The 116,057-nt window shown below is 39.6% G+C and overlaps 4 protein-coding genes across 5 annotated transcripts; 2 read left to right on the top strand and 2 right to left on the bottom strand.

The window, feature by feature from the left end:
* Positions 1-27,845: 27,845 nt before the first annotated feature.
* On the bottom strand, positions 27,846-29,353 carry RBMXL2 (RBMX like 2). Its single transcript, XM_025894416.2, has one exon. The coding sequence runs from the start codon at positions 29,272-29,274 to the stop codon at positions 28,093-28,095; it is 1,182 nt and encodes a 393-aa protein (XP_025750201.1). The 5' UTR covers positions 29,275-29,353; the 3' UTR covers positions 27,846-28,092.
* On the top strand, positions 28,413-61,082 carry LOC112840853 (large ribosomal subunit protein eL39-like). 2 transcript variants are annotated; one of them, XM_073882985.1, is made up of 2 exons: positions 28,413-28,545; positions 60,664-61,082. In XM_073882985.1, exon 2 carries the CDS (start codon positions 60,716-60,718, stop codon positions 60,869-60,871), a length of 156 nt encoding a protein of 51 aa, XP_073739086.1. In that variant the 5' UTR covers positions 28,413-28,545; positions 60,664-60,715; the 3' UTR covers positions 60,872-61,082. The 2 variants fall into 2 exon arrangements, with proteins under 2 accessions (XP_073739086.1, XP_073739085.1); XM_073882984.1 differs by lacking the exon at positions 28,413-28,545 and adding an exon at positions 56,510-56,620.
* On the bottom strand, positions 46,298-78,661 carry NLRP14 (NLR family pyrin domain containing 14). Its single transcript, XM_025848562.2, is given in 15 exon segments — positions 46,298-46,427; positions 47,594-47,761; positions 56,438-56,587; positions 56,589-56,600; positions 59,092-59,262; positions 61,438-61,546; positions 61,549-61,617; positions 62,018-62,184; positions 66,828-66,995; positions 69,169-69,333; positions 72,589-73,468; positions 73,471-73,706; positions 73,708-74,176; positions 77,528-77,599; positions 78,370-78,661. Coding segments are annotated over 15 exon segments (3,258 nt in total).
* A 14,464-nt stretch (positions 78,662-93,125) lies between these two features.
* ZNF214 (zinc finger protein 214) lies at positions 93,126-108,474 on the top strand. The gene is made up of 5 exons (XM_073882986.1): positions 93,126-93,365; positions 93,729-93,787; positions 94,387-94,475; positions 105,502-105,663; positions 106,793-108,474. Exons 2-5 carry the CDS (start codon positions 93,771-93,773, stop codon positions 108,472-108,474), a joined length of 1,950 nt encoding a protein of 649 aa, XP_073739087.1. The 5' UTR covers positions 93,126-93,365; positions 93,729-93,770.
* Positions 108,475-116,057: the final 7,583 nt, after the last annotated feature.

A 116,057-nucleotide genomic window follows, 5' to 3' on the forward strand; every position in this document is an offset into this window, starting at 1 on the left:
GAAGCAAGCGTTAGTATCATTCTCATTCTACAGATGAGAAAAGAGACATGGAGGGGTTAAATGACTTGTCTCAAAATCATATGGGGATGGGATTTGAACTCAGGCCATCTGATGAAGAGTCCAGAAACTTAACCATCATGTTCTACTACTCCTTTATCTAATGAATTTACTTCTATAGTTTACTAATTTGTTTCCTTGTGCTCTGGGGAATCATTAGAAGGAACCTGTGGTCAGGAAATAAAATGAAGTAAGGAAAGTGTCAGAGAAATAGCGATTTTTTTTCAAAACTTTGTTACTTTTCAGTAATTACCAAAGCTACAGAAAGGCTAGAATAGCAAAAAGAACTCCTGTATGCCTTTAGCTAGGTTTCCCAACTGTTAACATTTGACACATTTTCTGCATCATTCCTTCCCTCTCTCTCCCTCACTCCCCACCCCGGCCACCACACATTCTTTTCCAAATTAGTGGAGAACAGGTTGCAGGCATGATGACACTACTGCTATTTCCTAGAGAAAAGAACACTTTCCTATACAACCACAAAATTGAGAAAATACTGAGACCATGTAATCCAGAAATCCCATTCAAATATCACAAGTTGCCCCAATAATGTATTTCAGAGCAAAGGAAAGTACAAGGATCTTCTTCTGGTTCAAGATCTATCTGGGGATCAAATGTTACATTTCACTGTCATGTCTTTTTTTTTTTTTTTTCTTTTTCAGTCTGGAACAGTTCCTCAGTCTTTCTTGGTTCCCGATCTTGACATTTTTGGAAAGTATAAGGTAGCTATTTTGTAGAGTTCCCCTCAATTTGATTTTACTCATGTCTCCCCAGTATTAGATTCAGGTTTTGTATTTTTGGCAGGGATGTCACAGAAGTGATGCTGTGTTCTTCTCAGGGCATCTTATCAAGAACACAATGTTGATTTGTACCATTCCTAGTGAGGCTAATTTTCATCACTGGCTTAAGGTGAAGCCTATCAAAATTCTTCTTGATAATGTTACAGTTTTCCCTTTGTAATTAAGAAGTACTTTGTAGGGAGAGACTTTGAAATTACATTGTTATCCTATTCATCATCAAACTTTTACCCAACAGTTTTTTTATACTCTATTGATGATTCTTGACTAAATAATTACTGTGATATTTGCTAATAATGACTTTGTAACTCTATCATTTCTTCTATGTTTATTTGTTGATGCTGTACTATAAGAAAGAGCTTTTCCTTTTCCTATATTCATTTCTTCATTCATTCATTTACAGGCTCATTAATCCTTATGTTAGTCCATAGGTTATAATCTGTTATTGTCATTATTTATTTTGATGTTCACATTGTTCCAGCTGTTCTTCATGCTGGCTACTGAGTCTTTTTGACAAGTCCTCATAAATTTTTATCAAATTCTTGCTTCAAATCAAGATATTTTGGGCTCATCTTGTACTTTCCCTGCCCCAACCTCAGGCACACAGGAATGAGTTCCTGTTGGTGACATTCACCGAGAATCAAGAAAGTATTTTAAGAAAAGATGAATTCAGTTTGTAATCTGTTGAGTCTGAATTGCCTACTGAATATTCAGCAAGATACTGAGCCGCAGTTCCAGGGCTCTGAAAACTGAACAAGACTGAAGATAAATCTCAGGTGGCAATTTGTTGGTGGGAGTGGAATTCACAGTAATAAATGATACAACCTATAGACGTGTGTTCCGTGAAGGAAGAGAAGAGATGGCCAATGACACAGCCTAGAAATAAAAACATCCAAGAGATGCTCATTTGCAAAAGGCGCTTGAAGGAATGGTTTGAGAATGAGGCTGTGTTTGGAAATACGAATGTTTGGAAGCCAAGTGATGAGAATGACTGCCTGCCTAAAATTACCTCTGCATAACTTCCCATAATACAGTCTCCCCAACTAAATAACAAAAAGAGAACAAAAATGTACGTTTAGGACCAAATGCTGAAAATTAAAACCAATACCCAATAATATCAGAATATTTTAGGAATCTCCAGTAACTTTAATCCTTAAAAACTTCCAGGCTTTGTCTCATACCACAGAGGCTCTGAAAGCCAGAGTGGAGACGAAAATATAATTCACAGTCAATTTGTGACACAGTAGTCACAAACTACTCTATAACCACTTTTCTCCTGGAAAATTTTTGGATCCATATATGCATCTTTATCTCTTCCATTAGGCTGCTCCCTTCCACTATACACCTGCATGTTTCTCTCATCACATCAGACAGTGGGGACTTGTGTCTTTTATGCTCCCTTCTCAAAGTCTAATGTGCATTCAGGTCACTTAGGGATCTTGCTAAGGTGCAGATTCTATTTGTGGGTGGAGTCTGAGATGCTGCATTTCTAACAAGCTCCCAGGTGACATGCTGCAACTTATAGACTGATCAGAGGATCACACTGTGAGCAGCAAGGCTTTAGAGTACTGTTTGCCTCCTCTCCTATCTCCATCTGTATATAAAACACCTCCCTATATACCCTTCCTCAGTCTCTATCCCTTTTACTTCCCTATTGCTGCCTCTTCCAATCTCACTATTTTCTCTCCTCCTTTCCTCTGCCTCACCATGCATCATTACTTTTATGTGGCTATTTTATAGACAATAATGCTATTGTCTTCCTCACTTTATTCTTATCCCAACAAAATTTCTATTTATTCCTTCAGCTGGGCTCGACTTTGCATCAGGAAAACAAGCTGATTAAATCAAACCATACAAGGGTGTTAGTTTCTGAGAGTCAATATATGTCTCTCTGGGATATCTGTTCATCCAATCTCTTAAAGAAGTTTAGTGCAGGGAGATTTTCCTTAAATCACTCGAACCGACATCGCTGTGCAAGACCAGGCCTGTGGGCTGAAAGAAAGATATAAACAGGATGTGGTCTTCCAAAACCCCAGAACTTTCTCTGAAATAGGAAGTTATTGGGGCACCTGGGTGGCTCAGTTGATTAATTGTCTGACTCTTGATCTCAGCTCAGGTCTTGATCTCAGGGTCATGAGTTCAAGCCCCACATTGGGCTCCAGGCTGGGCATAGCATCTATTAAAAACAAAAAAAATAGGAAGGTGTTGCCCCCCCCTTTTTTTTTTCAAATTTCTCCTTCTCTAAACACTTTCTGGGGCTTGAGACTTAAAAACCCCAGTCATGCATAAAGAGACAGTGAGGATTATGGAAATTACAGTTCACAGACTATATTCTGGGACAGAGACCCCCAAGCCTTTACAACTAGTATTGCATTAAATCTTCACACAGTCTCTGTGGTACTGTTTCTTACTACAACTTTACAGTTGAGAAAACAGAGATAAAGAAAGGTTTAGAAATTTATCCAAGGTCAAGCTATATTACAGAGCTGTGATCACCAAGACAGCATGGTACTGGCACAAAAACAGACATATAGACCAATGGAACAGAATAGAGAACCCAGATATGAACCCTCAACTCTATGGTCAAATAATCTTTGACAAAGCAGGAAAAAAACATGCAATGGAAAAAAGACAGTCTCTTCAATAAATGGTGCTGGGAAAATTGGACAGCTACATGCAGAAGAATGAAACTCAACCATTCTGTAACACCATACACAAAGATAAACTCAAAATGGATGAAAGACCTCAATGTGAGACAGGAATCCATCAAAATCCTAGAGGACAACATAGGCAGTAACCTCTTTGACATCGGCCACAGCAACTTCTTTCAAGATACATCTCCAAAAGCTAGTGAAACAAAAGCGAAAATGAACTTTTGGGACTTCATCAAGATAAAAAGCTTCTGCACAGCAAAGGAAACAGTCAACAAAACAAAGAGGCAACCCACAGAATGGGAGACGATATTTGCAAATGACACTACAGATAAAGGGCTGATATCCAAGACCTATAAAGAACTTCTCAAACTCAACACCCAAAAAACAAATAATCAAGTCAAAAAATGGGCAGAAGATATGAAGACACTTCTCTGAAGAAGACACACAAATGGCTAACAGACACATGAAAAAATGTTCATCATCATTAGCCGTCAGGGAAATTCAAATCAAACCCACATTGAGATACCACCTTACACCAGTTAGAACGGCAAAAATGGACAGCGAAAGAAACAACAAATGTTGGAGAGGTTGTGGAGAAAGGGGAGCCCTCTTCCACTGTTGGTGGGAATGCAAGTTGGTACAGCCACTTTGGAAAACAGTGTGGAGGTTCCTCAAAAATTTAGAAATAGAGCTACCCTATGACCCAGGAATTGCACTCCTGGGTATTTACCCCAAAGACACAGATGTAGTGAAAAGAAGGGCCATATGCACCCCAATGTTCATAGCAGCAATGTCCGCAATAGCCAGACTGTGGAAAGAGCCGAGATGCCCTTCAACAGATGAATGGATAAAGAAGATGTGGTCCATATATACGGTGGAATATGACTCAGCCATCAGAAAGGATGAATACCCAACTTTTACATCAACATGGATGGGACTGGAGGGTATTATGCTAAGTGAAATAAGTCAAGCAGAGAAAGTCAATTATCATACGGTTTCACTTATTTGTGGAACATAAGGAATAGTAGGGAGGACATTAGGAGAAGGAAGGGAAAAATGAAGGGGGGGAATCGGAGGGAGAGATGAACCATGAGAGACTACGGACTCTGAGAAACAAACAGGGTTTTAGAAGAGGGGGGAGGAGGGATTGGTTAGCCCGGTGATGGGTATTAGGAAGGGCATGTACTGCATGGAGCACTGGGTGTTATACAAAAACAATGGATCGTGGATCACCACATCAAAAACTAATGATGCATTGTATGGTGACTAACATAACACAATAAAATTTAAAAGAGTTCAGAAAAAAAAAAGAAAGAAAAAAAGAAAAGAAATTTATCCAAGGTCACATAGCTATCAAATTGTGGAGCTGATTTGAATTCAGGCAGTCTGACTCCAGAGCCTGCAGTTTTAAACCACTATATTATTCTATTTCTGACAAAGTATAATATGGCATTCTTTTTGGACCTAATGCAAATGACCAATGATTTTCAGCATGGTGAACAAGACTATCTTGAGGACAGAGCTTACATCTGATTTATCTTTTGATCCCTTCCCCACCACACCCCAGCCTTATGCGTTGGTAGTTGCTCAGTATAAGAAAAAGATAACAAGAAGTCTATAGTCAGTAAGTGGCAAGTACCTTTGAATGGAGAAATGTAGATAGACTTCAGTCACTAATAGAATCATTAAAAGACACAGAATTTTATTTAAGGGATAAATGGTAAAGACATTCAAATAAATTCTTCTGTTCAACTCTTCCATTAATAGCTCAGAATTCACCAACCTTAAAGCAAAATCCATGGTAAGACTGGAATTCAAACTAAGAAAGTCTGTGATTTGCTCTAACTATTCCTTAAGAGCATATAGCCTATTATACTAAAATATTTGCTCTTGGCCTTATTCTGTCTTATTACTCTAGAAAAAAAATGGAAGAAGATATGAAGGAATTGACACTTTCTTTTTACATAATTCTAAAAATATCCTAGGATAACATAATGCAAAAGCCACAAAGAAAGTCCTGTCATCAAATCCTGTCCTAGGGCTGTGGAGCCTGATGCATCTCAAGAACGATGATGCATGGCACTGACATGGCAGTGTTTCTCACACGAATTAAATTTGTCATCATTCTGTCAGCAACCTGAGCACTCTGTGGTAGTGTGATGATGTTTCTCTTATGCAGCAAATAGTGTGGAGAAAGAGCCAGGGGTGACCAATATAACAACACAGTAGGATTTAGCAATGTGGATTACATTCTAGAATAGGTATTGAATTCCCCAATAAGCACAAGCCAACAAGGACACTAATTTCTGACCCTTTAGAACTTACAGTTTAAAAATAGTTATTGGACTCATGAAGGAGATTACTATGTGTGATGCAGTTAAACTTGTCTTCTGTTTCCAAAATTATCTCTGTTTCCCAAGGTATCAGTTTTCAATATGTCTCCCTTGGTTATGCTGCAGGCATTCCTTAAATATCTAGTGATTCATAGTTGTCCATTCATATTTAATAATAAGGGAATAAGACTGACTGGGACCTCTGTACATTGGGTGGAAATTAGCAACTGGTAGGCTTCACATCTGTTCAGATGAATTAACTCATTGGTCTGTGAGCCAAGTAAGGACTTACAAAATAATTTTAACTTTACAAATTAAATTGTAAATAATTGAAATTGGGAGATTTCACATAAAAGTTGTGTTTCTGCCTTCTTTTGAAAAATAGAGACTCTCTAGCAACCCTAGGCTCACGTTCACAAATGCCAGTTGGCCAAGAGTCAGTGGCTATTCTTTCAGAGATATTGATCCCTTGCCCATTAGGTCTACAATGTTATTATTTACATGTTAGCCTTAATTTACCTGGTCTTAAATCTATCCATGTCTATGATGTAAGGCAGTGATCTCATTCCATTTTCCTCAATATAATGCATCCATTTCCAGCTAATATCTGCTGAACAGTCCTTCATTTGCTCACTGCTACATCTACTATACAGGGAGTCATACATACACAAACCTATAACTAGTTCTGGCCTTCCTATTCTGTTCCATTGTTCTTTTGCCATTCCCACCTTACCTGACTACATAATGTCTTAAATTCTGGCAAGGCGAGTCTCCTCTTTCGTTCTCTTTCAAGAATTTCTTAGCTAGTTGCAAATCTTTATCTCATTTATTTTATTATATATTTTATATACATTCTATTTTCTAATAGGAAAAGATGTAGGAGAGGTGTGCTTACAGGACAGAACAAATGCCTAGTTCTCTAGGAAAAAAGAAAAAAAGAAAAAGATGTAGGAGAATATCATATAACTTGGAACTGGAAAAATGCTTTTTTAGACAAAAAGGCATCTGATGGCTTTTTCTACATCAAAAATAAGGAATCTTTTTTGGCGAAGATTGCCACAAGCAAAGATAACAGATGAATTATCATCTGGAAGAAGATATTTACATCTAAAATTGAAAAGATTAAAAAATATTATATTTGCATACTATATGTGTTGAGTTCCTCAAAAAAATCTATTAGAATATTTGTTCAAATCTTATTTTATTTATATGTTAACATGTAAAGAATTTTAACCTCCACAATGTTGAGTCAATGTGCCTTAAAACATGGCACATCAAGTTTTCTTTAGGTTCTCATACAGCTTTTAATATTTTTCTACTTAAAGGGCTTGTGAAGACTTTGTTAGGTTAGTTTCCAGATAATTTATATTTTTTGCCATTGCTGTAATATTACCTCATTTTCTGTTTTCTAGAAATAATAACTGTCTACATAGAGGAATGGTACCTATTTTGTAAGTTGACACCCAGGATTCTTGTTTACTTGCTTAATTGTTCTATCATTTTTCTATTGATTTATTCCATTCTCTGTATGGAAATCATATTATCCGCAAGTAATACACAGACTTACAATAGAACAGCAGAATTCCATCAGGCCAACCTAACCCTAATACCTAAACTTTAAGAAAAGAACAACAAACATAAACACAAACTATAGATATTAGAAAATTGAATAAAAATTCAATTTATTTATTTATTTTATTTTATTTTATTTTATTCAATAAAAATTGAATAAAAATTCAATGTTAGAAAATTGAATCCATCAGTGCATTAAAAAATGAGACATCATGCTATGTAGGGTTTATCTGAAGATATTTCTACACTATCAGTTTAAAGGAAAACATATGACCTGATTGACAGATATCCCATAAGCAGTTGTTAATGTTAAACAACTATTCTTTTTTTTTTGTTGTTAAACAACTATTCTTAGTTTAAAACAAACAAACCAAAACCTTACCACTTGTAGCAAACTAGGAAAAAGTAAAAGTCCTTTAACAAACCCCACAGCAAATACCATGCCTCATGTTAAATACTAGAAGGAATCCCACAAAACAGTTAATTAGGATTCCCATTATCACTACTACTAATAAAAAGTTTATTGAGAGTTGTACCCATATCAGTAAGACAAGCACAACATAGAAATGTGAATATAAGAAAAAAGAGACAAAAAGTGCTATTTTGCAAATTGCCTCCTTAGAATATACAATAAAATCAACTATATAACTATCCAAAGTAATGAGTATTGAGTAAGTTGGCCCTATATGAGAGAAGTCTACAAAGATCAATAGCCTCCTATAGCAACCAGCAGTAATAATTAGAACAGACTGAGAAGGAAAAGCATTCATTGTATGAAGAAAAGTTGTTAAATACATTGCAATAAACCTAACGAAATCTATACAAAAAAGATGACTCTACTTTATCCAAGGGTATGAAAGAAATTTTATTAAATAGAAAAGCAAACTGTATTCTTGAATGGGAAAACTCAGTATTTTAAAAATACTAATTCACACAAAATTTATCTATAATTTTGATGTATTCCCAATTAAAATATAAAATACAATTTTAAGGAACTTAACAGGTTGATCTCCAATTTTCTCATTCAGGAAAGAAGCCCAAAAGTCTGAGGATAAGGAGACAGACAGACATGGCTGTGAAGGGAAGGACAGTCATAGGCTAACAGCTAGAGAGCGTTCAGTGATCAAGAGAGTTTTTTCAGAGGCTTGAGCACATTTAAATGCTGATGGAGAAAAGCCAGTAGAGGGGAAGAAGCTGAAACTGAAAAAAAAAAAAAATGTTAGCATAAGTTTCCTAAATAGCTGGAGTACGGTACATTCCCAAAAGTCATAACAAAGTGAACATTTACACACTGAGTAACACTGCTTCAGAATACACAAAACGGAATTCTTGCTCAGGGTGGCATCATGAACATATTAGCTAAAATCCTTCCTCCAATCCCTTCCAAATTCTCATCAAAAGGACTAAAAGGATATAATGAAGGGGGGAAAAATCAATCAGTGAGGGGGGTATGGAAGGCTGTATTTTACCTGTCAGTTACATTGAAAATATATTTGAAGATATAATGGATGTAAGATAGGAAAAAGGAATACCAAACTATAATTTCCTGCAAGAGGCTGAAAAGCCTGTCTGGGAATAAGTAGAAAGTAATGCCAAGTCAACTCATAATTAATCAGAGCTAGTCCCCTGTCACCTTCCCTGCACCTTCATTTGGTGCTGAAAGGAGGCCACACTTGAGCTCTTACAGGAAAGGAGGGCTACTTAATTCTTACTGGCATTTAAGGGAAAATGACATTGTCCAAAGAAAGAATCTAGCCCCACAGCACAGATTACCAGCTAATGAAGGTGAGGGCCCTGCTGTGGTGATCTCTAAAACAGGCAATCATGCTTATTATAAAAGATAAAGTGTATAGACTTAAGGCTATTTGAACCAATCTGATCTGCTCTGGAGAGATTAAAAAAAAAAAATTAAACCTGTGGACAAAGAATATAGAACAAAATAAATCCTGAATGCATCAAAGATCTGCCCAAATAGTAAAATATTATCAGCCCCAAATGTAAGTGAAGAAACTCTTGCTAGGAGGACATTTGCCAAATCCTTGGAACTTTAACAGTAGTTTCCAAGGCTTGCTTTGGCTTGGGAACAGAAGGCCAAATCCAGGGTACATTGAGGTGAGGATACTGGAAGGAGAACCTCCCTGCCAAGAGCTGTACCCTCAGGGGGCGCCTGGGTGGCTCAGTCGTTGGGTGTCTGCCTTCGGCTCGGGTCATGGTCCCAGGGTCCTGGGATCGAGCCCCGCATCGGGCTCCCTGCTCGGCGGGAAGCCTGCTTCTCCCTCTCCCACTCCCCCCGCTGTGTTCCCTCGCTCTCTCTCTGTCAAATAAATGAATAAAATCTTTAAAAAAAAGAAAAAAAAAGAGCTGTACCCTCAGGGTAAGGGCAAGACAGACATCAAGCTGCTTCCCCTACCCAACATACCCTGGGGATTGCTTTGGTACTGAGCTAAGCATCCATCACACTGACTGGTACATGACTAGATGAACTATATGTTCACACAGAGGCCATGACACTTGAAAAGCAGTTTAGCACTGTTTAGTACATATCTAGGCCCAGAGATACAGGGATGTTGAGAGAGGCATTGTTCAAAATGGTCCCAAACTGGAAAAGATGCTGATATTTACAACCACAAAATGGGCAAGTAAATTATGGTATACTCATATAATGTAATGAAAATTAACAAACTACTACTTCATTCAAGAACATGGATAAATCTCACAAATAAAGTATCGAGTGAAAGAGAAAAGTCACAAAGGGAAAAAAATACAGTATAATTCACTTTACATTTTTTTCTCTAAACTATGTGTGGAAATTTCCATTCTCTTCTGCACATATGATATATTTTGCAATTAACATTAAAAAGGAAACTGGGACAAAAACAAACAAAACTAAGAGGAGGATGAGAACAGAGGAGCAGGAAGGAAAGGAGGAAAACCAAAGGCACAGAGCTCTCGAACTTGGATTGTCACAACAAACACGGAAACCTATCTTTTGAGCACCAAGACAATGCCTCTGGCTTTGGCCCCTCCTAGCTCTCAGTTTTAATTCTCCTTACCGGTGTTTGCATCTTTACAATGGCAAAGTAAAACTTGAGAAAATCTAGAATGTCTCCTTGGACGTGCTGGTGCTTCAAGTACCTGAAAGGGACCAACAGGGTCTCTAAGACCACCTTGCTTCCCCTCCGCTAAAAGAGACACTCCTCAGTAGATAAAATGAAAAAGAACAAAGATAATTCAACAATGGAAATAGTCAGCGGTGAAAAAGACGGACCCAAGCTGACAAATCTGATCATGTCCCACCCCCTGGCTGCCCCAAGTAAACTGACTTCTTGCCCTAAAAAGAAAAATCATTAGAAAATCTACAATTCACCCACTTAACAAGATTTGGGAGTACATTACGATTTATGAAAATAGAATACAAAATTACAAGAAAAGCACAATATGAGACTAAGAGATATTTTTCAGGGTTTGAAAAAGCATGATGGCTAAATTTTTTAAATGGACATTTGCCATGAGAAAAAACTGAGGTAACAAAGTAAATACCTGCTCAACAAAAACTCTTAAACCTCAAAACAAATGACCTTGTATGGACAGAACTGACAGGAGAAAATACTAGGGACACGGAAGACAAATCAAGCGCATGAAATACGCATACAAGAAGCGTTCTTAAAAGAGAAATAGAAACACGTACTATTTCTGGTTTACTAGGAGCTTGTATCAAAATTGATATTGAATTTTCATGAGTGCTTCACTGGGATCTATGGGTATGATCGTGTGATCTTTTTTCTTCTGGGCTACTGATATAAAAGACTATATTAATAGATTTTGAAAACCACATTCCTATTTGCTCATGGTGTATTATTCTTTAAGTATGTTGTGTCGTTCAAAATCAATTAAGTAAAAGAAAAACATGCCTGAACTAAAGAACTGGCTGAATTTTTAGATTGAAATGTTTCACTTCACTCACAGCAAATGTAATGGGGGAAGGGAAAATACAACCTCACAAAACCTGTAATTCTAAGGATGAAAAAACAAATTCAACCCAGCATTCAAGTAAAAAGAAAAGATGAACCACAAAGAAAAAATAGAGTCCTGTTGGCCTTAGATGTCTGCTCTATAATAATAAATGCCAGAAAACAGTTTAGCATTAACTACAAGTGATAGACACACCAACATTTTCTATCTGATCTTGCAAGCATCCATTTGAGAATCCACTGAAACACATTCCCAACCATAGAAGAACTTAAAATCTAACAACCACATTTCTGTCCTTAAAAGCTATTCCTGACTCTGCTTTTGCTGACTATAACTTTAAAATTTTTTAAACTTAATAAAGGGGAAGATGGTATAAAAAATTGGCAGTAAGTATTAAAAACAAACAAAACTTATACTACATAATTTAAAAAATATCCTAATGGAATTAAATACTTGGCACTAATTTTTTTTCTTTTTTTTTTTGAAGTATAATTAACATATTATGTTTTAGTTTCAGGTCACTAGTTATTTTTGCCAGAGAAGCTACATGCAACAATAAATATCTAAAATCCCAATGATTCTAAACTGTGAAGGGCAAGGGGAGGAAATTAGGGTGTAGAAACATTCTAATCTCTTTTTGAAAAATGGGAGGGGTGAAAAATATGGTTTCATTCTTGACATTGAAAGCATAGCTCCTTCCTCATTTAAGCAGTTAAAAGGAAATAATCATGTTATCAGCACATCATTATATTTCGTCTCCTTATTTAATTCCTTTTGCCTTTTTTCTTATGCTGACACCAAAACAATACTGAATAATTATGATGGCAATGTCTCTGTCTTAATTCTTACTTCAATCAGATTCCTTCTGCTTTAGTATTAAGAAAGCTGTCAGTTGAGGGGCGCCTGGGTGGCTCAGTTGGTTAAGTCTCTGACTCTTGGTTTTGGCTCAGGTCATGATCTCAGGGTCTTGGGATGGAGCCCCGAGGTGGGCTCCCTGCTCAGCAGGGAGTCTGTTTCTCCCTCTCCCTCGGCCCCTCCCTGTATGCTTTCTCTCTAAAATGGATAAATCTTTAAATAAAAAAAGAATGCTTAAAATAGATACATTTTTATCATGTTACATTTTTGGTCTCCTGAGAGTCTGTATCAAAAATGGATATTGAATTTTTATTAATGCTTCATTGGAAACTATGGAGACAGTTGTGACTTTTTTTTTCTTTTGATCTACTGTATAAACTACTATATCAGATTTTATAAAACTACATTCCTATTTAGTCATGGTATATTTTTCTTTCAGTGTTACGTGACTCATTACTATTATATTATTGAGAATATATTCTTATCTATACTTATAGGTGAAAGGTGCCTATAATTTTCATATTTTTCTTTCAGTGTTATGTGACTCATTACTATTATATTATTGAGAATATATTTTTATCTATACTTTATAGGTGAAAGGTGCCTATAATTTTCATATTTTTATATTTTTTTCAGGTTTTGGTGGCAAGTTTATATACTGGCTTGTAAAATGAATTTAGAAATAATTAGAATTGCTTCTTTCTTTAAAATCTGAACACGTGTGGTTTTAGAGAGTTCTTTCACATTTCAGATTACTTCCATGAACATTACTCTATTTATATATTCTATGTTTTCTTGGGTCTATTTCTACAATTCATATTTTCCTACGAAAGGCCCATTTTTACTGAGAGCAGGGAAGGAACCCAGGCTGAGCTTGGCCTAAGTAAGAAGCCCTTAGTGAGGATCCAGAGACAGGAGTCCAGAGGGGAACAAGGCCTCCACCACACACAGACCAAGGACCAGGGAGCCATGCAGCACAAAGACAGAACTCTGGACATCTGCTGAGGATCCACTTGGGGCTTCAGCCAAGTGCTGACCAGTGCAGGTATCTGAGGAAAGAGTCAGAGGCTGAGAAAACACCACCCAAAAGGGTTAGGAAGGAACAGTGCCCCGCCCACGCACCAGGCTGGGAATCGCGTTTTTTTGCCACAGGAGTGGACTAGCCCCAGCCCGAGCACTACTCCACAGCTACCCTTAATTATGTAGTTGTCCAGGTCAGCCAGCAGTTACACCCTTAAGACGCTGAGGCCTGGGTCATTTCATCTCTCCTGAGCCTTTTGAGGCCTACGAACATGTTCAGAAACATGTATAAAATCAGATGAGGGGTTCAACAAAGTACATCCCTCCCCCAAGGTTCATAAAGCTAGCTTTGTTGTTAATCCTTCCCAGAAAAAATGAAGCACAGAGGAGTTAATCCAAATATATTAGTTACATGTGGAGTCTTTACTCCACTGGAAATAATGAAAATAAATGAAGCAGTGTTATTACTGAGGCCATAAAATCCATTTGGCAAAAGCTAATCTTCTTAGTTTGCTATTTTAGTATATCAAAATGTTCATAGTATTTACGACTCCCTTATATCAGAGTAATGATGCATCCTCAAAGCTTCTAGAAAGTAATTTTTCAATTCACTTAGTTATGTAGTATTTTAGGAGTTCTAGTGTCAAAAATATTTCACTGGACATAAAAGAGGAAACACACAACAGCTTTATCCAGACCCTGCTTGACTTCGGCCTTTTATTTAGCTTCATTTCTGGTCTTCAATTTTCCTTCTGTTCTAAAGCAAAAGTCTGTTTTCTGCTCCTGAGGTGAAATGTTTTCATTTGTACTCTTACTACAGGAGTTGGATTACAAGTGCTAGTTTGTCTTTTTCTTCCCCCCAGACCGAGAGAGAAATATTCAAAGGAAGAGACTGTCACTGTTGTCACTATCTGCACGTCTACCTGTCAGAATCATGCTTGGCCAGTCTTAAGCGTTGACTTAATCTCTACTAAATGAATGAATAGAAGGCTGAGGACAACCACAAGCATGAAGAGGCTCCTTTTCACATGCTCCATGCCCCTTCATTCCTCACCTGCGGGCTGGACATTTTCTTGGAAACCGGAGAGCATCTGAAAAGTGGAACTACATGTCCAGCCTGTCTAAATGCCCAGACTGATTATGACCCCAGGAACATTTCCCCCATAATTAAATATACAAGCGGTTCACTTTTCCAGGTCTCTAATTTTGGTAGAAACACCCATCTTAATATCAACTTTAGAAGGTTTAGAATCTCACCCAAAACTAGAATGAGGTCTGCAGGAAAAAGCTTGTAACAAATTTCCAGACTGAAAGGAAGGCTAAACCCATACTCTGCTATATGTGGCCTCAATAATGAAATAAAACACAGATAAAAATAAGAATGTTGTAGTGATTGAGTTCTCTGGCACAAATTCAAGTCTGGAGACAGAATCTTATTACGTATCTTGATGTTATTGGAAAAATAAAAGCAAATGGTACCATAATTTAATGGGGGAAGTAGGACATCTATGTGTTTACAGTCTCAAACCGGACAAGAGTCAATGCTGCCTGTGAAGTAACTGGAAGATTCAGGTAAGGACACGATTGAACTTAGACATGATAGGGAACCGAATACTGACAAGGAGTGGTTTCAACTTACATCCAGACAACTGCCACCAAAAAGTGGTCAATTTGAAGGCAGTGCGTGCCCCAAGACTGTGACAAAGCTGAGCTTCTCCGGATGGGATACCAAAAATCACTGTAGGATCTTTGAAAACATACATTATCAATTATGATTCAAGATTCATTGTGAGATTTCTTAGTTCAAAACGGCTGTCGCAATAGGGGGATAAGATGCTAATTGTAAAGAAATTAATGATCATAGTAACGAAGAACAGGCAGTAGCCAGTAGAATGCCACTGCGACCAGCCAAGGTGTCCTCCTGCTCTATCCTGCTCATCCCGTCCTGGGAGGAAGTGTGAAGTGTGAGCTACAGAAAGATACTAACACATTGGGTGAAACTAGGGATCAGTGGAGCTTTATCTCTGTTAAGCAATCTGCATGCTAATTTTTAATGTATTTCTTCTTATTAAATATTTTCTATAATTTTGATATATGAATGCTTATTAAGTAGGAAAAGAACATTCCCCATTTAGTAAATTTTCCTAGAACTTCAAGCTGAGAAACGAGTCACTTGGATTGATATCATAGAAACCTACCACCTTCTCTAGGCCTTGCTTTCTTCATCTGTAAAATGGGTATAAAAAAGGTATCTACTGGGATGCCTGGGTGGCTCAGTCACTTAAGTGTCTGACTTTGGCTCAGGTCATGATCCCAGGGTCCTGGGATCAAGTCCCGCATCGGGCTCCCTGCTCAGTGGGGAGTCTGCTTCTCCCTCTCCCTTTGCCCCTCCTCCTGCTTGTGCTCTCTCTCTCTTTCTGACAAATAAATAAATAAAATTAAAAAAAGAAAGCTATCTACTTCCTAGGACCACTGTGAAGAGTAAATGAGGTGAATTATCTCAGTGCCTGTTCAGAGGAATCACCGAAAAATATTAGTTGTTTCTGATATTATCATTAGAGCCAGCAAGAAAACTTAGAGAACATATAGGTCAAAATTATTTTAACTCTCTCCATTTCTTATTTTTGAATTTGAAGAGTATGAGGCTAAATGGACTAAATGACTGCATAATTTCCATTAGTACTCTGATATTTATCCTAAGTATATAAACCTCTTTTCTTTCATTGTGTAGTTTCTTTACAGCATTAAGTTCCAATATGAATTTATACTTTAAATTTATTAAAAGTGAAATAGAATTATAATCTATCCATTACTTAAAGCCCCACAAAACCCCTATTCTTATTCAATTTTTTAGAACTTCTTAAAACTCGTATTTCAGGTTTCCTCCATGTGATAAGCATACATGGGGGAGCTACTTCCTTGATGAGGTTACATTATATGGCACAGGTGATGGGACATCACCACTGTGATTATGCAGATGCTATACAGATGCTATGTAAAACTAATGTTCTGTTCTGTTGTTATATACAAGAGTCTACACTAGTGGACTGGAGAGACTCTCTCTTGCAGGCTTTGAAGAAATAAGCTGCCATGTTCTGAAAGGGCCTGCGAGAGGGTCACATGGCAAGGAATTGGGGGATAGCCTCTAGGAACTGAGAGCAGCACCTGGCTGACAGCCAGTAAGAAACAGGGGCCTCCGTCTTACAGTCATCTAACCACATGAAGATGAGTTCTGCAAACAGAATAAATATATATGATTAATTCATAAATTCTGAGGCTTATCTATATGGAAACTGAATTTTAATTTTTGTGCAATCAAATGTATCAATATGTAACTTTTGATACTTCTGCTGTTTGGGCTTTGAAAAATCTTCCCAAACTCAAGATTATATAAAACACACCTCTATCTTCTAAGCTTTTTGTAGCCTCTGGCTTTTATACTTGAAAAGTTAATTTACTATTTTACAAGATGAAAAGAGTTCTGTGTCTGGGCATTGGTGATGTTAGCACAAGAATGTGAATGGACTTCATGCCACTGATCTATACACTTAAAAATGGTTAAGATGGTAACTTGTATGTGTATTTAACCACAATTAAAATGATTTTAAACCCCTAGAAAAAGATACAGGATTTGCGGTTACCAGAAGAGGGGCAAGAGAGGAGGGAATATGGAAGGAAAGTGGTCAAAAGGTATAAATTTCCAGCTATAAGTAAGCACTAGAGACGTGAAGTACCTCACGGGCACAGCTAATGCCGTTGTATGACATGCAGGAAAGTTGCTATGAGAGGACTTCCTGAGAGCTCTCATCACAAGGAAAAAAATATTTCTTTCTTTTTTTTTTATCATATCTATAGGAGATGACGGATGCTAACTAAACACATTTTGGTGAACGTTCCACAACATGTAAGTCAAACCATTATGCTGTACACCTTAAACTTATACAGGGATATATATTAATTATATCTCAAGAAAACTGGAAATAATTTTTTTTAGAAAAAAACCTTACCTAAAATACAAGTTAATCCACCTGGACTTTATTTTGGAGTATAAAAGTGTATGTTTTTTTTTCCCCCAAAGTACTTAGCCAATTAAATCAGCATGACTTACTGCACTATTTGTCTTTCCCTACCAGTTTGAATACTTGGATACACTTGGATATATTTCTGGTCTTTCCATCTGTGCCCAATGCTCAGTATCTGAGTCAGTGAAGATTTCCAGTTGTCCCTATTTCATTTGCATTATACCCAGAAGTAAGGTACAAGCACCACTCAGCCACACAGCTGCGGGCCTCGGAGCTCAAGTTCGAGGGGGCAAGTACAGGGATGGAGCCGTGAAGCCACAATCCTTAAGCTTTTGGTGCCACCTAGTGTTCAGAGTCTAGAAACACTTTCCACCACCCAGTTTCTTAATCCACTAGGGCAATTTTAATATAAAAAATGTAAGCCTTATCACGTACAGGATGGCCCCCTGCCTCCAACCTCTCTCTGCGGTCCATCTTCCAGATGTTAGGGATATAACAGTCAAGTGCAGCTCAGATCACTATTCCTGTCTTCAGAAGTTTCAATGGCTTCCAATTGGCAATGGAATAAAGTAGATGTAAATCAGCAGAGAGGGAAATAAAATCAACAAAGATGAGAACAATCCTAAGATTAAGTGAAAATAGGAAAAAAAAAATGGACCCAGCTGTCTCTAAAATGTATAATATGTACACACTGAGGAGGAGCTTCCCTGTTTCAGGGAAAACCTTGAAATTCACATCCTCTGGAAAGCCTTCCTCTACTCAGAATTCCTTTCCTCCCTTAGCACATTGCCTACACCTATCTCATAGCTCTTAATCTCTCTCTACTTTGCATTGAAGGTAATTTGAGGCAGAACAATCTGCCAACCACACCAGACTGTGAGTGCCTTAAGGGATAAAGACAGGATCTGGTTCATCCCGGATTCAAACAGCACTGACACCTTTAAGAAGAGTGACTTTCTGGGGCGCCTGGGTGGCTCAGTTGGTTAAGCGTCTGCCTTAGGCTCAGGTCATGATCCCTGTGTCCTGGAATCAAGACCCAGGTCTGGCTCCCCGCTCAGTGGAGAGTCTGCTTCTCCCTCTCCCTCTGACCCTCCCCCCTGCTCCTGCTCTGGCTTTCTTGTGCTCTCTCTCTCAAATGAATAAATAAAAAATCTTAATAAAAAAAATTTAGGGGCAGTTGGATGGGTGTCTGCCTTCTGCTCAGGTAGGCTCAGGTCATGATCCCAGGGTCCTGGGACTGAGCCCTGTGTTGGGCTCCATGCTCAGTGGGGAGTCTGCTTCTCCCTCTCCCTCTGCCCCCACTTCCCTGCCCCAGTCCCACTCAGTCTCTCTTATAAATAAATAATAAATTAAAAAAAGAAGAGTGACTTTCTCAAGGAAGGTGATTCAGACTTTAAAGGGTAATCACTACAAATGCAGTTCACCAGGGCATTAATCCCAATAGTCCATGCCTGTATCCCAGTTTCTACATTTTCCCTGTTAATTTTTTCATATTAGTTTGACCTCAGACCGATCTCACACTTTCTGCCTCTGTTGATTCACATTTTGGCATTCTTCTTTTGTATTCTCCTGGTAATCAACCTCAAGGTATGCCTTCTTAAATTAAAATGTTAGCAATTTATCTGGGTTCCTTCACCCTTATCCATATAGCTTAAACTTCCAGCAAAAACTGTCTCGATGTCAAAAAAGAATAGCAATAAGAACACCATAGTCCCTATTTAAGGAGAGCTTCCTATGACTACATGCTTTAATATATTGTCTCATTTAATTTTCCCAGCAATGTAGCTCTTATTCATCCTTCACATCTGAATTCAATCATCACTTCCTTAAGGATGCATTCTCCAACATCCTGTACTACACTAAACCTTTATTACTATAGTATCTCATGCACTAGGCAGCTCTCTCATAATGCTTATCACAGTCGAAAGTTTGCATTTTTTTAACTGAAGTCTATCTCTTTTGAACATTAATCCCTTTGAGGATTAATGATGTCTACTTTTGTTCACACAGTGTCTCCATTGCTTAGCTAAGAGATAAGGATTAACTTGTCCAAAACTAATCCACAGCAGATTGGCCTCCCAGAAAGAGAATGGCCTTATGCAGAGAATCAGTGGAAACTGGGAAGACCTAGTTTTCAAGGCAATCAATCATGGTCAGCTGTACAGCTTGGACCACAGTTGTCCCTACAGTTATAATGTTAGGAAAGGGCTAATCCTTTCACAATCATGAATGTTGATGTAGCAAACCCTACTGCTAGTTGGCTATATCATATGGTTTCAATTGCAAGACTTTGGTGCCATCCCCCCAACATCTCAGAAGAGGTGTTATGCAGAGTAATGCCTTCACAGCCATTATATTACAGCACCATTTATATTTCACCGTCCCTGCCTTCTCCAGTTCTTGACATCTGGGCTAGTAAAAAACCCTCATCAGGAGTCTCAGTGTCCCATTTTTTAATCAGTCTGAAGTAGGCAGAGAGGTTTTATTATTGAGACCTTGACTCCTTCAAATCCCATCCATGAGCAGTGAGTGAGGGCAGGGTTAGAGCTAAAGATCTGTCATGACATACTGCTACTGTACCTTAATCCTGGATTATTCTAGCTAGCACTTTGTCTATTATGCAACTCAAAAACCCCAGAGCCCAAACATAGAAGTTCTTCTCCCAAAGTTGATGTCTAAATTGGAGGAACTGATATTGTTAAAATGTCCATACTACCCAAAGCAATCTACAGATCCAATGCAGTCCCTATCAAAATATCAACTGCATTTTTCGCAAAACTAGAACAAATAATACTAAAATTTGTATGGAACCAGAGAAGACCCTGAATAACCAAAGCGATCCGAAGAAAGAAGAAAAAATGGTAGGTACCACAATCCCAGATTTCTAGATATACTGTAAAGCTGTAGAAATCTAAACAGTATGGTACTGGCACAAGAACAGACATATAGATCCAATGGAACAGAACAGAGACCTCAAAAATAAACCCACAATTTATGGCCAATTAATTTCTGTACAATGGGGAAAAGACAGTCTCTTAATAAATGGTGCTGGGAAAACTGGACAGCTACATGTCAAAGAATGAAACTGGACCATTTTCTAACACCAAATACAAAAATAAACTCAAAACAATTAAAGACCTAAATGTGAGACCTGAAACCATAAAAATCCTAGAAGAGAGCACAGGTGGTAATTTCTCTATCAGCCATAGCCACATTTTTCTAGATATGTCTCCTAAGGCAAAGGAAACAAAAAGATAAACTATGAGAACTACATTAAAATAAGAAACTTTTGTGCAGCAAAGGAAACCATTAACAAAACTAAAAGACAACGTGCTGATGGAAGAAGATATTTGCAAATGATATATCCAATAAGGGCTTAATATCCAAAGTACATAAAGAACTTCTATGACTTGACACCAAAAATACAATTTGATTAAAGTATAGGCAAAGGACTTGAATAGACATTTTTCCAAAGAAGACATCCAGATGGAAAACAGACACATGGAAAGATGCTCAATATCACTCATCATCAGGGAAATGCAAATCAAAAGCACAATGAGATATCACCTTATACCAGTTAGAATGGCTAAAACAAAATGACAAGAAACAACAAGTGTTGGCGAGGATGTGAAGAAAAAGGAATCCTTATGCACTGTTGGTGGGAATGTTAATTAGTATAACCACTGTGGAAAGCAGTATTAAGATTTCCGAAAATAGGGCGCCTGGGTGGCTCAGTCAGTTAAGCATCTGCCTTTGGCTCAGGTCATGTTCCCAGGGTCCTGGGATGGAGTCCTGCATCAGGCTCCCTGCTCAGTGGGGAGTCTGCTTCTCCCTCACCCTTTCCCTCTGACCCTCCCCCTGCTTGTGTACTCTCTCTCAAATAAATAAATAAAATCTTAAAAAAAGATTTCTGAAAATATTAAGAAATACCATACGATCCAAAAATTTCACTATTGGGTATTTACCCAAAGAAAATGAAAACAATAATTTGAAAAGCTATACACATCCCTATGCTTATAGCCAAGATATGGAAACAATCTAAGTGTTCATCACCAGACAAATGGATGAGGAATACACACACATACACACACATGAGCACACAGGAACACTATACAGCCATAAAAAAAGATAAGACTGTGCCATTTGAAACAACATGGATGGATACAGAAGATATTACATAAACTGAAACAACTCAGACTGAGAAAGACAAATACCATATGATCCCACTCATTAAGTGGAATCTTAAAAAACCAAAAACAAACAAAAAAACCAAATGAATAAACAAACAAAAAGCAGAATCAGACCTATAAATACAGAGAACAGATGGTTTCTAGAGGGGAGGGGTTGCTAGGCAAAATAGGTGAAGGGGTGGGGGAAATACAGGCTTCCAGTTATGGAATGAGTTAAGTCGCAGGAATAAAAGTCACAGCGTAAGGACTATAGTCCATGATATTGTAATAACACCGTATGGCAACAGACGGTGGCTCCACTTATGGCGAACACAGCATAATGCATAAACTTGCCAAATCATTAGGTTGTACACCTAAAACTAATGTAACATTGTGTGTCAACTATACTCAAAAAAAAAAAAAAGAAAAAAAAGAAAAAAAGTAAAGAAAACTAGAGTCCCAGGTGGAGGGGCAAGGGATAGGAGGGACCTGATGTCTAATCCTGTTAGATCCCTGTGCATTCCCGCAGTATGCATCTGGGCAACCACCAAATGCTAATGCTCTATGATTCTTCCTTAATGAACATGAATTCGGCAGCCAAGTATATGTGCCCTGGTGTTGTCTGCCTTGTTCCAATATTAACATGGTGCTTGACATACAGTGGGTACTACATAAGTATCTGCTCATCACTGTATTTAATGAGTAAACAGACAGATGGACAACAACCTCATGAGGTGAGCACTCTTGTCTCTGTTTCATAGGTAAGGGAAGCAAAGCAGAGAGTTAGAAAGTAGCCCGACCAAGATCACACAGTTAGTAAGTGGTGGATGTAGGATTTGAATTCAGGTCTACCAGATTCTGTGCTACTTATTTGAGATCACTACACTTTACTGCAACTCAGGGACTTCCTGGGGTGCACTGGGTCCTGCGTCAATTGTAAGTAACAATAGCTATGCTCTTTAAAACCCAGGCACTGTATTAGCTGTTTTATTTATGAGGTAAAGTGAAGTCTAAGCCAGTTATACCAGAGAGTAAGCATTCTAAACCCTACTAGATTTGAAGGAAAAAAAAGATCTTGATAACATCTATCCCTTCAGACTAGTTAGGAATGGGACACTGAGCCTGCCAGTAGAAGTTTTTGGTCACCCTAGCCGTCAAGAAGTACAGAAGGTAGAGGCAGAGTGGGGACTACAAAGAGTCAAAGATGTTTCCAAGATTTCAAGCTGGGTGAGTACATCGGGAATATAAATACAATAAAACTCTCAAGTTGAACTTTCTGAAGACTTCTAGTACATAAGCAGTTTTACTGGTCAACAGAATGATAAATTGCAAGGGAGAGTCTGTGCTACAGCTCTGTGCAGAGCACTGTGGCACTACTGTGTAATGAGCCCCCCTGCAAGTCCATTCACTGTGCTGCTTGCTTGACATGCATTCTCGTATTTCCGACTTTCAAAATAGTTCCATCATTGCCATTTGCAAATGAAAAAAACTGAAGGTCAAAATTTTTAAGAAAATTACCCAGGGGATGCCCGGGTGGCTCAGTCGGTTAAGCGTCTGACTTTGGCTCAGGTCATGATCTCGGGTCCTGGGATCGAGTCCCATGTGGGGCTCCCAGCTCAGCAGGGAATCTGCTTGTTCCTTCCCCTCTTTGGCTGCCCCTCCCCCCACTTGTGCTCTCTGTCTCTTTCTCAAATAAATAAAATCTTTAAAAAAAAATGTCCAAGTCACCTAAATAACAGAATGAAGACTCATACATATGACCAAGACTAGCTTTTACTATAATAAGCAGCCTCTAAACAACAAAGAAGCTTCACTATTTTTTCCTAATGCTATCCCTAAGAATTTCATAATACATCCTCAGATTTTTTTCATTCTCCTTGAGCATTTTAGTAAATATGATAGTGGAATGCATTCCACAGAGTCATTGCTGCTTTGTAGTTGCTATAGTTTTTTTTTTGCACTTGATACCCACATTAAATGTCACTCTCAAAGTATTTATACTGAGAATAATTTTTAAAGAGTTTTTAGATATGCCATACTGTAAGGGAAATTAGCTTCAGAAACAATGTCACCACAAACAGAATATTTGAATTCTGAAAAGAATTCCCACTACCACTGGATTCTATATGTGCAACAGCAAAAGCAACACAACCTGATTCTGCCTGGTGAGTTCTTAAATATGTTCAAGAGTCAAGAACAGAGTAACTGTCCCCAAAACGGAAATTTCTGTGCAAGAAGAGAAGGGAAATCACATCACCTTTCTTAAGGTAAAGGCTAAAAGGGTGGCAGCACAAACCCCAATAATCTAAAGGCTGAGAAGTATTAGAGGTCCCAGGTAGAAGGAATATAAGCAGAAAATTTTCCCCATCTTATGGGGCCTGAGGCAAGGGAGAAAGGGCAGCTACTGCCCTCTAGGAAAGAGGTCTACCTCCAGCACTCTAGGAGAGCCCCAGGACCCACAACAGGATTCGGGTTGCAATCAAAGATGGAAGATGTTCAGGCCTCATCTGGTGGGGGAACACTCAGTAATGCTGTCAGGGACCACATGGATACTTTCGATGCTCCTGGAACCCTGTTTTGGACAGAAGGAATGTGGAAATAGGGTCTCAGGAGTAGACTGAGCCAAGCTCAAGACAGAGAACACAAAGGTTTTGGTTATTGAGATGCACAGTCTTTAAATTATACCCAGTGGGTATGTCCTGCGAAATACCTGGTATGCTTTTTCTCTCATCATTAGGAAAGCAATTATAAACAAGAGTTCTCAATTGCTCTATCTCTTACATATTTTCCTACAAAAATAGCTTTATACATTAATTTCCAGTAAAGAAGCATTGAGGCTGCTTTACTGTATATGTACGAGAAATCCACAGCCTTTGTACGCTATGACCTCTTGAACTCATCTACGCTCTGCAGGAGACTTTATTTCCAAATGTTTATACCTCACTTTTTTTTAACAGTTTAATATTCAGGAGACTACTCTTCAGAAATTGGCATTTTGTTAATCGGAAAAAGGTTTTCATCGCTGTTATACTTCAGAAAGGATGTCAAAGGGAGGGGCGCCTGGGTGGCTCAGTCGTTGAGCGTCTGCCTTCGGCTCAGGGCGAGCCCCGCATCGGGCTCCCTTTTCCGCGGGAAGCCTGCTTCTCCCTCTCCCACTCCCTCTGCTTGTGTTCCCTCTCACTGTCTCTCTCTGTCAAATAAATAAATAAAATCTTTTAAAAAAAAAAAAAAAGAATGTCAAAGGGAAAAACTACACTTTCCTCTAAGATTTGGTTCTCAGATATGCAAGTGCCACCCTTGAGGTTATGGTGAGCCAGCTCTGAGCACAGTCTAGGAGAGCAAGCTCTATAAACTGAGTCAAATAGAATAAGGCATCACCCATAAACAAAGCCAAGAGGCACAGTCATTGTCAAGAGTGTTACATCTGAAAGACAGTTTCAGTATAATAGTTAACATTTTTGAGTAGCCATTATATGCTGGTGCTCTGCTAAGCTCTATTTTTCATGTTAAAGTTTATGGTATGAAAGGTATCAAAATTATAGAATACCAAAGAGCTGCTAATGTACATAGAAATTTAAGATGTTGACACTGTCATTTTTGCTTAAAACCGATCTGTTAAACAAAACACTGCAGGTTCAGCTAAAGCCCATTCCTCATCCCACCTTCCTTTCCTCACACTAAACTTCCCGATTTTTTGTGTATCACTCCAATCACGTATTTTTTTAATACACCTGTATTTATGCAATTTGCCCTTTTCACCCAACAAATATTGTGATATTTACCTATGTTGTTACACGTGGATCTGGTTGATTCACATTGGCTTCTACATTGAACTTCATTGTAAGAATAAACCTCACGTTGATCCACTCCAGGCAGACTGGTTCTATTCTTTTTAACATTCAAGGAGTGCAGTAAGGCCCAATCTCGAGCAAATCTCCTGTGTACATGTGCAAGTTTCTCTAGGTCCTCTCCTTGAAGTGGAATTTCTGGGTCATAAGGTATGCACCCACCAACTTTACTAGGTATTGCCAAAATTATTTCCAGTGATTATGTCAATTTATACCTCTATCAGAAAGGTATCAGTCCTTTTGCCCCCCTGTTTTTTTCCTTGGTGTTTTTCTTACTGGTTCCTAAGCATTCTTTTGGAAGTTATTTCAATGCAAATAAACTCTTCCAATCTATGGTTTGATATTTCACGGTTAAGTATTCTATCATAAAAAAATATCTTAATAACGTGGAAAATTCTATCAACATTTTCCTTCTAGGATTGTGTTTTATGTCTTAAAAAGTTCTCTACCCCAGTGTGATACATTTCTTCATTTTCTTCTAAGTATTTAAAAAATTTCCTCTTCAGATTTTTATCTTCAAACCATCTAGAATGTATTTTTGTGTATGCTGGGTTAGTGAATTTCATTTTATCTTTTTGCAAAGAGATAGCCAACAAAAACAAAAAAAGTCCATCCTTTCATCAGTGACTTTCAAAGCTACATCTGTCATATATCATGTTTTCATATGCAAGTGGGCCTGTTTCTAGGCTCACTATTTTGGTTCTGTTGGTCTGTCTATCCTTGTCTGTTCATATCACACAGCTTAAATTACTCTAACTTTGTAACAAGTTTTGATATCTGGTAGGGTGAGTCTTTTCTAATTATTTTTTCAGAATTTCTTTGGCTCTTCTTGCTCTTTATTCCACCATATAAGCTTTAGGATTATTAGCTAAATCCCCCATCAGTGTCTTTTTCTTACCTGTTTCTTAATCATTTGCTTGTAGTGAATTGAAGCTACTTTTTTTTTCGTTTTGTGGCCAGTTGGCCAAATCTTTTACCCAGTATTCCATCGTTGATCACACATATAAATGGGTATTACTGAGAAAGAGAAGAGAGCTGTGTGGAAAAGTCATGTTGTAACTTCATTTGAAGTTGTATTGATTTTCCAAATTAATTTGGTGAGATTGAGAATAGTTAGAATAAAAAGTGTTCCCAACCATGACATGATACACACCTCCAATTTTAGTCTTCTTTTAGGTCCTTTAATAAATATTAACAATTTTTCCATAAAGCTATTACACATTTTTGCCAGATTGATTCCTGGACCTTTTTTCTTTCTTTTTTTTTAAGCTATTTCCTGCATTTGATCTTCTGGGCCACTAATGCAGCCTCTCCTGTAATTCACCTACTTTATTATTTTATCAAAAAACCATATTTTTAGAGTTGTGTATGTGAGTGTGGTACATTCAGATCTCTTTAAGTACTTTGCTGTTGTTGTTCAGGTGCTTGTCTGTTTCCTCCAGCAATTATTACGCAGAATAGGAATCCTATTTTAACCTGATCCTTTTTCTCTGGTGGCTACTAGAGCTCCTGAACTGTACAATTACCTTCCTCTCAAATAAACCGGGAAATTCCACAGGCGCTGACTGGAAAACGTGCTTCTTGCCCTGAGCTTGGGGTGGAAAGAGGAGACTGTTACATCCCTCCTGAGGCACTCTGGAAGAAGCCTCTCTGATCTTTGTCTGCTCAAGCCTTTCTCCCCCACATTAACAGTACAGAACACTCAACCCATCCCCTTGCCTTTTGTGAACAGGTAGACCCAGGTCCCTCATACCAGGATGAAAATCCTCAGATGTTGAAATGCCAAGCTCTCCCAGGAATTCTCTGAGCTTCTGAGCTCTGATGCTGCTCACTTTTTTGATTCCTCCACCCCTGGGGGCAGAAGCCTAATTCTCTCCACCAGAGCCAGGGGCTGGCTCTAGAACCAAGGGCAAGCAGTTCGGAGTTGGAAATGGAAGCCGTATGATCCCCAAATCCACTATTGGTGTATTTTCTACTTATTTCTTAGTAATTTGTTGGTAGTGAAAATAAATGCTATTAATTGATGTTTGTCTGGAATTTTTGCAGCTGTGTGGTTGGTTGGTCAAATCTTTAATTTAGTATTCCGTTCTTGTTCAACACACATGAACAGTATTTTTGAGAGAAAGGGGACAGGAGGTCCTGCAGATTCCCAAAGAAAAGGCAAAAAAACAAAATATGGCCAGCACTGTCCACTGGTTTTTTTTTTTTTTTTTTTACTTACAAAGTGAAAAGAACTTCCTTTAAATAAGCATCTAAGTGATTTTTGTTGTTGCTGCTGGTCATTTTTTAAAAAATATTGGGAACATTGAGCCTGGGTTTGAAAGATACCCTGAAATCTTAAGAGTAGTATACACCAATTCCCTCCCACTCCTCCCCCAAAAATCTAGTTGGTTTGAATTAACAGAATGATCCGTTTTTCCATTTTTGGTGGGCAGATGTTTGTAAAAGATCTTAGAACTGTTTGTCTCATTTATCACGAAAATTTAGAAGCGAGGAAGCCTTTAGAAGAATTTTTACTTGAAAATATAAGAAGACTAGTACGCAGGTTCAAGTCTTATACTTTTAACATGAGCTTGTTGAAAGAAACGTTAACAATTCCAAAACGCAATTAAACGAGTTCTAACTTTTTCCTCCCCAAAGCACAAAAATTATGGAGAAGAAGTTAACAGATAATTCTTAAAAGGTGAAAACAACGCTTCCTTGTACTAGTCCTTGGGTAGTTTGCCAGAACACAGACTCTTCTTTTCGTTAGTTTCTTTGCAAACGGAATTTTGGTCCCAAGTCTGTCGGTACTTAGTATCTGCTGCGGCCTCCCCCTCTCTCGGAACGGCTTCCCAGGCGGCCTCCGCCCCTGGGGACCCTGCGGCCAGAGCGGCTGTAAGAATCGCGCGGGGGAGGGCATCCCCTCTCTAAGGACGGGGAGAGCCCGCGGTCGGCTCTGCCAACCCGGTCGCGGCCCCTCGAGTAGCGGTCGCTCCGGCCGCCGCCGTAACTGTCGCGGCCGCCGCCGTAGACGTCAGGCGAGCAGCCGCGGTAGTAGTCGTAGCGGCCTCCTCCGCCGTAAGAAGGCGGGGGCCCCCGCGCTGCGGCGGCGCTGCGCAGGTCCCCGTAGCTCTCGAAGGGATCTCGGTAGGAGCCTCCACTCGGATGGTCCGCGTAGTCGCGGTCGCGCCCGCCGTAGCCGTCTCGGTCGCCGTAGCCTCTCGACGGGCAGTCGTCGCGGGCACTGGAGTGGCCGTAATCGCGGTAGGTGTACTCTCGGGGCGACGGAGCAAACTCGCGGGGGTCGCGGGCGCTCGGGTAGTCTCGGCTCGAGTAGCCGTCTCTGGGCAAGTAGCCCTCCTCCCGGGGGCCCAGGTAGGGGTCGCGGCGCGGGGGTGGCGGTTCCCGGCGCGGCAGGCCAGCATAGCCATCTCTCCCGCGCGCGGCCGGACCCCGCCCGCTCATTCCTCCGCCGCTGCGAGCCGGGCCCGACGGCGCGGCCCTCTTGGGGGGCGGCCCGGCCCTGCGCGGCGGCGGCCCGCGCTTCATGGGCATAGGGGCCCTGGAGGGCCGCGGGTCGAAATCCCCCGCGTAGCTGCAGTCGTCCGCCGGCCCGCCCCGGGACGGGGGTCGCCGCGGGCCGCCGCCGCCCCCGCGGGTGCCGCGCAGGCCCCTCGGGCGACCGCGGCTGCGGGACGGCGGCGGCGCGCCCCGCCGCCCGCTCTCAAACGTCGGCTTGGTGGCCTGGGCCACCTTGATGGCCTTACCATCCAGGGACTTGCCGTTCATGTCTCTGGCGGCGGCCTTGGCGTCTGCGGGGCTTTCGAAGGTGACGAACGCAAAGCCCCTGGACTTGTTGGTTTCTCGATCTTTCATCAAGAGAACCTCGCTGATGCGGCCATATTTGCCAAACGCGGCCTCTAGGCCTTTCTCATCGGTTTCGGGGTTGAGCCCGCCAATGAAAAGCTTCCCGGGGCGATCCGCCTCAACCATGTCGGCCGGTCGAGGGATCGGTGGCGGGGTAGGGGGGGGCGGGGTGCGGCGAGAGGACGGCACCCGTCGTGGCCTGGGAGCCCGCTCGCCGACGGCGGCTCCTACGGGTCAGGCAGCGCGTCGTCGCGGAGCCCTGGAACCGCTGTCCGCGCCCCCGCTGCGCAGGCGGAACGCTGGGGTGTGTGCCTTTGGGTCTGGGGGCGCAGCCTGGCCGGGCTCTTTCTAGTCGTGATTGGCTGGTGGTCCCGTGGCGGCTTCGGGGAAAGTCTTTCAACTTTGGCTTCTTTGGCTTCATAAACTGTCCCTGGCTTACGCTTACTGTCTTCAGTTCACTTTTTTTTTTTAAAGATTTATTTATTATTTAAGAGTGAGAATGAGAAAGAGAGAGAGGGAAGAGGGTCAGAGGGAGAAGCGGACTCCCTGCCGAGCAGGGAGCCCGATGCGGGACTCGATGCAGGGACTCGATGCAGGGACTCCAGGATCATGACCTGAGCCGAAGGCAGTCGCTTAACCAACTGAGCCACCCAGGCGCCCCTTCAGTTCACTCTTGAAAGCTCAGTTACGAAATGAAAAGCCGTTAGGTTAAAAAAAAATTTTCCCCCACGAGTCTTAATGAGAAAAATTATAATGCATTTTAATCCAAGTTACCCAGACCATTTTCAAACAGGAAAAAAAAATCCACTGAAAAATGAAATAGCAACTTTAAAAGTTTAAAAATGCAGTTTGTGCGTAAAATGTGTTAAGAATTTTTGCACTTGTCAATGGGGAAGAGAAGACCTGATAGTCGGGTGTTGGTTTCTGGAATAGGAAAAAGAGGGAGTCATTCTTTGGATGCACCATGTTCCTGTTCGCCATCTTCTACAGTTTGCCAACCTTCAAAGGGCTCATAGTTTTATGTAATATTGCCCTTTAATATAAAGGTATTGCACAGAAAGTCACCTTTAGGGGAAATAAAGGGAGAGAGCTCTTGGACATTCCTCACAGTAGCACCTGAGCAAGCAAACAGGCTAAAGCCTTTGCCTCTTCCTCTCCGAAGAGGTACATCTCAGGGAAACAAAACATTTTAGGTTCAAACAAATGACACTATTCAGATGTGCTCCTTACAATATTCTCTGAATGGAACTAAGTGTGAAGAGTAATTTGGTGAACATAGCTTTGCTTGAGATTCTGACATCTAAAACTACTTTCTAAAAAAAAACTAAAAAACTATAGTGTGTTTGGGGGCTTTTTAAAATAATAGTTTAGATTTTTCAAAGGCTGCTATGTGAAAAGTTAACCGAATAGTCATGAGAAGTCAGTATCTGTGCATGTAATATGTGTACATGTGTTACATTGGTTTACTGCAATAGCTACATAATGTTGAAAGAGGTGGTGAAAGCAGGCATTTTTATGATGTTTCTGACTTTAATGCATACATTTTTAAGGTTTTAAGATTTTTTTAATGTGCATGAATGGCAGTTAAATGCATCACATCAGTTCATGGGATAAGTTGCAGTAACAGATTTTATTATTAAATCATTATTATATTTCTAAGGTAAGCCTACCTGGTCAGGATGTATTTATTTATTATTTATTTTTATTTTTTAAAGATTTTATTTATTTATTTGAGAGAGAGAGAGAGAATGAGAGATAGAGAGCACGAGAGGGAAGAGGGTCAGAGGGAGAAGCAGACTCCCTGCTGAGCAGGGAGCCGGATGTGGGACTCGATCCCGGGACTCCAGTATCATGACCTGAGCCGAAGGCAGTCACTTAACCAACTGAGCCACCCAGGCACCCAGGATGTATTTATTTTTAAATAAATTTATTTTTGTTTGCTCACACTTAGAAATTTTACATTTCTGAGCATAAAGGGCATTGGCCTATAATTTTCATTCCCTTACTGAGCTGGGAAGATTTTTGCCTAAATTTCTTCTAATTTTGAGTTCAGATTTTTTAAAATTTCTTCTTGGTTTTTGTAGGATACACCTTTCCAAGTTATTCATTTTTCTTTAATTTGAAATTGTATTTTATGGATAGCTGTGTTCTGTTTTGCTTTGTTTTGTAACCAGTCTCACCAGAAATTTTCTCTTCAAAGCACCCTTTTTCTTCGTTAATACTCTTTTGATTTTATTTGCTACTATTGTCCGTCTTTTCTTCTTTCCACATTCTTTGGATATACAGTTTGTATTACTGTTGTTCTAAATTTTTAGGTAAGACAGTGCATTAAGAGTTTTAAAAAATGTTTCTTCTAATTGCTGTATCTAAGTTTAAAACTTATTCTCTGTGTACTAGTTATCACCATGTCCTGAGCTGTGATACATGGTGTTTCCCTGTTGTTCAGTTCCTAACATTTTCTCATTTTCATGATTTCTTTCTTGACTCATGAATTATAAAGAAGTATGTTTTCAAATTTTCAAACATACAGATTTGGGAGGTTATTTCTTAAAATGCTTTGTATTATCTCCATTCTTTGTTTTTTACTGAGACTTACTTTGTGACCGGCTGTGCATCTGTGTGCGTGGGTGTGTGTGTGTGTGTGTGTGTGTATGTGTATCTGTCTGTCCGTCTGTGTAATGTTCCATATATGCTTGAGTGGAAAGTGTATTCTCTAAATACTGGGGTAGAATTCTTTCCTTAGATGTTTAAATCTAGCTTATCCTATTTTTATATTTTTATCTGATAGAATTACCAATCACTGAAAATGGTTTTTAAATTTCCCATAATTGTGGATCTGGCAATTTCTCTTTTTTATTTTGTCAATAACTTTTTTTAAGATTTTTTAATTTATTTGACAGAGAGATAGAGAGTACAAGTAGGCAGAGCGGCAGGCAGAGGGAGAGAGAGAGAAGCAGGCTTCCCACTGAGCAGGGAAACCCGCTGTGGGGCTCCATCCCAGGATCCTGAGATCATGACCTGAGCCGAAGGCAGATGCTTAACGACGGAGCCACCCAGGCGCCCCAATTTCTCTTTATTTTTATGCACATTTTTGCTTCATGTAATTTAAGATTGTATTGTTGTATATATAAGTTGAAAACTGCTCTGTATTTCTGGTAAATGTCTTTATTATGTAATGATTCTCATTATCCATATATCCATAACATTTTTATCTTAATCTGTTTTGTCTAATATTTATATAGCTCAATATTTTTCAGATTTCCTTCTGTCAGCTTATTGTGTGCTGTTAACCACACCTTCCTTGCCTCTTTTTTTTCAACTTTCTTGCATTCTCTTGTATCAAATGGTTTGTCTTTATTCCTTTCTTTTTCCTCTACTAACATGGAAGTTTTGCCTTCAACTTCTATTCTTTGAATGTTTACCTTGAATGTTTTTATTCAGGGCTAACTTATAAACACTAAGTTTATAAGTTTATTTATAGAATCTTATATTTTATGCCTGATTAATTTTTACATATGGTGCAGGAGTGGAGAAGAGTAGTTTTTGGGGCTCCTAGACAAGGGAACCTTGTGCACTGCGGTATCAAAACCCATTGGTGCATCCCTAACAGGAGCTGTAATCAGATCAAGAGAATATAAACATGTTAAGTGTTGATAGGATTAAAGTAGAGATTTGGGTGAAAACTAGAATGTTTACATGAAGTGATTGGATCTCTATTCCTCTGAGTGTATTACATGGATGGATATTGTGTCTGGTAATGTTTCCCTGCCCCAGTATTGTAAAACTCCAGGCATGTAAATCCACCCTTCATGCAGTATTAGTTAGACATTGCTAAATGGGAACAAATAAGATTGCCCAAGCCCACACAGTATAAAATAAAAACTGGAGTGCTGTTATGGGCAAATTCTGTGTACCAGAGACCCATGTGGAATATAAACTGGAGCTTATGGCAAAGCCTGTGAATGCCCCACAGTAATGACTACTGGGACTTTGGACTAGAGGGTTTCCATTTGAGGGGCAGTTACTAGCTTGCTATTAGACATTAGTTGGCACTGCCCCTATGACTGAAGGATATAAATATTGTATAACCTCACACCCATTAGGATGGTTACTATCAAAGAACCAAAACAAACAAAACCCCAGAAAATAATAAAGGACATGGGGAAATGTTGGCAAGGACAGGGGGAAATTGGAACACTTGTACACTGCTGGTAGGAATGTAAAATGGTGCAGCCACTGTGGGAAACAGTATGGTGGTTTTTCAGAAAAAATAAAAGTAGGATTACCTATATGATGCAAATGTTCAGAATACTATAAAAGAACCATGAGAAGAGGAGACTGCACCAATTTGGATCAGCAAGTCCTATTTCTTCAGACCAAGGAACATGCTTTACAGCCCCTAATGTCCAACAATGAGTAGGGAGGTATCTTCCTCATAGTAATAGTTTGACAGAGAATTGGAATGGGCAATTAAACATTGTTCATCTGTAACAGGGAGATCCATACATGAAGGCTGGCTTACATGCCTTCACGAGTATTTGCTCACACTCAACGTAAGGAGGGCTAAGGGAAGATAACTAACGACTGTAATTTTTCTTTATTATGTTAGTCACCATACAGTACTTCATTAGTTTTTGTTGTAGTGTTCCATGATTCATTGTTTGCCTATAACACCCAGTGCTCATTGCAGTATGTGCCCTCCTTAATACCCATCACTGGGCCAAACTGTAATTTTTCTTTCTTCCCCTTATCACATCAACTTTCTTTTTCTTACCTAATGGTTGCAGGACCAAGGCTACAGCTATAAGTTCCAGAAGCAGGGATGATTCCTAAGTAAGAAACTATATTTTAAATCCTTATGTCAGAATTCCTAAGGACCTGATGGAGTGTACCTTTACCCTATTTGGGAAAACCATGATTAACAGTGAATGCAGCTATGTCTAATAGTAAAAATAGCCCACTAATTCTGTATCTGTGTAACCCTACTCTAAATGAATGGTAGTGGGCTGAGGGGGAGGTACCTCCTAGGCTAATATTGCTGTCTGCAATCTAGAGCTGCACAATGAGTGAACTTCATGTCCCTTCGAAAGGTGGAAGAGTGTGGGTATAAATGGAGAGAAAAATAACTTTTATATAATGAAGGAAACTCAAATTAACACTTAGAAAGAGGCTCAAAGCAGGAGATGATACTATGTCTTAGCTCAATTATATCAGATGCCTGAAAGAGTGAAGCTATGTAGTACTGAGGCCACTCCTGCTTTTGGAACCTGCCAAGATCAAATGAAAGCCTGTAAACATGAGTGGCCTTATCCTGGGAGATATTTTCATACAGTATGATGATGGCCTGGACTGAATGGGACTCTAATAATAGGCCAGTATCTTTTTTTTTTCTTTTAAAGATTTTATTTATTTGTCAGAGAGAGAGAGAGAGAGAGCACACAAGCAGGGAGAGCAGCAGGCAGAGGGAGGAACAGGCTCCCCACTGAGCAAGGAGCCCGATGTGGGGCTTGATCCCAGGACCCTGGGATCATGACCTGAGCTGAAGGCAGACGCTTAATGACTGAGCCACCCAGGCGTCCCATGGCCCAGTATCTTTTGACTTTTATTTTTCAGATTATGTTTACCATAATGAAATATGGTCTTATACCTACATTGTTGGTAAAATTATAATACTGATATTGATGGCCAGATGTATTGGGAAATTGAGTTAAAAGCCTCCTATTCCTACCCCACATTGACTCTTCCAAATGTTGCTGTTATCTGTTATGTTCAGACAGATATGATCTTTTTTGCTTATATATAAGGATCCATGGTTAAAGACTAGGGGGTGGCCTGGAGCACAATAAAAAAACACACTTAATCTTTGTCTAAAACCCTTGGAATTTCCTAAGCAATAGAAGTGTCTTTTGTTACCCATAAACTCTTTCCACCATACCTGAGTTTATGCTAATGGAGTAACTCCTAGAGGGGCCCCTAACTAGCTTCATTCAGGATGGTAGCTGGTCACTAGAGGAACCATACATGTGATTAGAGGGTTAAAACCTGACTCTGGAAAGGGGAAAGGGCCTGAAAATTGGGTTCAATCACCATGGCCAATGATTTAATTAATCATGCCTCTGCAGTGAAAGCCCATATGAAAACCCTAAACAGCAGAGCTTAGGGAACTTCCTGTTTGGTGAACACTTGGATGGGCAGAAGGGTCACTTGCCGCAATGGAGGAAGCTGCAGACCCACTCCCTGAACTTGCCTTATGTACCTCTTCATTTGGTTATTTGCATCCTTTATAATAAACTGTAATCATAACTACAGTACTTTACTGAGTTCTATGGGTCTTTCTAGTGAATTATGGAAACTGAGGGGGTTGTGGGAATTCCTAAATTTGTAGTTGGCCAGGAGGCTATTGCAGTAATCAAGGAGAGATGGTGTATCATTTTCTAACAACAGTTCTCAATTCTTTGACAACAGTGGGGTGTCCTACAACTCAACTCACTTCTGACAGTAATTCCCCGGAGTTAACACAGACCCCACAGCTTAAGGGCTCAGGTCCCAACAAAACTGCCAGTTGCACATGGGATCCCCGGGCCACCTGAATTTCTGCCCTGCTAAATTACAGTGAAGAGGTTCTAACATAATGGTTGTTTCAAGTTCCAACACTCGGGTCTGGGCCAGCCACTTACTTTGACTTTTTTTTTTAAGTAGGTTCCACGCCCAGTGTGGAGCCCAACCACAGGGTTTGAACTCACGACCCTGAGATCAAGACCTAAGCTGAGATCAAGAGTCGGGTACTTAATCGACTGAGCTACCCAGGTACCTCTCATTTTGAAATATTTTTAAGTAATAATTACAATTTTTGAAACTGCAAAATGATAATGGGTGAGTATTTTATGTTTACAGCTGTCCACCAGGTATCCATGAAAAAGAACGCTAATACTATTTTTCACTCCTTTTACAACTACTGGCAGCAAACTATAGTAGATCTTAATAATGAAGATGTGAATACGGGTGGACAGGGAAGGGTACATCAAAGAAAGGAGAGCCAGGCAAGGGGTTGCAGAGGCATTCCCTATGGAGTATCACACTAGCTACAGAACGGGGACTTAGCGGGTAGAAAAGCTCCAAGATGAAAAAAAGAAATCTATATCCACTATCAGAGAATAAAGATGACATTTCAAGAAAAAGAAGAATCACCCTTCTCTAGTAACGATAATAATCTCTACAAAGGGCTGTGCCCTGACAAGGAAGAGTTGGAGAGTACAGAGTAACTGCCATGAGGGCCCCATTTCCTCAGGGTAGAAAGGAGAGTCAACTGAGTGAGATCCCCATCCTTCCTAATAGGAAGGTCAGGGGAATATCTCTGGAAGCAGCACCAATGCTAGTGGACTGGGACCCTGATTCTAGTTCCAGTGTCTTCACAGGGACTGAGTTCTGGTCCAGCCATCCAGACCCATGGAGCGATCCCGTAGCGCTATACTATGCCAGGAGCTCCTTCACAGAGAGGAGGGAGCTTCCCAGTCACTCTGCAGGTTGGGCACTGCCTTTTTTTAATTTTTAAAATTGTGGTAAAATACACCTAACATAAAATTTGCCACCTTAACCATTTTTTAGGTATATAGTTGAGTAGTTGTGATGTTGTGGTTTATTCTATATTTTGGTGTTGGTCCATGATTTCTCTTTCATAGCTCTTAAAATCCTTGGCATTTCCTGAGGAATAAGAACAATGGGAGCATCTTTTTGCGTATTTAGTCTTTTGTCATAGATTCCTGAAATAGCTCCAGGACCATAAAGGTGAAAGGAGTGTCTTGTTATTCATAACAAGCCCCTTACAACCACACCTAAATTTATGTTAATGTGGCAACTTTTGGAAAGCGCCTGAGGATGGTGACTGGTTGCCAAGGAAGCCAACCTCATGATTAGAGGGTTGGAACTTCCAGCCGCACCCCCCCCACCTCTCTGGGGAGGAGAGGTTATGGAGATTGAGTTCAATCACCATGGCCAGTGATTTAATCAATCACATGTATGTAATGAAGCTTCCATAAAAATCCAAAAGCACTGGGTTTGGAGAACTTCCAGGCTGGTGAATGAGGGAGGAGGTGTTGGGAGAGTGGGAGTCTTGCTCAGGAAGAGCATGGAAGCTCTGCTCCCTTTCCCCATACCTTGCCCTAAGCATGTCTTCCATCTGGTTGTTTCTGAGTTATACCTTTTTGTAACAAACTGGTACTCTAATATGTAAAATGTTTTCCTCAGTTTTGTGAGGCACTCTAACAATCAGGAAGATGGGGTCTGGGAACCTCTGCTTCACTGCTGGTGGGTCAGAAGCACAGGTACAGTCTGGACTTGTGATTGGCATCTAAAGAGCGGGGAGGAGAGGCAGTGTTGTAGGACTGAGCTTTCAACTGGTGGGATCTGAGGCTCCCTCCAGGTGGGTAGTGTCAGAACTGAGCTGAATTGCAGGACACCCAGCTGGTGCTGGAGAATTGCTGGATGTGTACACATGTGGTGACCAGAAGGGTCAGAAGTAGTGTAGCATTCAGAGTATTGTGTTTAATGTAAATGAAAGTAAGAGTTTTTCTTTACAGTAGCGTTAAGTACATTCACTTTGTGAAACAAATCTCAGAATTCTTTTCATCTAGCAAAACTGAGACTGTACCCATTAAACAACTCCACATTCCTCCAGCCCCTGGCTACCACCTTTGTACTTCGGGTATGAATCTATTAGTACCCCCCATTTATTCAAATAATATGAGCCAAAAGACTATTCTTTTTTATGTTCCTCTTGATTCAAAGATAGTTATATTATTTTGGTGAATGATAACAGGTGTCCATTTCTGGGAAATCCGTTTCTGCCCAACTTTACGAAAGTGGCCCCACAGATTGGGATCTCAGCTTCATTACAAGTGGCGATTTGCCCCAGCGGCCTCTAAGCGCTATCCAGGGTCCTGCTTTCTCTGCCTTTGAAGACCAGGGTTGGGGTTGCTTCCTTTTCAAGCACTTCCATGCCGCCAGTGGAGCCCCAAGCCAAGTTCTGAGGGTGCCTGCCTCAGGGACACAAGCTCCAGGAGCGGACTACACGACCTGCAACTTCTGCTCCCCACAAGCCTGGTCAGGGCAGCCTGCACCCCCCCCCACCTGCCAAAAGCTAGGCCTGCTGGCAGCACTGTGCCCCTGACGCCATCTGTGCACCCTGCTCTGCCCTTCCCATTCTGCTGAGCTGGCCTTCTCCCCTCTCCACCACAAGGGTGGACATTCCACACACTCCACACAAATCTCCTGGCCCGTCTCACTTCCAGGCTTCGTTCCCAGGACCCGAGGGCAAATTCACCGGTCTTAATAATTCACAAAAGCCAACTGGAAATAAGCGCCCTCCTCCCCACCTTGAGTTGGAATCCAGGGACTACAGTGGGATGCAAGAGGATGCAAATCCAGGAGTTTCCTAAAAGCTGGGCATTCCCAAGCTGTGGGAGTCACAACTTCACTGAGTTGCTAGTAAGTTGGAAAGTAATACAGATGCCTTCAGGAGGAGTGGGATATTTTTGCTTTCATTCATTCATTCATTCATTCATTCATTGAGAGACCACATTGCGCAAGACACTGCACTGTGGGCTGGAAATAGAACAGTAAGGAAAAAGCCATGATTCCTGCACTCACTGAATTTACACTGTGTTGATGAAAACAGATAATAAGGAAATCTTTGAGAAATCATAGGAAAGAAACACGTATGCTCTGTTAGGAAAGGGGGGCAGGCAATGGTATTTCAGATAACAGTGCTCAACCAAATTTTTGACAAGGGATATTCAAACTGCAGTGCAAAGGATGGTCAAGAGTCAGCTCTGTGGAAGAGCAGAGTGGACAGAGAGGATCACCAGTGCAAAGGACCGGTGGTGAAAAACTTTTAACATTCAAGGAATTGAGAAGAAATCACTATGTTGCTTGGTGAGAGGGGAGAGTGGGGGACATATTGGAAAGTGGAACCAAATTAGGCTGCTTTTTGTTTTTGTTAAAAATTTATTTTAGAGAGCTCATGCGAGCATACGAATGGGGAGAGGGGCAGAGAGAAAGAATCTTCAAGCAGAGAACCCTATGTGGAGCACAGTCCCAGGACCCCTGAAATCATGACCTTAGCCAAAACCAAGAATTGGACATTTAACTGACTGAGCCACCTAGGTGCCCAAATTATGCTGCCTTTTAAAGAAGGAGAGTGATCCAGTTCTCTCATATCATTCATGTACTCTTTCATTCATTCAATAAATATTTTTTAGGTACCTATGATAGGGCAGGCACTGTACTAGGTATTGGAGATTCTGAGGTGAAGACAAATAGGAAAGGGGCTATTTAAACAATTACATCTGAAAGACAAAAATATTAACAATATGTGAGTTCATAGTCTTTCTTCCTCTTATTGCTATAAAGGAACCTGCTAGTTTCCACCCTTTAAACTGCTCTTAGATCTAACTTATCTTCTGGTAAGGGACCTAGGATTAAAAAAAAAATGACAAAAATATTAGAGGGAACCATATGTGCAAAAGGAAGTGGGGACAAAATGATAAGCTGAACACAGTATTCTGTTTGAAATAACACTGTCAATGGTTTACACTGTTTAGGGGTCAAGAGATGAAGCTGAATGTAAAGCATTAGAGGAGGAAGGAGAGGGAAAAGAGACTTGAATATAGTTTTCTGTTTTGTTTTTAAAGAAAACTACTCTGAATGGTGTGGAGGACAGAGTAGAATGCAATAAGGGAGAAGCCGGGAGACCAGACAGGAAATGATGACTTAAAATAAACTGTACTAATTAGACTGGAAAGAACATATCTTTTCAATCTAGTTTTCCCTTCTCTCTCTCACTCTTAAAGAAGTATATATTTTTTTAATTTTTTAAAAGATTTTATTTATTTACTTGACAGAGAGAGACACAGCGAGAGAGGGAACACAAGCAGGGGGAGTGGGAGAGGGAGAAGCAGACTCCCCGTGGAGCAGGGAGCCCGATGGAGGGCTCGATCCCAGGACCCCGGGATCATGACCTGAGCTGAAGGCAGATGCTTAACGACTGAGCCACCCACGTGCCCCTTAAAGAAGTATATTGACCATGTTAAGGTACCATGTGTTTTTCCCACACCACCAATTAATTCACCTGAGACACTGACTGAATATCCTCCAAATTTACTCACCTACCTAGAAATAGCATCACATTCCACACATTAATAAGAACTGAGTCCCACAAGACTGTCCCCACATCAGATGCCAATTGGAAGTCCAGGTTATTAATCTGTGCTTCGAACTGGCTATACATAAATCAGAGTTCAGCGACCCCTCTTCCTCAACTACAGACCCCCAACAGTTATTTCTTACTGCACTTTCCAGAGGCATTGACGATAACTGGAGCATTCCAATGGCCAGACCAGAAAAGCCCTGACAGTAACGGAATGCCGAGAAGACCACACCCCACAAGTCCACTTTCCTGCCCAAGATCATGGGCTGAACACATACAGACCCCCACCCCTGATCACGTGCTCTCTGCCTGCTCTCTTGCAAGTACCACCCCCCTCCACTTTTAAACCTGTCTGCAAAACTGTAGGTGTCCATCTTGCTGTTGGAGAGGTTGGTTGTTAAGGCTTGAGCCTGTCACCTCCCTCAGCTGCTGGCACCCAAAATAAATTTCTCCCTTTTTCTTCCTAACCCTTGTTTCTTGAGTTACTGACTTCTCTTATCACAAGTTTATCAGAGTTTGTTTGGCAACAGTGTTGGCAAACCCAGCCAGGAGCTATGCTTTTGATGTGTGCAGCCCCCTTGAGATTCCCTGGAAGGGAGCAATTGGCCGTGGCAGTGGGCCGAGGTCACCTGTTCTTTTTCTTAGTGCCTGTAATAGTTTGGTAACACCATGGCCCCCTCCTTGGGTTCCATTAACTTGCTAGAGTGGCTCACAGACTCAGGAAACCAGTATACTTACTGATATGAAATGCTGGGGCTTGGGATTGAAGAGTCAAAAAAGAACTGAGACATCTTTGATGCAAAAAGGGTGTTTTTATTAAAGCACGAAGATAGGACCCGTGGGCAGAAAAAGCTGCATTGGGGTCGTGAAGAATGGCCGATTATATACTTTCAAGTTGGGAGGGGTTTGGGGATAGCATAAGTCTCTAAGGAATTTGGAAGCAAGGTTTCCAGGACCTTGAAGCGCTATTGTTAGGAAAAGCTCATTTATTACTGTCTAGTAAAACTTATCAGGAGACCCCTCAGAAGATTATCAGTGGGCCATTATGCTTGGAGGATGACTGCTAACATATATCTTGGAGGTGGGGGTGGGGGCAGGGTAGAGATAAGGAAGTTCCCAAAGAGATTTTTACGGGAACCTGGAGGTCGGGCTAACATCGAGCTATGGTTGCCTCTTGCCTCTAACAAAGTATTGACATTGAGGCAGCTAAGCAATGAGGAAGGTCACTGTCTCAAGTACTTGTCAATGGGCTATAAGTTGTAAGGAAGTTTAATTTCTTTTACCTTTGTTCTCCACAGCACTTACTATTACTGGATTATTACAATACTACAGAAGTAGTATACGAACAGCCAGATGAAGAGATATGTAGGGCGGGGTCCCTAAGAGCAGGAGCCTCTGTTCCCATGGAGTTTGGGGACTAGCAGGTTTATCATTCAGGTTCACCATCCCGGAAGTTCTCCAAACACTCTTGGGTTTTTATGGAGGCTCCGTTATATAGGCATGATTGATTAAATCACTGGCTATTGGGGATTCAACCTCCAACACTTTCCCCCCCCAGCCCCGCCCTCATCAGGGGCTGTGACTGAAAATTCTAACCTTCCAGTCAGGGCTGGTTCCCCCAGCAGGCAGCCAGCCTGTCATCCTCAGGGGATTTCCAAAGGTCACGTCATTAACATTAACTTGTCATTGGAAAGGGCTTCTTATGAATAACAAGACACCTATTTCACCTTTATGGCTCTGAGGCAATTTCAGGAATTGAGGAAGAAAGACCAAATATTATAACAAAAGATGCGCCCATTGCTCTTATTACAAGGGTTTTCTTAGGAAATTTCTAGAGCTGTGAGCCAGGAAGCTTGAAGACTGAAATATATTTATCATAAATCACAGCAGGACAGTTGGGTGAAGACGGGTGTCCTGCCTTCTTCTACACCTCCTTCACCCTAAAGTTTGTTTGCTCCTTGATATTCAGAGACGTTAGTAAGACATAAATATCTTTTAGCCTCCGTTTTAAAGATAACTCAGTTGAGGTATGAAAATCATAATGCTTCTAATATCGTAGCGGCCTGTTGTAGAGAGCAAGCAAGATGGCATCACTCATATCGAGCAGGGGCCTGTGTCAAGCAGTGACACAAGCACCTGGGGCATTTCAGCTGAGACCAGATATTGCCAAATTAGCACCGGCTGATGACACTGAGAACTCATAACCCGCAGAAACAGGAGGTCTGCGGGGACCCAAGATTGACTAAATACCTTTAACGAAGTAGGATTTTTGCAGCAAACTGTTAGACTCTCCAAGCACTGACCCCTTTATGTTTGACCACTTCAAAAAGGTAGCTGCTGCAGAAGGTTCTGCCTGATTGATCTCTGCAAAGAACAGCGATCCCTCACCACTTGAATATAATAAGCAGTAAGTGCTAAGAGCCAACTTACGTGTGGCCAAGGACTAAATGCGCTGACTTCACATTTGGTTTGTTAACCTCCTGCCCCCTGTTCTATTTTGTTTGTTGTAGGACTTGTCCTGTACATTGCTTTGTGTGTCTTATAAGAAGCCCCGTTCACATGGTGAAATGTCATTGGGTTTGGAATCCTGAACCTCCTTTATAATTATGTTAACTTTGCTTTATGATTGAATAGAGCGTACTCGTGTGTGCGCCTTCATAGCGTGCTAATGACACTAAGCAGATCAAAACATTAACCTGTAAATGCCTCAAAGTTAAATAGAAACCTAAGGACAACCAATCACAAATAGCCAACTAGCCTTTTCCAAAGAAAGCTTATAATGTTTAAGCTATCGCCATTCAAATAATTTGTTTTGCTTTCACATCTCTATTAAGAGACTTTCTCCTCGCTGTTTTTAGGTGGAGCCCTTCTTGCCACTTCGTTCGATGCTGCATAGTTCAAATTGATTTTCTCTCAAATAAGCCTTAAAGAGATAAACTGAGGCATATTAAAAAATGTAACAGTTGACTCTCAATTTGCTATTTGATCAGGAGATTCACAACTAAAGGTGTAGAGATTATTTTGTAGAAACCTGATAGCAATGTAAATAATTTTTGTGAGCTAGCAGTGCAAATGATTTCTGTAGGATTGAAAGATAATCCCAAAGGTTACTTATTACCTTGTAGGACATTTAAAGAAAAAAAAAGTGGTTAAAGATTTTGAAAGAGAATACGATTTGGGGGAGGGACAGAGGGTCAAGCCCACTCCCCCCCTGAGCTCTACTCGGGTACCTGGGGATATGACGGAGTCTAGAGTCAAAGTCAGAGGCCCAACCAACTAAGCCACCCAGGCACCCTGGACATTAACCAGTTTTATACTTACCTTGAAATGTTATTCTGACTATTTTAAAAAATGCCATTTCTGATGGATATATAAACCTTTCTTCCTTAAAATGCTTTTTAGAGCAACACCTCACTGGTTCCTTTACTAACGTGTTGATAAGTCTTTGACAAGTGCTCATGGTGCATTTATATTAAGAGCCATGATTTTAAATCCCTGAAAAGTATATTTTACTCCACCACTGGATCCATAGTGGACCAATTGGAGTCTTTGAAAGACATTTTAAACCAAAGCAGTATAATAAAAGATATCTTTTCTCCTTGGTTGCTAAGCTGACAAAAGGCAAGTTCAAATATGCCTGTGACATAATTCTGTCACATTTACTGGATACCATGGCCTCAAAATATCTAAAGCAAAACTTTACAGGAAAAAAATAGAAAATTCTATCATGTTAGAAGATTTAAAGCAAATATTCTCAATAATTGATAAATAGCAAAAATTAGTACAGGAAGATTTGAACTGCATAATTAAAAAGCTTGATTTAAGGGGTGTGCATGTATATATATGTGCAGGCACTCAGTTATGGGAAAGTATACATGCTTTTCAAGCACACATAGAAAACTGATCAGACAGTAGGCCATAAAGTCTGTTTTAACTAATTTCAAAAAAATATTTTCCAACAGAACATGTTATAACTCAGTTAGGTTAAAAATAACAAAGATAACTTTAAAAGCCCTTAAGTCTGGAAATTACAAATACTTCTATTTGACACATGGGTCACAGAAAAAAAAAAAATCCCAGTGTAAGAAAACATTTGGACACGAATGCTACTGAAAATACTCCATATTCAAGCACGGGAAATCAGCTAAAATGTAAATTAAGGGAAATTTATACCTTAATGCGTGTAATAAAAAGGCTAGAAATCAGTAAGAATCTAACTTAAGAAGTTAGCATACTGACAGAACAAATTCAGATGTAACAGAAGTAAGAATTTACAAAATAAATTTATTTAAAAGAAAATGTCAAAAATCAAAAGAAAAAAAAGATCCAACAAAGCTAAGGTTTATTTTGATCACCCTATTTGGTTCTTTGACTGTCCTTTGTGACTCCTTAACTACACTACTTGAAATTGCAAACCCTTCCTTCTCCAGGGCCGGATTTAGGATGAGGGGAGTAACTTGAGTCATGCACAACTTTAAGGACATATGGAAAGACTCTAATCAAGATAAACATTTTAGTGGAATATTTTGTAAGTCAAAATTAATGCAAAATATCCATGATAACCGAATACAAAAAATTTAAAGACAATGCCTGACCCTGCACTTGCACAAGGTTGGCCCCAGCCCCCACCGGCCTCCTGTAAGTACTTCACTCCCCTCACCCTAATCCTGGCCCATGGATTATAGGATAGCAGTGACACCAGGTGTATTTCCAAAGTTTCAATGACTGTGCTTCTAGTATCCTTTTATAGTGCAAGGTAAAAATTCCTTATCATGTTTTGAAATAAGTACCTGACCAAAAAACAAGACTGAATTTTATTTAATGCCTCATCAACATATCCTGAAGTGATTATTTAGTCTTTCTCCATCAGTTGATTGATATCATAAATTATAACATTCCTAATATTTGTCTTCTCATCCTTCTGTTCTAAGTTATAATATATTCACAGTATATATTTTTTAAGATTTTATATTTATCTCTACACCTAATGTGGGACTCAAACTCACCACCGTGAGATCAAGAGTCACATGCTCTTATCAACTGAGCCAGCCAGACACCCCTAATTCACGGTATATTTAAATTGAATTTTGGAATTTTCAAATATTTATATTTAGTCTTTGCATATATATTCATAAGTAACATATGACTAAATTTCCTTATAGTGCTATCTTTTTGAGGTTCTACTGTCAAAGTTTTAAAGCTTTATAAAAGAAAATGGTAAAGTTACCTTCCTCAATGATGCTCTGAAATGATTTAATAGTCTTTCACAGAAAATGTTACTGTGTCAGCTTTCTGTCAAATGGAGGAACATGTCTTTAGCTCTAATCCCAATAATCCTATATCTACTTATATCTTCACAACAGGCTACAGAATATGTTCACTGAGGAAGTGGACTCCCATTTCAATTGAGACCAGCAATTCTCAAATAGTAACGTATCTAAAAGTTGCCTGGGAAATAATTTAAAATACCAGTTCCTAGAACCTTCATCCAGATATTCTGATTAAGAATCTGCATTCTAAGAAAACACAAGTGATTTAGACCCACTGGTCCCAGGAACACAAACAGAAGTATTCAGTCAAACATGCCAGAACTGGTGAGGCTGTGAAGTTAGCCATCCGTGTGAGGGAAAGAAAGGAAACCAGATGCTCTAACATAATCTACCCTGGTCTGGTCCTCCAGTCTCATTTCCAGGCTTCTCAAATCTGAATTCTTAAGCTCTGCATCCAGTTAAACACGTTACACCTTTCACAGAGCTTTATGTTTTTCATTTTATTTTAGTCTCTCAACCACCATGTGAAGTAGAACAGACATTTTACAGAGAAGTGACTCCCCTACATCTAACAGACATCAAACACTGGGCACAAAGCATCTAAAGCTAAGACCCCCAAGCCTTGTCACTCTGAGGCCTTTACTTCACTTACTAAAAGAACACCAGGTTCTTCAAATCAGGGACACCGCCACCAGGAACCATCTTCATCTTTGTGATTATAATCATGCTTAATGATAAGGTGTGGATTGCTAACTCACACAGCTTCCAGCAGCTTCTGGACTTACTCAAATACCTCTTTGCACACCCTGAGAAAACAAGGGAACACCTCTTCTTGTACTCAGCTTTCCCACAGTCCTGTAATTTCTCTGAAGAATTTGTTTCTCAGAGAAAGACTGTTGAAGTAGAGACAAATGAACACAGGAAATGGAGCAAGGAAAGTGTGAGGGATACACTAGGGAATGCAGCAGGTGAAGAAGGAAAATGGACTATAGAGTAGAAATAGAAATAGATTAAAATTTAAGAGGATCCTCCAAGAGCCTTTTTCTACTCAAGTGCAATAGTACTACTCATGATGACAGCAGTTAACACTAACACTGTTAGGTGTTACATGCACGGTTCTAAATACAGGTATCATACCTCTGCTTTTCCAAAGGTCGTGGCTGCACCACTTCACCTTTATGAGAGAACTGCATCAGCACCTGTTTTTGATAACTGAAGCAAGTCCAAAGATTTTTGTGTTTTAACACATACACAGGTAAAAAGCAAAAATAGCATTTGGCATTTGGGTTGCAGCAAGCCATTACAGAGGCAGCAGGAACCCAAGCAGCAAGAGCGGCCCAAGCTCCTTCCCCAGGACCTACAGGGCACCTCAGCACCAGGCCACCACAGCTTGGAACTGTGTCTGTGGCTATCTGTGCTTTCTATCAACTTATTTTTTGCATAGGTCCTAAGGTATCAGAAAAGCCTAAAAGAGGTTATTTTTGGGGTCCAGGAGTGCTCAAAAAAATTTCCATTTAAATTAATGGTAATTGCTTCTCTGATTTACACCATTTTGTCTTATGAAAGGTTTCATAGGAACACTCTACCTTCACATAGTAGGAGGACACCTGTACTGCCTTACTGATCAGCTGATCAATCCTCATAATAAACCATTGTAGATATTATCATTTCACCCATTTATAGATAAGGAAACCAAAACACAGAGATTGGAGATTAGTGTAAGTTCAAATATCTAGTAAGTTCCAGCTAGATTTCAAACTCAGGTAGTCTGGCTTTAGAGTTCTCAGCTGTTACCACTTTGCTACAGTAGGTCTGTCAAAATTCAGTGTCCTATGGGAGAAAAACAAATAAGGGCCTCAAAAACATGCAGGGATCCACAATCAGGTTGATCCTTAGGCCTGCAGTAAACAAGCGGCTTCCCAAACCCCTTGTTACAAGAAACTTTGGCCTTGAGAAGCCAATGAAGACTTACCCTAGAACTTTCAGTTTACATTCAGGAGACCTCAGGCTTTCACATAACTTCATCATTCCTTCATGCCCTAAATTCTGTCTCAGGTTTATTTTTATCAGGTTTTGGTTGTTTCTAAGAGTAGAGGAGAGATCCTGACAACACAGGGAGGTCAAACCACAGTATTCCAACCTGAAGGGAAGAGAGACTAAAGATAAAATTAATTTTACCCCAGAGAGCAAGCACGTAAGAGATCTGTGAGCTGGGAGTGTAGGATGAGTCCAGAACCTTAAAAAAAAAAAAAAAATGGGGGGAGCACAATTAGGGTAAATTCAAAGAATGTAAGTACTTATAATATTCATTATTACTAGATATTTATAGACTGAATATATTCCTTCCTAAATCATGAATTGCAAGTTCATAATTATAGTTCAAGAAATAAATAGGAAAGCACACTTAGAAAAGCTGAGGCAGTTGAATCTTTGATCATTAAAAATATAGATACGTAAGTAGACTTTTGAAATATGATACTGAGTATTTCAAAAGCAAAGTATATAGTGAGGTCTCTTAGCACCACGCCATTTATGCAAATAAAAATGCATACACCAAAAAACATTATATCTTTTACAAGGATACAATATTTCAAACACACTAGGCCAGATGCCTATACAAGGGAAGGAGAACAGTTAAAAGGAGATAAATTAACTAATTAACCAACCAATAATCATTAGAGGACCCTGCATAAACCAATGATAATATAATAATACCATGAACTGAGGAATTATGTTAAACTCAACCTTATACGCCTGATGATGTCCCCAACCAACTAATTTTAATTTAATTTGCACCTATGTTTACCAAGCCATTCAACAACTGAGTGCCTATAGAGGTGCTGAGTATAAAAAAAAAACTAAGTTATTGCCTACATGGAACTGGCATTAATGTGGTAGAGCAACTCCCACTATTTATGACACAAGATAAATATCACACAAAATAAACCATAGGGTAAAAAGCACTATGAGACATAAAAGGTTTCAAGGATTCATCAGGAAACAATCATTCTAAGTTTGTAGTCACTAAAACTGGTCTCAAAATAAGAAAACTAAAACTAACAGAACTACAAAGTGAAGGACACAACTCTACAATTATAATGGAGATTTTAACATACTTTTCACAGCAATTGATTGAATTATCTGGAAAAAAAATCACTAAAAATATATGATTTGAATAACAGAATTAATCTTAATTAACTCATATAAAATATGGCAACCAACAACTCTTCATTTTAAGTGCATTATGGTACATGTATAAAAACAGATTACATACTGGGTCATGAAGCAAATAACAGATTTCAAAGAACTGTAATCATGTACAGTATGTTCTCAGACCACAGTGCTAGAGATTAAATATAAAAAGATGACAAGAAACCCCTCTTATGTCTACAAATTAAGGAATACACTTTAAAATAACCAATGGGTTGAAGAAAAAAATCATAAGGGAAGTTAAATATTTTAGCCTCAAAAATAAATGCTACATACAGTATCAATTATAGCATGGAGTTAATGCAATAATTTGAAGGAAAAGTCACACCCTTAAGTGTTGGAAAAGGAGGAAATATTTATGAGCCAAGCATCCAGCTCAAGAATTTAAGAACAGTAAAATAAGGATGCCTGGGTGGCTCAGTCAGTTAATCCTCTGCCTTTGGCTTGGGTCATGATCCCGGGGTCCTGGGATCAAGTCCTGCATCAGGCTCCTTGCTCAGTGGGGAGTCTGGTTCTCCCTCTGCCTGCCACTTCCCCCGCTTGTGCTCTCGAGCACGCGTGCGCATGCACGCTCTCTGATAAATAAGCAAAAAATCTTAAAAAAAAAGAATAAGATAAACTCAAAAGGAGAAATAAGATAAAATAATAATTAAGGAAATAAAAAGTATACATAGAGAAGATCAATGTTGTGTTCTTTGAAAAGTAAAATGAGAAAAAGCTCAAACTGCCAATATCGGGAAAAGAGACATCACCAGATGCCTAAATCACTGGAGATGATCAGAAGCTGAGCAAACAATAAAATATCAGACACCTCTTTCGGCCGGAACCGCCATCTTCCAGTAATTCGCCAAAATGACCAACACAAAGGGAAAGAGGAGGGGTACCTGCTATATGTTCTCTAGACCTTTTAGAAAACATGGGAGTTGTTCCTTTGGCCACATACATGTGAATCTATGAGAAAGGTGATATTGTAGACATCAAGGGAATGGGCACTGTTCAAAAAGGAATGCCCCACAAATGTTACCATGGCAAAACTGGAAGAGTCTACAGTTTTATTCAGCATGCTGTTGGCATTGTTGTAAACAAACAGGTTAAGGGCAAGATTCTTGCCAAGAGAATTAATGTACGCATTGAGCATATTAAACACTCAAAAAGCGGAGACAGCTTCCTGAAGCGTGTGAAGGAAAATGATCAGAAAAAGGAGGAAGCCAAAGAGAAAGGTACTTGGGTTCAACTGAAGCGCCAGCCTGCCCCACCCAGAGAAGCACATTTTGTGAGAACTAATGGAAAGGAGCCCAAACTGCTGGAACCCATTCCCTATGAATTCATGGCATGATAAATGTAAAGAAAATAAAAGACCTCAAGACTGTAAAAATGTTAAAAAAAATATATTGGACACCTGCCAATAGATTTTAAAATTTAGATGAAATGGATAAAATCATAGGGAATAATCTTACCAAAAATTACTCAGTAAGAGAATACTTACATAAATGTATGATTATTTTAAAAATTGAATCAGAAGTCAAATCTCCACATAAAGGAAATTCCGGATCATATAGCTTCACCAGAAATTTCTACAAAGTTCAAGGAAGAAATAATTCTAATCTTACACAGACCCTCTCAGGAAAAAGAAAGAAGGATCACTCCCGAACTCATTTTTTGAAAATACGGTAATCTGGATACCAAAACTTGATGGAGGCTGCACAAGAAAATTATAACCTAATCTCCATTATAAACAAAGATGTTAAAATAGTCATATCAACAAATAAAGTGCACAATATATATAAGAAATATCATGACCAAGTTGGTTTTGAGCCCCCAAAAAGATCTAATATATATAATAAAAATCAATGTGATTGACCACATTTGGCACATTTCATAAAGCTCAACATGTATTCATAATTTAGAAAGAAAATAACAAATTCTTAGCAAACTAAAGATAGGAACCTTTTTAAATTAATAAATAAGAGAAACACTGAAATTTTGCTTTTGACAAATTTTGCTTTTGACGTTGAAAATAACACAGGAAAGCCCACTATCTCCAGATGTATTAACGTTCTGTCATGTCTTACAAGATACTAAGGCAATAAAAATAGAAAAGAAAAAAAAAACTCATTCCCAAAAGAGAGGACTCTGTACCTAGAAAATCCAAACAAATATGAATAAGCAATTATAATGAACTAGAGGATGTGATAGGCTACTGGATGTTAAATTAATATACAAAACCCAACTGTGTTTCTATGTATAAGGAATAAATAAAACGAAAAAATAACAAAAATACCCATTTCCGGGGCACCTGGGTGGCTCAGTGGTTTAAGTGTCTGCCTTCATCTCAGGTCATGGGTCGTAGGGTCCTGGGATAGAGCCCCACATAGGGCTTCTTGCTCAGTGGGGAGCCTGCTTCTCCCTCTCCCTCTGCTTGCCACTCCCCCTGCTTGTGCTCTCTTTTGTCAAATAAATTAAATCTTAAAAAAAAATACCCATTTCCAAATAGTATTGCAATATAGCAAGTACTTAGAAATAAAGTTAAACAGCAAAATAGAGGGCCACTACAGGAAAAATTACTAAGCTTTATTGATAGAGCTAAGTAAACAAGGATCTATCATAATTGATAGATTCAATGCAATTCCAATCAGAGTGCCAGCATATGGGTAGGTATGGGTACATGGGGAGGTTCATGTGCAGTCTGTGTAACTTGGTAAGCCGATATTTAAAATTTTGTTTGGAAATGCAAAGGGAGAACCCAGCAAAAGACCCATGCACCAGTGAAGACTTGATTTATAACAAAGGTGGCCCTGCCAAACAGTGAGGAAAGAAAGAGAGTCAATAAATTTTGCCAGAAGAGTATGCGCATAGGAAAAATATTAAATTGGACTGACCTCCAACCATATTTTAAAGTCTCAAATGCTTCATAAGTTGCCTTTTACATTTAGAAAATAGTAGAATGTCTTTGTAATCCCAGTGTCAGGAAGAATGTCCTGAACAATTACAAAAAGCACTAACAATCAAAGAATAATCTGATGTTACAATTAAGTTCTTCAGTTCCATAAAAGGCACCATAAAGAGTGGAAAGAAAAGCCCAAGTTATTGTCACATATATAAGTGACAAGGGCTTATAACCAGAATATATATTTTTAAAGATTTTATTTATTTATTTGAGAGAGAGAGAGAATGAGAGAGAGCACAAGAGGGAAGACGGTCAGAGGGAGAAGCAGACTCCCCACTGAGTGGGGAGCCCGACGCAGGACTCGATCCCAGGACTCCAGAATCATGACCCAAGCCAAAGGCAGTTGCCTAACCAACTGAGCCACCCAGGCGCCCTAACCAGAATATATTGAAGGAAAAAAAAAACCCTACAAATCAGTAAGGGCAAAAATGGCTCACTGAATGGAAAAATGAACAAAATAAGTGAAAGAGGAATTTGACAAAAGAGGAAATCCAAATGGCTATTAAGCACCTGAAAAGGTGTTGAACCTCTTTAACAAAACACATATAAATCAAAACCACAATGAGATGCCAAAACACACCTGATTCACTAAAACTTTAAAAATAAAGTCAGACAAAACGGCAAGAATAGAGAACAGGAACTATCATATGTTACCAGGGGCAGAATAAATTAGTACCATCTTTTTGACAATATCTGATCAATTTAAAGACCTTTTCCCCATGATGTAACAAATCCACCCCTATTTACCCTAGACAAATATATACGTATGTGCCTCAGAATTCATTACTGAAATATTCATCAGCAGCACTGGTCATAAAATAAAGGAAAACAACACAAAAGTCCACCTCTAATAGAATTGGTTACATAGTTTATGGTATGGTCATTCACTGGAATATTTAACTGCTATAAAAATGAACTAACTACAACTACATGAAACAACTGGATGACAACGAGCAAAAAAAAAAAATCATAACAAAAGAATATAGAGTACGATTCCCTGTATATAAAATGCAAAACCTGGCAAAATTCAACAATATACTGCTTAGGACTATATACACTCACAGGCACTGTACAGATAAATAAATAATGGCCACAAAACTCAGGATAATGGTTACTTCTTAGGGAGGAGGGAAGATGCAATTTATAAGGGAGGAGTAAGGGAATTTAGTTTCCTGGGCAAATTCAATTTACTGACCTGGATGAGGTTATGCACATTTTTTTAAAACAGTTTTATTTGCTTGTTTGTATGCATTTTATATTTCATAGTGAAAATGTTTAAAATATGAACTTGGCAGATATTTTTTTTCTGTGTATAAACATTCTTTTTTCTTTTTTATTTAAATTTCAGTTAACATACAGCATAATACTTGTTTCAGGTGTAGAATTTAGTGATTCATCACCTACATACAACACCTAGTGCTCATCACAAGTGCCCTCCTAATATCCATCACCCATCTAGCCCATCCCCCACCCACTTCCCTCCATCAACCCTGGGTTTATTCTCTGTCATTAAGAGTTGTTTTACGTTTGCCCTTCTCTCTTTTTTTTTAATCTCACAATCCAGCAATTGCACTACTAGGTATTTACTCAAAGGACACCAAAATACTGATTCAAAGGGATACATGCACCCCGGTGTTTATGGCAGCATTATCAACAATAGTGAAATTATGGAAAGAGCCCAAATGTCCATCAACTGATGAATGGATAATGAAGATGTGGTGTGGTGTGTGTGTGTGTGTGTGTGTGTGTGTGTGTAACACACACACTAGAATATTATTTAGCCATCAAAATGAAATCTTGCCATTTGCAACAATGAATGGAGCTAGAGAGTATTATGTATGCTAAGGGAAATAAATCAGTCAAAGACAGATGAATACTGTAGGATTTCACTCATATGTGGAATTTAAGAAACAAAACAGATGAACATAGGCAGATCTTTAGAGGTGATTGGAGAAAAAGCCAAGTTAAAGGCAATGGGAATGGGACACACTGATTTCACGACTGTGGGGAAGAGCAGTGACACCAGCACCTGGGGAAGGAACATCTCAGAACCCGGAAGGTGCAGGGATTAGGAAGAACAATTAATGACTTCTTTTCCTTCCCTAGACCCAACACTGCTGCCTGGCAAAATCAGGTGGTCTGCTTCAGTAGAGCTGCAGCTGGCAACCTGATCCACTGCCAAGTTTGTCCACATGCCTTTTGAAAATGCAAAATCTCAAGTGGACATGGCAGGTCCTAACTATTCTGCTGTGCCTGATGTCATCATTGGCAGCCCCCAAACCTGGACCCCTGTCACATGTGTACAAACACAACCAGTACAACCTTGTTTCAGTCTGACTGATACAAACTCATAAGCTTCTCCTGATGCCAGTACAGCTCTGAGTTATGCCATGTATGGCTAACAAGTCATCTGTAACTAACTAGTGACACTGCCCACCTACCTGACATGACCAAACCACTGTAATGGTGACCCAAATCAGTAGAACAACACATCCCACACTGGAGTGAGCTGTTTGTTATATGTGGAGGTATGGACCCCTGAATTCTCTTTATTGAGGATGGGACTGGTTTGGTCCAGTTTTTTGCTCCCTTTATTTTTTTTAAGATTTTATTTATTTGACAGACAGCGAGAGCAGGAACACAAGCAGGGGGAGTGGGAGAGGGAGAAGCAGGCTTCTCGCTGAGCAGGGAGCCCAATGAGGGGCTCAATCCCAGGACACTGGGATCATGACCTGAGCCGAAGGCAGACGTTTAACGACTGAGCCACCCAGGTGCCCCTTTTGCTACCTTTATTACCAACGATACCAAGATCAGCAGGTCAATCTAAACCCCCTTTCATGAGTTGTAATCGATAACAAAATCTGTTCGTCCTCACTGGGTCTCATTCAGTTGGCTGAATCCAGGATGCTGAGGGCATAGCTGAAATCAACACTGCAATTTGACCTCATCCTGCACTTGGAGTCCTAATGATGGTGGCCCTAATTAAACTGTGTAGGAGACAAATTGAACAGATTTGGCCCCAGCTTCTGTTGGTCAGATTAATGAGAGTGGCCAGTGGAAGGGCATATCCATGTGAAAATTAACCAAGACTGTACTGTGCAGAGAAAAGGGATGAATATTACAGAGAGTATTTTGCTCTCTTACATATTTCATTGACAAAAATGCAAGGCCCTGACAACTCTTCACCTGGGCCATTTCCTAGGGTGTGTGTGCAGTAAGCAGCCTTGAGGGATGAGGTAATGTCTCCCTCCAGGACAAAGAGCAGGCTTGCTTAGTGCCTGCTATAAAATGGTGGGTCTCCCAAGCTCCATGTTTCTCTCCTAGGATGCAACCCACTACCATGTGCGGGTGTCCATCCGAGCTGTCCACATCCATCCTGTGGGACTTGGGGGACAAAGGAAATGGGCACAGAAACAGTAGTGCTTATGCTGTGATGCTAGGAGTAATAAAGTCCTCGGTCTCTGATGGGATTCTCTGTTTCCTGCCAGTATCCAGGAAATACTGATAGGCTAACTTACTAGGTTATAATGCAGGATAAAATTAAATTCCAGACCCAATAGTTATAGTATCATTATTGTGATAAAAATATATAAACAGTCAATGGATACATAGGTAAAGCAGCACTTTCTTATAAGAGTCAGGGAGACATCTAATATTTGGGTTTCCCACATATGGAGCAAAAATCTTGACCCAGATGTCAGTAATTCATGCTATATAAGTAAAAATGTACTAGCCAATATCCGTTCAAGATTAAAAAAAAAAAAAAAACCTAAACAATCTATGATTGAACATAAAAAGTACTCAAAACATAGGATAAGGTTTTATTAGACCACAGGCTCCTTAAGAGCATAAATAGCAGGGTGCCTATGTGACTCAGTGGGTTAAGTATCCAACTCTTGGTTTCAGCTCAGGTCATGATCTCAGGGTTGTGAGCTCAAGCCCTGCATCAGGCTCAATGCATGGAGTCGGCTTGGGATTCTCTCCCTCTTCTCTCTCTCTCTTTCTCTCTCTCGCTCTCAGTCTGCCTCTGCCCCACCCCCTGCTCATTCTCTCCAAGATAAATAAAATCTTAAAAAAAAAAAAGGATAGCATTTTTCCAGATAAGATTTTGCCAATTATTTTGTTTTGTTTTTGTGAAAAAGCGCATGTGTGAGAGATCTAGCACAAGCTGGGGTGGGGGAGGCGGGGCAGAGGGAGAGATTGAGAGAGAGAATCTGAAGCAGGCTCCACACCCGGTGTGGAGCCTTACTTGGAGCTCAGTCTCACGACCCTGAGATCCTGACCTGAGCTGAAATCAAGAGTCTGGCACTTAACCAACTGAGCCACCTAGGTGTGCCCCAAGATCTTCACTTTAATTAGAAAAATTCAAAGACAGAATAGCTGAAGAATGATAGAACATGGAATACCTTAAAGCAAGTACCATTTACTTAATACCTACTCTGTCCAAGGCACTAAGGAGGACACAAAGAAATGTGAAATATGGCTTCAATACTAACAGCACATAATACACATTGATCCATATATTTGAAATTCAGATTCTCATTTCTGAGAGTAACTTACTTTCTCTCCCATTTATCATCCTCTGTCATGTACTAAATTTCTTCTAGCCACACGAGCCACCAAATAGGTATCATTTTCCTGATGGAAAACTGAACTCACCCAGGCCTCTGAATATTGCAGTTTGGATGTCTCAAAGCCTCATACAGAATTTTTACTCCATCATCCTGTAGGTATCCAAGGTCTAGGCTCTGCAGGTGTGAGTTGTTCAGAATAGCAGAAGCCAGATCCAGACAACACGTACTAGTAAGAACAGCCCATCAGTCTGCAAGAAGTACAAAAGAGGTGAGACCTTCAGTTGTGAAGCTTCATTAATTTATTCCTAGGAGAAAAGCCGAGGTATTTGAGCCTTTTTCCTGACCCTTTTCTCTCCACAGTCCAGGACGCACAGAGGAATGTCTAATAACCAGCAGAAACAAATGGGATTTCTTAATGAGCAGGAAAAAAAACCAAAAACAGTGGGTAAAGCTGCTTTCTCCCACAAATTCGTTATTATCCACCAAGCTTCCCAAATCAAGGGTATAAACACTTTTTTCTGTCAAAACTAAAAAGAAAAAAAAAATGGATAGAAGTTTACCCAAGGAACCCACAGATCTCTGTGCTTTCAGTTTCTAATATATTTTTGAAATAAAAAAAATTTCCAGGAATCTATGCTAAAGTGCTGTTTTCCAAGAAGCAGCAGACTACATATATGAAGATATTTTCTTCAGTCCTCTGTAGGGCATTCAAGAGCATTCACAATCTGCCCTCCAGTGTTCACTTTCCATATTTCATCCCCATCCTATTCATCAAGCATACCCATCTTTTTTTTTCCAAATCTGCCACATCTATCTTCATGTCCCTTCTCTCTTCCTACCTTCTGCCAACGATCTCTGCACCCAACAAAATCCTCTTCATCTTTCAAGGCTAAGGTAACTCAGTCCCCTCTGTCCCACTCCTTGCTCCTTGGGGCTTTTATCTTATAATAATACGTGGACTATGTTATAATTGGCTTTGCATTTATTTCCCTGCCATCAGCATTTGATGAGTTACCGAAGGGTAAGTGCAGCACCTTAGAATAATCTTTAATGCCCTCAGAATGTAGCTTATATTTGTTGTAAATTTTAGTTGGGAGAATTGGCATGGCCTGCATGGAGGAGGCTATGAAGGTAGCTGAGAGCACAGATTTGTCTATGTGTTTACAGGATTGGTAAGGAGAGAAAGTGAACTAAGCAAACATCTTGTGTGTATAGGTCACTTAGAAATTGTGGTTAAAATAAAGGTATTGGATTTAACGATAATTTCCATAAAGTAAAGTTTTGTCTTCCAGTTGAATAATAAATCAAGGAAACTTCAGAGAATCACATTGTATATGTTTTCCTAAAGAAAGTACAGGTACTTATTGGACCCAAGGGTTCAATCACCTTGGTGTTTGCCAATGTAACAATCAACTATTAGGGGCACCTGTGTGGCTCAGTTGTTGAACGACTGCCTTTGGCTCAGGTCATGTTCCCGGGGTCCTGGGATCGAGCCCTGCATTGGGCTCCCTGCTCTGCGGGAGGCCTGCTTCTCCCTCACCCCTGCTTGTGTTCCCTCTCTCACTGTGTCCATCTCTGTGAAATAAATAAGAAAACTTGGAAAAAAAACCAACTATTAAACTCTTGTGGAAATTTGGTTATCCTGAGTCAGTCCAGTCAAGGCAAACACCTCTGGATATACTAACCATCTAGAGTTTATTGTTCTAAAAAAAAAAAAAACAGTGCTGGAGGTTAGACCCTTAGTGACTCACCTAGGTGACTAGTCCCATGGGAGGCCCTGGTGGGAAAGTGAGTTGAGATCACTAAGTGACACCTCTATGTTGCTTCACTCTAGCCACAGTATTCACATAATGAAATATTAAATACTAAATATAGTGCATCCATTTTTCAATAGGATACTGAATATATATTCAGTAGGATACTGATATATATTGAATATATTCAATATCCAATAAGAGAACTGTAAGTATTTCAATGATTCTGAAATACTGTCTTATGTAAAGGAAACCCCAAAGTCCTATCTATACAGTAATCATAATTACATATACACATACCACCTATGTGTGTATACCCACCCACAGAATAAGAGAGAACATAATAAGAATAAAAGCAGTTGTTTAATGATGACTGACTTGTTGGTATTTTTAAAAAATTCTCCTCCTAGTGGGTGCCTGGGTGGCTTAGTCTATTAAACATTCAACTCTTGATTTCTGCTCAGGTCACAATCTCAGGGTCATGAGATGGAGCCCCACATATGGCTTCTTGCAGGGCATGCAGTCTGCTTGAGATTCTCAGCCTCTGCCCCGGCCATGCCACTCGTGCCTGCATACTCTCTCCAGAAGAAAAAAAAAATTCCCTTCCTAGTTTCTTTAGAAGCTGACCTAGTTATACACCTGAACCGAAGAAAGAACAACTAATAGAGCACAATTTCTGCCTCATGGATGTAAGGCAGAAGACACACAGTAGACTCATTGGGGGTACAACCAAAAAAATACATAAAATGGCTGCTGTTCAGTCTGTTGTCTCTGGTCCTCCTTCCCTGAGGGAGGTTGAATTACTGTAGTAGCTGTTTAAGAAAAATCTGATGAACATACTTCCCCAGCTTGTCTCAGGCAAGGGGAGAGAGAGGGAATCAGCTGTTTATTCTTTTTTTCTGACACTCAGCTCATCCCTTCTTTGCTCATCTCCCCTGCCCTCACAGTAGTGAAAGTACCCAAAGGAAGGTCACAGAAAACCTACTCCAGGTCCTGAAAGTGACAGCTTGGATGCTGAAAGGCATCGCACAGAAGCTTTACTCCATCATCTTGCAGCCAGTTTGACCCCAGATCCAGATGTGTCAGGCTCCTGTTGCGCAGGAGAGCAGATGAGAGATGTTCACCGCTAAGGGAAGTGAAGTGGCAATTCCTCAGCCTATAGGAAGGACAGTGTGAGCAAAGATGGAATCACTGCTTTACTGCCCAGAGGTTTTTATCTTTGAGAAGATTTCATGCTCTGGTCCCTTATATCTATTTGCCAAGACTTATCAAATACCCACTTCCCTTATTACCTCTTTGCCGGTCTCACTTGGGATACTTAGGTTTGCACCAAATTGCACAAACTGGACCCCTGTTCTTCAGAATGTTTCTTACTATAAATGAAATGTTTACCTCTTTAAACTGTGCATAAATACAGTGCCCTATTGCAGAAGTAGCTACATAGAGCAGAAGAGCAGGCATATGGAACAGAATGAGAGTAATCACAATAAAGTACTTTTTGTACATACAGTCAGTAGGGAAAAGATCTGTTATACCATAAATAAATTGGGAAGGCAGACCTGACATATGGGGGAAGTTAAACCTTATAACAAATTAGGAATAATTTAATATTTCAAAAATTAAACCATAAAGTGTATGACAGTGTTTTTTTAAAGAAAGATATTTTCAATTACGACAAAACTTTGAGAAGTCATGAGGAGGAAGATAATTTGACTTCACAAAAATTTTAAACTTCTGTACTCTAAAAATGATAAGCTAGGAATACAGCAACATGCTAGGTAAATTATTTACAATATATAAAAAATAATGGTTATAATGTATATTTACTATTAATAACCATAGTATATAACATACATAACAGAAAACATCCAGAGGAAAATTGAGCCTATGAAGAGGCAATTCCTAGAATACTAAAGGCCAAAAACATTTGAAAAGATGCTCAAAATCAAATTATTTTTAGTTATTTTCAATTATCTAAATAACACTGATAAAAAAAAATAGTAGATACCCAGTGAAGATGTTAAAATACAGGCCTCTAGACTGCCGAGGAAATATGAACAATCTGGAGAAAATTTAACCACATCTGATAAGATAAAAATTTTGGCTTATCAATTCCATGTCTAAAATTCTCTAAGAGCAATGAAGAAAATAATCACTGATCCAGCCATACCATGGGACGCTACAGTTCTGTTTAATGGTGTTCATATGTATTTACCTGTTCTAAGCCCAGAATATGGAGCTGGACAGGCAGACTTTAGTCCTGAATCCATGATCTTCTTATGAGCATTAGGCAAGCTACATAATCTTTCTAAGCCTCACATTTCCTACCTGTCCAATAAGGCACTTAGAACTCAGGTGGCCAATTTGACACCAACAGGTACTTTTGTACAGATTAAACCAATTTAGCATAGGGCCCAGCACAGAGTAAGGACAGAATAAATGGCAGTTATTAATACCATCATCCTTGTCATCTTCATTACCATTAGTGGATAACAGAAGGGAAAAAGCAAGGGACAGAATATGTTCATAACATTCTCCCTTTTAAAATATATTTCAGCTTTTTTCTCCTTTTCGCTGTCATCCTGGTGTGTGGTTGACCGTTCCTCGCCATGTCTTCTCACAAGACTTTCAGAATCAAGAGATTCCTGGCCAAGAAACAAAAGCAGAATCGTCCCATTCCCCAGTGGATTCAGATGAAAACCGGTAATAAAATTAGGTACAACTCCAAGAGGCGTCACTGGAGAAGAACCAAGCTGGGTCTGTAAGGCATCACACTTCATGAGATGGCACACGTGTTTAAGCTGCATGAAGATCACATGTCCCTTTTTCTCCCCCACGTGTTCCTATTCTATCACTCTGTAAACATCCCTCCTACCTGGCCAATACACGTTTTATCAGGGAAATGATTTTTCTCTGTTACTATGCCTCTATCCCAGTAAGTTGGTTCAGTAATAAATGTGAGACCTTTCAGTTGAACTGCTGTTGTGTTCTGATTTGTAAAGTACTGAATTCCCCCTCCTGTCAGATCTCACATAGCACTGTCCCAAAGAACTTTCTGCAGTGATAGAAATGTCCCTCCACAAATACTTAAAGTGTGGCTAGGGGGTGCCTGGGTGGCTCAGTGAGTTAAGTGCCTGTCTTTCACTCAGGTCATGATCTCCGGGTCCTGATGGAGCCCTGAATCAGGCTCCCCCGCTCAGTGGGGAGTCTGCCTCCCTCTCCTTCTGCCCGTCCCCCTGCTCGTGCTGTCTCTCAAATAAATAAAATCTTAAAAAAAAATAAGATATATTTAAAAATGTAATATACATCGGAAGGGTGAAAACTAGTAGACTCTTCCACGAGGCTCTGGAGATTGCACTGTGGATTTTTCAAAGCATCACTCACAAGCTTTACTCTATCATCTCCCAGGATGTTGTCCACCAAGCACAAGTGTGTCAGATTTTGTTGCTGATGAGAGCCAAAGAAAGAGCCTCACAACCAGCTACTGTGAAGCCACAGCTTTCTAGGCTGAAGGAGAAACAGACAAGAAGGGATCAGTCAAATCCCAAAGTTCCTGTTTCTCTTCCCCTTTGCAGGGACACTAGCTGGTACTTACAGCCCCTACACCTCTCCCATACAATCAAACTTTTCCAACCTACTGAAATTACAGATGCCACTGCAACTATGTACAGGGGAGGGGAGAAGAAGGAAAATAGTAAAAATAAGCAGTCATGAAGAAAAGCAGCATTTAAAAGTCAAATAAAAGAGGAAGCAAAGGCGGCCTTCATGTAGAGTTCATCCAGGCTTAACAAATGAGCCAAGTGGTGTCAAGGCCCAAGCTGTTTGCCCTTTCAGCTCTTCACTAAGCCACACAAGACTGCACAAAAGGACCCCAGGGAAAATAGAGACAGGCTTCCTACCCCTCACCTAGAGACTATCTAGGTGACACTTGGGATGTCCTAAGGCCTCACACAACAGCTTGATCCCATAATCCAATAGGTGATTGGTCGACGAATTCAGAAATCTCAGGCTCTGGCTTCTGACGAGAGCCTTAGAGATATTTAGATAGCAAACTGTAGTTAGGTCGCAGGATTCCAAGCTGGAAAACAGCACAGAAGAAGAGATGACCCTCCTCAGAGAAGAGCGATGAGCACCATTCACCCAGCCAAAGGGTGTTGTCTCCCAGGCATTGTGACCCATTCTGAAGCCCAACTTCCCTACATGGAGTGAGCTCTTTAACTAGCACAAGGCTCTGATAGAACATCAAGAAGGGAGGGCTAGGAGGCCTGCCTCTTTCATCCCCACCTCCCCAGTTCCCTATGAAAATACATATGAACACACCAAAAGTATTTTTTAAAGATTATTTGAGAGAGAGCAAGAGTGTGCACATGGGACAGGGGGAGAGAGAAAATCCTTAAGCAGACTCCCCACTGAGGGGCTTGATCCCATGAGCCTGATATCATGACCTGAGCTGAAATCAAGAGTCAGACGCTTAACTGACGGAGCCACCCAGGGGCCCCCTAAAAAATTTTTTTTTAATGATACTCTTATTTTAAGCTAGGAGGACTTTCCTCCAACTACAACATGGAAGGTGCACTGAAGGATGCTGTGTCCTTGCACTCTGACTTCTGAAACAAATGGGCAGGAGCAAAAGCTGTGATTCCTACAGTAAGAGCTCACCTATTCATGGGAGTCAGGAGTCAATTCATGTTTAAGTTCATGTTTTACTCTTAAGGAACCCAGTCCTTAAGAGTAAAAACAAGAAGAGAATCAGAAATAATATAGTTTCTAAAAATAAAGAAGGGAAGCAGAAGAAGAAAGGAAGAAGTGCATGTAGAGCCCACATTCTTAGAGACTCCTATTTAGAGACAGCTTGGGCTGGGAGAAGGCTGGGCCTGATACCAGCTCTCAAAAAGAGGAGTTCCAGGAACTTGGAGTTGCTCTAGTTACTTCTTTGAATCAAGCACTTATCAACTCAGTCCCTCCGGAATTGGTTCTCTTCATCAAAATAAGGGTGTACATAGGAAAGAGAAGCTCCTTCCTTAGTCCAGAATTAGACCTCAGTGGATGACTTAGGACACAGCCTAAGGCTGAAAACCTCAACTTGCCCTGAAAAGGTGTTACGGACTGAACTGTGTTCCCCAAAATTCATATGTTGAAGCCTAAACTCCCAATATGACTGTATTTGGAGACAAGGCCTTTAAGGAGACAGTTAAGGTTAAATGAGGTCATAAGAGGGGCCTCCTGATCCAACAGGACCGGTGTCCATGTAAGGAGAGAGGCACCAGGAATGCGCACACACAAAAAAGGCACGTGAAGACACCGTGAGAAGGGGCTTACCCACAAGCTTGAGAGAGAAGCCTCACCAGAAATGCACCCCACTGGCACCCTGATCTTGAACTTCCAGGCTCCAGAACTATGAGAAATAGATTTCTGTTTAAGCCACCCAGTCAGTGGCATTTGGTTATAGCAGCCAGAATAGAGTGATACAAAGGGAGATTATACCAGCAGCCAAGAAGGCAGAGAAACAAGGGAAACATTGGGTTTGGACAGAGCTCTTCTAGAAGGAAAAAGAGTCCAATATTATGGGGGCCTGTGGATAAAATATTAAAGCTTAACTAAGGGACAGAAAATACATTTATGAAAAAGAGAAAATGGGGAAACAGAGGAAAATGTTTAGAATGGCTTGCTTTACATTTTAAACATACATAAAAAGATGCAAATTCTGTGAAAGAAGAGCACATCCTAAGTGGAGATCAGACTGAGAAAGGGAGCAGGTTTAAGATAAAGAAGAGTGCAACAGATTTAAAAAAAAAAAAAAAACAAGAGAAAACTGAAATCCATATTTCAAGCAATAAAGAAAATCAATGACAATTTGAGAAACACCCCAAAAAGGAAGGGGAAAAAAGATTAAAATGACAAAGTAGGGTGCCTGAGTGGCTCAGTTGATTAAGCATCTGCCTTTGGCTCAGATCATGATCCTGGGATCCTGGGACTGAGCCCCTAGTCCCTCCTCAGTGGGGAGCCTGCTTCTCCCGATCCTGCCCCTGCCCCCTTCCGTGCTCTCTAATGAATAAATAAAGAATCTTAAAAAAAAAAATTCTTCTGGGCACGAGGTGTTACTCGTATGCCCAAGATTATTGTTTTTTTCCCTTATTTGCTCAACATACTTTTTTTTAAAGATTTTTTTAAAATTTATTTATTTGACAGAGAGAGACACAGTGAGAGAGGGAACACAAGCAGGCAGAGTGGGAGAGGGAGAAGCAGGCTCCCCGCTGAGCAGGGAGCCCAATGCGGGGCTCGATCCCAGGACCCTGGGACCACGACCCGAGCCGAAGGCAGACACTCAATGACTGAGCCACCCAGGCGCCCCTGCTCAACATATTTTAAAAGCTACCCTAGGGGTGCTTGGGTGGCTCAGTCGTTAAGCATCTGCCTTTGGCTCAGGACATGATCCCAGGGTCCTGGGATCGAGCCCCACGTCGGGCTCCTTGCTCAGCGGGAAGCCTCCTTCTCCCTCTGCCTCTGCTCCTGCTTGTGTTCCCTCTCTCACTCTCTGTCAAATAAATAAATAAAATCTTTAAAAAAAAATGAAATAAAAGCTACCCTATTATCAGGCCCACATGTGGAAAAGTTATCAGGACAAGAATAGATCTTTCTCCCCTACCAGAGGGGAACATTTAGTAAATATTTCAGTGAAATAGTCACATGAAAATTAGTGATTATATGTACTTTTCCAGTATGCTCATGTACAAGGGATAATAGGAGTCTCTCAGCAATTTAAAGTTTTCTTAAATGCTTTAAATTTGCAAAGTTCCTATGGTAATTGGGGATATTTTGTGAGGCAGCCTGGCAAAGACCTACTAATTTGTCAGTACTCTCGCTCACATCATCTAGAATCAGTGGGAAACTAAAATATCAATATGCAATTCTGCAGTGTTGAGTTCAGCATGATCTATGCACAAACCAGACTACTGTGGTCAGTCAACTGTCCATAGCCGTTATGCAGTCTAAAGCAAGCATAAAACTGAAACTTTTCCCAGAGTGTTAATAGGAGGTCTATAAGACTATCAATTACTTCCAGTGGTCAGCCGCAATGGGAGAACACCCAATCCTACATAATACCACGTGCAAGGATTACAAAGCTCTGATGACTTCTGCTGCCAAAACATTTTGTTTACTGGTACAAGGAGCCCTAACTAATTGACCCAGATGGATGGCTTCCTATTTGAAAGCCTGCTAACTGGGTCTCATCAAGGCTCATCAGTGGAAAACATTGTTCAAATGTCAACTGATGAAAAAGATCTTACCAAGTCCTGCTGCTCTGTCAAGTGCCAAGGCATTTTGTCTTGGACCCACAACTCCCACTGGGAGAAAACATCTTCCCCTCCATCTAACAGCTTTTTGCTACTAACATGTTAGTAGCAAGAACCAATGACCTACTTCTCACCTGGGCTCCAGACTAGAGGTGGCAGGTTACTGAAAATTCCTCACAAAGTCCTAAAACTACTTCACAGACAGTAAAACCAATACCCCAACCTGGTCTGCTGACAATTGAACTCAAGCAATGTTCAAGAAGCATCCAGCAACTTTCCAGACATGCTCTAAAGTGAATTTCATCCTACAAAACCCGGTGAGATTTAAAGAATCTCCAGAGGTAATATAGTTCACCCACCTATTGTCAAAAAGGTCTTGTTCCTTGTGCCTCCTACGTATAGTTTATAATTTGCTTCTGACAAATACAGACCTATCTTGGCCTTTCATTCATCAAGGTTCTGTCTTGCCCCACCCTACACCCTCCCCCACCCCCAAGTGAATCCAGGGATTATAAAAACTTCTAAGGTAAAATTTACTGCAAGGATTTGTTTTGTTTTGCTTTTGGTTTTATTTTGTAAGAAACTGAATTAAAAACCTTTCATTGGAAAATAAGATCCCCCTTGAATTCGGTCACACAGTGTGGGGACCAAGTAGGCTTGCCAACCCTCTCACTTTCAGAAAAAAAGCAGACCCACCACTAGGCTCCACAGTGTGTGAGGGCACTGGAGTACTGTGCCGGCTGCCAGGTGCCGTGCTCTTCCTCCTCAGCCCTCTGTATGGGTTACCGAGTTGCAATTATATGGTGATGGTGATTCACTATCAAATAAAGCTCATCTTCATTAAAAAAAAAAAAAAAAAAAAGGCGGGGGTGGCGCCTGGATGGCTTAGTTGGTTAATGTCTGCCTTTGGCTTGGGTCATGATTCCAGGGTCCCTGGGATCGAGTCCCTCATGGGGTTCCCTGTTCCACGGGGAGCCTGCTTCTCCCTCTGCCTCCCTGTCCGTCTCTCATGAATAAAAATAAAAAATCTAAAAAAAAAAAAAAAAAAAAAGGTAAAACTGAGCCTGCTTAGCATTGCCCCCAGTTACCATTAGTGCATTCTTTCCTGTAAGCATTCAAAGATACAATGAATACACATACGGCCGCACTGAAATATGAAAATTTTTAAATCTTTATAAATTCTGGGTCTTTTTGTTAAACTTAGGAAATGGAGAGATGGAACTGTACAATGAGGGGCGTCCTCAGTGAAGGGATGGGAGCAGTTAAAAGTCCTATCAGGAGGAAATCACCCTGAATCTACTGATTCCTGCTATTCCATATCGTGAAAATAGATTGACGCTGGCCCAATGAACAGCAAATCAAGGCTGTAAGATTCTATTTGGACAGACAAAAGTCTCAGTTATAACAAAAATAACTCACGACTTACCTCAGATTCTGTAGTTTACAGTCTGGGTGTTTCAAGGCTTCGCATAATGACTTTACTCCATTGTCCCCTATATCACTCCCTTTCAGATCAAGATGCATCAGATTCTGGTTGTGAGTCAAAGAACTGGCGATATCCTGACAACCGCCAGGGAAAGAAAGAAATCTCATCCTTCAGAGGAAAAACATGCAGGAGGATTATCTCTGTCCTGGTTACAGCATTCCCTTGCCTTTCAAATCCAACTCTTTGATATCTAAATATTCCTCTCATTTCTTATCTTACTTTGAGTTTCTCCTATTTCACGGGTGGTTATAAATCAGTTTCAGGACGTTGCTTAGTAAAACAGTTGGGTTACAACTTAGATGTCCATTACATCCTGACAACTGATACTCTCAACTTCTTTTGACCTTGAAGGAAAAGAAGGTAATAACATCAGGAAAAGCAGAAGGGGAGTTTTTGAACTCAATTCCAGTAAGAACTACCTCAAATAATGGGGAATATTCCAAATATTTCAATTACAGCATTAATTCACAATATTTAATCCTTAAAATAACCCAAGGTGAGTTCGTAGTTAATATCAACTGTTTGAGATGCATCATTAGCAAAACATATTACTGCAAAATACGCTGTCATCTCATGGACTTTGTTAGATGTACGATGATAGCCCAAAGCTAAATATGGGAGGAAATCCAATATGCCCATCTTTCTTCCCAGTTGTCGTCTGCTACTCAGGCACTGTTAGCCATATCTGATTCTTCCCTAAGTGCCTCTGCTAGCCCCCAATGCCCAGCATGTTCACAGTGCTAACTATTCAAAACATCCCTTTGTAATATCACCTCTTCTCCGTTCTGCCCACCACCTACCCTTTACCCTCACCCTCCTTCTGGCTAGGCACAAAGAAACAAAGCTTTTACCTGTTAAGAGCACTAGCCATCATCATCTGGTAAAAGTGCCTGAAGCACTCACTAAATACAAATTGAAAGTCCAATTTCAATTTCATGTGTTAAGGAAAAGGGACTTGAGAAAGGAAGGCCACTCTATGGTGGGAAAGACTAAGTGCCGCCTTCATGGTGTCCTCCCCCAAGGAGCCCTCGCATTCTAGAAGAGGAAGCCATTTAGCCCAAAAGAAGGCAGTAGCTCTTGTTAGGGCTTCAGACTGGTGACATTCAGTGAAAGGGAAATGTAGGGGAGAGGTCTGGGGGCGAAGGAAGAGGATTTCCAGGAACCCCCCCTTAATCAAGACTAAATAGGATCAGTTCCAGCTCCTAGTACACCCAGTAGACAAGGAGAAAGATGTGTAAACCAGCCAATGTAAATCAGTGATAGGGTCTGTAGAATCAAATTAAGATGTAATAAAGACTGAAATACCAAACGTTGGCAAGGGCGAGGAGCAGCGGGGACTTCCACATATTGCCGGTAAGCCTGAAAAATGGTACAACCACTCTAGAGAGCTAGTTGGCAACTTCCTATAACAAGTTAACATCCATCTGTGAACTAGTAATTCCATTCTGAAATATTAGCCCAAGAGATGAAAACCTGTATCACACACAAAAAATGCATCCAAGAATAGTCCTAGCAGCCTTATTCATACTGGCCAAAACCTGGAAACAGCCCAGGGGTCTATTCAAAAGAGAATGAAGGAGTTGCAATCTATCATACAATGGCAGGCTCATTAGCAATATACTATCGAAACATGCAACTACCTACGTGGGTAAGTTTTTAAAAATATTTTGTGGAGCAAAAGAATATTGACACAGCAAGTACATACTGACCATATGAAACAATCTCAATCATTTACAGGAACAGCACAAGCTAACCTATAGTGATAAAAGGTTAGAAAGTGGTTGCTACGGAGACTGCATAGGATAAGAAAAGTGAATAGAAGAGGGTAGAAGGAAACTTCCAGAGGTGATGTGTTTTCTATCTTATTTTGAGTATTGGTTACATAGGTATATGTAATCATCAAAACTTAACTAGACATAACTGTGCATTTTATTAAATGTAAATTACTCAATAGAAAAATTAAATAGTATGCTCCAGAACTTAGCTTTGCAAGTGCTCTGTTGAGTTGCCTAGAATGCCTTAGCTCTGTGTTGTTCATCTAGAAAATTCCTTAGCAAGCCTCAAAAACCATGTCAACAGCTTCTACACTCCAAGCAATCTTTCCCAGAACAAGCTAGTTATGCCCCCACATCCCCTGAGGTTTCTACTGTGGGTGTTCTTAGAATATTTTACACAGTGGATTTTAAGTGTTTATCCTTGGATTTGCCTAATAAGTGTAGTGGGAGGTGGGACAAAGAAAGAAGTTGAAATACTCCATGAAATTTTCTCATGCCAAACTTACAAGAGTTTTTGTAGTTTACAGTTTGGGTGCCTCAGTTCTTGATAAAAAGTCTTCATGGCTAATTCATCGGGGTTGCTATGACACAGGTCCAGTTCTCTCAAGTGCTCATTTGTATAAAGCACAGAACAGAGATCTTGCCAGTAATGAGTAATGTGACCACCATCCCTTCGCCTAAATAATCAAGAAAAACACAAGATCTATGTATCTATTTCAGCCCGGGCAAGTCTCAGAAGATGGTATTGGGTAGAAGTTGTTTTGTTTTTTGTTTTTAAGATTTTATTTAGTTGACATAGAGAGCACAAGCAGGGGAAGCGGCAAGCAGAGGGAGAAGCAGGCTCCTCGCTGAGCAAGGAACCCAACACGGGACTCTATCCCAGGGCCCTGGGATTATGACCTGAGCCGAAGGCAGCCGCTTAACTGACTGAGCCACCCAGGTGCCCCTGGGTGGAAGTAAGTTATTCTAGAAATGGCGAGTGCATCAGTGCAGGTCTTGTGTGGGCACAGTCCACCCAACAGTCTTCCTCTTGGCACTCCAGGAGGCTTTGTTTGCCCAATAACTCCCTCACCCCTTCAACACAACACACAAAGTTAGCCTAGAGAGACTTCATTTTGGAGGACGAGACTTAGGAAGGACGACAGAGGTCTTCAAATAGCCAAAGAGCGTGTATCAAGAAGAAAAATAATCTAAGACCACAAATTGTAAGCATAGGCATAGTGGGCAGAGATCCAGGCACCGGGGTGGAGATTAAGAACCATGGGTACGAGCTGCAGTTCTCCAGTTTACTAGCTACCTGACTTTAGGTAAGTCACATCAGTTCTATGAACTCTGAGCTTTCTTCATCTATGAAATGGGAATTCCATCTCCCTTCACAGGATTGTGAGGATCTAATAGTCAAGTGTAGTGCATACACAAAAGCACTCTGTAAATCTGTAAATGTTGTATAATTTAACTATTAGGCATATTTTCAATAAGCTCATTATAAACAAAGGTTAATAAGGAATAAAACAGATGATTTATGATTATAAGCATAAGCTCTTATAACAAAAGAGTCTTGAGTCCCAACTCTGCCATTCACTAACACGGGTGATTCTAGCAGTGCTAGTATGTGAGCCTCCGCTGCTTCTTAAACAATGAAGACAATAGTATCTATTTCTTAGGATTACTGTGAAGATTAGGACAATCCACAGAAAATGGTTGGCAAATGTTTTCCATTATAAGTGCTTACAATTGGTAGCTGCCCTTATTCATATTAAAATATATAAAAGTCTAGCATGTTGCCTTATACAAACAGCTGCTGTAGGAGAGGGAAAAAGTATCTTTTTCCTTGTGCCCTCCTAGCTTCTAGGGGGGCCCTGTAAATTGGACTGACAAAAGACAGATTAACAAGAGAAAAGCATACAAATTGTATTAGCATGTGCATTGTGGGTGAAATTAGTGAGGAGTAATTTAAAGGGATAGACAGACTTTGGGGTTTATATAACTAATTCAGCAGGAAAAAGGCAGGGGGATAAAAGGCACTTGTGGAAAAAGTGTTTGTGACAGTGTCTGCCTGGGTATGGGGCCAACTTCTGTCTCCAAGAAGAAGGTAGAGAAATTGCTTCCAGGGAGGGGATTGAAGATAGTTCTTTTTGGAGGTTCTGCTTCTAGGCAGGTAAGGGGTTTCAGGAACTCCTATGCCTTCAGCTCAAAATACTTATGGAAAAGTGACATATTTTGGGGTAGCATATCCTGATCTCAGTCACTACTCAATAAATATTGATTCCCCCATACCTTATCTTGGATTGAATAACATTGCAGAGTGCTGGTCTCTACATCAACTGAGGTCTTAAATTTGACAAAACTAGGCAATAAATCAAACATTTAAGTGCTTACTATGTAGAAATGCCATAGGTTTTAATGGTGAATAAGACAGACATACTGTTAAATTTACAATGTTGTTATGTTATAGAAGACACTGACCGACCTATAATGTGCCTCTTAAAGCACTGGGTTCTCAGACTTACTTTAGCAACAATGCCAACTCTTAATATTAGGTAACACTAGAACACAGGTGAGGGGAAGGTAGCATGAGGACTAGCTGTATAATGGCCAGAATGCCTTCCTAATATTATTAGGCATAAAATACATTCTAATGCCCTGGGTTCAATCACAGGTCTTAACAGAACCACTAAGTCAGAATTGAGAAAACAGACTAAAGGAGATTTACAACACCCCAAGGACAGTAAAGGTCACAGCATCCCAGCCTACAGTTCTACTCCCACAGCAGAAGAGAAATAAAAATGTAGGTCCTTATAAGAGACGTGGTTCTGCAACTGTACGTAATGGCAAGGAGGCAGCGTGGGTCAAGCTGGAAAACCAAGGACTTGACAATCAGATGTGTGACCTCAGTCAAGTTGATGTCTTCTTGGTACCTCAGGGTTTTTACTAGTAAAATGGAAATAACAGCATCTTCCTGGGATTGTTGAGATGACTTGAGGTGGGCCTCAGAAGACTGCTGGGCATGTGTCAAACAGATGCTAGCTATTATCTGATGTGTGCTTGAATCAATAATGGTACACTTACTTTCTAGGTGAACTTCTCTGAATCGCAGTTTGGTATTCTCAAAAATAAATTGAGATATGCTTTTGACCAGCTTCAAATTGGATAACTGGTTAAATATCCCATATACTATATAACTATATACCGCATAGTAAGCCCTCAATTTCAGTTAAATCCAGAGGTAATCCCATAGTTCAATTCTTCCCTTAGACGTAGATGGATAGAGTCAGAAAAGGCAACTCATGGGAGAGGGTAAAATAGGCATCAAACACTTCACTTATTTTAGATTATTTAGATTCATTTATTCTTTCAAAATATTCATTCAGCTCCTACTATTTCTTACCCAAATCAGACTCTCCTGTTAGGTGTTAAAGGGCTGAGACCTTTCATGAAGTACGAAGCAAAGGCTGACCTATGTCTAGGCAATGGGGAAGGTGAGGGACGTAGCCCAGACAGATGCCCTGTGTCAAATAGCTTCAGCAAGAAATTCCTGGTCCCTAGTCCTTCCAGAATGCATTCTTTTTAAAAGTTAAATATACGTACCATAGTGGATCCAACTTTGTGCTAGGTCACATCCCTCCCTGAGGACTAAAGGTTATTTCTAGCTGTTAAGAGTGTTGCCAGGTGATTGCTCTCAGCCATGCCCCTTTCTTGGGATTGCCCTCAGGCCAAGACAGTCACTTCAGGCAAGTTTCTGTCCTTTCCTCACCAGTAGCCATGACTGGTCAATGAGGGATTTTAGTGTTTGGCTTCCTTGCCTCAAGGTGGGACAACTCTGAAGGGTAATCCTAGCTCTGGGACCTCTGCTAAACAATTCCCCTCCCCTCCCACTGATAAAACTTCCTTTCCTCACTCCCCTGACAGGGCACTTCCCCACTTACCAAAGTTCAGCTGGGGGACTTGAGTTTAACATCTTCTCAAATAACACAGTTACAGACAGTTTAATGGTCCATAAACATTGGCAGGGCTTAAGGCAGATTGAAGACACAAGTAAATGGACTTTTCCACAAACATCAATGACAATCTTTTGGAAAGATCTCATTGCCTGGCTTATAAAGGCTTCATCTTGAGTCTCATACAGATAGAGGAACAACTCCAGAAATTCTAGCGGTGCTGGAAAATGTTTGCTGTTCCCCAGTATCTCGAGCCACTGAAGGATCTTCCTTTTTATCTCCAGTGACATTTTACAGTTCAAAGTTGTTTCCAGTTGTTTTACTAGATCGTCATTCAAAAGGCCAAACAAAAAGCATTTCATCTGCATCAAATGGGGATCTTGATCACTGTTGCTTTCAAGCAATAGCTTCAAATCTTCAAAAGACTGAAGGGAATTGTCCCTGGTCCCCCAATTGTCTTTCAACATACAGAACATAGCTGCAAGAAACTCCTGAACATGCAGGTGGGTGAACACATAGCAATTTTCATACTCTGTGTCCTTTTGAAGAATATTCATGTCCAGGAAAATCGACACATCCGATTTAGTTAACTCATGCTCTCTGAAATCTTCCCCGTAGAACACAGATATCACAGTCCACACTCCTTTGGCAGCCAAGTGGCACAGGCTCCTCAGTTGGGTTTGCTTGGATGGACTAGCACAGTTTCCATCTACTGGTGGGAAGAGGCTAGAGATATAGCAGGTGAACAGAGCTGTGGCTGTTTTGCAGGTTAATGAGACATCACTACCCATCTCCATCTGCTACTCCAGACAGGTGCAGATGGCCCAGCACACCTGGGGGACTTTGCATATGCTGAAAAGCATCTCATGCTTCTTAGTGAATTGAATACCTGCAAGGCCCTCTTCTTGTCTTCAAAAAACTGGTAAATATACTCCTTTCTTGCAACCTTGGACATACCCAGCAGCTCTACAGAACGCTGGTTCTTCAACAAAGGCTTTAGTTTCTTACAAGCTGTAGGTCTCTTTGTCACCCATAAAGATGACTCAGGGAGCATCACTTTCCTCAGCAGACTACTCATAAGGAAGGACACTGGGTGCACCTGGGTCGTCTTTGCATAGCACAAACTCAGGTTCCTCAAAGGCGAAGTTCAGTTCATCAAAACTATCAATAATAAAAAGACTACTCAGCTGGGACATTATCCTTTCAATGGAGCCTTCCGGGCTGGGCCAGTCCTTGGATATCATTTGAACAAAGCTTCGTTCTCTCAACTGGTTGATTTCTCTTGCACTGAAATAAAAAACATAGCTAAACTTCTGCTGATAGAGACTGCCCTGGGCCCAATCTACTATTGCTTTTCTCACAAAGGTTGTTTTCCCAACTCCAGCAGCCCCCTGGAGCACGACTGTCTGTGGCTGCTCACAGGTTTTCATATCCACGTGGAACAGATGTTCCAACAGTTATCGATCTTCCTGAGCAACTCCAGGATGGAAATCTTCAGGTTCTCCCAACAAACATTTCTTATCCCACATGATACAGAATTTTTCCTTTATTTGGATTCTGTATTCCGTTCCATCACCTAAGTCAGAATACAGCATAAAAAAAAAGAAAAAGAAAACAAAGATACACATGATCAAAGCAAATTCTATGAAATGCAGTGTTAAGAACACTCAGCTCGGCTCAAATCAAAGTGCAGCTGGTTTAGAAAAGAATGTAAGTAAAACAAACAAAGGTTCCTGTAGATTTAAAACCCGCATAAGAAACTGAAAAAACAAAACTGGTCGTGCAGAAGGATGAATTTGGGGCGGAAAGTAAAAATTAGATTCACACTAGAAATATGTTCTCTTAAGACAAATACCATATGATTTCACTCATATGTGAAATTTAAAAACAAAACAGATGAACATGGGGAAGGGAAGGAAAAATAAAAAGATGAAAATCAAGAGGGAGACAAACTATAAGAGATGCTGGACTCTAGGAAACAAACTGAGGTTGCTGGAGGGGAGGGGGGTGCGAGGGATGGGTTAACTGGGTGAAGGACATTAAGGAGGGCACTTGATGTAATGAGCACTGGGTGTTTTTTTTTTTTTTTAAGATTTTATTTATTTCACAGAGAGAGACAGCAAGAGAGGGAACACAAGCAGGGGGAGTGGGAGAGGGAGAAGTAGGCTCCCCGCTGAGCAGAGAGCCCGATGCGGGGCTCGATCCCAGGACCCTGGGATCATGACCTGAGCCGAAGGCAGATGCTCAACGACTGAGCCACCCAGGCGCCCTGAGCACTGGGTGTTATATGCAACTGATAAATCACTAATTTCTCTTCCTGAAACTAATAATACACTGTATGTTAACTTGAATTTAAATGAAACAAAAAAAGAAATATGTTTTCTTTGTATTTTTCCTCTACAGAGAAAAAAAAGAGGACTATATGGAGAACAGAGTCATCACTCAGATGAAAAAAGAACACAATTAACAGTGACAGCCAGGGAGGACCTGAAGATATATCTGAATCCACAGATCAAAATAATCCACTTTATAGTAAAACATTAATAGAAATGAACATTGAAGCAGAGCCTGAAGAATATTAAAAAAAAAGTATTCCCTTTTCTAGATATGTCTTCTCAGGCAAGGGAAACAAAAGGCAAAAATAAAGTACTGGGACCACAGGAAAATAAAATCTTCTGCACAGCAAGGGAAGCAAATCAACAAAACCAAAATACAACCTACTGAATGGGAGAAGATATTTGCAAAGGATATATATGATAAAGGGTTAGTACCCAAACTATATAAAGAATTTCTACAACTCAGGGCACATGGCTGGCTCAGTCGATGGAGCATGTGACTGACGGTTGGCTGTAAGTTCAAGCCCCATGTTGGGTATAGGGATTACTTCACATTAAAAAGAACTTCCACAACTCAACATCAAAAAAAAAACAACAACAAATAATCCAGTTAAAAATGGGCAGAAGACTGGAACAGACATTTCTCCAAAGAAGACATACAGATGGCTAACAGGCACAAGAAAAGATACTCAACATCACTCATCATCAGGCAAATGCAAATCAAAACCATATTGAGTTATCACCTCACACCAGTCAGAATAGCTAAAATTAACACACAAGAAACAACAGGTGTTGGTGAGGATGTGGAGAAAAAGAAACCCTTGTGCACTGTTGGTGGGAATGCAAACTGGTGCAGACACTGGAAAACAGTATGCAGGTTCCTTCAAAAATTAAAAACAATTACCATATGATCCAGTAATTCCACTACTGGGTATTTACCCAAAGAATATGAAAACACTAATTCAAAAAGATATATGCACCCCTATGTTTTATTGCAGCATTACTTGCAATTGCCAGACAAGGAAGCCGCCCAAATGTTTATTGATAGATGAATGGATAAGTGGTGTATGTATACAATGGAATATTACTCAGCCATAAAAAGAAATTCTGACATTTGCAACAAGATGGATGGATCTGGAGAATATAATGTTAAGTGAAATAAGTCAAAGACAAATACCACATGATTTCACTCATATGTGGAATTTAAGAAACAAAATAAATGGACAAAGAAAAAGAAGAGACAAACCAAGAAACAGACTGTTAACTCTAGAGGATGGCTACAGGGTGGCGGGGAGGGGTGGAATAAGCGAAGGGGATCAAGAGGACCCTTGTCGGGAGGAGCACGGAGTACTGTGCAGAATTGTGGAATCACTCTATTGTGCATCTGAAACTAATATAATACTGTGTGTTAACTGTCCTGGAATTAAAATTCAAAAAATATTCCCAAGGTCCAAGCAGAATGAAAACAGTTTCACCCTAGTTGAGTCTGATTCCTTCTTTAGAGCTTAAATGTCACTGTCTCAGAGAAACCCTCTGTGAACCCCAATGCTAGAAGAGTCCTCTCTCATATTTCTCAAAACATGGTATATTTTTCACAGCATATCTCACAAACTATATTTTTTAAAGTAATTCTTTTCTTTGTTCTACCAGGGCATTCAGTACAAACATCTAACATAATTCGTGTCGCACTAGCTGATGCTTAGATCTTGTCCAGAAGTTACGTACTGCAAGGCAGATGCTCTCTGCGGTACGCTATCTCGTACAGTGCAGTACTCAAAAGAAAATGGGGGTTAGGAGGATGATTTTTACTTCCTTCATTATATTTTTATCTATCTTCCATCTTCTAACAGTTAACTTCTATGAGGTGGAATCCTGATTTCCTAAATGTATGGCCAGTAATAAATACCATAAGAATAAACTTCCTTATACCAAATCAGAAATTAAGGCCAAAGCAGAAAGTTATCTTCAAGATCATCTAACACAATAAGCAATTTTTATTTATTAGTGCTTGGAATAAACTAGGTCTCAATTACTTCTTGAATGAAATAATGTGGCCCGTCAGAAAATAGCATAGCTGGGTTAAGAATGATTTCTCACCTGGTCCAGTTTTCTTTCTACTGTAATTCTATTTATACAAACTAGAATTCAACTATATAGAATATGAAACAAATTAGGGGGAATGGAAATGGTATTGAAGTAAGACTAAGAAGACCTGGTTCTAGAAATTACATTCTATATGGACCAGTTGGTCACCACTCCTGGACCTCAATTACAGGATCATTTCTAAAGGAAGAAAGTGGTTGTGATAAACCCAACAGTCCTTTCCAAACTCAGGGACTCTTTAATCTGTAAAATGAGACATGAATATACCCTTCTTCATCAGACTGTGAACTTCCGGCTGGGCATTTCCAAACACTCCTCTCACTGAGGCCCTGAATTTACATGGCCCTGATTCTGACCTTGGCCAGACAGCCAGTTTTGTTGACTCTTTTTGAATAATCATCAACAACTGTCCCCTGGGGCATAAACCCCTATTACATTTCAAACCCTCAAGCTCCTCCCAAAGCTGAAAACAAAACACATCTACTCACCCTCCACTGCCTCCTGATCATCTTGCTCCTCTTGTGTCCTGGCATCCTCTGGCCCCGTGGTCTGGGCTGTCCCTGTGACAGGTTCCAACAGGATTGGGAGATTCACCAAAGACAAGGGGAGCTTTAGTGATAGCTAGAACAGGGGCCAGGATTGTCCTCAGCAGTCCAATTCTATGAGATTTGGGCTTAAGAAAACTGGAGTCAACAGAGCCTCAGACTCCACCAGCTTAGCTAAGGGAGAAGTGATGTGGTATCAACAGCACTGAAGCAGGGACCTCTTGCCCAGACCCTCCAACCTGTAACTTGAGGGCAGGTGCCTTAGTCTAAACCTGTGTCCTTGTCTACACTGACCTCACAGGAATATGGTGAGGCTCCTGGGAAATAACGAATACAACTTTGTAGCTGTAAAGCCTTGTAAAGAACACAAGAAAGAAATTTTTGATGTTTAATATTTCCTACTTAGGAATGACCAAAAATATCAGCTTGGCTTATGCCCCTTAATATTTTGCCCATTCCTCATACTTGAGCAAAGATTTTAAATCCTATTTTAAGTCATTTAAAATTTAATGCAACCTATGACTATTTGCAGTTCAGGCAAAGGAACACTAGATGGGACAATTCTTATCATTCAATTCCTTTAATCATCCTAACTGGTACAAGATGGCTGAATTACCCCCAATTAAGGAGCCAGGCTGAGTACTCAAAACCCTCCTGCCTCTTCAGGGTTTCTCAAATGATCCAACAATGGTTTAATCCCCAAGTTCCTTTCAGAGAATCATGCCGATGGGCCTCAGGAAACCCACCCTTCCCCCAGCCCCAGATAGGTCCCCAGCATCCCTCACAGTTGATCTCTGCTGTTGCTCTCTCACACAGATCCTTCAGGCTCATTTTGCCAAAGATTTTGAGAGCCACAACTCAGGCTTGCTCCCCAGGATAATATTTTTTCATCAAATTAGCCAGATTTTCTCGATCGGCCTTCTTTACCTCAGCCCAGAGTATCTGGCAGTCCCTGGGCTCCACAGTCTCATTCTTTAAAAGTAACGTGAATTTATTCAATTCCTCTTTGTTTAGCTCTTCCAAATACAACAGCAGCCCAAAGTCAGGAAAGAAGGAAGATGACGACCCATCTGTCATCTTGCTCATGGATCAGTATTCAGGCTTCAGTGGGAGAAAAACAATCCGAAGAACATGGATAGGGGCACCTGCGTGGTACAGTCTGTTGAGTGTCCGACTCTTGGTTTCTGCTCAGGTGGTGATCTCAGAGTCGTGAGACGGAGCCCAGTGTAGGGCTCTGAGTTCAGTGCAGGGTCTGCTAAGACTCTCTTCCTCTCCCTCTGCCCCTCCCCACTGCGCGCTCTCTCTCTCTCTCTGAGGGGGGAGGAGAGAGGGGGCGGGGGCGGGGGGCGGGGAAAAGAAGAGCTAGGGCTCCTGGGTGGCTCAGTCGTTAAGCGTCTGCCTTCGGCTCAGGTCATTCCTGGGATCGAGCCCCACATCGGGCTCCCTGCTCAGCGGGGAGCCTACTTCTCCCTCTCCTGCTCTCCCTGCTTGTGTTCTCTGTCAAATAAATAAAATCTTAAAAAAAAAAAGAGCTAAACTAAAAAAATAATAATAATAATAAAGAACAGGTTCCTCCAAAAAAAAAAAAAATAAAGAATATGAACAAACAGGACTGATGGAAAGGATTAGAAAACAAAATGCCTATAAAATACAGATTAATTCCACAAACAAACACGTGAAGCCCCAGTGTTAGGCTCAGTATTTAGTGTCCCCTGTACTACATTTGGGGTTATAAAAACATTCCTTTAATACAGACCACTGTAGGTTTCTTCCACCTTCCCAAAGTCCCTCCCAGTCCCACAACTTATGAGCTGTAAGAAGTAAAGGCAATTCATCTCTCTGAGACTCAGTTTACTCTCCTGAAGTGAGAAGATTAGAATCACCCTCAGAGAACTGCAGTACGGATTAAATGAGGTAGAGTTCATCTATCACCTGGCACAGACCAGGCTCCTAAGTACTGGCAATTCTCCTCATGCCTTCACTCCCTGACCAACACCCAACATGTATCTCAGCCCATAAAACATTGTTATTGCCCCCCACCAACACATAATTACTCTTGAAGAACAAACAACTGGAATATGCCACCATCTAGCTCTTTTTGTCCTGTCATCTCTGGTCACAAATCCATACATAGCCGGTGAGGGTCTGCATTTCCAGCTCACGAGCTCCTTTTACACCCACTCCCCAACACTGCACATATTCTGAAAGTGTTCCATGTTAAAGCTCACCCCAAACCACATTCTCCCACATCAAGGACCTCAGCTCCCATGACCATGTTCCACTCCAACATTTCATTCTGTTGCTCACTCCAGACTTTATCAGCAAGGACTACTCCACACCTAACCCGCAGGCTCCTATAACCCATTCTCTCCTAATTCCTTCCAGGTAAAGGAGCAATTTCTTGCCCTCCCCCACTGTGACAGTTCTTCAAATACAATCAAATCCTCTTCTATTGAGGCCTGTTTTCCTCTTATTTATCAGCCACCTAAGAGCCTTATTCGGTTTCTTATTCAACCCAGGTACCTCCAGTTAATCACTTAAACTGTGTCAAGTGCCTCATCTCCTCTTGAGTAACTGGTTAGAGAGACAGAGCTAGTAATACAGACAAAACTGAGATCCTTCCGTCCTCCAAAATACTGACCCCTAATCTTGCTAATGGGCCTGTAAAAGAAGGATGAGGGAAATAAAAATGTACAGAAGGGGGATTTTACTTCTTAAGCAGAAAGTGAATTATCTCAAAATTACATAGTAAATCAGGACTTTATCCTACAGTAATTAGGGAGCAATCAGCTATTTTAGGGTCTTTTTTTTTTTTTTTTTTTAACTGCACTGAAGAAATATTCCAGATTCTAGATTAGGATGTGACCAAAACAGGTTCCACAGTAATTTTTTAAGAAGAAGCAAAAAGGAATAAATTTGAGGAAACTTCAAAGGAACAAAGGAGGAATTTCTCCAGGACCAAAAGGCTTCTCCCTGACCACTCAGTGGTCTCAATGACATATATAAACATGTCCAACTCTAGTCTTACATAAATGTTCCCTTTACTCCACATCTGCTTCATCTTCATGCTCAAACTTCTTCAGAGTCTTCTATACGTAACCTATTATTCCTCCACAATCCATTGCAATCTCACTTTTGCAACCAGAATTCCACTGAGATAACTTATACCAATTACCACCCTGTTGCAAAACCCAATAGGTATTTATTTTTGGATTCAACAGTCATATCTATAAGAAAAAAAAAACAGTCCCCACCTCTGCAAAGATTAGAAGTTAATGCATGCACCTAACTTACAGGGTGCCATACATATAATAATTGCTGTTTTAACAATGCCTTACTGCTTGATGCTCTCTTTCCCCTTGGCTTTCATAATACCACACTTTCTTCATTTTCCTCTTGTCTTTTCAGGTGTCTCTGTGAGCCAAGATCTGTATGGTTCTGAATCCTATTGGGTTTCTACTACTACATGAGGTCTACTATTCTGATAGAAAGTACCATATACTCTGGCCTCCTTCCCAAAGGTTTTATGCTGTTCTTAAAGGAACTGTTATTTTTGTTCTGTGGTCTTCCTTTGTTTATATTTTTGGGAAGAGGAAAACTCTGGGATTGCTCTTCTTATGTCAAGGCATATCATAAATCCCAACATATTCTGAACTAAAATGGGAATCAATGGTCTAAGAGGATTTATTTCAATTTGCAAATTTATTGGTGTAAATGTTTGCCCCTTATAATTAAAGCACATTTGTTCAAAATATTCATTCAGTGCATGTTAATAATGACATTTGTTGAGGATGTACAGTGTATAGGTTCTTTATGAAAATTTTCTTTAGTCTTAAAAATAGTCCTGAAACTTGCCTAGGTTACAGGGTTGACAAGTAGCCAATCAAACTACAAAGCTCATTCTCTTTCTACTAGGTAACACTGCTTTTTAATTTCACTTTATTTTTCTAGGCACAGGGAATTTGGGGTTAAATGCCATCTGTGTGACCATGTTCTGTGATACTGGACCCTGTGCTGAATACTGGGCTTTGGGAAGAGGAGGACCTCTAAATATGTAATGGCAATTTTTCTGAGCTCTAGTAGTATTCTAGAACACGAAGGAGGGATTCTTTTCTAGAGAGGGTAGAGATGAGAAAGTTTGGGGGAAGTGACATTTTATCTAGAAAACAGGGTATTCTCACCCTTTTCCTACACTCTTGCCTGATTTTCTTTCTTGGTTGCTCTGATGGAATCTCCTATAGCGGTTTCTCAACCTTACTACTAACATTGTTGGCCAGATAATTCTTTATTTGAGGGACACTTAGATGCACTATATGATGTTTAGCAGCAGTGCTGGCCTCTACCCACTAGATACCATTAGATTTTTCAGTCTCCCACAGTTGTGACAAAGTATCTTCAGACATTGCTAGATGTCCTCAGGGCAGCAAACTGCCCCAGGTTGAAACCACTTCCAAAGCCTTACCCTCTATTGCTGAATATGTAACTCAATCAGTCCTTCTCTATGATGCTACCATAACAAACAAATCGAAGCAAGCAGCAAAGTAGATAACTCAGGAAAAGACAATCTGATAAGATTTTATGTATAACAGAAGGAATACTGTAATTGAAAAGGGAAGCATTTCAGTGCAGATTATTAGGACACTGGTAAACCATTCAGAAAAAATTAGTATCCTTACAGAATAAAGCTCAGAGCAAATCAGTAAGCCATTAATAATACTTCATATCAGAGGGGGGAAAGTAGCAGAGAATATTCATTACAACTTAGGAGAGGAGGGACTTACCAGCTTGGGCACAATAAGGGAAATGATTGAGAATCTGGATGACTATTAGGAGATACAGTTAACTATGTTGAAATTAAAGCCTCTTGTCCATAATAAAAAAAATTGCAAAAAATTTTAAAGGAAATTTGGCAAATATAGTTGGAGAATAAACCAGTAAAAACCACTTCAGAACTGTTTACATTAGATCTTGGTTCTAATACTGTTCTCCAATAAGAGGAATCAGGCCTTCTTGGAGAAACTGCAGATTCTACGACTAGGAATATACAAGATGAGCCTAGAGCTTATAGTACCAGAAAGGAAAAAGGATGCGGTAGGTCAAAAAGACATAGCCCAACTGGAAAGAGCTCCCACTGGCCAAAATAACATACTATTTTATAACCCAAAGCAGAAAGCAAATATCCACGAATACATACAGATATAAATGATTGAATGAATAAATGGGGGGAAAAGGACCAATCTCTCTTACGGAAGAATTCCAAATATGTTACATAGATATTCCCTCCTCCAGGAAGTAAATCTTAACCCTATTCCACTCCTACACTTGAGTGTGGACTGTGCTTAGCAATTTGCTAAGTGGGGAAACCTGATAAACATGGTCTCAGCCTGGCGATCAAGCTTATCAGTCATAGGTCATTGTTAATAGTATGTACCATTGATAACTACGTGATGAGAATATGTCACCACTGTCCTATTACTCCTCCAAACCCTAAATCCCAGTCCATACATGAGGAAAACATCAAGACAAACTCAAAATGACGTGCTACAAAATACCTGACCGGTACTTCTCAAAATTGTCAGGGTCATCTAAAAAAAAAAAAAAAAAAAAAAAGGCAAGAGGCAGAAGAGAAATCAAGGAATCAATCCCATTTACATTTGCACCAAAAACCATAAGATACCTAGGAATCAACCTAACCAAAGAGGTATAGGATCTGTACTCTGAAAACTATATAACACTTACGGAAGAAATTGAGGAAGACACAAAGAAATGCAAAAGCATTCCATGCTCATGAATTGGAAGAACAAATATTGTTAAAATATCTATACTACCCAAAGCAATCTACATATTCAGTGCAATCCCTATCAAAATATCACCAGCATTTTTCACAGAGCTGGAACAAACAATCCTAAAATTTGTATGGAATCAGAAAGGACCCTGAATAGCCAAAGTAATGTTGAAAAAGAAAACCAAAGCTGGAGGTATCACAATTCCAGACTTCAAGCTCTATTACAAAGCTGTAATCATCAAGACAGTATGGTACTGGCACAACAACACATAGATCAATGGAACAGAACAGAGAACCCAGAAATGGACCCTCAACTCTATGGTCAACTAATCTTCAACAAAGCAGGAGAGAATATCAATGGAGAAAAGACAGTCTCTTCAACAAATGGTGTCGGGGAAATTGGACAGTCACATGAAGAATGAAATTGGACCACTTACACTATACACAAAAATAAACTCAAAATGGATGAAAGACCTAAACGTGAGACAAGAATCTGTCAAAATCCTAGAAGAGAACACAGGCGGCAACCTCTATGACCTTAGCCATGGCAACTTCTGGCTAGACATGTTTCCAAAGGCAAAAAATGAACTATCGGGACTTCATCAAGATAAAAAGCTTCTGCACAGCAAAGGAAATAACAAAACTAAAAGACAACTGACAGAATGGGAGAAGATATTTGCAGATGACATATCAGATAAAGGGCTCGTATCCAAAATCTATAAAGAACTTATCAAATTTGGGCACCTGGGTGGCTCAGTTGGTTAAGTGACTGCCTTCGGCTCAGGTCATGATCTGGAGTTCCAGGATCGAGTCCCGCATTGGGCTCCCTCTGACCCTCCCCCCTCTCATGTACTCTTTCTCTCTCATTCTCTCAAAATAAATCTAAAAAAAATTTATCAAACTCAGCACCCAGAAAAACCAAAAAAATCCAGTCAAGAAATGGGCAGAAGACATGAACACACATTTCTCCAAATAAGACATACAAAGGGCTAACAGAGGGGTGGCTGGGTGGCTCCATCAGTTAAGCATCCGACTCTCAATTTTGGCTCAGGTCATAATCTCAGGGTCCTAAGATTGAGCACCCCATTGGGCTCTACCCTCAGCAGAGAGCCTGCTTCAGATTCTCTCTTCCTTTCCCTCTCCCTCTGCCCCTCCCCCTGCTCACTCACATGTGTGCACACCCTCTAAAAAATTTTTAAAAAATGTCCAACACACAAAAAAATGCTCAACATCACTCATCATCAGGGAAATACAAATCAAAACTACAATGAGATACAACCACACACCTGTCAGGATGGCTAAAATTAACTCAGGAAACAACAGATGTTGGTGAGGATGCAGAGAAAGGGGAACCCTCCTACACTGTTGGTGGGAATGCAAACTGGTGCAGCCCCTCTGGAAAACAGTATGAAGGTTACTTAAAAAATTAAAAATAGAACCACCCTATGACCCAGCAATTGCATTACTAGGTATTTATCCAAAGGATACAAAAATAGTGATTCAAAGGGGTACATGACCCCCAATGTTTATAGAAGCAATGTTCACAACAGCCAAAATATGCAAAGAGCTCAGATGTCCACTGATGGATAAATGGATAAAGAAGATGTGGTGTATATATACAATGGAATATTCCTCAGCCATCAAAAAGAATGAAATCTTGCCATTTGCAAGGATGTGGATGGAACTGGAGGAACCAGAGGGTATTATGCTAAGTGAAGTCAGTCATTTGGAGAAAGACAAATACCATATGACTTCACTCATGTGGAACTTAAGAAACAAAACAGATGAACACAGGGAGAGAATGAAAAATAAAATAAGAAATACAGAGAGGGAGGCAAACTATAAGAGACTCAACTATAGGGAACAAACTGAGGGTTGCTGGAGGGGGAAGTGGGAGGATGGGGTAACTTGGTGATGGGCATTAAGGAGAGCAGTGATGTAATGAGCACTGGGTGTTATATGCAACTGATGAATCACTAAATGCTCCCCCTGAAACTAATACTACTAAATAAAAACATAAAACTATGTTAACTTGAATAAAATCTTAAAAAATAAAAAGGCAGGAGGGGGTGGGAGGACTGAGAAATTGTCACAGACCAGAGACGACAAGATGACCAAATGTAATAAGTATGCTGGAAAAGATCCAAGAACAGAAAAAGAAAAAGAACTAGGAAACACTAGTGTAATGTGAAATAAGCGTGACTTAGTTGATAGTCTTAATTGCCTTAGTGGTTTCAAATCTACCATAGTAACACAAGATGTTAAAATAGAAGAAATTGGGTAAGGAGTATATAAAAACTCTTTCTGCAAATCTGAAAATATTTTAAAATAAAATAGTATTTTTATTTTTTAAAAACTTTTAATTTATGTGACAGAGAGCGACACAGCGAGGGAACACAAGCAGGGGGAGTGGGAGAGGGAGAAGCGGGCTTCCCGCCGAGCAGGGAGCCCGATGTGGGGCTCGATCCCAGGACACTGGGATCATGACCTGAGCCAAAGGCAGATGCTTAACGAGTGAGCCACCCAGGCGCCCCTAAAATAGTATTTTTAAATTGGAGTTACACATCCCTTACAATTACAGTCTTCAGAATACACCGAACAGAAATGTGTGTGCACAATACTGAGAGACATATAAGAATAGCCACAGCAGCATTGTTTGTAATTCCCAAGTACTAGAAAAGACCCAAGGGCCCACCTATAGTAGAACCAGTAGGTAAATTGTGGCAAATTCATACAATATAATCCTATACAGCAATGAAAATATACGATATGCAGCTACCTGCTAGGATGAAGCTCACAAATATTAGTGAAAGAAGCCAAACCCAAAAAGATTATGTACCATATAATTCCATTTATAAAAAGATCAAAATTAGAGGCACCTGGCTAGCTCAGTTGGAAGAGCATGCAACTCCTGATCTCGAGTTTGAGCCCCACGTTGGGTGTAGAGATTACTTAATAAACTTTATAAAAAGATCAAAACTGAAAAAAAGAAAGCTAAATTATACTGTTTATGGATGTATGTATAGGTGATAAAGCCATACTTTTTAAATGGGCTATGGGTAAGGAGGTAACTACTTACACAAGTTGATTTAACACCACCTCTGCAGGGAGGGAGGTGCTCATGATCAGGGAGATGCCCTTGGGGTGCGTGGGCACTGGCAACATTCTTTTCCTTGACTTTTATTGGTTTACGGGAATGATTACTTGGAAATCCCTCACTAAGCCGCACATTTATGTTTAATTCTTTCTTCTATATGAATTATAGTTCACACTAAAATATAGTTTTAAAAAGGATCACATTACCAGAAAGATATAATACAAATAGATTAGAAAAGCACTAAAAGCAAACTATTGCTAATAGCCTATATTCATACAGGGGGGAAAGAGGTAAATGGCTAACAAGTATTTCAGAAAATGTTAGAGCTGAAGGAGAGATCAAAACTAATACAAACCAGATGATATCACTTCACAATTGCAAAAATATTTAGCTGTAAAAAACAATAAAATATGGCGATGAGAATGGAATGGAGCAGATAGTTAGCATAAATGTTAATAGCTGCACTCTTGGAAAGCCTGTTGACTGTGCCTGAATTTGGCAGGTGGGAGCTCACTGGCAACCACTTTAAGGGGGGCAGTTTTAGGTCACTGCTGAGGGACAGGGGTGGGAGTTATTTAAAGCCCCACTATTGTGGGTAGAAGTGAAGGAAGCAAGCATGTGCTATTCTTTCTCGAACTTTGCTAGTTAGGAAGAGAGAAACTGGTAGCGTGGAGCACAGGGTCCATAAAGTTTTTGGTTGTTTGTTTCGTCTTCGGTAGGAAGAGGGGCTGAGAGAAGGCGCACAGTGGAGGAACAACAGCGCAGCCCAGGTGGAGGGAATATTCTCAGATTGAAGGCTACACGCCTGTTGCCCGGGTAGGGAGGTGAGAAGCGTGCCCGAATTGAGAAAGTATGGCGAAAGTGAGGATAATCATACCACCTGCCCTCAGGACAATTCAGAAGCAGGTACTGCACAGGGGTTAAAGGCCACACTAGGTCCCCACCCGAAGTGGTCTCTTTACCCACGTGCGCACGTGACCGCCAGCCCCAGCATGCCCGCCGCGTTCTCCACCCAGACTCCTGACAGCTTCTTCTCTTGGACCTCTGGTCGGGGTCTCCATTCCGTTCCCTGCCTTCCAGACGACTGTGGGCGCTGGGAAGACCTTCACCGGACCTAACCTATTTTAGAGCGAGCAAAACACCCCCAGAGAAGAGGAGGGTCATTCCATACCTTGGGTCACAGAGGGCGTCGGGGGCGAAAGTTAAATCCCAGCGCTGAAATCCACAAACCAAAGAAGGAAGGGAAAAGGTGAAAGAAACGCTTCAACAAGTACCTGCTGCTTGACGCGAAACGGGAACTCACTCTTTGGCCTTTCCCAAGCTCTCTCCGCTGTGGGCAGAGGGAATGCTCAGAGAGCAGCGCCAGAAGCGTGCGCCGAGGGACCCTCGGGGCCGGCCCGGGAGCCGCCCTTCCTATTGGCGGGGGCGGGGGGGGGGCGTCGGGTCCTCAGGCTTGCCCTGCACTCAGCGCTCTGCGCTCAGCACACCTGTGGGTGCCCAGCCTTCTTGCTTTCCGGATGACCGAGAACACGCGCGAAAGCGGGGGTCTGGGAGTTGGACTGTGGCTGCGGAGGACCTTTCTCAACAGGCTGACTCCCAATAAGCTGCATCCCTTTACTCATCCATCCAGTAAACCATATAATTACTGAGCACCTACTTCGGGCCTGGCAGTCTTCTAGGCCCTTTCTAGCTGGGAATAAAACATCCGAAGTTCACAAGTACATACATCTTAAGAGGAAGTATGAGTGTTATAGGTTTGGGTTCCAAAGCCGTTTCTAACATGCTTATAAAACCATGAAATAGAACATAGTCATTCCATGAAAAATAAATTGAGGAGACAGAGTAACAGTTTTAGAAACTGAGGGTCCCAAACTGTGCCTTAATAAAGTGAATTAGACTTTTCCCCCCTTTTCATTTAATTTACATATACCTGGCATATTTAATTTTGCAAAAACGCTTAAGTATTATACATCTTAGTGCCATCTTTTTTGCCCTACCATAGAGAGCAACCTCTGAGGAAGAGCATTGCTTGCCCTTTATTGCGTTATCGTTAAAGAAAATTCGGTTTTGTTGTTTCCCTATTTTGTTAAAATATAATTTTTCAGGCCTTCTTTGTCTTAAAACGCTCAATAATAAAATGGAAAATGCAAGTCTACTAATTTACAAGTACTAGCAAGAAGGCATCTTAGAGAAAAATTTTAAGATGTCTCTTCATGCCCTTGCAGCTGGAAAGAGAGACACTATTCTTCATAAAACTAAACTAAGAAGGTGGGAAAATAATAAAGGCAATTAAGAGCACATTCATCATATGTGAATGAGGATGGCAAAGCTCTTAATTCATTTTTGTTAATTTCCTATGGACACAAAAATATGTTCTCTCTTCTAGGGATATAAGTTTCTGTATAACTCTTAAATCAAGATTTTTATACTATTCAATTTCTGTAGGACTTTATCTTTTGTCCCCTAGATGTAACCTTGACACAAATGTATTGAATTTTCCCACAGGACTGTATTTAACAAGTTCTCAGATTTATAAGTTTTTGCCCTATGTATTTAGCAGGCTGGATACTATTATACTTCCTCATAAATTGTGCCTTTTTTCAATGTATAAAATCCATCTCTGAGTCTGACCTTTCAATTAGTTTTCTGCAATTTCTGTTTGTTGTTTGCTTGGCAGCTTATCGACCAGCCTCACAGGTGTTTCTGGTGAACAGCATATGTCTGGATTTTGTTTGCTTGACCCAGTGTGTCTCTGCCTTTATATAAGAAAATTCAGTCCATTCACCTTTAGCACGTGGACTGAAAATTTATTGCATTCTTTATGTTACTTTGGGTTCATTATTTTACATCATGGATTTCTGTTTCCTTTCCCATAATTTTTCTGACTTATCTCCATCTTTAGTTTATTTGTTATTTGTTTAGAGTCCTTTCTTGAACTGTTTCTTCAGATGGAAGAGACCTGGATGATACAGACTCTGAATTCTTGCAAATCCTGAAATATTTATTTCATGAGGACAGGTGAGTATATTTTGGCTGATGGATTGCAGCCTCTTTATTTTACCAGTTAATAGCCTCTGTTTTCTAGTTTCCAACATTACAAATGAGAAGTCTAATGTTATTTTTCTTTTTAGATAACTTGCCTTTTCTGCCTGAAAGCTTATGAGTTTTCTTTTTTTTTTTCTTAGCATGTAGGAATGACATCTGTATATGCCCAGTGTAAATCTTTACTAATTAATCCAGACTGGAACATAGTGAGTTCTTTAGATCTAGAGACTCAAGCCTTTAAAATTTTTTTCAGCCCAGAAAATTTTTCCATTATTTTGTTATTTATTTTTTCACTTCTATCCACTCCTTTTTTCCTTCTGGAACTTCTGTGTCTGCGTATTAGGTCTCAGAGATCTATCCTTTAAACCTATTATCTTTTTTTTTTTTCTTTATGATTCCTATCTCTTTCTTTTCCTCTATGCTTTGGGGTATTTCTTTAAGTTATCTAGGCTACTTCTTGGGTCTCAAAAGTGACCATTTCAATTCACTTGCTAAATTGATGAATTAGGAAGATATAGGTAGATAGAGATTTACATATTTTTAAATTTAAATTTCTATTTTAAAAAAGTATGTATATATATATACACACACATACATATATGTGTATTGCATATTTGTTTTGTTTTGTCATTTCATTGAGGTTTAAGTCTGGTTAATGGATTATTTTAAGTGGTAATAGTCCCATAGATAGGGGAAGACAAAGAGGCAAGGAAGCCTTTACTGCAGCTGGCTGTTGAGTAAGAAGCATGAATCCTGCCATTTTCTTACTGAGGCACCTGGATAAAACCCTCTTGCTTTCTTTCCTTTTTTTTTTTTTTTAAAGATTTTATGTATTTATTCGAGAGAGAATGAGAGCATGAGATGGGGTTGGGTCAGAGGGAGAAGCACACTCCCCGCTGAGCAGGGAGACAGATGCAGGACTCCATCCCAGGACTCCAGGATCATGACCTGAGCCAAAGGCAGTTGCTTGACCCACTGAGCCACTCAGGCACCCCCAAACCCTCTTGCTTCCTAGTCTACTTAAAATCTCTCAGACTCAGCACAGGAGACAGTCAGCTTCAGCTTCTTCTGGGCCTTCTTCAAAGAACCCCAGTAAATTTATACAGATCTCCTAAGGGGTCCACAGACCTAAGGTCTAGGCTCTTTTCAAGAAACCCCACTTTCAAGTCTGCACACCTAGTCTCTGATGTTGTTCTCCACATTCTTATCTAGCCCATAAAGAAGGGGATGGAGAGAGATCCAACATCAGGTTTCTAAACCAGTGCTCTGAACTCACGTTTCTCTCCATAAGTCCCAGTTCTCTGGTTTAGGAGAAGCAGACATCAGAATAGGGAATAGAAGCGCTCATCACAAATCTCCTTCATGATCCACATCTAACTTTAGTAGAGAGCTTGCTCTTCTCTGTGAATGACCTTATGAGATGGGAGACCCATTCACTTTCTTATATATGAAAAAGCCCAATGGAGAAGACATGTGTCTGGAATGAAAGGTCTTAAGGATTCCAGTTGTTTGAAACAAAACTCTGGTTTCACTTCCCTCTCAAAATAAGTTCAAAAAAGCTCAAAATCCAGGAGACCCAGTCACACCTCTGAGATCCTCTGATACACAATAGTTTAGTCTCAAAGCACATTTAAAAAATGAGACTATAGGGGCATCTGGGTGGTACAGTGGGTTAAGTGTCTGACTCTTGGCTTGGCTCAGGTCATGATCTCAGGGTTGTAAGATCGAGCCCCATGTACAGGCCCACCTCAAGCCCCACATCAGGCTCTGCACTCAGTGCAGAGTCTGCTTGAGATTCTCTCTCCCTCTGCCCCTCCTGCTCATGATCTCTGTAAAATGTGTGCATTCAGGATCTTAACTAGAACTATTTAACCATATTAAAATCTTCATCTTACAGATGAGAAAACTGGGAGCAGAAGATTAAATAACTTGCCCCAAATCACTTAATGGGTAACACAAGGGGTTTTAAAGTCAGTTCTGTTAGACAGCAAAACCCCAGCCTTTAAACACTGCCATATAGACTCTGAATGTGTAAGCCAGGGAAGGGTCCACACAATGATTTTCAAATGATCTTGGGAGTCCTAGAAATTCAGTGTTCATTTCCTGGTGGAGGCCAGAGGGGTAGGCCCTGGACCACCTACTTCTGCTAAACTGCAAACATAGTTAACATATATAACTTCCTATGTGCCAGGGACCAGTTTAAGCATTTTGAGGACATAAACTCAGTTAATTCTAACAAGTCTGTAAAATAGTTACTATTATTGTGCCTATTTTTAAAAAGATTTTTTATTTGGGCGCCTGGGTGGCTCAGTTGGTTAAGCGACTGCCTTCGGCTCAGGTCATGATCCTGGAGTCCCGGGATCGAGTCCCACATCGGGTTCCCTGCTCAGCGGGGAGTCTGCTTCTCCCTCTGACCCTCCCCCCTCTCATGCTCTCTGTCTCTCATTCTCTCTCTCGCAAATAAATAAAATCTTAAAGAAAAAAAAAAAAAGAAAGGCTATTTGCCTTTTAAAAAGATTTTTTATTTTATTTATTTGACAGAGAGAGACACAGCGAGAGAAGGAACACAAGCAGGGGGAGTGGGAGAGGGAGAGGGAGAAGCAGGCTTCCTGCTGAAAAGGGAGCCCAATTTGGGGCTCGATCCCAGGACCCCAGGATCATGACCGAAGGCAGACGCTTAACGACTGAGCCACCCAGGCGCCCCTATTGCGCCTATTTTAAAGATGACACAAAAAGATTGTCATTTAGCCAAGATCACATCATGAGTGGGTGGTATTGTCATAATAGAATCCAAGGAGTCCCTTGTTTTTAAAGACTACCCTAAAAAGCATTCCTTACCTAATAGTTTAATACTACTGATCCAGCCTAAGTTTGAGGAGAAGTGCTTTAAGGAAATGAAAACTTTTCCTAAGGGAACATTGAACAAGATAATAAAAGAGCAAGTAGTCGGATCTCTTTCTGGGGCTCTTTCCCATGGCTCCGCCTCGGTCCCACCTTGTCTTTCTCCTCTCTGCCTGGAGTCTCCAGAAAAGTCCAGGACTTGGCAAGAAAAGAGGGAGGAGGAAAGCGCGACCCCGCCACCGTGTCAGCAGGAGCCAAGCGGGTCCCCGGCAACAGCAACCTGTAATTTGAAAGGTCCTCTTCGCGGCTGCGCGACTCCAACCTCGAGTTTAGGGACATTGCTAGGGCCAGAGCTAGTTGGGTGTCTATTCCGCCGAGGGCGCGGGACAGCAGGTGCAACCAACCCGCGCTCCCAAAGGCGAAGTGACAGCAGTTGGTTTCCCCAGATTCCTATTGGGGGGTTCCCCACTTGCGGGTTCTGAGAGTCCCAGAATTCTTCGAGGTCAGCCACTCATGGCTCAGAATCCCCAGCCCCGCCCCCTTCTCAGGGGCCCTAAAAGCTCCCAGAACAGTCCTATTTCTTTAGCATTGGGGGAGACTGGACCCCAGCCTCTGTTCAGAGCGCAGAGAGCACAGGTCTTCTGCCCACGAACGCCGGTGGCTGAGAGCCGGACTGCGCCCCGAACCTTCTGGCCAATCAGGAGCCACGTTCTCAAGCGCTCCTTTCCCGCCCCGCCCCTCCCGTCTCCATGGAAACGCTCCGAGTGTCTACTCCGAGGCCTCGGGCTTCCATTTCGGTCCAGCGGGGCTGCGGCCATTGTTTGTGTAGACCGACTATTTTGGCCGGTCCCGTCCCCCTCAGAGGCTCCATAAGTGACGCGGACTCTCGGGAGCACCGAGCCAGAAGCGGACAAGGGCGGGGAGAGCTGTGGCTGAAGAAAGAGTGGCAGAAAAGGGAGGGTGAGGGGCCGAGAATTGGCTCCGGCTTAGAAATCCCGAAGACACCAGTGTAGGTGGGTCCTTCACAGCCGCCCTCCTCAAGTTAAAACCGAATATGGGGAAGGGGAGAGGAGGACAGAGGCAGCTTAGACCCTGGAGCCGGGGTGCTCGGGGTTGGAAAGTGTTCGGGTGGAGCTCGGATCGGGGGGTCTGGACGTGGAACGGAGGCCGCGCGGATCCGTGGCCTTGACGCGGGCAGATCCCACTCCTTGAGAACCGTTTGGGTGTCTGAATCCAAAAACACTCGGGCAGCCCGTGGCGCACTGGGGGAGCCCAAACCTGTGCTGCTCTTGAAATGGCCATGAATCGGCCCCCCCCCCCCCCCACCCCGCCTCGCTAGGGAAAGAGGGCTCTTAACTGTTTATCATTTTCCCCAGGGACTTGTGATCACCAAGGCAGGACCAGGGTAGCAAAGGCTCATGTCCCCATTTTACAGGTGAGGAAAGTGAGGCCCTAGGAGGTCTAGAAGTTTGGTCATTTTCAAAGTTCTACAAGTAGTTAGTGATAGACCTGAGACTGATCAGGTCCTGGGAACGCTAGATCTGGCATCCTTTAAGATTCTAGGTACTCTGATAATAAATCCAGTATTTCTGTTGTAATAAGTACAGGAGAGCAATGGAATTCTCTTTCTACTTTATTGATTGAACAAGAAAAATACTTTTAGAAAAAAACTAAGTGTCGTATTTCTAGTTTATTATTCTTGTTAATAATTAACTAAGAAAGCTTTGAGACTCAGGTTAAATTACATAGAGAGCATCTGCATCCCTGGAGGGACTGTGAGATCAAATTCTGTTTTCATGCCCAAACTAGAATGGTACCTTTGAAGTTTTTAAAGGTTCAGAAATAAAGTCCTGGGTGCCAGTTCTCACAACTCTCCTATCTGGCCCTTGAAATGGAACAGAAATGTTCTTGGGTTCTTTCTGGCCTCTAAGAGGTTTGGGGGGGGGTCACACCCAGTTAGTGCATGGGGATCGTAGTGAGTTTGGGAATTGCAAGGCATGCTCAATCTTTCATTCCTCCTTTCTTCTCCCTCAGCTCAGACTCCTCAAAACTCCACCCTTGCCCAAAAGAGAAGCATAAACGAGGAAGGAATGCTCACTCTTTTCCTCATAGACTGATCCCAGGTGAGTAGGATTGTCTTTTCTCATTTATATAAATGCCCCTGAATTCTCCACAGGTGGTGGGAGTAAGAAGCAGCGGCAATGGGGATGGATGGACCAGATAGAATAGAAAATGTTCCTCACTTGACTGAGAAGCTTCCAAGCCTCCTATGTAGCATTTCTCTGCCTCCCATCCAGTGTCTTTTTCCAACATTTACTCATTTATTCAGCCATCATCCAGGTCTGTTGTATAATATTCTTGATGCTCTGAGGTAAGGAAATATGTAAGAATGGTCTTTTCTTAACATGGGGGAGATAAGCCATATGAGGTTAATAATAATGTCTCAAGTTATACATTAAACAGTGTCAGAATGAGTGGCACTTAAAAGACAGAAACAGAAGCTCAGGTTTGAAAAATCATCATGAACAGGAAGATATTATTCTAGACAGGAAGATAATCATTTAGTCTCAGGCAGAAATTGAGGGGAGAATAAGAAAACTGAGCTAGTAACTGGAGAGTGTTTAAGTATGCATACGTGAGGTGAGGCCACATTGTGGAAGGCTATTCATGTTTAATTGGTTACTTATTATTGTGCACCACTCAGTCCTCTGCACTTCAGAGGCAGCCATTACTGATATTTGGATCTATTTATTTACAGTCTTTTATCTAATATTTGATATACATACATAATCTGTACAGACATTTATACATATATATACATATATGTACACATACATATAACTGTAGACACAAAGGTAATCTAACATACATGTATGTAGAGAGATTAGTATATATAAAAAAATTTAACATGATAAATATGTTCCATGAGGGCAGAGAATATTTCCAGTACATAGAACTATGCCTAGGGACGCCTGGGTGGCTCAGTTGGTTAAGCGGCTGCCTTCGGCCCGGGTCATGATCCCAGAGTCCTGGGATTGAGTCCCGCATCAGGCTCCTTGCTCAGCGGGGAGCCTGCTTCTCCCTCTCTCTCCCTCTGCTTGTGCTCTCTCTGTCAAATAAATAAAATCTTAAAAAAAAAAAAAAACTATGCCTAGCATGTAGTAAGCCCTCATTGAATATTTGTTGGATGTATGGATAGCTGTTATATATATAATTTTTTCATTGTTAAATATATATTATATATAAATATAATTAACATTTTTTCTAAATATTTTTTGGTAGCCTGAGTTTTAGTGACTATATAATATTACATTCCAAGTATGTATCATTCCATCCCAGATATATGGGCTTTATTCTAGGTATATATGTTCCCTTCCAGCCATATGTACTTTATTTAAATCATTTTGGGGGAAAAACGTAAGTAATTCTCAATATTTTGCTGTCATAAAATTTTTCTATTAAATATTTTTATACATAATTTATTTAGTGTATCTCTTTATAACCTCAAGATATGCTCTGAGAAACAGGATAACAGTAAAGGAATAAAAACATGTTTTAGACTTTTGAAAAACTTAAGTTATTTTTTTAGAAATACATGAATTAACTTTTTTTTTTTTAAAGATTTTATTTATTTATTTGACAGAGAGAGACACAGCAAGAGAGGGAACACAAGCAGGGGGAGTGGTAGAGGGAGAAGCAGGTCTCCCGCGGAGCAGGGAGCCCAATGCGGGGCTCGATCCCAGGACCCTGGGATCATGACCTGAGCCAAAGGCAGACGCTTAACGACTGAGCCACCCAGGCACCCATGCATGAATTAACTTTTATAACCATTTGAGGAAAGATATTATCTTTCTGAACCTTTACCAGCTTTGAGTATTAAGATTTTGCTTTGAATTGCATCCCTTTAATCTTTAGTAAGGTTGACCATTTTTTACATACATTTACTGGTCATTTGCATTCCTTCTTTGACATACGTAATGTATGCCTCTTGACATGCATTACTTTTTTTCCTACTAAATTTTCTGTTTGTATTTGATAAAAGATATTCTTTGTATGTAAAAGATATAAACCATTTGTTAAAGGCTCTATTTCTCCAATTGTTTGCCTTTTGCTTTTAAGGACTTCTTTGTTTATAGGAGTTTCACATTTGTATAAAGTGAAATCTTATTTCTTTTTATTTATATAGTATTATGCTTTGAGAGCTCTTCTTCACCCCCAAATACAATACATAATTACTTTTGTTTTTCTCAACTGTTTTTTATAGTTTCAGGTATTTAAAAGTTAACTCTGAAACCTGTCAGGTATTTATTTTGGTGTGAGAAATGACAGAACTTAAACATTTTTCCTCCCACTTATTTTTTTCTAGTAACATTTACTTTTTCCATTGATTGTGGTGCTACCTTTTTATATGCCAAATTACTAAATTTTTTACATAAACATACACATATACAAATGTACACACAGACCACTTTAGGGGTTGTCCTGTTTCATGGACCCATCTCTCAGTTCTTATACTGCTATCCAAGTGTATTTAATTTTGTTCCTTTATATGTAGTATGCTTAATGGGCAAAACAGAGGAATTTAGCCTTTCTTTTTCCACATTTAGGGATAAAGAAAAGGAAGATGCCTCATTTTAGAAAAGAAGTAAAAGTTTCTTATAATAAGTTTTAGATATTGAATATATTAACTTTTCAGTATTTTTTTTAGTATTGATTATTGGTCAAGATACAGGCTCTGGACCCATTATCTAAGATTGTTTCATGCCTCTACCACTTCTGAGTTATGTGAAATAGATTGCATTACTTAACCAGTTTCTCAGCTCTCAAGTGGGGAAATAGAACTTACTAGGGTTAAGATGTAAACATGTAAAAACCAGCACAGCCTGACAAACAGAATCACTAACAATGGTTACTATTATGTTAGCTATTGTTTAAAATATAATGCATATCTGATACAACTCTCTCTAGTCACTAAGACATAAGAATTGAGGCAGGGAATCTAGCCTTTTTTTTTTTTTTTTTTTGCTAAAGGCTAGTCAGATGATCCAGCATCATTAATTATATAAGCCATCTTATCCACACAAATTTGATATTACCTTTACCATGTTTAGAATTTACTGCTATATTTAGGTCCATTTCCAGATTTCTATTGATCTTCTCTATTCCTGTGTCAACCTCATGGTGTTATAATTAGAGCTACAGAGTTTTAATATACCATGGGGTTAGTCTCCTCTCATTATTTCTTTTTAACACTTTTCCTTTTCCTTTTCCTCACAAAAGTACTTGAAAATCAGTTTCTCAGACCCTCCCCCAAACCTATTGTATCACTGAAAATGTAGATAAGTTTAGTGATAACAAAATTATGTTTATTTCTCCTACCTAAGATTGAAGAGTGTTTTCTAAATTCAAAAGCTACATTTATCTAGGTTCTAAGTATTTTGTTAAGCTTGTAGGAATTTTTATATTTATTTGAGAGAGAGACAGACAGAGTACAAGGAGGGGGAGAGGCAGAGGGAGAGGGAGAAACAGACTCCCCGCTGAGCTGGGAGCCCAACATGGTTCTGGGCTCCATCCCAGGACCTGGAGATCATGACCTGAGCTGAAGGCAGACGTTCAACAAATCTGAACCACCCAGGCGCCCTGGGATTTATATTTTTTAATTGCTATTGTAAATGTCATTTTAAAAAAATTTATTTTTATTTATTTGAGAGAGAGAGAGCAAGCAATGGGTAGGGGCAGAGAGAAAAGCAGGATCCCGCTGAGCAGGGATCCTGATGCAGGGCTCTATCCCAGGATCCTGAGATCATGACCTGAGCCAAAGGCAGCCATTTAACTCCGACTGAGCCACCCAGGCGCCCCCATAAATGTCATTTTAAAAACACCTTTTAAAAGCGGCGCTTGGGTGGCTCAGTCGGTTAAAATACCTTTTAATGATTATGTCTGAACTTTCTAAATTATATAATTGTATTTTACATGGTTAACTAATTTGAACTTGTATTGTGATGCATTACATGCATACAAAAGAATATACTAAAATGTTTTATATAGACATGTAGACTATCAATATTTTTAAAAGTCCCCCTACTGACCCCACAATTTCATTCCTTCCTTTTCCTAAAGAGGCAACTGCTATCTTAAATGTTGTGTTTATTCCTTAAATGGAATCACTGTCTATATTCTTCTGTGATTTGTTTCTTTAGTATAATGTTAATTTTTACAGTGCATCCTTGTTGATTTACGTAGCTATAGCTTTTTTCACTGCTGTGTACTGTTTCACAAAATGACAACTTACTTATCCATCCTACTGTTGTTGGGCCTTTTGTATTGCTTCTAGTTTTTTGCTATTACAGCAGTTATACTGAAAATGTTGTACATATCTTCTGGTATGTATGTGTAAGTTTCTCTAGGGTACAAACCTAGTATTAAAATTTCTGGGACATTGACTTTCCTTATAATTACTAATGATTTTCAGTTGATTTTCTTGGGTTTCCTACATACAACTATATCCTTCATAATTGTCTGCTTGTATTGTCAAGTGCTTTCATTAGTGGTTTAAAAATAATGAATCTGCAGTATCTTTAAAGGTTGTTTCCAGTGTTAATGGGAATGCTTTTAATGTTTTACTTTTGGATATGAGATATATTTGCATGTCTTCATTTTTGTTTTGCTAACTTGCTTTGTTTGTAGTTTTAAATGAAGGACCCATGTTGCATTTTAAGAAGGACCTTTTTGGCACTGATTAAAATATATGACTTTTTTTTTTCTTTTTCTTTTTTTATTGTTATATTAATCACCATATATTACATCATTAGTTTTTGATGAAGTGTTCCATGATTCATTGTTTGTGCATAACACCCAGTGCTCCATGCAGAACATGCCCCCTTGAATACCCATCACCAGACTAACCCATCCCCCCACTCTCCTCCCCTCTAGAACCCTCAGTTTGTTTTTCAGAGTCCATCGTCTCTCATGGTTCGTCTCCCCCAATATATGACTTTTCTTATTTGACATTATTATGACAGAGTTAATAGATTTCTTCCTTTGGATCTTTCTTTACCGTTTGGAATAAACCACCACTCCATCATGCTATAACATGCTTTGGTATTATAGCAGATTGCATTTGCATTTTCCAAAGGTGGCCACACCTATAACATACCTGACTCTTCATGCTTGTTTTACAATGTGACTTACTCTTCCCACCAAAAAGTAGGATCTGTGTCCCCGCTTCTCAAATCTGGCTAGGGCTTGTGATCACCTCAACCAGTAGAGTACAGTGGAAGTGATGCTATGTGACTTCGAGAGCTAAGTCATAGAAAGGATGCAGCTTTTGCTTGCCTCCATGTTGAGAGGTAGCCCAGGCCACATAACCAAGTACAAAGAAACAGACCTTCCATCAACAGTCACAACCAGCCTGCCAGCCATGTGTGTGAGCCACTCTGAAAGTGAATCCTCCAGCCCAATCAGGCCACTACTCAACAATCTCATAAGGGATCTGAGCTAGAACTGCCCAGCCAGGCCATTCTGGATTTCTGACCCAGGGAAATTATGAAAGATAATATTATTGTGTGAAGCCACCACATTTTGGAGTAATTAGTTCTGTGGCAGTATGTTATAAATAATAGGTGTTGCTGGATTTTATTAGCCTTATGTTTTCCTTTATTTATTCTTGAAGTTTACATCAATATTCATTAATAATATAGTATAGATCTATAGTTTTCTGACTGTTATTATCTCAGTGTTTTCCTGAATGTTTTAAAATTTTTGCTAGTTTTTCTATATGTTTGGAACAATTTAATAACTCCAAATTTGTTCCTTGAAAATTTGAAAGAATTTATGTAAGAAAACTTTTGGGTTGGTTATTTTTGAAGGTCATAGTTCTTTGATAATTTGAGCAATTTCTTTCATAAAACTGACCTGTTCAGGTATTTTCTCTTTATGACATATTGGTTTTCTAGGAAAAAATATATTTCCTATTAAGATTTATTTTTAAAGAGCTGTGGAAAGTGCCCATCTAACATTCAGTTAAATTTTTATCTGTTGCCATTTCCCCAATGTCAATTCTAACTTTTTTTCTATTTATGCTCACTTCTTTCTCCCCCTTTGGTTAGCTAGCTGGTAATTTATCTATTTTATTAATATTTTTCTTCTAAAGAACTGGCTCTTGGATTCATTTCAGAATGATAAATGTTTTTCAACTCCACCATTTTCTTTTGCTCACTCTATAGCTTTCCCTTTAAAAAAAAATATTTATTTGGGAGACAGAGAGCACAAGCAGGGGAAGCAGCAGAGGGAGAGGGAGAAGCGGGCTCCCCACTGAGGAAGGAGCCCGACATGGGGCTCGATCCCAGGCTCCTGGGATCATGACCTGAGCCGAAGGCAGCCACCCAGGTGTCCCCACTTTAAGTGTTTAATCCATCTAGTGTCCACATTGTATATGATACTAAGTTGGAATCCATTTTTATTTTTTTTCAGTTACTCAGTTTTCACACCACCATGTAGTAAACAATCCATTCTTTCCTTTTATTTTTAATGCCATCTTTATTATTAATGTGTCATATATAAACAAGCACCGTCTGAATCTTCCATGCTGTTCTACTGGTCTATTTGTCAGTTCTGATTTTACTGTTGTAGTTTGGCAGTATGTCACTATTTGGTAAGGCAAGTCTTCCTGCTTGGTTTACTTAAGTCTCTATAGTATACCCTTTTTTTCTTTCCCTGTAAATTTTAGGGGGAAAAGTATATTGCATTCCTCAAAAAAATCCAGTTGGAATTTGGGGGTATATTGAATTTAATTCAACCCATTCAAGAACATGGAAGGATGCATCTCCTTTTATTTAGGTCTTCTTTCTGCTTATTCTAATTTAAATGTTATCTTCAGAGAGTTCTTTATATTCTTGGCTTAGTGTTTTTGTTTTTTTGTTTTGCTTTTTGTGAATGGTGTCCTCTTTTCTAGCAGTTGATTGCTGATACAGTTATGCTTTATTGTATCTGGTAATTTTGCTGAGCTCTGATAAGTTTATGGTTTATCTGTTTTTCTAGGTAGATTGCCACAATATATGCAAATAGTTACATTTTTTGTTTTTACTTCTAATCTTTATGCCTGTTGTTTCATTTTCTTACAGTATTTGTCAGATCTTTGGTACTGTGTTGAAAGCAATGGTGATGGTAGTCACTCGTACCTTGTTTACCATAATAAAAGGAATACAAAGTTTGTCCATTCAGCTTAATGTTTGATATAGGTTCCTAATATGTAACCTTTACCAATTGAGAGGGTTTTTAATTCCTACTTTGCTAAAAGTTTTTAAAGACCATATAAAGGTGTTGCATTATAAACTTTATCACATGGTTTCTCTTCATCAGTTAATTATGGTTTTCTTCTGTAGTCTATTAATATAGTAAATTATGTTGATAGATTTTCTCATATGAACTGTCCTTCCTTCCTATAATAAACCATGCTTGATCATGATGCATATTTTTAATATATTTCTGAATTCAATTACCTAATATTTAGGATTTTTATAGATTTATAAAATTTACAAATGGGACTCTAATCTAACTTTTTTGTATTGTCTTTATCTGGTCTTGGAGTCAAGATTACACTAGTCACATGATGAGCTAGCAATTTTCACTTTCTATTTTCTAAAACAATTTGGTTGTAATGGTAATTAACCGCTAATAGAATGTTTGCTAGAACAATAATACTTATTGCATAGCAAATTACATTTAGCAGTTTAAAATAACACACATTTATTATGTCACTCAATTTCTAAGGGTCAGGAAGCTGGGAGCAGCAATAGCTGTGTGGTTCTGGCTCAGGGTCTCCCATGAGGCTGCAGTCAAGCTGTCAGCAGGAATGCAGACACTGGAAAGCTTCACTAGGGCCAGAGGATCCTCTGCTAAGATGGTTTTCACTCATGTGGCTGTTGGCAGGATGCCTTATTTCTCACTGAGGACAGAGGCCTCAGTTCCTTGCCACATGGCCTCTTCACAGGACTCCTAAGTGTTCTCCCCACATGGAAGGCAGCTTCTCCAAGAGTGAGTGAGCTAAGAAAAAGGGCAGGGAGGAAGCTGCAGTACCTTAAGAACTAGTCTTGAAAGCTGCACACCATTACTTCTTCCCTTCTGTTTTTTTATATAATATTCATCAGAAGTGAGTCCTTCAGTCTAGCCCACGCTCAAAGGGTGGGGAACTGGCTACACCTCTTGAAGGGAAGGGAATCAATAAATTGTGGACATATTTTAAAACCACCACAAATAAGATAGACCTATATGTACTGAAATGTGAAGTTGTACATTATATATTATGTGAAAAATGCAAACCAGGGTTGTTATGTCTTTGTTAAGAAAAAAATGTCAGTGGGGTATGTATATTTGTGGGTATGCCTGAAAAAAAGTCAGAAAGGACTGAGTAAAAACTATCCTTCACTAAGCCCTAGTGAAGCTTTCCAGTGTCTCCAAGTTATTTGTGGAGGGTAGGCCTTCAGTTTTTACTTATATTACTTCAGAATTATTTAAAAATTTTATGAATTTCTTTTCAGTAAGAGCAACTAGACCCAATCTCTAGTATATATTTTTAAGATTTATTCATTTATTTTAGAGAGAGAGAGAGAATGCATGAGCAAGGGGAGGGATAGAGGGGGAGAGAGAATCCTCAAGCAGACTCCCTGCTGAGCAGTAGCCTGAGGTGGGCTTGATCCTAGGACCCAGGGGTCCCGAGCTGAAATCAAGAGTTGGCCACTTAACTGACTGTGCCACCCAGGTGTCCCTCTAGTATAATTTTTTAAAGAAATTCTTAAATATTTAAAAAAAAATAAAGCCAATAACAGGCTGAGTTTAATTTTCTGTACTTCTTACAAAATAAGGAACCAGTGAGTTCATTTCTGTTCTGTTCTGACTCCAGTATTCAGTCCTACAGTCTGGGCTTCTAAGCATCCCATTTTTCTTTTCTTATTTTATTTATATTTTCATTTGTATGTGTTAAAATAGACGTATATTTTAAGTTTTTAACATTTATTTTATAAACATTTAAAAATAGCATTGAATTTTCTCATTCTTGAGTTTTTTTTTTTTTAAGATTTTATTTATTTATTTGAGAGAGAGAATGAGAGATAGAGAGCACGAGAGGGAAGAGGGTCAGAGGGAGAAGCAGACTCCCTGCTGAGCCGGGAGCCCGATGTGGGACTCGATCCCAGGACTCCAGGATCATGACCTGAGCCGAAGGCAGTCGCTTAACCAACTGAGCCACCCAGGCGCCCTCATTCTTGAGTTCTTATTTGTGGTTAGTACTTCATTGTTTAGGCATGGATTTTCATGTAGTTTATTTGGAAAGCAGTACCTGGGTGGTGTATTTTGAATCCTTGAACATTTCAGTACATCTTCCCATTGTCCTTTTGTTAACACAATAAGGACGTACATGGAAATTATTTACAACCCTTTACCAAGTTGTTTTTGACTCCTCTGACTTCGACTTAGTAGGTACGCCACTATTTTGTAACTGCATGACCTTGTACAAGTTACTTAATCTTGTTAAATGTTGGTTTCCTTATTCCTTTAGTGTTGATAATTCTACCTTATAGGATAGTTGTGATAATGAAATAACAGCCCTTTTCAAATAACTTCTTGATAATATTTAACTGCTATGATTATACCGATTGATAGCTATGATATTCTAGTTTTCCTCCATGAAAAGTATCTTTTTTCTTTATTCATAGTATTTACTAAACATTTTTATTGAACTTTAGAATTGAGAATGTCATCAAAGAAATTAAAAGAATTTGTCACATAACCAATTTATGAGCTGTTCTCTCCACTAAAAGTATTTTTAGGCAGTTTGAATACATATATTTATCTCTTCTTTCTAAAACTTCATGATGATAGTAAGAAACTAAAAACTGTATGAACCTGCAATGATGAAGTAAAGAGCCATCAGCAAATGAGGAATTTCTACAAAAACTTGGAAAGGTTACCTGGGTGCCTCAGTCAGTTGGGCGTCTGGCTCTTGATTTCAGCCTAGGTCGTGATCTCGGGGTGGTGGGATCAAGCCTCACCTCAGGCTCCACACTCAGCCCAGAGTCTGCTTGGGATTTTCTCTCCTTCTTCCTCTGCAACCCCACCAACCCCCACGTGTACACTCATTCTCTCAACAAATAAATATATAAATAAATAAGTAAAACAAAAAACAACAAACAACCCAAAACTTGGAAAGCAACAGGAGCAACAGTGATAAGAACCGCAAAGGGCTAAAAACGTGACATCCTGGAATGCTCCACAGGGGAATAAGCACAAGAAGGATTTGATAAGCCCTGTGAACTTCAGGGAAGCTGAGGATGCATCCATACCACTGGAGGCCGAGGGCCAGTCAAAAGAGGACCCTAAAATATTTCCAGAGAGCAAAGAAAAAGTTGCTTGCAAAGGAATTAGAGTTAAAAAAAAAAAAAAAAAGTCTTAGAAACAACAGTGAAGGCATATGAACAGTGAAGCAATTCTGAGAAAAATTCTTTTCACTCTAGAATTTGATACCCAGCCACTTGTGAGTGATGATAAGGACTTCAAGCATACAGTGTAACCATGCTTGGAGATTCTCCTTTAAACCAAATGTGTGTCCTGAAGAAAACCTTGCCTGTTTCTCACTTTGCTTTTTTTCAGTGGCCATGGAATTAACATAAGCTTGACTGAACTCATTTGGGTGTATACCTCCCAATTAATGGAGTAAATCACAAAAGGGGAAGAAGTACATGATCTTGAAAATGGAGCACTAAAGAATAGCCAGCCCAGATTGGAGCAGGAGGATGAACACTTCCAGAATAAAAAGGGTTGGGGGATCAATTGACTTAATCTTTTTCAATCATTACTTGCTAATTTTTAAAATTGGGATAATAATGGTATCTACAAGAGAGGGTGGCTGTGAGGACTACTTGAAATATATGTGAAGTCCTTAGCCCAGTGGTTAGCAGACAGATGCTATATAAATGTTTCTGATGACTGTGATGGGCTTCAGTGACTGGATACATTATTTAGCCATCCCTGTGATTATGTCTCCTCTTAACCTTTCTTGTTTTTCTTCATTATTGAAGTTCTTTCTTTTTTTATTTCATTTGTCACTTATGTTACCTGCTGAATGGCTGTTTCTTTGTCCATCTTCTCCCTTAGATCTCTTCTTCCTGGAAAACCTGATCTTTGACCAGATGGCAGTAACATTTGAAGATGTGACTGTTATTTTTACTTGGGAGGAGTGGAAATTCCTAGATTCTTCTCAAAAAAAGCTCTACAGAGAGGTCATGTGGGAGAACTACACAAATGTCATGTCAGTAGGTAAAGTTATCCCAGCTCTTAGGTAATAGAATTAGTTTCTTCTGGGACCAGTTTTGTTGAGTATTTTGGTTCTTTATCTAGGTATTGTATTGAGATAGAAGAAATACGACCCTCAGAAATGGGTCATAAATCGGATGACAGAAGGTAGAGCAAGACCTCTCCCAAGACACCTAGGCAATGTAATTAATAGGTATTTGTGATTTTTATTCTTATTTATTTTCTGGATTACACTTAAAATACAGATCTCCACACGTAATCAATTTTGTGTGGTCCTAAATTTGTTCTCTCTTCATACTATTTATACAAGTTAGCTTTTGCTGTATAACAAACTACCCCAAACTTAGTGACTTCAACATTATTTTTCATGATTCTAATTGGTTAGATGGATCTTCTCTCATAGAGTGATCTGACTGGGGCTCGATGGTCTAAGACGAGACTGGACTGTCTGACTTACATGTCTGGCAGTTGGTTGATATCAGTGGGGATAATGGGAATGTGTTGACCATATGTCCCTCTTCAAGCAGGCTAGCTCAGGCTTGTTTACCTGGTGGTGGTCACAGGATTTTCTAGTGAGAGAGAGGGCAAGCCTCAGTATGCAAGCACTTTCAAGTCTCTGCTTGTATCACTTTTGCTATTGTCCCATTAAACAAAGCAAACTGTTAGCCAAGCTAAAGTCAGCATGGAAGGGGAACACCCAAAGGTACAGAGTTCATGCAGCCATTTTTTCACACAATCTGTCACACTCTGCTAGAACAGAAAAATAGAAACAATATTTTATTTCTTATAATAATGCCCCAACTAGAGTAACCTAATTAAATCTCAGTTTTTAAGATGATTTCCATGAAGCATTCAGCCTTACTTGTTTATTTCTAACAGTACTTGGTAAGTAGTAGATGCTCAAGATATATCTGTGGAATGACTGAATAAGTGAATGAATGAATACATATATGAATGAACAAACACATGAATTTCAGACCAGATATGGAGCAGCCTAAGTCATAATCCTTTCCCACTCCCACACACACATATATTCCTATAATTCTGGAAGTCGATACTTGAGATACTTGGAAATTTTTTAAAACCACCTTTATCTCACCAGTGGATTATCTGCTCATTCTTCTTATTCCAGGAAACTGGAAAGAGAGCTACAAACCCCAAGAAGAAGGATTCAGATATTTAGAACATGAAAATCTTCCCTGCTGGCAAGCCTGGAGGAATGCCAGTGCTCAGACATATGAGAATAGAAACTATGTGGAAACTGTCCAAGGAACAGATTCCAAAGACCTAAAGCAACGAGATCTTTCCCACCATCCAGAATGGTTAATACTCTCCACCCAAGTACCAAGATATGGGAACTATGAAATGACTTTTGAAGGTAAAAGTCCCAGGAACTTAAAATATACAAAGTTTATACCTTGGCAGTCCTTCGAAACAAAACATACCCCTCGACAGTATGCTAGAGAAATCAATGTGAATGATTCACACGGTTTTCAAGGAAGCAGATGCCCTCTTGGCATATCTAGGAAAAATCTCTCTCTGGAAAAAGAACAGAAGCTTATAGTTCAACATTCTTATGTCCCAACAGTAGAAACCCTTCCGGAGTACACTGGGGAGCTATGTCAACATGACCTACTGAAAAACTCTATGGAAGAGGAATACTGTGGATGTAATAAATGTAAAGAAATTTATTATTGGAACTCACAGTGTGTTCTCCACAAGAGAAATCAACGTGGAGAAAAGTTCTATCAATGCTCTATTAGCACAGCATGCTTCTCTCAGAGATCAGACCTATACAGACATACAAGAATTCACATAGGTAAGAAGCTGTATGGATGTGATGAAGTTGATGGTAACTTCAGTCAAAGCTTAGGTGTTCACTTTCATCAGAGAGTCTGCACAGGGGAGGTTTCTTATATATGCCACGTGTGTGGTAAGAGCTTCAGTCAGATCTCTAGTCTTCACAATCATCAAAGAGTGCATACAGAAGAGAAACTCTATAAATTTGAGTGTAATAAGGACCTCAGTAGAAATTCATTACTTCACATTCACCAGAGACTTCACATAGGAGAGAAGCCTTTTAAGTGTGATCAGTGTGGTAAGAGTTTTAGTCGGAGTTCAGTACTTCATGTTCATCAGAGAGTCCACACAGGAGAGAAACCATATAAGTGTGATGAGTGTGGCAAGGGCTTCAGTCAGAGCTCAAATCTTCGAATTCATCAGTTAGTCCACACGGGAGAGAAGTCCTATAAATGTGATGACTGTGGTAAGGGCTTTACCCAGCGCTCAAATCTCCAAATTCATCAAAGAGTACATACAGGAGAGAAGCCTTATAAATGTGACGACTGTGGGAAGGACTTTAGTCACAGCTCTGATCTTCGTATTCATCAGAGGGTCCATACTGGGGAAAAACCCTATACTTGTCGTGAATGTGGGAAGGGCTTCAGCAAGAGTTCGAAGCTTCATACTCATCAAAGAGTACATACTGGAGAGAAACCCTATAAATGTGAACAGTGTGGTAAGGGATTCAGTCAGCGTTCACATCTTCTCATTCATCAGAGAGTCCACACAGGAGAGAAACCCTATAAATGTGATGACTGTGGAAAGGGATTTAGTCACAGCTCTAATCTTCACATTCATCAGAGGGTCCACACAGGAGAGAAGCCTTATCAATGCACGAAGTGTGGCAAGGGTTTCAGTCATAGCTCAGCTCTTCGAATTCATCAAAGAGTCCACGCAGAGAAACCTCTTAAGTGCCATGAGTATTATAAGGGATTTGATCAGAATTCACATCTTCACAATAATCACACATGAGAAACCTTATAATTACATTTAGGTAACCGCTTTAATCAAAGCTTAACATTATCCCCAATAAATCCTACTGGGAAGAAAATTCTATAAATTACCCAAATAATCCCAAGCAACATTTATAGTTTCCCTCAACCCCCACTAAGAATCATTTGCTTCAAGAAGAAATCCTTAGGGAATGCCTATATATTCAAAATGAAAGTGTATTTACTTTTTCTATTATATCATACATATCCATTATAAAATATCTGAAAGATTCAAGGAGAAAACTCTTCATCCTGTTTTATTCTAGCCTTTTTTTGTGCATTTTCATGTGTATGAAATCGTACTGTATATTCAACTCTGTATTTTCACTGACTTCAAAACATTTACTTACATTTTGTTTTAAATGGAAATTGGCTATCTATGAAACAGCACTCTGACTCCTCTGTAAAGTCCCTAGGAAGCCACAGGAAAAACACAAAACTTGAAACTCAAACTGGTAGATAACCTATTGCTCAAATGTGGAAGAATCAACTATAGGGAAGGACAATTCGATTGCTTATGACATAAGAAAGCACTGCATGACCCTTTATCTGAGATAGGATGTCTCAGGGATGTTATCTCTGTCAACCAGAAAAGTCAGGAACCAAGGGACCATCTTTTGCAGGGGTGCTGCACTTTGAGGTTACCACGGTGCACTCTCACAACCCCCTCCCCAGGATTCCACATTGATTCACAGCTTCAGACAACCACATAACAAGAAGTCCAATATTTAATGTCTCTAAGTAGGGTGTGAAAGATGTCAGCAAAAGCTAATAGAAGTGGATCTTCAGGAAACTGAAGATACTCCATCTGTTCAGAATTAGAGATTTAAGCAGTAGACTGATTTATTCTCAGAACAGAGAGGTAACAGAGAAATAGAACTAAACTCAGATCTATGTGCAAAACTGAACTAATAACCTAATTATGGAAGAAGAGAGAATTTGACCATTGTAAAATGGAGTAGAGTCAGCTGGAATACACAAGTCCTAACTATTGTTATATAAATATTTATATATAAAAATTTATATTTATATATAAATATATAAAATATAAATATGTTTAGACATCACTGCCCAAGAGAAACTAAATTAAGTGGACTTGTTCAGGGAAATAACAGGGAATTGCAGTACTAAAGAAAGAACACCACCATGAAGAATTAAAACCCGATAGCCCTGAAAATTAGTTATTTCAGTCTCCTGAAGAAATTTTCAAAAAACTGGTGTCTTGAGTAGCATGACAGAAAACCTGAAATCAGTGAAACTAGAGCAGAAATCCTTAAGTAGAGAAGAGCCTATAAAATAAAAATAATGAAAAATGACTACAGGGAAATTTAAAATGGATCAAAGTGAAAGGCAACAGAAGCAGAATATCAAATACTGTAATGAATAAACTTGAAATGATCTTCAATGTATACAAAAAGGATAATGAGATGGAAGCAATGAAAAAATAGAGATAGGAAGTGCAAAGAATGGAGATCCAATGTAGGAATTAAAGGTGTTTCTAAGGAAGATAAAAGAATGTGGAATAGAATCAATGATCAAAGAAATTAAGACATTTTACCTGAACTAAACGTATATATGCTCACTAGATTTTAGGCAAAACCAATATAAAAAGCATGCTTAGGAACAGCTTAGGGAAAAGAACAATTGAAAGCATGCAGAAAGAAAAATTCTGGTTATCTACAAAGCCAGTGAAAAGAGAATGGATAAAGAACTTAAAAAGTAAATGTCAAAAGATGGTGGAACGACACCTTCAGAATTGTGAGATTAAAAAACCCATTATCACCTATGGTATTTTTTTAATCAACTAAATTGTCATTGTCTAAATTGTGCAGGTAACAGATTAGATAAGAAAACAGGAAACATCATACATTGTTCCTTTTTTTTTATGTTCAGTTAGCCACCATGTAGTACATCACTAGTTTTTGATGTAGTGTTCAATGATTCATTAGTTGCATATAACACCCAGTGCTCATCACGTTCTTTTTTTTTTAATTTTTTTTTTTTTTATTCATGTGACACAGAGATAGAGAGGCAATATGAGCAGGGGAGAGAGGCAGAGGGAGAGGGAGAAGCAAACTCCTCACTGAGCCAGGAGCCTGATATGGAGCTCAGTCCCAGGAGCGAGATCATGCCCTGAGCTGAAGGCAGACACTTAACCATCTGAGCCACCCAGGCGCCCCTACATGTTCCTTTCTTAAAGAGAGCTCAAGAATGTGGAAATTACGGCCTAAAACTGGTAATGAGCACTAACATCAGTTAAACAGAGTAACTGTTAATTTGTTTACAAAATGTCCAAAATTTTATTTTTTTATTTTTATTTTTTTTAAAGATTTTATTTATTTATTTGAGAGAGAGAGAATGAGAGATACAGAGCACAAGAAGGAAGAGGGTCAGAGGGAGAAGCAGACTCCCCGCTGGGCAGGGAGGCCGACGCAGGACTCGATCCCTGGACTCCAGGATCATGACCCGAGCCGAAGTCAGTCGCTTAACCAACTGAGCCACCCAGGCGCCCTGTCCAAAATTTTAAATAGCTGTGCAAAAAAAATATTTAATATACAAATGCTGAGTATAAAAGCAGATTATATATAAATGCCTGAGAGGGAGACTATGACTGTCAGACAAAATACACGAGTTTAGACTTCAGATCTACAATGAATATTTTTTTAATATAAGTATATCCCAAATATTGAACGGGACTTACACTAAGAAATTATTTGCTTATATGAAATTCAAATTTAATTAGGCATCCTGTGTTTTTATTTGGAAATCCGGCAACCCTATGGGGGTAAGAACAGCAAAGGAAAATGTGCTACATTTCTGATCTTAAATAGCAGGGACTCTACATCTTCTTTAACAATTGAAGAAATAAAGGTATAAAAAATATTTTTTTACAAAGTTAGAAATTGCAACTAATAGAACTAAAGCACATATGCCTTTCAAAACAGGAGAAAATAAAAATAAAGACTATTTAGTCCCTATTAGCAAAAGACAAAAGAATTAAAGCAAAATGATATTAATCAGTAATGATTGATTGCTCAATATTAATTTACTGATTAATTTTATTGATATAAAAGAAAAGGCAAAAAAATAGGCGAAGGTTTATTATACAAACAAGGGAGTGCCTACAATGTTTTTAAAAGTTAATAAAAATTAACTAAACACATAAGGTTTACTCATAAAAACCAGTAGTTTCCTAAATTCTTGCTATAATCAGAAAATATAATGGGTAGAAAAATGTATGGTTTATAATAACAAATTTCTAAAAAAGAACAAGTAAAAATATAGATGAAAATAAAAAATGAAAATAAAAGAGGACTTGCATAGAGAAGTCTTACAAGTTTTTTTAGAGGAAATGTTCCTAAGTTAATCTATAGATTTCAAATTTCATCAAAACTCCAATGAGATTTGAAATTTAAAAAAAAATCTAAAGTCTTTTAAGAAAAACAGACATTGGAGAAGAGCAAAGATAATTTGTAAGATCAATGAGATTGCCCTAAAATAAAAAGTAAATGATATACTGAAATTAATGGAGAACTTGATTGTACATTTGAAAAACATGTTCAAAATGCTCGGTAAATCACTTAGAAACAGACCAGCAGATGGATAACATGTAATAACATTTTTAGTATATATGCATATATACTTTACATATTAAAAAGATCTATGAATAGGAAAAGGATTATTCAGTAAATGGTGCTAAGAAAATGATTTAACTCTTTGGTGAAAAACAAAATTGGGCTTTCATGACATACATCGTATATATATTGTTCTAGTATCTATTAATTAAAGCACAGGTTTTCAGGCAGACTTCCATGAATCTCCATGTGGTTTCATGAAGGCTGGTGTGTCAGAAATGAACTACAAATTTAACCCCATTTTTATCTGATTCATATTCAAGATTAGCATAAGATTTCTTTCTAAAGAAGGTTGTTCTGCTTTAACATAAATATTTAAATTCACCAAAGTGGGTTTTTATATGGTTGAAAACATACATACACATATGCATTTTTTGAAAATTAGATAAAAAGGAAGAACTCAGAAAAAATACCTAAGAATTTGGCCACATAAAATTTTCTAAACTGTAGGTGAAAAACATGGAAATCAGACAATAGGAAAAATATGTCATGATTATGACAGTTAAGAACTTTTATAAATTAATAAGGAAGATGGACATCTAAAAATTGGCAAAGGACATCACCAGATTAAAGCAATAAAATACCACTTCTATTAATTATAATAGCTATTTTCAGTGAGAGTACAGAGTGATCGACACGTATACACTACTTACAATGAGGATATATTGATAGACTCTGGAAAGCTATTTGGCTAATCATAAGCCTTAAAATTGTTCATATTTCTGACTGATTTCATGTCTAGGCATATATTTTTTGGAAATAGCTTACACATTATTAGAGCAATTCTATTTCCAAAGAACAAAGACCCACTTAAGTTATGTAATTCAAAAATAGAGCTATATAACATTCATGTTTTAAAATCTCCCAGAAAAAATCCAAGGACAGAAACTTTCATATGGGAACTTGCTCTAGAAAGCCATTAGACAAAGCCACTCTCAAAAACTTGTTTCTCTTTCAGTAGCCTCTCCTCTCTACATACTGACCTCCTGTTTACTTACTCTGCAGGTCTGGAATTGCCACCACATCCATGAATATATGTTTTTAAATTCTATTGCCTACCACTGATTTGTAACTTCCTTCTGGGTCTCTATTCACATTTCTGAGTGGGGGGAGATGATTGGCTCAATTTTCATTACTACCTCTACACAAGCCTTAGAGGCCAGGCTAAACCACAGGCTACTGGGAAGCCTTTGGATTGGCTAGCTTTGTATCAAATGTTCACTCTGGTCCCTTCAGACATGCCCAGGGATGGGATAATAAGGCATATAACATGGCCCTTGAGGGCTCATGTTCCAAGAGATTTCCCCAGAAAGTGGCAGGTTTAAGCCTTCTGAACTACATTAGAACACACAAAGATAAATAAATGTTCAAGATATTTATTGCAGTATTTTTTATGCTGCACTCCCCACCCCCAAATAGGGGAAAGGTCCTATATGTGTAATGTTATGCAGTCATTCAAACTTGTATTTTCCAAGAATATTGTAATGATAATATACTTATGGTGTTAATTGAAAACAAGATATAGAACTGTATATGGGTAAGATTCTATTTATAATATATATATATTTATATAGATATTCCCACGGGGAAAAGTTGGAGATTATATATATATGCATATATATATATATACACAAAAAAATGTTACTAGTCGATCTATTTGATAGGATGGGTTGTGGCTATCTTTATGTTCTTCATACTTTCCTGTATTTTTCATATTTTTATTGGTGTTTTATTTTCATAAATAAAATCACATTTTTACATACAACTTATTTAAAATGCTAATGATTACATGATATTCCATTGTGTTACTGTACCATAATGCTTACTTATTTCTATATTATCAGGGATTCAGACTTTTCATTTTTATATCAAGAATTTAACTGCCATGTCATCGTGTATGAAGTTTCCGATTATTTTTGTCAACTTTTATAATTTTCTACATTCAATTATTGGATTGAAATATAGGTCACAGAAGTGTAATTTGTGCAAAGAAATGAAATCATGAAAATAAATGATGTAGACGACTGGCTACAAGTAGCCTGACACTGATGGCATATGAAGTGTGAAATTGGAAGGAGAGGTTAGAGGATGGCCCGATCATGAAGGACTTCCTGAGTCAAGTTAAAAAAATTTGTTAGTCATGAAGAAACAAAAAATCTTAAAGGAGGGTGCGATACTATCGTTTTGGAAAGATGACTTTAACAACAGTGTGGAGATTGGGTATGTTGTAGAGAGAGGGGAAGAGAATGAGCAAGAATGGAGGCCACAAGACCATTTAGTACACCACTAGGTGGTGTCATTGAGTTTTGACAGTAGGAGATAGTTGCCTTTTTTAATTGTTCGTTTTACTTTTCCCTTGTGTGCTCACCAGCGTAAATTTGGAAAACGTACTAAAAAATGAGGTTAAGTGAACTCTACCTCTGAAAGTAATAATACACTATATGTTAATTAACTGAACTTAAATAAAAAAATAAGGTTAAAGATAGCCTGAAAATCCACTGAAGGGTCTTAAGAGACATGATTTAACTTTAAATTTTAACAGGATCACTCTGAAGGCTGTGAAGAATTGACCAAAGGTAGGGGCTAGAGGCAAAGCAAGGATTCCACTTAGGAGGTATTGCAGTAATGCCTACAAGAAATAAGGTGTTAACCTAGTGTTAACAGGGGAGGTGAGAGAAATAATCAAATTTTGGATAGATTTTGAGTATGATGAATATATCAGAAGGTAGTTCTAAAATTGGGCTTTGGATAGCATTTTAATATGTAAAAAGAAGACCAAAATAGTTCACAGACAGGAGGAACTGCTTGTAAAAAATTGTAGTTAAGCAAATAGGGTTTTAGGAAGAGTGAAATTATTGTCTAGATTAATGATTTCATTTTGGAGTTTGAGCTACTCCTACAGATGTAGGGTTTTTTAAATATGGATAATATGAAGTTCAAATTGTGCCAAAGGACTAGTCCAGCCCAACCTTAGGTAGGAGTTAGGGTGTGATTCCAATCTTAGTCCGAATAAACTGAAATAACCTGGGGGGAAGGCAGTTGGGTATTTCAAGCAGACTGAGCAAAATATGTAGTCTTAGGAATAAGTATAGCCTGATGGTTAAGAGCTAGGTTGCCTGAGCTCACATCAGTTACTATGAAAAGAAGGTATATTTCCACCTAATGTCAAATTAATAATCACTGGGTCAGTGTGAACTAGGAGTAAGGCAGACTGTCATCAGGCCAACTATCAAGAGTCAGGCAAATCTGCCAGAAATGCCTACCAAATTAGATCTTAATACCTATTGAGTATAGTATTAGGCTTAGGCGATCCACTCCAAAAGGTAAAGTAACACTAGCGTGTGTTTTTGTTCATCTTCGCAGGTTCCAGAACTTATAATACGGATTGCTATGAGTCATTTGTACAGGTGTCTTTTACTAAACATTACCGTTAACTGTCAAATGAATTCTAACTTTAACATTTTTTTGAAAAAATTCCTGGTGAACAGTAAAAAGCACTGTGGCTCAAAGATCTAAAAGACCAAGTTTAACCTAGGGTCTGACTTTTCTCGATGGCATGGTATTGGGACAATCATTTGACTTCTCGGAGTTTAAGCACACTCTGCGAAATCATAACAGTTTAATGTCATTTTAATTTCACAGTCACTTCAAGAAAGGTCCTGGTAAGCGCACGCTATAGTCAAGAGAAATCGTGGCTCAAAAGGGTTCGCGGTTAGCCCGAACACACCAAGTGGAGAGGCCCAGCCGGCAGGAAACCACTAAGTCTTCAGACACCATATGGCAACGGCTTTTATGGCACTGGAGACTAGAGGTTTCGGTACACTTCCAATAACAAGTGCAAGAGAAGAGAAGCCCAAAAGTCAGAACGGTTACCCGGTTTTCCCGGGAAACCTTGTCAATTCCAGGACCGCAGAGTGGAGACGAAGGT

Source organism: Callorhinus ursinus, unplaced genomic scaffold (genome assembly GCF_003265705.2).
Source record: "Callorhinus ursinus isolate GAN/ISIS: 27379988/994484 unplaced genomic scaffold, GSC_fseal_2.0 scaffold49, whole genome shotgun sequence".
Taxonomy (NCBI): Eukaryota; Metazoa; Chordata; class Mammalia; order Carnivora; family Otariidae; genus Callorhinus; species Callorhinus ursinus.

Bases quoted from the DNA above. Each gene is read 5' to 3' on its own strand.
- RBMXL2 (XM_025894416.2), bottom strand. From the start codon at position 29,274: ATGGTTGAGGCGGATCGCCCCGGGAAGCTTTTCATTGGCGGGCTCAAC.
- LOC112840853 (XM_073882985.1), top strand. From the start codon at position 60,716: ATGTCTTCTCACAAGACTTTCAGAATCAAGAGATTCCTGGCCAAGAAA.
- ZNF214 (XM_073882986.1), top strand. The intron at 94,476-105,501 runs GTGAGTAGGATT...CTTCTCCCTTAG, and splicing joins TCCTCATAGACTGATCCCAG to ATCTCTTCTTCCTGGAAAAC. The intron at 105,664-106,792 runs GTAAAGTTATCC...TTCTTATTCCAG, and splicing joins CACAAATGTCATGTCAGTAG to GAAACTGGAAAGAGAGCTAC.